Source organism: Condylostylus longicornis, unplaced genomic scaffold (assembly GCF_029603195.1).
Source record: "Condylostylus longicornis isolate FDR11 unplaced genomic scaffold, ASM2960319v2 ptg000049l, whole genome shotgun sequence".
NCBI lineage: Eukaryota > Metazoa > Arthropoda > Insecta > Diptera > Dolichopodidae > Condylostylus > Condylostylus longicornis.
The window spans coordinates 1,042,993-1,181,902 of record NW_026578018.1 but is presented as its reverse complement, the minus strand read 5'-3'; the positions used below and the strand labels follow the sequence as shown (position 1 = coordinate 1,181,902).

Below are 138,910 nucleotides of genomic sequence, written 5' to 3'. Positions count from 1 at the left end.
TAAAATCGGCCCGCAGATCAGTTTTCGAGCCCTGATATTTCCAAAAAATTTATATGTTCATTGTTTTAATACGAGGAATTCATATATTAAATTTCAATGACATCGGTTGATTATTTCTCTTTATATAGGCAAAAATGTATATTTGGCCCGTAGTAAACGTCTAGTTGCTGAAGCCTGATTTCTTCCAAAAGTTAGGAGGTTTTGGGGCCGGTCGAGCGAAGCTTATGTATGAAATTTCAAGTAAATTGGTTGAATATTTTCTTCAAAATGTTCAAAAATGTAAAACAGGCCCGCTAAAAAGTTCAGTTCCCGAGGCCTGATATGTACCAAAAGTTGATCGATCCGTGCCATGGTGGAAACAAACTTACATATAAAATTTCATCAAAATCGGTTCAGCCGAACTTGAGATACACGCGTGCACACACAGACCGACAGACGGACAGACCGACAGACCGACAGACCGACAGACCGACAGGTTGCTAAAAATAGTTTATTTACACTTCCCTACTATGGAGAAGTACGTTCCCACCGAAAACTCGATATGCAAAATTTGTTGCCATCACATAACCTACCTATTGTTTACACAATACGGTCGGTAAAAAGTGGCATGTCTCGGTATTGTTATAAATAGTAATAATTAAGGCTTATATTAGCTTAAAATAAGTTCGCCATATTATCTTACACTTGTATATGTATATATAGAAGAAAGGATAATAATAAGAATTAAATTATTAAATTATATACTGTTAATTCTATAATGATATATTGTATATTATATCTATATTTACAGTAAGATAGCATTAATTTAAAGACAAAGAAACCGAAATTATATATGGGTATATTAATCCAGAGATAATTATAATATTGAAAGAATTTAATTTTATATTTTAGATAATTTTATTGATTAATATATTTTATATATTTATGTAAATAAATAAGGTATTGAATATAACAGTTTATTTATTTTTGGACTTTAATTTCTTACAATATTTTTGATTATGATATTAAAAAAATTTAAAATAATTTCCGAAATTATTATTTTATTAAAATGTTTTGTCATAACATGTACCTTTAATTTATAATTATTGAAAAATGTTAAAGATGTTTTGTACAATATTATAATAAAAATGTAAACTATAACATTATATATGTTAGACAGTCGAAGCCTCTTTTAAGAATATAATTGCCGCTTATAAATTAGCAGTATAGGAAGCCGCTTAATAGTAATGTTGTTTACTTGCATATAAATTCAATTAAATTTTATTAAATTTTTAAATGATATTTAGCCCAATTAGTTTTTGAGTTATCGTTGGGATGGACCGACGGACAGACAAAACTGTGTGTACATCGACGGACAGACACTTGTGTCTATATCACAATTCATTATGTATTAGCATTAAAAACGGTAAGGCAAACTTAGTATACCCTTCGAATATACTTTCGTACGCGTATAAAAAAGATTAGGGAAAAAAAATTGTTATACTAAAATTTTCTTTTGTATAAAAATTAAATTAAAAAAATAGTTTTTTTGTGATAATTTTTATATTGTAAACTTTTAATAATTCTATTATAATATAGATTAGATAATTTTAATATGCAAGAGTTTTTTTTTGTCTTTAATCAATTAATATATATATATATACGGTAAAATACTTATGTAATTCTGGTAAAATCCAATTAATGCATACCATATACAAGTACACGCACTAATACATATTTCTTATATGTATATGTGTATATTTAATTCATATCTTTTAAAAATAATTTCAATTTTTAAGTACTTGTTCAATGACGTATTTTGACCATCAATTTCAATACATCTGTATTTTGTAATCCTTTGATATGAATGTATATATGCATAGATTATAATGAAGTTGTGTGATACAAGAGAAATATTATATATATTATATATTTGTTTGTACTAATCTTTAAATATTGTAAAATATTTTATATTATATGTCGATGATAATCCGTAGAGATATGTCATAATTTATAAAAAGTTAAGAAACATGAGTTTTGTATAGATACGCCAAATTTATATATTATCTTGTTCTAAATATACTCTATATAGTATTATGATATAACTAATCCTTAAATACCTACTTTTCTTGAAATTTTTTGCTTTTTGAAATTAAACTGAAATTGGTTATATTTTTTCATTGAATTTTTTGGAAATTGAATCGCTTTTCAAAATTTTTTTTTCTCCTTTACGAAATTATAAAAAAATTCATTAAAGGTCTCAGAGCCAGGTTGCGATCGAAGTGCCTCTTAAAAACTTCTTATGTGGTTTTTATATAAGATCGTTGCATATGTGAGAGCTTCATATTCCATTTCAAATTGAGTTATAGATAATATAATAGAATTGGTTCTGTACTTTATTTGGGTCTGGATATCGTAACCAAAAATAATTGCGATTAAAAGGTATACATAAAGAAATTGCTCTGTTCGCAACAGATTGTGCTGGTTTATAATGTATGATAATATGTAAAATTTGGTACTTAGAGCTCCACTCTATACCAGAAAAATAAGAGTATGTGTGTATAAAATTATAAATTAAATTGTTTGTTAAATAATACTTTCTCTTAAACGAATGAAAATCCATAAAACAATCGGGTCCCGATTTTGTTTTAGGTCTTTACATTTAATGACCCAAAATTTTGGAATGTATCTAGGACGTAAATGGAGAACCTATAGTGTATCTTTTATTTAAAGTACTTTTAACAATAAATAACAAAATATATCACAATAACTGTATATCCTCAGGATAAAGACTAACAAATGGTAAGGAACATAACATATAATTTTAAGATAACGACCATTTTTTCATTTTTTAAATTTTTCCAAGGAATAAGTCTTTCGGCGTTCCCGGAAATTACAAAAGCACACTAAATTACCGAAGAATGATATTTTTGAAATGTCTATAGCGATTATAATTTTAGGGTAAAAATTTTTTCTTATATTAATGGACTTCTCAGAAAAATTCCTTTGTATATAAAATTTTCAGTTCTCAATCTTTATATTTATAAAAATTGAGAACTGATACGGAAACTGATAAGCTACAATTTTTTTCAATTTTTGTTCGAAATGGGCAAAGAAAATTGAGAAATTGTAATGTTACTATTATGTTCAATAAAATTCCGTTATTTTACCGATTTCAACATATATAAAATTTCGAATATTGACAACAAAAAAAAAGAACGCTAGTGCCAGCAGGTGAAAAATTGTTGTATATCTAGTGTTAATAACCTGTTATATTATAAAATAATTCACCGTAATTCGAATTTATCCAATCGTATTTTTCATCATATTACAATAAAAATACCAAGTTCATATATTTGTATGCCATTATCAGATTAGGAAATTATTCATATATATTTATTTTTTTTTAAAGTATTTACGCAATTTTTCATTCACTTAAATCTATAAAAATTTATTAAAATCACGAGATATTTTATAAATACTCTAGAATATACTTGAAAAAATCGCTTTCTACGAAACAAATTTAGAAATCTCGTTTTAAATTATAAAATACAAAAAAGGTAATAAATTAAAAAATAAAAAATTTTATTGAAATTCACGTGAATACGACAATTAGTTATGTATTTACATACATACATACACATGTTAACAATAACGTAAAACTTTCAATTAAAAAACGAGAATTTTATAATCTTTACTAAAGAAATATTTTAAAAATATTTCAAACTACTTGAGTTTTATTTGTGTTAAAAAAATATTATAAAAAAATTTATTTTTTTTATTTTTTCACATTAAATAAAAATTATTTTTTTCAAATGCTTTAAGAACACCTTAATTGTTGATGAACTTTATATTTAGATTAAGATCTTGTTCTAAATTTCATTTATTGTATATATTTTTTTTTATTAAATTAAATATATGGGAAAATTATGATCTTAAAAAATAATTATCAGATGAACTTATTGTTGTCAGTTCTTTATCAGTTTTTACCTCAAAAATTAAAGTATATCTTTCATAACCATAAAGTCTACTGAATTTTAGCATACTTGTATATTTTTTTATGCTTATAAGTATGGCTCTAAAGTAAATATAATTTGGTCTAGACTAGACCAGATATTATTTGAGATTTGTTTAATTAAAAAATGAGTAAAACAATGACATATTTGTAAAATATTATTTATCTTTTAAATTGAATTTTATGACAAATTATTGAAAGAGAAAAAAATCGTCATTATTTTAAAAATTGACAATTTTTTTTTGAATTGTTTAAATTAAGAATGAAATGAATTATTTTAATTAAATAAAATAAAATTATAAATTAAAAAAAAATAGGAATTTTTGAATAAGGCTCGACAATGTTACAATTGAAATAATATTCTGCTTTTCTAGCAATAAGATTCGATCGGATTTGAATTTCCATTTTACCAATTGTGTTTTTCAATCTTTTAATTAGATTTCTCATTTCTCCCAAATGCAATATATTATAATTATGCAAAAAATTTCGAAATATCGATTGAATTTGTCAATTTCTAAATTGAAATTCTCTTATCTTTTCAGTAAGATTTCTATAAAGAAAATAAAAAATAGTTTGGAAAATATTTTTGTCATTTTAAATTAAATTAATATTCTATTGTTCCCATCCAGTGTCTTTTAGGCGAATCAAAAATATGCAAAAATTTTTTAATAACATTGATGAATCTTAACTAAATTTAAAATTTTTTGTAGACTTCCAAACTTAATTCACATATATAGTTAATCGAATCTGCATTTTAGTTTTAATCTAAACAAAATAGGTACTCTAGTAATAATTCCATAAGTATATGTATATGTAACATATTTTAGTTGAGAAATCTACATTTTTTTCATTATGCAGATTCAATATCGAATATTAATATTATAGTTGTAATTAATTGTTTTTTATTTTAATTATTATAAGGTTAGCTCTCTCACCATAAAATACACAAAATTAATTATATTGAAAATATTCTGATTAAATAAGAATTGTATTTAAAAATTTCAAGTGTTTAGAAAACAATTATCCTATAATCGTATATCATCTTATCCAAATTATCAAATTAGATTTTCATATCAAATTTGTGAAATTTATAGAAAGCTTTGAGTACTTTTCAAAGTACTTGAAAATATGATAGTGAAGAACCAATATTTCCATTTTCTTAAAGTATTTTAATATTAATATCTACCATACACATAATGTTTCCTGTTTGAAAAAAGGTTCAAAGATTGTTTAACCACTTAAAAAAAATTTGCATTATAATAGTGATCATTTTTATCACGATTTCATATAAAACAATATAGAACAATTTAACCGAATTGACAATTGATTAAAAGCTATATTTCTTTTTTTTCTAAACAAAATAATGGAAATTTCCACTAACAAATATTTTAATTTTATTATTTTCTATAATATATAGTTTAACCATTCAAAGATTTCATGATTTTATAAGATAAAATTACTTTAACACGTTGAGTTCCATTTAATTATAGCGGTGAGCAAATATAAAATGCTTCTTATACTTAAGCACAAAAAAACCTACAAGAACATTTTTGAAACTTAAATTTTTATTTCTAAATTTCCATAAAAGTAAAATAAATTTAGGGCCTGATCGTCCATCTCGCTATTTTCCTCGGAAAGTGGGAAGAAAGTGAGTAACTATCATATACATACTTGTATAATGTAATTTCCGAGTGAGAAAAATTATTTCGTATTGAGTATCTTGTTTTTTTCTAACATGTACACAAAATTTATTCAATTTGTTTTTAAAAGTGAGAGGTTTCGTTGGAAAATGAGTAATCTTATTGGAAAAGTTAAACATCCATTAGAAAATACTGAGAATTCTGATGTGTAAGTGAGTAAAAAAACGAGATACACGATCAGGCTGTTAATTTCTGCTAATGAAGAATAATAAATCTAGTTTCTTTGTTTTTTTTTTGTTCTTTAAATTATAACTGTTATACACATGGCCCTCAAAATCGTTATGTATTTGTTCAATGGTGAATGCTTTTTGCTGATACAATAGGACTTAATTTAAGTTGTATTTTATTTTCACCGGTAGGTAAGCTTGGAACTCAGCGTGTTAACTCTATAAAACATTCTTTCAAAAGACAAGAAAAAAATGGATAGACGTCATTAAGTAAAGCGCTTTTTTTTCTATAGAATGAAATATTTTATTTTCAGATTTTTTAATCATATTTTTATGATATTTAACATCATTATGTTTTTTTTTGTTTTTATTTTGTGTCGTTTGTACGTCAATAAAAGATAAATGATTGTTTACCAAGATGTTAAACAATAAATTCATTCAAAAAACTTAAACGTCAACAATAGAGTTTTTTTTTTTGCAAAAAGATGGCATGGGAGTTCAATGAAGTCTACAACTTAATTTAGTATTATACTGTTTTTTATTTTTAATTTATTTATTTTAGTATTTTTTTATACCCTGCACTTCGTGAAGGGTATAATAACTTTGGTATGGAGTTTGTAACTACTTGAAGGAGTCATCTGCGGTATGGACATATATATATATTCTTGCTCAGCGTAAAATTCTGCGTCGATTTAGACATGTCCGTCCGTCCGTCCGTCCGTCCGTCCGTCCGTCCGTCCGTCCGTCCGTCCGTCCGTCCGTCCGTCCGTCCGTCCGTCCGATCGCACGATAACTCAAAAACGAATAATGCTATCGACACCAAACTTTCATAAGTTTTTTCTTTTGTGCCAAGGACGAACCCTATTGTTATTGGACTAATTCGGACAACGGGTTCGGGTAGCTGCCATACAACTCAAAGAGTTTATTTTAAATATTTCGAAAACTAATAAAGCTATAAATATAAAATTTTGTATACATGTGTCCAATTACATTTTACACATGCTCTAAAAATTATAATGGGATAGCTGCACCGGTTCGGGTGGCTGCCATACAACTCCAACAGCAAATTTTTTATATTCGGCAAAATAATAAAGTCAGATTCATGAAACTTGGCAGTCATGTGTCCAATTATAGGTCAAATATATTTCTGAAGTTTTAGAAGAATTGCTTGACAGGTTCGGGTACCTGCCATACAACTCCAGAAGCTAATTTTAAATATTTGGAAAAATAATAAAGTCAGATTCATGAAACTTGGCAGTTGTGTGTCCGATTGTAGATCAGACATATTTGTGAAGTTTTAGTGAAATTGCTTGACAGGTTCGGGTACTTGCCATGCAAGTCTAAAAGCTTATTTTAAATATTTGGAAAAATAATAAAGTCAGATTCATGAAACTTGGCAGTTGTATGTCGAGTTATAGGTCAGATATATTTCTGAAGTTTTGGTGGGATTGCTTGGCAGGTTCGAGTAGCTCCCATACAAGTCCAAAAGCTTATTCTTAATATTTCGAAAAATAATAAAGTCAGATTCATGAGACTTGGCAGTCGTGTGTCCAATTATAGGTCAGATATATTTCTAAAGTTTTTGTGGGATTGCTTGGCAGGTTCGAGTAGCTCCCATACAAGTCTAAAAGCTTATTCTTAATATTTGGAAAAATAATAAAGTCAGATTCATGAAACTTGGCAGTTGTGTGTCCGCTTATAGATCAGATATATTTGTGAAGTTTTAGTGGAATTGCTTAACAGGTTCGGGTACTTGCCATACAACTTCAACAGCAAATTTTTTATATTCGGCAAAATAATAAAGTCAGATTCATGAAACTTGGCAGTTGTGTGTCCGCTTATAGATCAGATATATTTGTGAAGTTTTAGAAGAATTGCTTGACAGGTTCGGGTACCTGCGATATAACTCCAGAAGTTAATTTTAAATATTTGAAAAAATAATAAAGCCAGATTCATGAAACTTGGCAGTTGTGTGTCTGATTGTAGATCAGATATATGAAGTTTTGATGGAATTGCTTGACAGGTTCAGGTACCTGCCATACAACTGTAAAAGCTAATTTTAAATATTTGGAAAAATTATAAAGTCAGATTCATGAAACTTGACAGTCGGATGTCCAATAATAGGTCAGACATATCCGTGAAGTTTCTATAGAATGTCTTCACGTGTTCGAGTAATTGCTACACAATAACGAAAGGTGCAGGGTATAATTCAATCGGTTTATACCGACTGAAACGTTTTTACTTGTTTTTATAATATTTTATATGAACCGAATCTTCGGTACATAGTATTTTAATTAGCTAAATTATAATATTGAAGATATAGGTCTAATTGTAATCTTATGAGATTAAGTTAAGTAAACTCGGAACAAGATTTAACTGTAATTTCCTTACGTTGACTCGAGATTAGCTATGATTAATAAAGTATGCTAAGACTATTTTGAGGTATCCAATTTAAAGATCTTAAAACTTTGTTTAATACAAAATTTGATTTTTATTGTTTCTGATGTTAACAATTTGTTAACAAACTTTCGAACTTTTTCAAATTAACTTAAGTTTTTCTAAGAAATTGAACTTAGGACAATTATAGGCCTTGTGGTTTTAAATAATTTTTGTACAAATGAAATAAGGTTCTTTTAGAATAGTGCAGAAAGCTATATAATTTCATTAGTTTTTCACTATAGTTCAAAAACCTTAAAAAATTGGGACAGCCTTAAATACAAACAGACACATTTTCTCTTTAGACGTGTTTCCGTGGAAAAGCTTAGGGTCTGATTCCTAATTTGTCGATTGTTCATTCAGCAGTTATTACATACGCTTATGAGAATCGTGGTATCATTGGTACCGTAGGATGGGAACCACAAGGGTATTCTTGGGTCTTAGTTTCGGTGATCGGGGGCAGATCACCCAACCGTGACGGAGGCCTTAGTAGATTCGGGCTTCAAACCGATTCAAACACAAAATTATTATGTCAAGGTGTTAATTTATTAATTATTTGTTAACAGTTTTTCATGTTTATTGCACATAAATTATATATAAAGGATAAATATTAATTGTAAATAATTTTATTGCATAGAAATGTATCCATGAATGTAGAAAAATTTTCGAAACAAATTAATTTAATTAATTTATCCGCTTTTATTGCTTTATTTTATTGAGTTTAAACTTGGCTGACATTGAAATTTTTATTATTTTGCAAAATATTTAATAAACGCCATTAAGCAGCTTTTTTGTTATTTTTAATGACATTATTTAAATGCAGGGTGTTTCGTGTCAAAGTGCGCTGATATATACCGTGGTATAGCATAGACCCTCATGAGTAGACAAAAAAGTTTTGTATGGAGAAGATATTCACAGCTCAGTAGGTTCGGTGCTACAGTGGCTTAAAATCAATCTGGACTCATTTTTATACTTTTTGAAATTTTAAGTCCGTTTTTAACTCCGTGACTGTGTAAGACAGGCGCATTATTAAATATGATTTGGAATAAGGGCTTTCTCGAGGATATATACATTAGCTATATTCCCTTTAAATTTTAACTTTTTGTTGTTAATTTTTCATAAAAACGTTAATTTTCTAGGTGACGTAACATTTGAGGTTTCTTCAATTTTAACACAGCTGGCAGGCTTGCTAACTAAGACTCAATTTATTATATGAGTCATTATGCTATCTAATCTGGTTTAGGAGTTATTGAGAAAAATAGATTACTGCTATTGTTATTTTATACCAAATTTTTTTTCTTCCATGACTTTGAAAACTTTAGAACAACCGTTGAAAATGGTGTCTCTCTTCTGTTACGGAAATGTACGAACATAATTTTTTTTTGAAAATATTTGTAATTATTAATTAACATAAAAATCTTGTAATTAATTTCGTTTACAAAAATTGAATATGTCTTAACATATTAGTTACGTTTAGTATACAGGGTGTACGAGATTTGATAATACTCCTGAAACATTATTGTGATTCGTATAATTACTATATTATAATTGTATTTTATCACCTTGCCTCGGGAGTACAACAAATGAGTTTCGGACAACTTTTATAAATGTAATACTCTCAAAGGACTTCGGCGAATTTAGAAGGAACTTGTAAATGGAAAGCTTTTTCCAGGTAATGTTTTAAAATTGTCATTTATTTTGCAGGTGTAAAAAATATAAAGACATCTAATAAATATGAATTCATATTTAGAGTTATTTATTTAAATTAATTTAGCTAAGAAATGAGAATATTATGAAGTTTAACTTGTTTAAGTTGGGAATAATTTAAGAATATATGTAAATGGAGAGTAATATATTTAGAATTAAATATGTATATGTATAGATAATACATCTCAACAGTGTTATATCTAGCGGCGAAAAAATTTCCAGAATAATTCACGAAAAGTGCATTAGAGAACAAAAAGTGCATAAGGTATTGTTGAAAATTAATTCATAAAAATAATTCAGACCTATTTGACCTACTTTAAACACGACAAACTAATTTATGAATATCAGGTTTTAAAATTAATTTTACAATATCAATTTGTTTTACATTTCCTTTGTATAAAATTTCATTCAAAAATTCCTATATAATATTATGTCGTATACTGAATCCAGTTTTGAATATATTTTAAGTAAGTCATAAAACAAATACGTGATCTTTACCATTACTCTGTTATTGTCTTGTGTTATTGACAATTTATATAATAAGGTTAATATATATTTATGTTATTTGGCATTGCAAAAAAATAATAAATTTAAAAAAGGTTTTTTTTTTAAACAAATATTTAAAGAAAATACTTAAAGTTAAATGTAAATAGAGGCGATAAATAATCATAGTAAAAAAAAAATTATTTTTAAATTAATTCTACTCTTGTATAATTTTTGTAAATAATTTGATTATATAATAACTGATAACTCAATACTTTGATGGGTATGAATGTTAGCAGTTTATGGGCTAGAAAATAAATATAATTTAATTACGTTAATATTTTATTGTCTTGCAATTTGCAAATATTGTAAACCTATTAAAGAATATCATAATAAAAGTTCTTACAATTCATAAAAATATATAATTAATTTCATATTTAATTTCTTGAATTTTCACAATACTCAACCTTATTCTACTATACGAGTCGCACATAAAAATGTGTGGGATGACAGACTTGTCATTCTACTAGATGCGCGTCTCACTTTTTCTCACAGAATGTGTCCATAATGTTATTCTCCCAGACGTATTTTTGAAAATTGTCACGTTTTTGTGCAAAAACATTTGGTCGTGTATATTTGATTGATTGTTGTTAACAGAGATATACGAGTAAAAGCTGTTGAAAAATAAAATTTTAAGAAAATGAAGAAGATATAAGTATAATTAAATTTTTTAATAGAAATATTCAATAATTTTATTAATTTTAGTGTAAAAGTAGCTAATAGGTAGGAATTTCAAATTTTAATCTTTATCACTTTTACCTCTCCAATTTACCCAAAAACCAAATAAAGTTATTTATACTTTCATCTGTCGCCAATTTATTTAAAACAATTTACTAATTTTTTTAAATCAAAAAATTTCTAGTTTCGCTGCTAGACAGTCACAGAGACAGAGACAAAAAAAATGTGACAGTCACAAATTTGATGCGTCTAGGAGAATAAGGCTGATTTTTGGAGTAAAAAAATTTCCACAAAGAACAGTGATGTGATGATTTACATATTAAATACTTAAATAGAATCGGGTCAAAATAAAATAGTGGGAGCACAACAATAAGAATAAATTACTGCAAAATTTTTATTCTATAATTGTAAATTATGTTAGTTTTCATTTTTTTATAATTTGACAGACAAACAAAAGGAATTTCAAGAAAATTATTGTTCTCAAATTTTTTGTGTATTTGAAAAACTAAATATTTCAAACTTTATCGTAATTTATTGTCCATATTATTTTATACGAAAATTATCTAATGAATTCTTTATCTAGAAAAAAAGTTAGACCTTTTTCAAAAACGGTTTTTTTATTTTCAAAAATATGTATACGAGTAATAATATTTTCTATTGAAAAAGAGGACCATTAAATTTCAAATAAAGCCATTTCCATACCGCTAGCTAGTAAGTCAGAGCTCGTTTTTTTTTCTGGTGAGCTAGGTATTAAAATTATGATATAACTATAGATATTAAGGATGAATCAAGAAATATCAGGATTTTAAAATCAAGAAAAGTTCTGTATAACTATGGTGGTTGACCATAAAAAGAAATTTTCTTATACCTATCGTCTTGAAAATTTTAAAGCAAAAAGGATAACATAATAAAATCTTATTGCTTATATAAAAATTCTGTATAGAAATTACAAAATTATGAACCTTCTTGTATTAATTGTGTATCTCATATACAAAATTTAACTAAAAGTATATAATATTGCCTTTATATATAGCACAAGAATATAAATAATTTTTTTGTTGTACAATTTAATATAATCTTTAATGCGTGTATATATTTTAACCTTTTCGACTATAAATTTTCTTGTTTTATATTTTGAATTTTACGAGTCATGTTAATGGATTAAAAATAGGAAAAATAAATATACCATAGATAAAATTATTATTTAGATAAATTCATTTAACTTACACTTAATTATTGTTTATACAAATAATTTATTAATTTTGAAGTTGTTGTATTAGAAAAGTAAAAAAAAAGAAAACAAAAATATGTTGAGTTGACCGTGTTAACTCTATGATAGTTGTATATGAATTATTGACTCTATAAATTTCTAGCAACCTGCATTTGGATTTGTACAATAATTCGAATAAAATTTTCTGAAATACAGGCCTTTTTAATAAAATAGTTTATGTTAAATTCAAGCTAGAATTAAAACATGAATATTTTCTGAGATTTGATGAAAATGTAATTGAAGTAATATCATATAGCTGCACCAAAATCAAATGATTTCAAAAAAAATTTTTTCGAGAAAAGCGAACATATTATTAAACTTATTTTGTGAAATTTTAGTATCGTAAATGCGATTAGGCTTACAGGTATGATGAAATTATTTTTGAAATTGTATAAATTTTAAAAGTGCAGTTACAGTATTGCTTAATTTAAGCCATCTTCTTCTCATAATGTTGGGTCACTTTCTTGATTTGGCTATGTAAAATTTGTGTATTTCTAGTATATGACAGAATTAATTTTGAAGCCGAAAAAGTGTCCTGATCACATTCAGTGTAAATAACGATTATAGTATTTACTGTTATAAAGCTTTGCGAAAATTTGGTTAATTTAGTTCTATTTTAGAGAACTTTTCCAATTTAGAACTTGTCCAATCTACTTTAGAGAACTTGTCCAATTTGTAAATGGGTGGGAAACACACAGATAAAATGGCAGATTTTACACAATTAGCTCAGATTCCAGGGCACAGAACCACTATACGCACAGATAAAAAAGAAGAAATGGGGCTGGATAGGCCACACTCTCCGAGGGCCAGTAAATAACATTCCACAAAAAGTCCCAGAATGGAATCCGCAGGGTTCCAAGCACTTCAGTGAACTTGAATGAAAGGACAGTAGGCAGACCCAAAGAAACATGGCGCAGATAAGTAGAAAAAGAAGTAAGAGGCGCCCGAAAAAAATGATGCAAAATAAAAGAAATGGCGCAGATAGAATCAAGCGAAGTTTTGTAGAAAAAGGCAAAAAAAAACATGAATGCCAGTTTATTATTTTTTAGCATTATCAACTGAACGGCAAATTAATACAATAAATTATATAAATTTTTACATTAAGGTGCTTGAAAGTGTGATTAAATTAAAAAAAAATCTTACTTACATGCAAACAACAAAAATTTTAATTTAAAATTATGAATGATCAACTCGTGTTTCATTTATTATTTTTTTTTTTTTAAGTTTATATTTTATTGTTGTTTCGCGCAAATAAAGAATGGACAAAAAAATAAGAATAAAAAAAAATTATAAAATATGAGATGAAAAAATTGTTTAATTTCGCCGTGTTCGCTTGCTATACGCTAAACAGTTAGTTCTATTAGCATATTTGTTTTTTATTTAGGTGGTTTAATTATATTGTACATAATTATTTTCTTTCTAAACCCATTACGTCTTGCCCTCTTTAGTTCTAGGAGTTGTACGAGCTTTTCGTTTTTGTTTAACTCGTTCTAAATTATGTAAACATAATTTAATTATTAACATAAGGATTTGATGACAAATTTATATGAAGAAATAAAAATAACAAAAGTAAATTAGAAAAAGCTTTTTTAGTTTTTTTTTTTTGTAGATTTAAAATGTTTTTTATCTAATTAAGAAGTACACAAATTTTTGTTTTTAATTTTTTTTTCTTTTGCAAAATTTTTAATATTCCAGAGCTTTGGATGTTGGTTTATAGCAACATCTTTTTCATACAACAAAAAAAATAAATATTATTCTTAAATTATACCTACATATATACATACATACATATGTACGTAAATATAGAATAAAATTTATAAAAAAAAAAATAGAGAGGAATAAAAAACACATTTTTTTTTTTCAATTCCATTTAAAAATAAAAAATTATGAAATCATTACCTTAAAAGTCTTTTAAAAAGAAAGAAAAAAAATAAATTCGTAAAGCCTATTGTACACAATTTTTTGATATATTGCTGTCGAACAAAATATAAACTTGAACAGAGTCTGAACCCGTTCATAATTTTTATAACTTTTTATTATAATAAAATGTGTAGTGTTATATATGTAATTATATATGTATAAGTAGATATTTGTAATGTTTGTTAAAATAAGGAATTTGGAAAATTTTCATCAACTCTATAATACAAATTCATGTTTGTATTTAATTAAGACTAAAGTTATAAAAGAACAATTAGTGAAAAATTTCCTTATAGTGTAATAAAATATTTGATTGTTATTCAGCTTTGAAGAATAGTTAAGACCTTCGGAAAAAAAAAATTACGATGTCAAATCTCAAGTTAAAACTCATAATTTTAATAAGTAACTGAAAAAAATTCCAAAAATTTCATCTTTGACTGCGAATGATTGTTTTTAGAACCATTTCTTTTAAAAGTTAGGAATTTGTCCAATGTTAAATGTTATTAAAACAAAGTTTTTAAAATAGTACTTTTCCCGTGAACAATACGTTTTTTTATAATTAAATATAATTTTAATTTACATAATGAAAAATTGCATACTTTCAGGCAAAAGAACAAAAAATTGCTAATTTTATGAATTAAAATAAATAATTATACTTTTTGGTAGCAAAACACTTTTCGTTAACTTTTATGTTTTACAAAAATTTCGAAAAACTTAAGATTTTAAAAAAATAAGAGCCCGAAAATTGAAGTTTTTTTAATTTTTAGTGGCAATTACTTAGAATATTCATTTATATAGAATTGGAAATTTATTTGTTCCTTAGAAAATAAAGTTTCAGTTGAAATTTTAAGCGTTCCGATATGCGTTCTCTTATAGTTTACTAAATTCCGTTATAAGAATAGAAAAGAAATCTCTAGCAGTTCGTGCTATAATGTACTTGTAAAATGTATACAAATGTATATAATGTGTATAATATGTACATCAAAATATTGGCGTAATCAAGCAAATGGTAATTTGCAATGAAAATTTTAGTATATATTTACTACTTAATCAAAAATTTCAATTAATAAATTCCTTAATTGCAGTAACATCAAGTAATTTCGTTAAATCCGACTCTGATAATTTCTCTTGAACAATATTACAATATAATAAGAGAAGGAAAAGAATACTTTATATAAAATAATATTTCCACCGATTACTTAATATAAAATTCTAATTTATATACATATTATATCATTATTATATTTCATATTCGCTCATACATACATATTATATTCTTACATGTTTATTTAGAAATGAAAGAGAATCTTGCAATCATGCAATCATACGCTTATTGTTCACACGGCAATTTATACTCAAGTATTATAATTTATTGTAAGAATTTAAAAGAAATTTACATACGAGTATTATTAAATATTATTGTCATTATAAGATTGCACTTATTTTAAAGAGATTAAGTTTTTAGAAATTGTAAAATTTTTAATATAAAAATTTATAAACAATTTATAGGTGTCGTCATTTAAAGTTATAATGTCACTATAGCATATGAATTTGAGAAACTTAGAGTTTTGTAAATTATTTCGAATTAATGATGTTAATAAATTAGATATTGTAGATATGTGTAGGGTTTTTTCACCAATTTTTACAGAACTAAGGAAAATTCTATATAAATTAGTCAGTAAAGATGACTAATTTTATACATATGATATATTTACCGTACCGTTATAGTATAGTTACCGTTATAACGAATTTTTATATTTACGATATTGAGATGGGAAAATATTCAAGATAGAAAGAGGGTTGGTTTGTCGATCGTACTTTAAAAGATTTTTGGAAATTAACATTGCAGAAATTTATATAGCAAAATTGTTGTTTCCGATCAAACAATATCTATAAGTTCTTACTTTCTTACCTTAATATTGTTTCAAAACGTTCTCTTTTTTAGAGGATTAAAAATAATGCGTTATTTTTGCAATGTTATCCAAATGTACTTTTGTACAACTTAAACATAAAATTTTCTTTGTATAGAAATTACAAAAACTTATTTGATAAGCCAAATCCTAGCGAACGCATGGCTCCACTGCGAGCTATGCTTCCTAAATTAAAAAGTTTCTTTTAAATTTCATAAAAAAGACTTTGGCAGGTAAGTTCCCTTGAAATTAATAGTAAAGATGCGATATGGTAGTCTAAGAAGCGGCAAAAATATATAAAATATTGCAATATATATATATAGATATTATTTAATAATTTTTGTAAGAAAAATGTTACTGTAAGACCATACAAATTAAGAAGCAAGAAGGTCGTCAATAAAATTTTTTCAAAGCAGAATAAACAGATAAACAGATTTTAAAAATTCCTACGGTTTCTATAAATTTTACATTTTATAAATCTGTTTTAAAATAATATTTAAAAATCTAAAATGCGCTACTTGATACCTTTATAAGTTCGTTACATAACGTACATAGATATATTGCTTAGGTATGAATGAAAGTGTTTTAAAATATGCAACATTTTGTACACAAAATATTTAAAACAACCAACAAAACTCAAAAATATTTTTATATTTAAAATTTTACACACGTTTATGTTTGTGCACATTATGTTTCGCCCCTTATGGCGAATTATGTATATATCAATATATATATATAAAAATATGAACTTAACTTTAACTATTGCTTGAAAGAAGAGTAAATATAAAAATCCATTTTAAAAATACTCGTTATTATATTACTCGTTAAAAATTTTGAATAAATGAACTTGAACCCATTGCAACTTGTTAATAAATATTAATTAGTGTTACATTTCATATGTAAGTATAACTATGTTAAAAATTTTGCTAATTGAAAAAATAAATAGATAAGTAGACATACACCTATCTACATTTTCGAGTTCAGAAGCAGAATGACGCAACCGGCATTTATTGGTAAAAAATAACCATTTTAAACAGTATCGAATTTTAAAAAAAGCTTATAAACTATTAGAGTATTTTATTTAAAGTAATAGCATCAAGAAACGCACCCATGCCTTCATAAGGGGCAATTAATTTTGTTCAATAATAAAAACAATATAATAAAAAAAATTTAAGTAATAAAAAAAATTTTTGTAATTTGTGGCATAAGCCGCAAAATATATCAAGTCACTTTGCTTTCAAAAATATTGATGTCGAAAATATTAATATTTAAAAATTTTGGAAACTAAATTTTTTAATTTTATTTTTATGATAATTTATTAGAGAAAAACCAATTTTGATGTCGGAAAATCAATTTTAAAATTCGATTGCAATAATAAAAAAAATTTGTTTCTTTGAAATCTGTTTCTTGCTGCGAAAGAGGCTACTTTGAGTCTGAACCCCTCATAATATTTATACACAATATATTATTATTACCTAAGTAAATTGCTTATCCGCGTTCTTATTATACATATACAAATTAGAAGTGATTATATACTTAAATAATGCCCCTATTAAAGCCCTGATATCATAATTAAATCTATTTAAAGACATACAACAGTCCAGATGGTTATACTCACTAAATAAAAGATCATTCTAATTTAACAACTACAATCTCTATTTTTTAAACAGGAGCACAAAAAATTAAACTTACTCACTCTTCAATATTTTAAAAGACTGTTTAATGGAACCCAGCTATTTTTATATACATAGGTTGTATTATTTTTAAATAATGTGCTTTACTTTGCTTTATTTTACTATTCATGTTATGCTTGAACGATTTTAATTTTTGATAGAATTTTTTTAAAACTTAGATTAAAAAACTGTTCCATATGCTACTTACTAAATGTTCATTTATACATATACACACATTCATACATATTTAATTTAGATTTTCGATCATTTTTTTATACTTTCCTGATACAAATTTTCAAATTATTCAGTTATTCATAAGTGTTCAGTTACTCACCTATAAAATATGACATGAAATATGCCGATCTTTGCTAAAAAATATACATATATAAGTATGTAATTATGTATATGCGTAGGTATATCCTTTTTCCAATTCTTAAGAATTTAATATAACATTTAAAATTTATTATACATATAGTGTATATTACTTGTATAACCGTATATAAGTATGTATATGTGTTATATAAATTTACTTATACAATGTACTACATACATATTATATACATATATGTATATGTATGTATGTATAAAAAAAAAAATTTCAAGAATAAAAAAAAAAGTTCAGATTTATAATCATTTTCATGTCTAGAAAAAAGAAAGAACAACAACTCATGACGAGCTTTAATTTCACTTTAAAGAACCTATACACATTTTTATTGTTGTTGTCATTTTTATAGTCAAAGCACTGTTTTTTTCCGTCTGTTCTTTTCTTTTGAACTTCAATTCCCATTTAACTTAATATATTTTTTTTTTGTACTTAATTTAAAAAAAAAATATTTTTTTTTTCTTAATTTTTTTAATACAAATAAAATAAATGATTAAAAAAAAAACATTTTTCAAGATAACATTATGAATATTATGAAAAATTTAATATTTCTACTAAGGTGTTATAAAATTAGATTGAAAGGGGTTGAGTGCCACATAAATTTACTCTATAGTCTATTAATTTTCATTATTCATTAGTAATATGTATATAAAAAATATTGCATACCTCCAGGATGAAAACAAACATTAACAGAAACTTTAATACAATGGTCGAATTCGACAGCTAATTAGAAATTTGGAAACTTCAAATTTTGCATATTTGGAGACACGATGCTGTGAAAGGCGAAAAATATAGAAATAAAATTGGTTTTAAACAAATACATTACTTACTGATGTAAAGCAGCTGCTGAAAGCTCAAACACCTGCAGTCTGCTGTCTAGAAGAAATATAAAAAATTTTCGATTCGCCTTTATTTACGATTCCCATCTACATAAAGGCTGTGTTCGAATTAATTAAAATATTATTTGATATTCATTTTCTAACCTTTCACAACTTTGACACTACAATACTCATTTATAATAAATATTAGAATTTACATAATATGTACGTATTATGCATATTTTACAAACATAACTGTAAATGATATAAGTTATTTGTTTATTGCAATTTTCTTATTAAATTTATTCTAAAAATATTCTAATTATTTTCATTTGTTTTACAATTTTTATCGTAATTAATTATAATGCTTGGTAGTATCGAATGCTAATATCGAAAATCAAGTTCAAATATATTAATTTATTTATAGCGGTTAACATATAATTGATTTTGTTCTTTTATTTTTAACACGTACTCATTTTTTAATACAAATTCTGAATTTTAATTATAGAAAAATAATTTAAATTCTATGGGTACTATAGAAGTTGTAAAATTAAATCAATATTCTTTGTAATTTAATAAATTACAAAATAAGTATAAATTTTTTAAAAATTTTCCAAAATCATTTTTTTTTATTTAAGAATTTTGATCACCTTTTTATTATTTCAAGTTCAAGTATTACGAGTACGTACATATATATTCTATATATGTGTATGTTTTTGTTTTGCTTTTATATAATTGACCGTAATTTTCTTTTGTTTTTAGTAAATTTATTATATACAAAAGCTTATATTGAACGTGACTATTTTTGAACTCTACAATATTATTCTATAATTACTGGCATTTCCTCTATTTTTCATTTAAAGCGGTAATTTTATTTAATTATAAAATTTTATAACATTTATAGAATACAAAATTTACTTATACTTACACTTTACATGCATAGTATAAATTTCAAATTTTACTTGAAATTAAAATTCCATTCACATTTTCCTGTTAATAATTTTCTTATATGGAATTTATTTGAAATTCTAAAATTTTTTATTTTAAAAAACAAAAATAAATATAAAATATCTTATAATAAGTATAAACAACTATTTTTGATTATTTGTTCTTCTTCTTTTTATGGAAAAAGAAATATAAAAACGAAAAGCAAAAAATTAAGCATAAAAAAATATTCGAATAAAAAAAAAAAACAAAAAAGTAAAACGATTTTTTTTAATACTTTGCTGTACACAACCCTAAGAATCGCTATTTTTTACTTTTTTTTGTTTTTTTATTTTTTCTTTTCATATTTTATTAACTTCCCTGATAATACGAATTACTAAGTGTAATATGTGGTTGATGATATACTATTTGAGTATAACAAACATTTATAAATATTTATGTATGAATGTATATGTTCAAGTAGTAAATTATGTGACATGAAAAAACTCCATAGGTAAGTAATAAAATAATAATGTAAGTAGGTCTCTTTTAATTATATATTTTATAATTAAATGTAAACATTATATAATATACATGTACGAGCGTATGATTGTGGAAATAAAATTAATTATATTGTAATAGTATTGTTGCTATACCATTATAATAATTTCATTTCAAATTCAAGAACTAAGACAATAAGAAAGTTGTTGATAATTTTTACAATAATTGACACAGATATTGAAGTATAGTTTATGATTCATATTAAGACTTGGAGTTTCTGTAATATTAAAGCAAAAGAATATATTTGAGTTCGTTTTAAAAATATAGTACACCTCAAATCTATTACCTATACGTTGCATTTATTTGTTTAAAATAGGTTCACAGGACTCTAATAATGTACATTCAATGAAGTAAATTGTCTTAATACTATAAAAACCGAAATATTAAATAATCCCAAATATTTAAATTTAAAGGTTAACTTGTATAACAAAATTTCCATTATGATAGGAATTTCTTGTATAACAAAATTTCCATTATGATAGGAATTCTTTTTACAAATTACCCCTAATTACACTAGGAATAGTTTGGATATTGTTGTCTATAACAAATTTATAACAAATAGAATAAGTTATTTTGTCTTTCATATAAACTAAAAGAAATATTATAATACATTTCGTTTATTTAATAAGTATTTAAAGTAATATTATAAATTTGATAACGGAATGGTAAATTAGATTGATTATAGTATAAAAGAATAATTTTTCAAAAATCATTCAACTGGAATAACTTAGTTCTTTCATTTATTTTTTTTTTTCTTCAAAATGTTAGCAATTTGAATGGTTGAAATTTTTAATGCAAATTTTAGTATAATTTTTATCTGTCAATCATTTGTAACTTAAAATCTATAATTAAAAATGATATAGTTATAAGAAAATTTTAATTTTAATTAATCTTGAATCAAAATATTTTTAAGTTATTTGTTAAAATTTAATTTAATTTAAATACAAATTCATAATGAACTTTTATTAAGAACAAATTACAAATTGAGTAAATATGTTAAAAATGGATAAAAAAAATCATGTGCAAAGTAAATTATTAAAGTTAATAAAAATATATCTAATGAAATATTGAGATTATTGCATTTAAATAACCCAGACGTAAGAAACTATTACAACTTTATAATTGTGCCTAAATGTTATTCACGTATTAAAGTTATGAAAATAAAATTTCCTATAATAATAATATTATATTGAAATTTATATTATACTTAAAATAAAATTCAGATATCATTAAAAAATGAAATATTCTAATATAATAAATTATAGTATAACAAAAGATTAAATTAAATGTTGCATTCTAAAATTTAAAATCAAAATTTTCCGTTTTAATTCTAAAAATAAATTAATCTAGATAATAGAACATTAATTACAGAAGTAAAACAAACTAAAAAAAAAAAGATTGATATTTGACTTAATGCATCATGCCATCTTCTAAATACATATAACACTTTACTATACTCAAGTATTATACAATTTTTGTATTTATTTATCGGTACTGTCATGTAAGTTATCTATAGAAATTGGTATTAGTATATTGTCAGTGTCAATAAAAGTGTATAACAATATTATAATAATTTATTTTTCATATAACAAAATTTTATTAATATAAATTAAATATTATTAACAATTGCATTTATAAATATAATTATACATAATTATTTACATAATATTATTTGCCTATGTAAATATTTTTTTCTTCAACCCTAATCATATAATAATGTAATTAAGTATCATTTATTGTAAATATGATGATGGTATTATTTCATGTCACCTTATTTTACTTGGATTTATACACATATTATGTAAGTATATGTATATATGTAAATATGTTCATACAATGTATAAAATTTTGTTTCCATTTAAATATATACATCATATGTGTATACATGTATATTTACATGTATATAGAATAAGTATACAATTATATGTAAATAAATGATAATAATATATTAAATTATATATACATTCACACACACACATATTATATGTATAATGTATATCTCGTATATCATAAAATGAAAATAATAACGAAAAAATAGTTATAAAATTGTCGCAAACTGGCCATAACTTATATATGAGCTTTAATATTATTAGTTGTATTTAGAGCTTAAAACGAAATCAAACTGTGAACTCTGCGTGTGAAATTTAAAAATAAAAATAAAATTTATTTACAAATTTTTTTTTTAAAAATTAAAAAAAGGTGTTAAAACAAAAATATAAAATTAAAAAAAAAAAAAATTTTTATCAAAAACTTTTCGAACTTTCTTAAAATATAAAAAGTAAATAAAAATTTTATAATTTAAAAAAAATTTTAATTAATTTTACAAAAATTAAGCGAAAAAGGAAACTTTTATAATTTTTTGAACAAAATGACGATTGTTAAATAGCATTTATTAAAAAATTTAATTTAGAAAAAATGAAGTGTTTAAATTTAATTTATTTTTTTCTTTATAATTTATAATTTTCATTTTCTATAATTTCTTCTTCTTCATAAAAAAAATTTTTAATATTTAAAAATTAAATTAAAAAAAGAAATTAATATTAAATTCTATAAAATAAAATTTTATTTTTCGATCTCGTTCACATTTTGCAATTTATAAAAGTCGCGCGCGATCATAAAATTTATTTTTTTTTGTTTTTGTGTTTATTCGATAAAACGTGTGTTTGGAATTTTTTTTTTTCAATTTAAATTTGAATTTGAAAAAGCACATTTTTCTTCGATATTGTTTACTCCAATATTATTTTAATTTTATTTTTCTACATTTTTACTTTACCTTTTGTATTCTATACCTTCAATACAATTAATTTTTACTTTTACACACCATCCTATTTACAAACACTTTCGGTGTTTTTTTTTTTTGCGAAGAACAGCATTTATTAAATTATCATCTTTAAACTATAAATAATTTAAGGTATGTGTACAAAAATATTATTTTTTTATTTATTACATAATTTTTACAACTTAAAAAAAAAAATTAAATTTTAAATGACAAATAGATATGTAAATAAAAAAATATGTTTAGTATATTGGAGTAGCAGTGGAATGTTTTCTTAAAATTTGTAGTATTAAAAGTTGTTTATTAAACAATAATTAGATTATAAATTAATTTTTGATTATTAATTTGTAATTAAATTTAAAATAAGAAAATTATTAAAAATTGAATTGTTCTACAATTCGAATTTATAATTGTTAATTAAAATTTTTGGTTTTTGGTCTTTTGTATAATAACAACTTAAAAAAATATAAGGATTGCTTTATTGGTGTGATTAGTATTTTGTGGTTCGTATATTAGTACGACAGTAATATATGTTTATATACGACAGTAATATTTGTAAATTGATTGCTGAGTCACTAAGATAGAAAAGAATTATTTTTAAATCACATGGTACCTATATGTAACTAAAAAATTTGTAGTTTAGTTTAGAACTTAAATGGGCTAGAGCTTAGTACAGGATGATTTTAAGTTTAGTTTATTTTTAATGTAGCTACTTACATATTATGTACTTATATCTTAGATTATAGCGAAATTTTATAGTGGAATTATTTTTCGTAATTTATACAATACATATACATCTTCTGTTACTCTTATTATACTCCGATATAGTAAATATCGGAAAATTAATAAGTGATTATTAAAATTTCTATTCTACATTATTTATTTTTAAATAAAATTTTCATATTTTTTTTTTTTAATTAAAAATATGAAAATATAAAATTTCAATAATAATTTTAATTTTTTTCTCAATTATATTAATTAAATAATTAAGATTATTTTAAAATATTTTATTTAACAACATATATAATATGCATATAATTATTATGTACGTAATCATATGACTAAGTGTAAGGTATTATAATTATTATAAAATCTTATAATATTATATAAATTATAATATAACCAAATATATAATATGTAATTAGCTATACAATATAGAGAAATGTATATAAGTAATTAAATTATGATGAAATGTTTTTTACTTCGTTTAGTTATTTTGAAAAGGAAATGTTATTGTCTTTAAATTTAATTACTTTTATTATTTTACTTTAATTGCTACATTATATAGATATATTTATATACATAATGTGATGTGATGATTCATTTTAATTCTGTGTTGTTAGAAATTAATTTGTGAATAATTTTAAATATAATTCATTAAACACAAAAAAATCTTATTAAGATTTTTATTTATAAGTTTAAAAAACAATTGAATACTCCATAACATTGTTATTATTACTTTGCAACTGTATAACTACGTTAATTAATTTTTAAATATATATCGGAGATTAAAATTACAATAGAAATCTTTAAAATTCAATTAAGAGTAGGAACTCTGTTATTAAGAAGAGGAATGTTAATAATTTTGAGGAAAAATAATTTTTAATTTTTTATTTGCTTATTTTTTATTTCGGAGATTATTTGGGAGGCAGTGTTTCAAAATTTTGTTTTATTAATTTTGCAAATTTAAGTTTACAAAATTAATGGGTACTGCTTACTTTACTTGTAAGATACTTTTTATAATTAATTTTCTAAAATATAATTTTATAATTCAAAAGTTAATTAAATTAATTTATTTATTAATTTATCATATAAATAAATGCTATGGCAAATACATTATGACTCTTGATTATACTAGATCTGTGAGCCACTAATTTAAAATAATTTAACATTTACAATTAAAAAATTGCTTAACAAAAAAATTTACTAATAGATAATGGTAGAATTAAATTACAATTACATAACAAATTGAATAAAAATTATTTTTTAAAAACAAAGTGTAATACAAGTCCAAAAGTTTTGAAATAAAATCACTAATTTACAAATTACTACATTTCTATGAGAAAAAAATCAAAATAAAGTTTTATATAAATTAATTTAAAATTTAAGAATTATTTTTAAATACTCAATCAAATATATGATTTCTTTATTAGTCGAAGCTCACCTCACAATTTGTAAGGCGAAAACACAATTTTATTTTCATTCGGTCTTGGCTGACATTTTTAAGATGCAAACTTAATATTTGGATTAAAGGAAGGAAAATTTAGCGTTTTTTTTTAAATAATTGCTATTAATTCAGAATAATACTTAATATTGTCTTCTCTTCTAAATATATTATCCGAAATTGGTTTAATATGATTAACTTCACACTTCTGACGCAGCTACATTATGTGGTTAAATCGATTTAAAATATTGTATAGTAACGGGCGGTATAATTAATTTGATCATACAATATATTTCAAACATAAAGCAATATTATAAAAATTTTCGAGAAAATATAGGAAGAATACCTAAATACATATATGTACGTTTTATATACGTAACATTATTACGTTATTGCGTTAATAATAATTCAGTATTAAGTTTAGAGTTCTCGAATTTTTTTCCCATATTACATTAGATCTAAAATTTTTCTAATATTTATTAAATATAGCTAGTTTTCAAATTAATATAATAAAATCTTATATAAGAATCTAATATTTTAAACCCTTAAAAAATTTTTTAATCTTAGTTTTTATTTTTTTAGTAATCCAAAATTAGACTTGAAATTTTATTTAAGACACATGCTTCAAATGAATGTAAAATTTTTATATTTTCTTAATTTTTTTGTTCTTTAAATCTGTATTAAACTTTGAGCTTTCATTTACATACATATCTACATACATACAGTTATATTTGCTATTAAAAAAAGTGATAAGAAAAATTATTTAAATTGTTTTATAAAAAAATTGCAATATTGTTTGCGATGTACAACTCAAATGGAATATAAAAATACAAAAAAAAAAAATAAATGAGAAATGAATCAAAATAAAATAATTAAATAGAGACAGAATTAAAAAAAAAGAAAAAAACGTGATTATTATCGCAGAAAAAAAAAAATCTTTTTTTTCTACTTAAACTTTATATGTGTAGCTTTTTAATATAGCTTGTTGACATGAGGTTAATGAAATTTTGTATAAATACTTGAAAAATCATGTGTAAAGGAGTAAAAACTCAACAAGATTTAAATATTTTTTAATTTATTGATTTTTACTTTAAGAATTTTTTTTAATAATAAGGGAAAAGCACCTAAATGCAAATCTAATAAATTTCATTTTAATTTATTCAGCAATTTAAATTTATATTGCTGAATAAATCAAATTGAAATTATAGATATTTTTTATTTAGGTAGATGACCTCTTCCTATTTACTTAACATTTAAACATGAGCAAATTGCAAATAAGATTTAGAGTGTCATTCAGCCAAAATTCAACCTTTTACGTATACATTATACATAATCCACTTACAATTCCATAAAACAAGGAAAATGTTATTGAACTTATACCGCATGTTAACTATATTGCAACAATATTTTTTTAATACTTAATGTAAATAATAACATGCTTAAAATATAATATCCTTTTAAGATTCATTCATATACAAATGTATTTATATAATTGTTCATAAGTGTGCGTATTTGAAAGTTCAATTTGTTTTTGAAGTCCATATGAGTACATATAAATTAAGTATAGGTGTTTTTATATAATTATATTATATAATTATATACTATTTATAAATAATATTTATAAAATTTAGTATAACTAGAATTTTGTTTATAACTAAAACCATGATATTGTGTACATGTACATATGTAACTGTAGAAGATTATTTATAAAATTCATTGAGAGAAGATTAAAATAAAAACCGTAAATTTATTTCATTGAAGAATGATGAAAGCGCCCATGCTAAGCAACAAAAAAAAAGCAAAAATATCAAATAACATAAGAGTATTAAAAGTAAATTTTAAGATGAAATGAATTTCCAAATCGAAAAACGTTGTAAGCACAAATTTCGTTATTTTCGGTAACATTCACCAACTTTAAAATTGTAGTTATAGGTACTTACTTAACAAAACATAATTGAAGACACTAGTGAATGAAAGTTTCATTTACAATTTTTACGAAAATTGATTTATTGCATAAATAAAAGTTTTATGTGTTTATCTTTCATATGCAGAAAAACCCGTTTTTCAAAAAATTTAAGGTATAACTTAACTCAATTAAAAGACTCACTTTAGGAGATAGCTTATTGTTAAAAGTTTTTATGTCACATTTTTGAATTATTTTGCTTTGAAAAAAGGTTAATTTACTCGAAACTTGTAGAATTGCAAAAACTGTTGTTGACACCTTCATTCACTCCTGTTTTCAATTCAGCATATGTTCCTACAATTTCTGAATTGTGTATAATTAATTATACATTATTTTTCACTTATTATAAGTAATATTTTAATAAAAATAATTTAAGAAATCCAATATATGTACATCACAAAATCAACAAAAAAAAAATAATTAAGCTTACTTAAACCCAAACAATGAAAGCTTAAAGAGAATTGTTTTTTTCATTTCGTCAATTATAATATTAATTCGCATCTTATATTTAATTTTTAAAATAAAAATTTTTTTACACGAAAAATATTAATTAAATTCCGGAATTAAATTAAGAAAAAAATTTATTGTTTATTTTTTTTTTCATATTGTTCTACTCCGATAAATTGTTGACACTCGATTAATATTTTAATATTATTATTAAAAAAAAAAAATTTTTCGTGTAAAAAATTTTATTTTTTTTCCACAATTATTTCGGACTTATTGTTATTGCGCGAGGTGGTAATAAAGAGTTCAATAAAAAATAATTATTTTGTAAATATTTTATCCGTTATTTTGCGCATGTAAATACAAGTGTGTACTATAAGAAATAATTTTTTGTTTCTCCGAGAATAATTATAAATTGGTAAACAATTTTTGACTTTTTTAAAAGTGAATAAACATATTAATAAATAATAATAAAAAATTAATACATTTTAATTATAAAATCATTTATAATTACTACATAATATCTAATTTTATAACAGATATAAAAATAAAATAATACCAATTTGTACAGTAATTATCTGAAATTCGATAACTCCATTTTTAGTCAATTTTAATTATTAATGGGAATTGATTACAAATCTTTGATTTATCAAAATTCAGAAAAGCTAAGTTGAAAATTTGGTTTTGAAAAAAAAAAGATTGTATTTGTTTTTCTGTGTATTTAGTTTGCCACACCAAAAATGTTACTGTCTTGATCATGTTAAATTTTTTGCAGATTTTCGCAGAATTTTGCCCTCTATAATTATTTTGTCCTTATTAATTATGACAGATTTGAAATTGATATTAATTATTTTATAAAAATATTTTTGAATATATGTACATACATATATGTATATACGTACATAAAAATGTAAAAACCTTTCCATACATTAAGTTGATATTTTGCCGTATTAACATTTTAACAATACAATAAATTATTCTAAAAATTAGTAACATTATAAACTGAATATTAAAATAAACGAATATAAACCTATAAATACCTATAAATCCTATATATATACAAGTAGGTTTTATATATCAAACTATTTAAAATAAAATGTGAAATTAGTGTAGGTACCTATATATAATTTTAGTTTGAACAAACTAGCTATTATAGAATTTTGTAGTCCAAATATGTGTACCTGCGCGAGTGTATACATGGTCATAAAATATTATATTTCGTTTAGTTTAGTTTAAGTTATGATGACCTAATCATATACATCAAAAATTAAAAACGTGCAGAAATGGTATTTTCCATATATAATTGAACAATAAAACTAATTTGCATTTATTTATTAAATCTTATTCTTATTAGTGTTTTAAATATTAAATAATTTAAACAATAAGAAAATAATTAAAAAAGTAATGAAGAAAACTATTCATTTGAATTAGTTATAAAAATTAATAAAATTAGAATTTACATAATAATATATAAGTATGTATGAAACAAATTTTCGTTTTTGTAATAGAACTATGTGCAAAAATTATTAGTCAGAATTTTAGACTAAATCTATATCTATCTTCCGATAATAAATACGAGTATATAGTAGTAGGTACTACAAAGGGAGAAAAACCATGAGATTGTGTTTCCAAATAATTTAAGGAACAGTATAATATAAAATAACAAGAACGTAAGAGAAGAAAACCTGAAGTTCAATTTGAATAATGAAAAATGTGTAGAAATTGTTAAGGACGCAGCTAATGTAGAATTTATGTAAAAACTTATTTATATATTTCAAATAATATAGAACATTTCAAGCTATTAAAGCTTGAATTCAAACATTTTATTTTATAATCATATGAAAAAATATTATACCGTATGGCATACGTAATTGATGTCAATTAAACTATAGTGTTGTGTGATGTCAAAGTATATAGTATTGTCAAACCTGTTATATATTCCCATTCAACTGCATTTTATTTGAAATATAAAACAAAGATTTAAAATATTTAAAAAAATTTTGCCAAAAAATTAAATTCCGAATTCAAATATTTCAAAATTAACTTCAAATATTTTTGTTTGTCGTCTAAATACATACATATATGTATAGTAATATAATAAATCAATCAATTGATTTTGCAAATTAATCATATATACAATGACAATGACCTTATAAAGAGAAAAAAAAAAAACACATTCTCTCTTATAGGAAATTTTATTTTGCTGTTTTTTTTTTGTTCTGTATAAGTGTAAAATATGCATGTACCATATTTATAGCGACGATGTATAAAAATTAATCAATATATGAAAACTGTATAATAATATAAAGCCCATATACATATATATATATACATAGGTATATAATTACATTAATTTCGTAGATTGCAGATACATACATATATATTTATTTCTTCTGATAATTCAAAAAATTGCAAATCAGCAAATATTTTACATATTTTATTTTACTATTTTTTTTTACATTGTAATTAATTTAATGCACTATACAAAATGTGTTGTGATTGTCAGTTAACAACACATTAAATATTAATTTAATTTTCAGAATTTATTATAAATTATAATTAAAAAAATTTTGAAGAATTTGAATAGATCAAATTGTTTTTTCAACTTTGAATGTTAAAATTTGATGAAAATTAAAATGATGCCCAATATCTATATCAATTTATTATAATATAGCTAAACATTTCAATAAGGGGATGACACTAAATAAGTATAAAATGAAATACTCGTAATACAATCTGGCGTTTGTTCAAATCACCGATATTGCTGTGATTGGAACAGTCAAACCACATTATGTTAATCATTTCAATTGTTAGCTCATTTGCGGCCAGATCGTAATCAAAAGCATATAAATTTGCTTTAATTTTAATGTATTTTAATTTTTAACTATTATCTTAAATTTTTATTAGTATAAATCCTTCAATGACATTTAACTTTAATTTACTTTATTAAATCTATAACATTATTGCTCATAAATTTTCTCTTATTAATAATTTTTTGCTATTATTAGCCAACATAGCCAAATTACACTGTATTCGACTCAGTTTCATAATGTACATTCAATTTAACAAAATGAACGTGAATATAATAATTTGAAATATTTAATTTATTATAATTATTATATTTATTATATTTACTATTTATATTTTAATTGTATTTATAAAACTGTTATAAATTCCTCATTTAAAAAATTATTTATAAATAAAAGTGCGATAAATTTAAATAATTAAATTTGCTAAATCAATAAGCTATTAAAATTTATATAGTAATTCAATTCATTTAAAATTTATAGTAATTCAAGATTTACTTTACTAATATTAGAAACGAATTACTAAAATAACAATAATTTGAATTTAAATTTCTAATATACACTCTTAATAACTCATGTTTAATTATATTCTATATATTTTTCTACATAAATACTAGCTACATAAAAGAAAGTTCAAAGAAATTTTCTAATTTATTATCTAAATAAGATTTATTATAAAATATTTACGATATTAAAGCATTATACTATGAAAGTATATTATAATATAATAGTATAAAAGTCAGGAAAATAAGCTATTTAAATTTTAAATATTAAAATATTATTTATATAGGTATTCTATTGTGTCATACTAGTCATATATTTAGCTTTTGTATGAGTAATAAACTTATTTACATATGTATATCTTTTAGTTATGCTAATTAAAATTCTTAAAGTTGAAAATTGGCGCTTTACAAAATATTGTTTAGCATTTAATTAAATTTTAACATACTATTATATTGTTATACATAATAAAATAAATAAATATATATGTATATATTTATTTTATATTATAGAACATGTGTAATATTAAATCATTTTATAAAAATAAATAAGTTTCTGTTATACAGTGACACAGCTGTTATATATGGTTTATCTCGTATAATTTTGTAATTAATAAATTATTTTATTTAATATACTTTGTTTTACAAATTCCTAAAAACTTAATGAATAAATTAAATATTGTATTAAAATTTATACAAATATTCATACTATATTTTGTTAGATTAGCTCATCATTAAAAAGAGTCATATAATTTTTTTTTTGGCACCTATTATACTTATGTATAACAAAATTGGGAATATTTTTGATATTTTGAAAAATTAAATTTTTTTTTTTATTTCTAATTTGTTTTTCTCTGTACGATATTTAGATGCTCTGCATAGCAATGTAAAGAACTTGTAGTCTTTAATTTAATAAATTAATAAATTGTAATTTCCAAATGTACCTTGAGAGGCTCAGAAGTAAAACGAGCTTACCCACATAAAAAATTTCATGTTATGATATTTTTCGAAAAGAAATAGGTAAGAGTTTTATTTTTATGAAGATGTCATTATTTTAACATAATTTTATATAGATTTTTAACAAAAAAAGCAAAAATTTTGTAAATGAGGGTTAGGCCAATTTGCTTCTAAGCCCATTAACGTATTTTATTTTACCAATTTCTTGAATTTAAACTATATGCTCTATAATGCAATAAAACTATTAAATTAAAGAAAATTTGACTATATATACTGAAGAAATTTTATTAAATTTATATTACCTAACAGTTATAATTACATATAAAAGTTATACGCAACATAATTTGGTAATTATATTATTACAAAATAAAAAAATAAAATAATTGATTAAAAATAACAAAACGTGTCTGGCACATGACATTATTTTCTAATATAACAACAATCATTTCTATTATACACCAATTATCAAATAAACAAAAATTTTGTTTATTAAATTTTATTTACATTTCTTTTTTTTTGTTTTGTTATAAAAGGTCATTTTTATCACACTTTATTTTATTTTTTACATTAAAATTTTTGTTTTACAAATTTATTTTAATCAGACACCTTATTGATATACTTACTTAAAATATGTACATGGTATATCAATTTCATAAAAAAAAAATATCGATAAGATTTGTTATATTACACTTATTACATAATTACATAGGAATGTAAGCACTTAAGAATCGAGGTATTTATACACAGTAATGCTCGCGTACGAGTATGTCTATACATGATATATTGTTATACTGTGTGTAAATATTAAATATTTTTATACTTATAGTTCTTTGTTATTTTTAAGTGATTTTTAAGTATACAATAAATAAATATTAATATACATTTTAAGTATATATATTGTGTATAATTTATCATAATATACATAATGCGATTAAATAGTATTTTAAGTAAAAACTCGGTAAAAACTTGATAACTTTATTTTTTTTTTAAAGCATTCTTATATATGTGGTGTTTTTTTAATAACAGTAACTTGTGCTTTTTTGGTAAATTTTAAAAATTTATTATTTTACATTAAATTAATGAATATAAAAATTTTAGCAGCGAATTCAATCTGGAAAACAGAAAGAATAAAAGACAATTGGAATATTTATCCCCGCCTATATTGAACTAAGCACACTTGCATTTGCCCGCATTATATTCCCCCTTCGGTTAACTGAAAGTACTTTAGTTGTTCAATGACAAAACCATAACATATTCGTATTAATTTTTATATGCACCGATCAAACAATGTTTAACCAATATGAGTAATATCCACAATTTAGGCTCAAATTATTTCTAAAAATATACAAAAATGCTCAACAACAAGTGTTTATGCTAGCACTGCTTTATATACCTTACATATATATTTTATTAATAATTACTTAAAAAATTATTCTATATTTTTTGAAAATTTATTTCCATATTATTTTAACAGTTCTTATTCTATGAATTTATAAGTGTTAAAAGAAAAATTATTTCGTCTGACAATTTAATTTATTATTTTTATTTAATTTTCTCTTTTCTTCTTTTAAATAATTTAAAATTTAATATATATGTATAACAATGTCTCTGTATATAATAAAATAATTTGATTTGAAAATATTGATAATTTAATTTGATTTTTTTCATCAATTAAATTATATAATAATATTTTCAATTATACCATAAACTGATGATCTTCTGTTGAAATTGATTTTTGCAAGTTTTTTTCTGGAAAAAAAAGTAGCTATGACCAATTGAAATTGGAATATACTATTGTGAGCTATAAATGTGTATGCTTTATAATTGGGTACTTATACAGTATAGAAATTTACATTTAGAATTATTTTCTCTTAATATTTTCTGAATTTAAATTATTAATTGTTAAACTTTTATGTGAAGCAAAACATCTGAATTAACAATTATTTTGCTTTACTATATTTTGATGACATAAAAACAAATTAGTTTTCAGTTTAACTTCTTTCTACATAGGGAGATGAATTATTTATCTTAGTATAGATGAGGTATTCAGAAGTGATCTTTCATATTTCATTTCTTAATGGCATCGTTTAGGTAATGTAATTTATCCAAGCCTTTATATTATAAATATTAAATACTTAGCTTGCTAGCAGAAATATCATTTGCAAGGTGATTAATTTATCATGCTAATAAGTAAATTTTAATTGCCTTATTGGTTTGAAAGTTTTTGTAATTGTAATTGACTGCAAATGATATTTCTATGAATTCTGTTTGAGGACATAGTATATAGTAAGTGGTTTTCACATTCTTAACATACAGTGAGACATGCGATTAACATGAAGGTAGATTATTGAAAATGAATTTTTTTGACCAAAATAGAAAAATTTTTCCGTTAAATTCAACCAAAAATTTTACTTTGTATCAATATTTTTACTTACATGTATACAAAAGCTTAATTTTGCATACTTATAGTTGTCATGACTATTTTTTATATATTATGGGTACACAAATTGAAATAATAAAATTTTCGCAAATTTCTAATAATTTTTAAAGGTCTTTTATTATTTTTTGTTAAAAAAATGTTGAACAAAATTAGAAATTTAAATTTTATATAAAAAAATTGTTTTTTTTTTTGTTAGAGCAAACAATTAACACATTTAAAAACATTTTTTTAAAATTTTAATAGCATCGCGAAAATAAAAAAAAAAAAATCGTACATAATGGAATTTTTAGCTTTTATTAAAAATTTTTTTTTTTTTCTTGAAATAAAAATAAATAAATTGTATATGCTCTGTATGTGAAAAAATATTGTGTTTTTCAAATAAAAACAAAAAAAGGAAATTTCTTTGTTTATTAAAAATAAATACAGCACTTTTTTATGCAAACATTATTGATAAATACAAAAAAAAAGGTTGTCTATATTTGTCATAAAATTAAAAAAAAAAGTTATCAATTTTTCTATTATATTATGTGATACGAGTATTGTATAGCGTTATTGTGATAACTCAAAAATTTTGATTTCCGAATAAGGTTGTTATATGATGGCAATTCATGTTCATTTATGTATACGTGCTTTTAAAATATAATAAATTTATTATCTATATCTATAATAAATTTTGAGGCTTTAAATAAATTATTAACTATATAGTGATTATGTACTCGTATTATTTATTGCAAAAATAATGATTTCTTGAAAAAATTTTAATTTAAAATTTCTTGAAATTAATTTTACTCACAAAGATGGCAAATTTTGTAAAAAAAAATAATAATAATATTATAAATTTAAACATATTATTTATTTTATTTTATATGTTAATTTTAAGTACGTTATGATGGATAACAAGAGCTTGTTCGGTTTCTACGAAATTTCAAATTTTATTTAATCAAATTATATTTCGAAATTCAATTATAATAATAAAAATTTTTTGGATTTCTATCTTTATAAAACCATTATAACAATATTATTGTAAAAATATAAGTATATCAAAAACAAAAAAAATAGTATAATAAAGCTGAACTAGATGCAGCTGTTCTATAATCCACAGGTCAAATTGTGAACGATCAACAAAATCTAAGAAATTATTTAGAAATTTAAATTTATAATTAAATATCGAAATATTTATTTTTTATAAATAATTTAATCGTAATACAGATAATTGTACACCAGTTTCTTACGTGATTGAACCTACTGTAATTTTATATTAAATATTTAAGGTTATTGATATTTACTATTGAGACCCTTCTGTTAAAATACTAGTGCAATAACCACTGCTTCATTAGTCAGGAAATGTAAAAATATATTTGTCTATTGACTGTGTTGCAACATATTGCACATGAAAAATTACACTTTAAATACTATATGTATTAAATATTAATAAATAATACATTAATTCTAAAAACTATTACCATTTATATTCTTCTTCGGATTTCGGAACTATATACCATTATTTCGTTTTTACAATTATATAAATTAAAAAAGTATTTAATTCAAAAAGAATTTTAACATAAAATTTATTGAGTCAATGTATTCGATATTTTCTATGATTTATTAAATATACAACAATGCAAATCAGATCAATAATCAACAGCACTTTGTTCTTAAAATTAAAATTTTAAAGCCAATATAAAGAAAAATTAAAGCTCACTCAATAAAATTTCTCTACTAATGATAAATAAAATGATCGCAACCCATGCACATATTTATGATGTCTATGTAAAATTTTTACATACAGTAGTAACAGGAGTCAAACTTATTAATAATATAATAAAAAATAGATATAACCTGGAATAATTTTAATAAATAATAAAGCAATATAATATTATTATTTTATTATGATATTGTTATATCCGTTATTAAATTGTCAAATGAAAAGTAATAAACTATTATACATTCAAATACGTTATTATTATACAGTAGAATATAACAATTTAAGAGATTATAAATGAAAAATTGATTTTCCTTGAAATTGGCATTGAAATAATATCCCAATCCAATTGTTTCGATATAACACCTATAGTGTATAACATAATAATATAAAAAATGTTATAAATTATAATCAATAATTTTTTTATCAAATTTACTAATAAATTCCTTGTTAAATTTTATGATAAAAAAAATAAATTACCTTATTTATACGAGCACGATCTTTTTTTTTATAAATAATTTACACACGATGTGTATACACTGTACAGGTGCACACACATTTACGCAGCATTTTAAATTTCAATTAATTTGATAACAAAGTATAAAAAATATAATAAACAGTAGTTTGAAAATAAATATATACTAAATTGACTTTTTTTTTTTAAATTTTAATTCATTTTTAAATTTTATTGTATTTAGATAATAGGTATGTTATTAAAAAATGTCAATTAATTTAATATGGATATAATAATTTGTAAATTATTGTTATACAACAAAAAAAAAACAAAAATGTGTTCTACGTTTTAAAAAACAATTATTTTCTGGTGTAGCTTCTAGTTTACTAGATAATTTGACTTTACTTTTAATATAATAATTAAAATTGGGTGGAATGGAAAATTTAATCATAAATCAATGAGTGGAAAGAAAAATTTTTTGAATCGTAAAAATATGGGTTTCGAGTAAATAAGGCTCAGAATTCAGATTGATTTTTTTTTTTAAAAAATTTTGAATATTTACAGTACTTGCCATAATAACTTCTTAACTTTGTATCGAAGTCTTAATTAAAACTATAGTAAATTCGAATTTGGAATAATTGATATTATGCTTTAATGGACTTAGACAGTTTTCTTTGTAACCACAGAAATTATGTATGTATATGTACATTATTTATGTAAGAATATGTTAGTTTAAGAGTGAATTCTGCCGGGTCTATTAATAAAGTAAATGATCAATGAAAATTGAAGATAACATTCATGTAATTGAATTTATAAACAATTATTTTGTTGTAATGTTATACATTATATAATACACATAATTAACTTTACCCTATAGTACGTAAAAATATATTTTATATGTTAATTTTTGGGGACCTACCAAAACTACATAAATTTTTCCAAACTGTGTCAGGAAGTCTAATCTTATATTTATATATTAATGCAACAAGAAAACATTTTATTACATTTTGTAGAATTTTACGAAATATTTCCTAAAATTTTAAAGATTTGATAATAAATATATGGTATATAAGTTTCCTAAAAATGACACATTTACACACACACATCATAGCCGATGACGTATAATAGAAAAATTTTAACAAGAAGGCATAGGTTTATGAATGGCGCATGCATAGGTTTATAAATCCTTTATTATGAATTTAAATTGTTATATTTTAAAAATTAATTCGATTATTATAGATTATAATGATTATACCATAAAATTGGAAGATAATTTTTTTTGTACGTGTTTTCTCATCGTATATAATACCAATATTATTAAAGCCATTTTTTATTTTTTTGGAATTATATACAATAAATGATAAAATAAATAAACTATAATTACCTGTAGATTAGAAAAAAAAATGAAAATATTATAAAAACCTTTAATTCGGAAAAAAATTTGGCATTTTATTGTTTAAATTTGTCCTGTAAGTTTATAATTTCAATATTCTTCATTATAATATTTTTAAATTTTATTAAGTATTATTTAAGAAAAATATTTAAATAGTAGTATATTTGAACAAATAGTAACGTATTTCGGTATATCAATTATAAAATTGTAAAGTGTTAATTACAAAATAATTATTGAATAAAAAATTACAATTAAATTATTAAAATTCTAATGATTCATAATAAAAGATTGCAATTTAAATCTAATAAGTAAAACAATTGTTTGAAAAATTCATTTAATTATAATATATTTAAAATTCAAAATAAAAGTATATAATTACATATTTTTATATATATATACATAATATGTAATTATTAAGTGAATTGAACTGTAATTTCTGACACAAAAAAATGGTATTGTTTTCACAATGATTTTTAATAGCGGAAATATTTGAATTAAAGTAAAATTACCTTTAAGTGGACACTTTTCATTTTAATTAATTTTTAATTTATCTAAATTTTTTTTTTTGTGTGTGTTTATTATTAAAAAATTTACTCATACAAATATAATTAAATAAACTTTATTTAAATTTTTAAGTAATTTCCAAGCATAGTGAAAATAATTTTAATATAAATCAGTACATTTTATTAAACCATTTAAGTAACACTGTTTAATCTTTAAGGTGTTTTCGGATTAAAAAATAATTTGTGAATTCAAAAAAAATCAAGAATCGTAAATTAAAAAAATAAATTAATTTTTTTTTTTTTCCAAAAATATATTTAACATTTTATGTGATAAATATCTATTTAATAATTTTGCATTTCCATTTTTTTTTTATAAATATTTCAATTCATAAATTATTGAGTTCGTGTTTTTTTTTCGAAAAAATAAAATTTAAAAACGAAAAATAAATTGTTGGGTCAAATCAATTGTTTGTAAAGTATTACTTTTCCCTTCAAGAAGTGAAAATGTGTACAGTTTTTAAAAATAATCTTTACATTATTTAAAAATGATTGCATACATTTAGGATGAGGTAAAAAAAAATTGAAAGAGGCATTAACATAATTTTCGAATTCAAGTGTTAATTGTGTTAAGTTAAGAAAAATAATTATAATTGTTGATGGTATGGCATTTGTCGAAATTTGGGAAGTCTTGCAATTTCGGTACCAAAAAATCAAATTTTAGAAATTTCGAGTTGTAATGAGGGGCTATAATTTACAGAAGCGGGTAGATTAGAAAAACTATTCTTGTATACGGAAATAAGTTTCCAGTGAAAATCTATTTACAATGTAAAATTCCACCTTTCTATCTTAAAGAATATAGAATTTGAGAAACAAACACTCGGGCGGACGAACGGACAAAGTAAAACTAATTAACATCTCTTTTTGTCAATTTTTTTGGAAAAGTACTAAAAACAAAAATAAATTTTATTTATTATTTTCAATTTTGTTTTTCTTTAATTCTTTTTAAATATTTTATATACTAATAAAATTATTTATTAATATAAAATAAATTGAAATTAGAATAAATCATAATCATAGGTATATGGAGAAAATATTGAATTAAAATATAAAGTTAAAATAAATGACATATAATTAAATTTTTTTAAATAAAATTTTTTAATATAAACATATAATTTATTACTTTATTAATACATATACATAAATTTAAATTTAATGAAATTTTCATAATATAATTTCTAAAAATAAAAAATTCATTAGTGTGGAAAATTATAAATGTAATTATGAGTGCTAATTAAATAACATCTGTCCTCTTCGCGATTTATGATTATTAATTTAAATGTGTAATTATATTCTTTTATGTATTAATTGTACAGTTATTAATAATATTTTTAATGCTTAAAAACTTTATCGTAAATAATATTAATAAGAGTGAGCTGTATATTTTAATTCTTTATTATGTTTATGTAGCCGGTCATGGTTATAAATAAACTTGTGTATATGTCTAATTACTGACAGAAATGATATTAGAGTAATTTATTTAAATTTAATAAAATTAAAGACAATTTTTTGTATAATTAAATTTACGTTATAGAACAAATCTGTTTGATTACGGAAAAATTTTATAAATTTTTCAATAACAGAAGCTTTCGTATAAAAACTATACAAAGATAAATTAATTTAAGTTCAAATTCAGATTAAATTTAGGGGGGATTGGGAGAGAAAGCAAATACTTTTAATAGAATGAAAATTCTGAAGCCTTCTTTTGAAATTTTTTGAAAAATTTTACATGAAATGAAATCTAAAGTTTAAGAGAATAAGAGAAAAAAAACTTAATAATAAATTTATGAAATTTTTTTTTGTGAAAATTAAAAAAAAAATATTTTTTTACTATTATTTTCAATTGTTGTTGATTTTTTTCCCTTTGGAAATGGCTAAAATCAATTGAAATTTTTGGCTAATCTCACAAGTTTTTGTAAAAAAAAAAGAAGTTGCATGCTTTTTTTTGGCAACTGACAGAATTACTTTAAAATTATTATTTCAGAAACTTTAAGAAAACAACAACGGATTGAGCTATAGTCTCATATTTAAAAATGCTTCTCTTTTCCATGATATTTTCTTAGATTTGTGTTACCTTTTATTTAATAATAAAAAATGTTCATTTTTAAGTTACACTTAAAGTAATTAATATTCTTTCTTTCCATTTTAATATGAGCAAATAAATTTAGAATAAATAAAAATTTTTAACATTTACTTTTATTAAAAAAAAATAAATCGCCTTAATTGTATAAATATTTAGGCGCATAAATTTGTAATTTTAATAAATATTTACATATGCTCATATACATATGTATTTAAATAAAAACCAAAATCTACCAAACTCAATTTGAAAAATTAAATTTTTAATTATGCTTAATAAATATTCCTTTTTTGCAAAAATTAAATTTTTATTTAATAATTATTTATATATATTCATATTAATGAATGTAAGTATGTGTTTTATACTCTAACATTGACCATAAAATCTAATAGAATTTAACCACAATTATAGGAAGGCTATTTTTACTATTCATGTAATTATTATGAACCTTATAATTTTGCATTTAAATTGCGACTGAAAAATCATTCATAAAAACCAGAAAGAACCAATATACATACATACATATTTGTTTACTTGTGCATACATTATACTAGTATCCACTAGTATCTGTTAATTATATATTCTATTAAAATTTAATTAATGCATTAAAAATATTGGCTATTAAAATGATTTTCTTGCTATAATTATACTTAGAAAGTGAAAAATTAAAATTAAAGTATTTAAAATTAAAAATTTACTTATTTATTTCTCTTAATATTTATTTTTAAATTTCCCATTATAAATTTTTTTTTTGGGAGAATTTAAATGCTAGTTTTTCTTTACTTTTTGTTTTTTTTGAATGCACAATTTCTATATTTATATAAAGAGAGAATAAATTATATACCGTGTATATATTGAGTATATAATCAAAAGTAATATATGAACATGTTGCACATAGAAATATATACGAACATACGGTATTATATAATATGAGAGAGTAAAAATCATATGAGCGAGAATAAATACTTATTCTAAAATAGAAAAAAATATTATGTACTTAAGGTTTATATTGACTGTAAATAAAAGCAGTGATTTTCAAAATTTTGTAATTTAGAAGAACGTAAATATATTATGAGCATGTGAGCCCTTATAGAAATTTCTCGAAATTAAATAATTTTAATTATAATTATTAATTTTTAAAGTATAAATAAAAAAAATTCAATATTAAAAACATTTTAAATTCTTCGAATTCATATTTGATCAAAATAACATTCAATGTTAATTCAATGTTAACAATACAGCTGGTGTCAAGTTCAATAATTTAAATTCCTTAAGAGAAATAAGGTATAATTTGCACATTTTTTTACAAAGCAATTAATAGCCTACAGGTAAAAACTGAAAAAATTTACTTTCTCTTCAAGTTTATTTATTTTGCAAATTTTTTTTTGTATGTATTAGAATAACTCGGATCGATTCCCCATATAAGACGAAGAAAATTGTAGAAATTTCCTTATATTAAATGAGTTGAATAAAATTTAAATAGAACTAAATGAAATTCGTAATGATTTATTATATCATTTTCAGTTTTCATTCATTCGTCACAAGTTGGAATCCTGTGATTTAAGCCAATCGTCAAAATACACAAGTATAAATAGTATAATGAATTTTTGAATTATACTATTGTATACTCATTTACTGCCTCCTACTATTATTAAAGAGATACTAAAGGAAATGTGTGCAAGTATAGAAAACTTCTGTCACAAAATATGTCAATCCAAATTGAGTTATATTCATATATAATTATACCCCTTCTAGGTAAAAGCAACTATTTTTTGAATGAATGCTTTAGAATGTACTAGAATTCAATTACTTGAGTGCGTAGTAGAACAATACGAGGTATCGACAATTTTGTTTTAAATTATTTATGAAGTAAATATGAAATTTTTTACAATATTTTTATACTATCGTAACTTGATACATATTGAAAACTTCTATTCTTTTCATATTTTCGGAATGGCTATGTTCTAAAATTCTTCTTTATATAAAATAGTATATTTTGTATTTAAAATATGAGATCATTGTTTTTCTTATATTTTGAAATCAGATAATTTACTAATTACAGCCTTGAATAACTACGACAACCCTTAGTATGTATACTAGTATGTCATTTGTTTTATGAATCATTTTAAAATTTTTCATTTCTTCAAGTTTTTCAGGTTAAATATTTATTCAAATTATATGTATGTATTTTACTTATTTTTGTTAAAACTCAAAATACATGTATGTACCTGCCTAAATATGTACCTACATTTTATTACTCATTGATTATTTAATACAAATATTTCGAAAATTGACATTCCCCTTAAAATTATATTTTTTTTTTACCTGGAAAATTTTTGTTCTCTTATTTATTTTTTGTATGTACATAATATTGTTGTACCATTGCCTGTTTAACAATTTGTTGTAAAAAAAAAAAATTGACATAGCGGTGATGTACTCTCATTATCATTTTGATTTCCGATATTTTAAGAAGAATTTTTTTTTGTTTGTAAATAAAATTAAATGAATAAAGTATGTGCGCATATATGTACATTGTTTTAACTCAGAACCGAATATACGAAAATGTAAAAAATACAAGTGTTTTAAAATTAAATTTTAAATTTAATCGAATAACAAAAAGAACACGATAAACAAAAAATTACTCAAAACTTGTAAAACTTTAACTGCTTTAATTATTGTTAAAAAAGTAAATAAAAATAAATAATTTTTAAAATGATAATTAAAGTGTAATGAAGCGTAAAACTATAGAAAAAAACACAATTAATACACACATACCTACAGATCTATATAACAAAGTATGATTAAGTCGAAATTTGAAATCATTTTCACTACATATGTAGCCAATAAATATGAAAAATAAAAGAGAGTGTTTACGATATTTTTTAAGTGATATAGTGTCATTTCAATAAAATATTGCGAATCTGCAAATTAATCACATTTTAAATTAGTTTTGAATAATATTATTATTGTAAACAAAAAATTTATTTTACTTTTATTCTTCATAATGAAATTTTAAAGCCGAAATTTTCGTTCATAATTTGGTTAAAATAAATTTTTCAAAAATTAAATGGGATCCCATCACAAATGATGAAGTTTAATAAAATATCCGTTCTTTTAATTAATAAAAATTTTAGTAATATGGTATTTATGTATAATATTCAATATTTAAAATAGCAATTACTGCCTCCTACTATTATTAAATAGATACTATATATTATTATTAAATAGTACATATTATATTGCTATTACTGCGAAATAATTATAAAATCAAAATGGATTGAGCGTTCATACCTATATGCAAACTAATCCATTCAATATATTTTATGCAGCAATTAAACTTATATAATAGAATAACTCAAATTTAATTTAGATCTGCATTTATATATACATATACAAATGCTCATACTGGCTTTTTTTTACGCGTAATGTCACTCATTAGTCGTTTTTTTAAATTCGGATTTAAAGACGATTATAAAACTTTATTATTATTTTGCTGAATGAGTGATGTAAATTTTTTAAATTTGTAATTTAGATATTTTATAGATCGATACGGAGTTCAATGATTTTTGATTTGGAGTTCAATGATGACAAAAATTTCAATATAAAATTTGTTTAATATTAAGAATCAAACGGAAAACAATATTTAAAATTTTATTTTAATATTTAATTAATATCAATTATTATATTTTGTATATAAGTATAACAAAAAAAAAATTTTAAGATTAATTTGTGCTAAAATTTTATTTTTTGTTTTTCCATAATTTATTTTTTAATTACCAATTCTTTATAATTGAATTAATTAACAAAAATTTTATATTAAAAATATTTATTTATTTTTTTCTAATATATAATTAGTAGGTATATAAAAGCATGTTTTAGTAAATACACAAATACAGTTTTAAAATTACTGATAGCTTAAATAAAATGATTCAAATGTAAATAAGAGTGTCAAAAATATTGTTTTCATCTTGTATGTATGGAATTCTACTTAGGTACAAAACAAATTTATTTTTAAAAGTAAAAAATATAAGTGTTTATATAAGTGTTTGAATACATAATAAAAAAAAATCATACATGTGCTCTTATTTTTTAAATTCATTTCGTATTTACAAGGAAAATATTTAAAAATTTCTAATGTTTACAAACACATTGCACGGTAGAAAAAAATAATAATAATATAAAAAGTGTTTGTGATACTCGTACAAGTAAATGTGATTGATAAAAAAAATTTTTTTTTTTACAAATTAAAATTAAAATTTTTAAAATAATTTTAATATAAATTGATCAAGGTGAATAATTTTGTCAAAAGTAATTAATTATAATTAATTATTCTATTATTGAAAATTCTATTCAATTTTTTTTTATACAATGTTTACATTTTATGTTGAATGAAGTTTTAAGTAGAATGATTGTAATTTGACCATAATTAAAAATGATTATTGTGAATTTGAAAAGTCATACTTACTATTACTAAATAATTACTTTTATTTTCTTCCCGATTATTTATGAATAGTGCACATTTATATTAAATTTATAATCATAATTAAAGTGAACATTCTTATCATGACAGAATTAAAAGAAAATAACACTATGATACTGTTAAAATAAAAAAAAAATATAACATTATAATTTATTTTCTGTTATTTTAATTATTTTTGTTTTTAAGCTCAATCAAAAATGCGGTGTATACTTATATTTCACGTTCAAATTTACTAAATAATATTTAAATTGACAAATTTTAATTAATTTAATTTTATAAAATTTCAATACATTTTGCTGTAATAACAAAAGTATAATATTTTTATAAAATATTCATATGACCTGTAATTTTTGAATAATGTAATATTACTGCAATTTTGAAGAATTTTAATTAGTCAATATAGATTTTTCTAAATAAGTAAAGTAAAGCAGAGTGATTTATATAGAAAAAGTCTTATTTAGCACAAAATTATAATAACAATACAATGTTAATTTGCTATGAATAAATCAAATTGTGTTCGATTTTCATTCGGCATGTAGATGAATAATCGTATATATTATTGTAAAATAACGGGCTGGTACATGTTAAATTTTTGAAGCTATTAATATTTTTAATTAAAAATAATTAGATATTTGTAAAAAATAATCTTTTTAAAAGAAAATGTATATAAATTTTAACGTGTTTTTGCATTTTAAAAATTTATTTTTAAATATTCACAATAAAAAATTTATGAGATTTTTGTACTTTGTTAATTGCTTCAAATATTAATTATTTAGAAATTATTTTAGGTTTGTTTTACTATTGTTTGAATTAGAATAAGTAAGTTTACATAATTTTAAAATAAATTGATTTTTTCCTCTTTTTAAATTGAACATATTTTAATTGCTTATTTCACTCATTACGCAAAATTCTCAAAAATTCGATTTAACTCGTTTATAGAGAGGACAGTGTGAGGAAATAGTTTTATGAATGCGCTCCAAGCGCATATTTGTGTTAACAACTTGTATAATACTCGTGTATTATATTCCAAATATCCGGATTTTCTTTATTTGGAACTTTGGTTTTAAAATTTATTGAGTATTTCTAGTTAAAAATTGTAATTACAAAAAATGTTCCAAAGAATTTTTTGTATATTTTTTTTAAAAAAAAAACAAGTTAATTAAAAAATTTTATTGAAATATCAAAGTGACATATGATTACCATTTAAACGCATTCATGCGAATTGTAATATAAGTATATGTAGACAGACAGATTTTTTAAATCAATGTAGAGTTTATATAAAAAAATTTTCAGAATATCTACACTTAAATGTGCTGTACTGATATTATAAATAAATAAAATATAATCACACAAATATTTCGATTGCGTCACATTCTCTCTTTAAAATATATACTAAAGAGTATATTATGGTGTAATGGTTGTTCTTATTATTATTATTTTTTTCTTATTTTTTTTATTTTTAATTCTATTTATATAATTTTTATTAAAGAAATTTAAAAGAGAAAATAAAAAATTAATTTTATTTTTTTAGTTTATTTTTTTATTCGGTTGTCTACAGTTTATTCTTGTTCTCTATAGTTTCCAAAGTTCAGATTTAAAAATATATAAAAAAAAATGTTATTAAAATATAAAAAATAAGTGAATAAAGTGAAAATATGAAAATTTAATAACAATTGAATTTTCTTATATGTATATAGCTATAAATATCAGCTATATTAATTAGAATTTTTCATATTCTTAAACAAAAAAAAAATTATAATTTTTTTTTATTTTATAAAATATAATGCATATATGTATGTATGTGTATACACATTTTAATATGTTACATACAAAGTATATTTTAACGTGATGATCATGTGGTAGACATAAACGAAAACGTGAGTTTTCTTTTCTTACTTTTTATTTTTCTTATTTTTAAATAGTGCGAAAACTTTAAGTTGTATATAGAGGCTTTTAAAATATACAGTGTATTTTAAAGTTTACAGTAGAGTTGCGTTATTACAAAAGAAAAGTTCATTTATTCTGGATGAATTTTTTATTATAAAGAAATTGATTAACGCATTTTGAAGCAATTTTTTTCATCACATATTTCATTTTTCTGTCTAGTAAATTGCATTTATGCGAAATTGTAACATGCAATTAGAAATTATAAACCGAATAATTTATTAATTGAAATACTGCTATATAGAATGAATTCAGAAATTCAGAATATTAAATGTAATAAATTCTGATTTCAGAATTTATTACATTTAAATTGCAACAATAGTTCGTTTGTAACAATTATATAATTATTATAACATTTGTATATATCTGTTAACAAAGACATCTGTTTCAGTTTCATTCCATTTGATTTCAATATTACTGAATAGCGATTTTCATAAACTAACACTATTAAAAAATTCAAAACTTTACCACTTATGAAATTTGTCACAAAACTTTTTGAAATTTATGACTTTACTATGTTTTGTCAAAAATGGTAATTGCATAACATATTTTCTTTTACATGTTGAAAATCTAAAAGTCAAGAAAAATTTGAAGTGCGTTTTATGAGTGTGACTCGAAGAATTAACTTCATATACTTATCTCATAAATTCTAATTTTTCGCAACCTACAAAAAACCAAATTTTTTAGAGAGTAAAGATATTAACATACCTTAATTTATCAATATCAAAATAAATGATATTTGCTTTTGTAAACAAAAAATTTATTCTCGTCTTTGTTTACTAATTTTCATGAAAAAAATAATATCATTTCAATAATCATAATAATTTTTAAAAAGATATTTTGTTAATTAAATTGTGAGTGTTTATCTCTTATACGTAGAGTAGTTTTTCAAATAGAACCAATTTACGTCAAAATTCTAACCCAATAGAACAAATTTTACGTCACAATTTTGAACTAAATTTTTCCAATGAGTTACTTTACAATATGCTATACGAGTACAATAGTTAATTATTAATAGATCTTATTTAATTTATTGAAAACTTTAATATGTAAATATAAATTAAATTAATTAGTCCGTAAATATATTTACATTAAAAGAATAGAACACCATCTTAATGTCAAAAAAATAAAAATTCGTGAATCATGTTTAAATTTTGAAAAACCACTATTCTTTTCACTGAGAGTTCACTGTATCGCAAGTTTTAAATGTATATGTGCATATTTGGTATATTTGGGTACACGTATGTATGTTTGTATGCATATTTTAATTATAAAGTTTATATTCTAAATATTTTGTAGAAAAATTTTAATTCTTTTAAATATTATGTACAAAAAACAAACAAAAAAAATGTTTGTAGGTAGCCATAAACAAAAGAGAGGAAATAAGCTTTAAATTTTGTATTACAATAACAATGGTATTCTTTATATACATATATAATATACTAAAATAATAGTAAAATTAAAAAAAAAATATCAATGAATTTTAAATCGGAACGTTACAAAAAAAAAACAATTGGTACCTAACCCACAAAAAAATTTTTGCTTTGATAGTTAAGATTTTTTTTTCATTTATTTTTTACAGAATATTTTACGTACTTACCTTGATAAAATAACCGCGTAATTGAATCTATTTGGCTTTTTTCTTACTCTTGTCACTTTTTGGTTGTTTTTATTTTCCTTTTCTTTAATTTTGCTATTGTTATTAATTTTATTAATTCTGTCACTTTGCAAAAATTAAATGAGTTCATTTTAGTTTTTTTTTTTTGGTTCTTGCCGTGGTAATTAATCGTATTAAATTATGTGAGTTTAAATTTTTTTTTAACACCAAACTAGCTATAGTTAAAATTAAAAAAAAAATTTATTTTTTTTGTTTTCTCATTTATAATTCAATTTAATTTATTTAATTCTTGTATTTACTAGATCATTTCCTAGATATAATTTCCTAGATAATGATTACAAAAATAGAATGTTATAATCGAGGGTGGGTGAATGTTATATAATTAAAGTAAATGGTTAAATTATAATATGGTGTGAGACATGTACCAAATAATGATAAAATCCAATAAAGATAAATTAAAAATCAAAGTGAATATTTGGGTAGATTTTAAAATTTATACTTGTAGTTGGTATTTATAATATATGAGAAATAAGTATACGATCTTGAAAATTTTGTTAATATTTTTGAATTATTTGGAAAATTGAGCACATACATATATTTAAATTTTGGGGCTGTATATTTATTTATTTGCAATGAGTTTTTATTTAGAGGACCCTAGGTACATAAATTCAATTTCCTTTTATTTGGCTTAAAAATTTACATTATGGTGTTTTTAAAAATGTAAAGTTTACCTAATATTTTAATGATAATATAGAAAAGTGTCATATTTTGAAAAATATTATACATATATTAAGCTTTCATTTTTTGTATAATAAAAAGTATTTCTGACTGAATTAATTTCTGACTTAAGAGTGAATTAATCTCAAATAAGACAATATTCGTTTATGAGTTACAATTTTCGTCTTAATTGTTATATGAAAATTCGCCATGAATTAATTATAGATTGTCATAAAAGAACTAGGAAAATTATCATAAAATTACTTCAACTTAAACACCTTTAATATTAAGCAGATGGAAGCTTGAAATTTGGTGTTACCGCATCATGTAATTTTTATCATGCTTCGTTAATTTCTCTAATAAATTGTTTTAAGAATTCTAAAATTCTATTATAACACTTACGCATCGCGTCAGTAAATAAATGTTACCATGACCAGTTTTATAAATTTAATTTTTAATTGAATAATTTTCCAAAAATTAATTTAATACAATGAATCATAAATTTAGTAAAATTTTTAATATAATAATTTAAAAATTTATTATATATATAAGTATGTGCTTATTATTATATTTGATTAAGTTAAAAATGAAAATAACTGTACCAAAAATTGAAATACAATGTTATATGTATATAAGTATATAGCCACATATTTTTTTTTTATTAATCCCATAAATCTTTTTTTTTTTTCACGTCTTAAATTTAATAATAATTTAATATATGCATGTATGTATGTATATGTACATGTATATTAAAATTACTTATTATGGTATATAGATACGATGACATCATTTAACAGTTTCCGGTCTTATTTTGTATACTTATTATATTTACTTAATATCAAATTAAAATTTTCATTCACAATAGTAACAATATTTTATAACAATATTTTAAAAAAGAGTATTATTTATGATTCATTTAATAAATTCTAAATTAAGTACATTATATTTCTTCAAGTATATACTTACATATATACTATATAGTATATGACATACTTAAAAAAATTTCGCATTTAAATTTAATTAATTGATCCTTTCACATTGTTTGGTCTTTTAAATTTTTCATTATTTAATTGGGAAAAAACTGTTATAAAATATAACAAAAATTATTTTGTTTATTTAATTTATTAAAAATGGAAATAATTTCGTTTGTTCACGTTCAGTATTTTATTTTAAAGTGCCTAAATATATGCAAGTGGCAGTAATTTTATTATAGAATTTGAATATTTTTTAGTACTTAAAAATTGGAATGAATTGGAAGTATGTGTGGAATAAATTTGATTTTATATTAAATTTTATTAAAATAATTAAAATTTTATTAACTTATATAAATTTTAAAGAACTATAGAAAATAATAGGTAGGATGCATACTACATACGTATGTAATTTGAAAAATTTGAAGAGATTTATGCGGAAGTTTCCTTTAGAGTTTTCTTTTAAAATTTTAAAATAGTTGCATTGTATTGCTACATAATTCAGCGATTATGCAACTTGTAAGCTAATACAATAAGTGTTAATAACCCTATTGCTGTAAGTTTAAGGTTAAATTTTATTGTGAAAATTTTATTAATTGTTTTTACTTGAAAATCAAAACAATCCACAATTTAGAGTTTTCTTGATTTTGAGTTTAATACGTATGAAATTAATTATTTGTTTAAATAATTAAATTAAATTTATTAAAGAATATTGGCTTGTAATTAAGTATTTTATAAATTAATCATTTATAATTAATTTAAATTAAAATATTTTTGAATTAAACTAATAAATTTTATATTATTATTTTTGTTTCTTTTCCAGATTGATCTTCGTTTAACACAAAATATATTACAAGAAAAAAAAAATAGGATGAATTATTCAAAATGCATTCAAAAAGAATCAAATTAACCAAAGAATTTTGCTGATTTTTTAGCATCAACAAAATTAAAAGAGAAAATAACGAAAATAGTTTTTTTTTTCGTCAATTAAAAACGCTTTGTTTTATTAAAAAGGTTATCTTTTAAGCAGAAAATATTATAAGAAATTTAAAGGAAAATCAAAATTTTTAAAAAAGGTAATTTTGCATTTATATTTCGTATAAAATGTTTTCACAAACTCACAAATCTAAAAAATTAACAATTTAATAATAATACACAGGGTGTTTTCGCATAAGGTGGCAAAAAATTTCAGAAATGATTCTTTGACAAATTTCCAGCAAAAAATAAAAAAACGTACTAGATATTTCGTGTATATAAATAAACGGTAATATAACATGCTTTATGGCTCAGGTCAAATTGATTGTAAAACTGAAAGTAAAGAAGAATCAATTGCCTGCAAAACAAGCCCTCGACAATTACTCTATGTTGCATAGTTCCGAAGTTGTAATCATTTATTTTTATGCAGGAAAAATCTGTTATCGTTTTTCTTTTCAACAGGCTGTAGCTCGAAAACGAGTACATGCACATTATGCGAAACACAATGTTTTTTATTAAGGCAATATTTACGTATATACATTTATAAGCTCTCAGATAAAGTATATTGTCTATATATATATGTATTAGCCATAACCAAACTGAAATTATGAACTTTGAAAATCCGCAAAAGTGTGCACTTTAAATGATAGGTTCTGCAATATTTTAAACCTCGAATTGAGGTTATCTTTAAGCAGGCCGTAGATTAAAACAATTAATTCAATTAAAATAAAATGTTGTTGGTAAATTTTTAAAGTTTTGGTTTAGTATAACTCAAATTTCTTTGAAATGCATTGAGATCCAAAATTATAAATTTCATTTTATTAATTTAATTTTATTATTTTTTATAGCATATATACCTATAATATATACATAAATCCAAGAAGAAAATTTTTAAGTTAGCAACTAATATGACAATAAAATTACTGCAAATTTTAATATTAAATTTGTGTTGTATAAAATTTTGTATGTTAAAACAATGTAACGCTAAGCTAAATTAGCTGAAAATTAAATTTTGATGTTAAAAGACATGGAATTCAGATTTTATTTTAATTAAAATTCATTTTTAGCTAGATATACGTACATACATACATATGTCGAAATTTGAATAGTCGAAACCAAAATCTATCCTACTCTGAATTTCCTAATAATCATGCAAAATATTTTAATTTTTATTAAAATTAATAATTTTTCATTTTGTTCTTATAATTTCAGACGACGTTCTTTCAAACTACAATAGACTTTGGCACATAATATATACAACATTTATATATATATAAAAATAATTATATATCACAAACGTAATTGCAATAACTCAAAAGGAACTTTTAATTTAATAATTTAATTGAAAAATTTTCATTTTTTTTTTTTTTAAATATTCAAATAATTTATTAATTAAGTTAAAAATATATTAAATAATCCAAAATGACTGTTACAAAAGATCATTTCGATAGTACTAGTACAAATGATGATGAATATGGGAAACCAAAACGTAAGTGAATTTTTAAATTAAAAATAATTAAGAAATTTGGTAGCTCTATTTAATATAAGAGGAGCTTGCTCAGACTGCTCTTATTTTATTTCATTGTTTCTTAGAGTTACCAGAATTCTTAATCAATTTTAAAATAAATGTACATTAAATTACATGGATTTTTGTAAAATTAATATTTTCCTTTTTTTTAAATATAGAATGGTGGGGAACGAGACATTTTGTCACATTTATGCTCTTTTTGGGTATGGCAAATGCATATGTAATGAGAACAAATATGTCTGTTGCAATTGTAGCTATGGTAAATCATACTGCAATTGGTGGTAATACTGAAGAAGAATATGATGATGAATGTCCCAATTATGAAAATGAAACACATGATGTAAGTTTCTTTACTATTGATAGTATAAAATTTTAATTTCTTAACAAAAAATTTAAATTCAATAATATAGAGTACACAACATGATGGTGAATTTGTATGGGGGACAGCATTACAAGGTTATATTTTATCATCATTCTTCTATGGTTATGTTATAACGCAGGTAAATTAACCAAAAAATTTATCAAAATTTACAAAATAAAATAATTAAATTTTTATTCCTAGATTCCATTTGGATTCTTAGCTAAAAAATATGGTGCATTAAATTTTTTGGGTTGGGGTATGATGATAAATTCTGTATTTGCATTCCTTGTACCAGTTGCAGCTTTTGAAGGTGGTGTTGTACCATTATGTATTGTTAGATTTATACAAGGACTTGGTGAAGGTCCGATAGCACCATGTACACACGCCTTACTAGCTAAATGGATACCACCAAATGAACGTTCACGTATGGGTGCTGCTGTATATGCTGGAGCACAATTTGGAACTGTGATATCAATGCCATTATCTGGTATACTAGCTTCAGCATATGGTTGGCCATCAATATTTTATGTTTTTGGTGTACTTAGTACTGTATGGTCAATATTATTTATATGGTTGGTATATGAGGATCCATCAAAACATCCAAGTATGAATGAACAAGAAAGAAAATATATTAATCATTCATTATGGGGTAAAAAAGAAATATCGGTAAGTTAAAATTTCATATTACATATAAAACATTTGAACCAATGTACATACATATAATATATATATATACATATATTATATGCTTTTATTTATATAAAACACTAGGTACACTTTAATTATTTATATTTTTGCTTAAATTTTTAGTCACCACCAGTACCAGCTAAAGCTATTATGAGATCAATGCCATTTTTTGCTATTTTAATAGCACATATGGGTCATAATTATGGTTATGAAACATTAATGACTGAATTACCAACATATATGAAACAAGTATTAAGATATTCAATTAAAGAAAATGGTATATTATCAGCTTTACCATATGTTGCAATGTGGATATTCTCAATGTTTATATCAATTATTGCTGATTGGTTAATTTCATCTAAACGGCTTACTCATACAGCAACAAGAAAATTAATTAACAGTATTGGTATGTATTTATATATATGTAATTAATTTATACTTAATTTAATATTTAATTATACAAAACTTAATAATCATATGCACTACAAATTTTATTCGAAAATTTGGCTGGAAATTTTCATTATTTACACCTTGAGTTCTAGAATATAATACCATAAATTCAGCATGGAAATGAATCACTAAAATCACTTTAAATTTTAATTTTTAGAATTCATTTTAAAAACTGTTAATACTAAGATATAAAATTGAAATAATAAAGAATTTACCCGAATTTTGAATAATTTTGCGAACGCGACAACCATTGTCAATTATTTTGAATTTGAAATTTACAAATGACACATTAACTCATAAGTCAAACAAGTATTACAAGAATCAGAAAATGTCATTTTTTTATTCAATCTTAAATTTTGACAGCCAATTTATATTATTTCTACAAAACAATTGTTAATTAAATACATTTCAATAAAATTCATTAATAAATAAATATTAAATTTAAAAAAAAACATAATTTCTATTAATTTTAGGTCAATATGGTCCAGGAGTAGCATTAATTGCTGCATCATACACAGGATGTGATAGAGCTTTAACATTATCAATATTAACAATTGGTGTTGGTCTTAATGGTGGTATTTATTCTGGTTTTAAAATTAATCATTTAGATATAACGCCAAGATTTGCTGGTATTTTAATGTCAATAACAAATTGTTCAGCAAATTTAGCTGGTTTATTAGCACCAATTGTTGCCGGAAATTTAATTGAAGGAGATGTAAGTATCAATTATTATAATATTGTATATAATATTATTTTTATAATATGAAATTTATTTTAAAACAATTATTATTTAATTATATTTATATTTTTCATTTTAGCATTCAATGGCACAATGGCGTATTGTATTTTGTATAGCAGCTGGAATTTATTTTATAGCAGCAACATTCTTTGTTATATTTGGATCTGGTGAAAGACAATATTGGGATCCAATTGAAATTGATGAGAAAAATAATGATATAATATCAAATACAAAGGATAAGGATTCCGTTAATATTAAACTTAAGTGACCATATATAGCTATATTTAATTAAAAAAATATATATTTTATTTAATAATTCAATGTATGTGTATATAAATATTAAGAATAAAATTTTTAAGTTTCCTTTAGTAATTAAAATAATAAAATGAATAAAGAGAAAAAAAAATTTTTTTTTTCTTTAATTATGTTTATATATAGTAATTTATTTAAAATATTATAATAAAAATTTTAAAACAAAAAAAAAGAAAAAGATCATAAACAACATATCATTTTTGTAATTTTACATAGTCTGCTTATAGTACGCTAGTTATAAATTATTCCTGAACAAAGTTTGCAATGTATAATATTTTCTATATATATATAGATACGAACATTGTCTATATATATTCGAAATCATGTATATACGATATGAATAATTTAAAAAAAAATCTTTGTAAATTATGATTATTCAAATTTAAATAATTAATAAGGTGATTAAAATATACTATAATAATTTATATTTATATATATATATATATACCACAAAATTTTTAACATGTAAATATGTAATATTAACTAAAATATGATGATCATACATACATATATACGTTATATATCGGAACTGCATATACCTCGTACACTTTGTAATGAAATGATAATAATCTAGTGTTAACTAAACTTTGTTTAGTATTGATAAATTTGAAATAAAAATATATATATATATATATTATTATATAAATAATTGATTTTTTAAATTATATACAAATATATATTTTATATATATATATATAAAAAAAGCAAAAAAAAATGAAATTTTAAAATTTTCTTTATTGTAAGGAAAAAATTCAGATAATTTGTTAAAATTTTTTTTTTATTTAAAAATTAAAAATAAAACAACTTGTTTAAAAAATTTTTTTATAATAACTGTTATACACATTTTCGTTAAGTACGTTATACATACTTATAATAGGTATTGTAATTTAAAAGTGAAAATATTCATCTTGCCTGTAAATTTTTTTGGTTTTTAAGTAATTTAACAATTTACTTTTCTTTTTTAAATGGAAACCGTGAATTATGAAATATTTTATAAAAATCAATTTTTTTTTCTGTATTACATTTTGTAAAAATATTATAAACATTAAATTTTACTTTTAAATATTTGAAAATTTGAAATGTAACAAATGAAAAAAAAAGGCCAAAAAGTGATTATATAATTATTTGCATATATAAATGATAAAAAAATTAAAACTGTTATACATATTATGTATTGTGAAAATGGTATGAATGTGAAAAAGAAAATTGAATAGAGAAAAAAAGATAAAAAAAAAAGAGAGAAAGAACGTTGAAGAAAAACAGAAAATAAAACTCAAGCGAAAAAAAAGACCTAAAATTTTTTTTTGTTTTATTTTAATATCTTAATCATTCAAAACGGCAATCATTCAAAAAAGAATATTTTGACATTTAAAAATAGAAGAATTGTTAAATGCAAGTTTTCATAATAGCACAGCTTATTGGTTGATTGTTCATTTTGCGGTTAAAACAACAACTTCTTAAAATGAATTCGGTAGCTTGGATTGATATTGTGCGTATAAGTACCTGTTATAATGCATTCTGTCAAAAGTTGATTAATTTTATTACAGTAATTACCTCCAAATTTAGTTCATTTAGTTTAATTCATTAAGTTAAATTTGGTAATTTTTTAAAAAATTTCTTAAATTTAATCTTTTTTTTTTGTATTTCTAATTACATTAATTAATTTTCGATATAAATTTTTATTTATAAATCTGTTCTAAAAACGAATTAATGTTACCTTACTCATTCACAAAGTTATATATGGATTTCTATAAAATTGCTAAAATATCTACAATTAACTATGTATTTAGTTTTCATTCAAAATATTTCACTGTTTCTTATTTTAATTCAATTTTGAATTCTAATTGTGTACTATAAAACAATGTTCACAAGAAAAATTTCAAAGGAAACAACATGAATAATCCCCTCTATTATGTATATCGGTATCGGCCGATAAACGATAATTTATCGGCAAAATTTTGTGTTTGTATTACCAACATTGTTTATCGGTAAATTTTATCGGAGTCGGGAAAGCTTTTTTTCCCTATATAGGAAACGTATTAGCTGGTATTATGAAAACGATAAATTGTCGGGTTTTCACCGATTTAAAAGCGGGTACAAATTTTTAGACGACAGATTTTTTTTTTGTAAAATCTTCATTTTATCAAGGAAACTGGTGTAATTAATTGCTTTTTTAAAATGTAAGCATTTTTTCTAAATTATTTTCTTTCAAAATGTTATTCATATATTTTATTTAGGAGTAAAATCGTAAGCAACAAAAAACAAATTGCGCGGTTAGTAGAAAAAATGGAAGAGGACTTAAACCTGGCAAGGAATGATAATCTGAAATTCTGGATAAACCTAAAAAATGTGTACATATTATATAAATAATAAAATAAAATAGGTACATAAACATACATTTTGTTGTCTAAATCCAATGGATTAGTTGAATCTCTTATATGTCGTCTTTGAATAGCTTGCGTTTCTTCACTTTCAAAATATAATGCACGTGACATTTTCCCGATATATGTATACTTTTATTTTACAAATTTAACAGAAAATAATTTTCTTACAACAACTTTTTAGCACATCAAAACCAAATTCAAAATAGTTTTAAAAATTTTTTGAAAATAACTTTTGAAAGAAAACAAATGTCATTAGAAAAAAAAACATTTTCTCCAATTTACAAAAACAAAAATTTGTATGAAAAAGCTTCTTTTAATCGGTTGAAATATTTTTATCGGTATCGGTTCATAATACAGAAGAAACCCAAAACCGATGAGAACTGCCGATAATATATCGGCCGATACCGATGTTCATAATAGAGGGGAATATTGTAGGTTTATGAAAATTGGCAACAACACTTTGACATAATTAACTTTTTCTTTTGGTTTCGAATTAATTACAATGTGTAAACATACCCAATTTGAGCATATTGTTTGTGTTTACACGACGACTTTTGCATGAATGCTTGACATGCGTTTCAATCCACTTTCCAAAAACTTTGTCGACAACAAGGCCAATGAAAAGTATATCAAATAACAATGCAAAAGTCGTCTGGTATTTTCGTTTATTAACCTTTTGTTTTTTTATTAAAATTCTAATGGAAAGTAAAAGCTTAAATTAACGAGAAAAGTATAAACGATTTAGTTTAATTATTAAAAAAAATGAAAATAATATTTGTTGTGGCTATCCCAATAAAGACGAAAAATATTATTGTGACTTTCAAAGTTCAATGTATAAATATAACTAAAGCCATCTATCAATCATAATTATAAATAAAATTATTTTCTTAATTATTTATATTGTTATTGAAACTACACACCGATAGCGTTTATGATGTTTGAAAGAAAAAAATTTGGAATAGGCTATAAAGGTTAACTGTCAAGAATTCAATTTTTAAAACTGGCATAAGAATTAAATTTTTAAAACTGTCATAAAAAATTTTAAATTTCATAAAGCTTTTAACCAGAAAAAAAAATATGGCGAACATTAAATTATCTACAAATTTTTTGCTTGTCAGAATAAATTCTTTTATATAATTCAAACGATTTCTTTAAAGTTCGTAAAATTTGTATAATAATCAAAATGAATACAGCTATCAAATTGCCGTGTAAATTCGCACCATTATGCCAATAATAATAATTTTCGTCTTATTCAAATAGTATTAGAATAGTATAATTGCGTATTATTTAAATTTCTAGTTAGGTTTTTTAAACAAAATAGGTTTTTCCCATTCTAGCTCTAAAACCTCTCTATTCTAGCTTAAAAGCAGAGGGGATTGCGTTAAATGAGGTAATACTGTTTTAAAAATCAAAGTTTTTTATGACAAGTAAAATTCTTACCGTTATCTACAAGAAATTTTGACATTTGTTTGAAAACAAAAATTACCCATTTTATAAAATACTATTTATATATTTGACACTAGAGAGCGTTCATCAAAACTTTCATTAAAATTCCCAGTTTTTTTTTTTCTTTTTGCAACCGAACTTCAAAAAATTCCCATTTTATATTTTGCTTTTCATTTTCCATTTAACACAAAAACCGCTCGACGCTGTTTTAATAATTATTTGCAAAAAAAGTGTATTATTAATAATTTTTTAAAATAATAAAAATATATTGTACTAAAAACGGATCTAGAAATTGTATTAATTTTTAAATATGGAAATACCTAATGCCACCGATCAAGGTCCCGAAGAAAACAGTGAAAATGTAGAGAAAAAAAGTACAGAAGACAATTTAGAAAATGAATTAAGGATGGTAACTGAAGGAACAACATCAACAACTGAAGCAAATACAATATCAGTAGAAAAAAAACCAAATCCGGTTGTAAGTTCAACAGTTTCGAAAAAAAGAAAAATTGGCAGTGATTTTAATTCAGAATCTGATAATGGTCCAAAAAGGAAAGTTGGTGGCAATAGGTTAACTAAAAAACGGCGTCTTGAAGAAGGGGCACCGCGTCCACCTTTGACTGGTTTGTTCATTCAATTATAATTTTTAATTTCTTTAAAAAACAAATATGTACTTTTAGGTTACGTTAGGTATATGAATGAAAGACGAGAGAAATTAAAACCAGATTATCCAGATAAAAGTCATATTGAAATGACAAAAATAATTGCAGATGAATGGAGCCGTTTAAATGAACAAGAGAAGCTTCCATACTTAAAAGTTGCAGAAGCAGAAAGAGCAGTGTAATAACTTTAAAATTTGTTTTCCTTTTTGTTATAAATGTTTTAAAAGTGTTTTTTATACGTTTTTAGGTATAATAATGCCATGATAGAATTTTATAAGCAGAAACGCCTTAATGGACAGGAAAATAAAAATCCGATTGGTAGTAATGGTAATACAAAAATAATATCAAATGGTGGATCTAAATATTCCCAAATGAATGGCAATAGCAGTGATGTTAGTAATAATAATAGTAACAGCACTAAATCAAGTGTAAAACTATCATCAGTCGATAATAAAAATAATGAAAATCGTTTACAAAGCTATTATCCAGATGGATGCATTCCAATATTTACAGATGAATTTTTAGATCATAACAAAACAATTGATTTAGAATTGAGAGCATTAAGAAAATCAAATATTGACTATGAACAACAAAATTCTGTTTTAGAAAAACATATTGAGAATATGAAGACTGGTGTTGAAAAAATTGAAAATGAAAATAAAGAACTTGCTGAAAAAAATCGTTTAATGCAAAAATATTTGGATAAACTGAGAGCAAAATTAGCTCAAGCATTTTCTGGTTTGGTAAGTTTATGAAATTTAAATCTTAATTTAAAAACAAAGCTATTGGTTACTGTAATTTATAACCTTATTTTATAACTTTAAATTTGTTACTCTCCTGTTTTTGTACCTGAATTTAAATGCAGGCATATTTACAGTACATACATACATATTTATTTTTATAAAGCAAACTTGTCACATGGCCTACGTACTTAAAAACTTTACCTGAATATTTTCCTTTTTTTAGCCTTTGCCTGGCGAACCAAATGGTGCCACCTTAGATAATATTGACAAATATATGACTGATCTACAAGGCATGGTTTCATCGAATTCTCATGGTGTTAATAAGGCTAGGGATATTGTACGTAAATTAGATTTACATATTTCACTTTAAAGGTAATGGTAGTTTCTTTTTTTTTTGTATTCGCACGTAAATAAATTGCATGGTATTAAATATTGATGATAAAATTTATTGTATAATTATATTGTGAGATTATATACCTACCTACTTTTATTGATAATATGAAAAAATATACATTTTAATCATGTTCATTATTAAATTTAAAACAAATTCCAATTAAAAACAAACAATACATATAAAAATACATTTTATGTATTTGCTTCCAATTACAAATTGTTGTTTTATTTTGAAATTAAATTATGTATAACCATATAAGGATTTAGGTATAAGTAAATATATAATATCCTTAGGGAATAGAAAAGGACTTAGTGCATTGTGCTTACTAACTTCATGAAAGCTTCTTCCCGCAATATATTCTAATTCACAGGCAATATAAAAATGTAAGTTTTAAATGAAAAGCAGTACAACATTTTTATTTTACAGAAATTTTTTAATTTATTCCCATAAATTTTTATCCCATTAAACTAACAATTAAAAATTTGAATAAAATTTCTAATTTTATACATCGCACTTACTTCTTCTTCGGTTTCAACATGAAATAAGCGATGATAAGACCAACGGAAGCGTATGTTGCTTTTGCAACCTTAAATAATTAATAAAAAATGTTAACCAAATTATTACATAAAATTTTAGAATTGACCAGAAATAATACTTACATTAGCACGTCCTCTCATTGTTGTACCATTAAAATGTTTGGAAAGGCCAGTTAATTTTGATTCATCTACAGCATCTCCAGCCATTCTATATCGATATTAATATATTTAATATTTTGTAAATTATTATTTAATAAAATAAAAAAAATTTATACCTGAACAAAGTTAGTTTTCCTTGGTCTTAAGAAAATTTAATATTCTTTAGTGAAATGTCAAGAATGATATAGGTTACATAAGAAATTTGAAATGTCAAAAAGAAAACTCTACAAAATAATTTTTATTTATAAGTTTTTATAGAAGAGGCGCTTTCAATGGTAATGATATTATTAATTTTTACTTAGTAGCGCTCTTGACAATTAAAATATAAATTAAAAATTTTGAGCAATTAATTTGCAACAAGAATTCACAATATAAGAAAAAAATGACAAATAATAATATGTTAATAATTTTATAAAAATAAATACATTTATATTAAAAATAATTTTTGACAGAGGATTGCTTAAATTTTTTTTTGAGTAGAGCGTAGAATAAATATAGTTTTGGGTTATATGTGACATTTGGGCATGTGATATATTATGTTACAGATAAATTCTTTTCAACGGTATTTCAAAAATTCAAATAATTGTTTTCAAAAATAGATGGAAACACGGTTGACAAAAATATAATCGTTATGTCAAGTATGGAAACCATTTTTTTTTTTAACAAATTCATATAGCCGTTGTAAAATGATTAATTACAAGCAGTTTTTGATTCTTATGGCAAAATTTAATATCTAAGTAAAATGATATAAATACGTACAATTATTGAAATAATTTTACAAAACTAACTAGCCAAACAATGGGCAAGAATTTTAGTGACTATTAAGTATAAGTTCCTTAATATTTACTGTATTTAAAAAAAAAAAATTTGTAACTTAAAAGAGCGGGTAATATTCAGAAATATACTTTGCTTACTAACTAATTGTATTTATTTGTAGATTCGTTTAAAGGAAAACTTAACTAAAAATGGATTCGTTCATAAAGGAAAACTAAACAAGTTATACATAAATACTAACAGTTATTCCAAGTTAACATTGATGTCATGTAAGTAACATTGATTTAGTATACTACAATTTTGCTAAATAGCAGTAAACATTTGAAAACAAAGAAAAATCTTCAAATGTATAATGCTACTTACCTACATATGTATATACACTCGTATATTCATATGTACATTTGAAAATTTTAAAAATTGGCCTCTGGTTAGGACAACTTGGTTTTCTTGTTTTTTTTTTGTATTCATCAATATTTCGATGAAAATGATGTATTGGCAATTTGTTGACTAAAAAATTATATTGTCATAAGTAGGTACTTTTAATGGGGGCCAGATAAATTTTGGTGTTTTGTTCACATACTTTAACAAAAATTGTTAAAAACTACTAGCAATAATTATTATCAAAGGACTAAAATGCGTGTAAAGTTTAGGAAGTTCGTATTTCTTAATATTTTAGATTAAGTTATTTGTAATAATGTCGACCAATTTCTTTATTAGATTACGTATAGCATTAATAAAAGCGCATTTGGTTTGGTATTACCTATATATGTAAGTGTATGTAAATGTAGATCCCCAATTTGATTTTTGTAATATGTAGTTAAGTAAGGTCCACTCAACACGTATATAACGACAAAACAATTGGCATAAGTACAAATATTTTTGTTTTCATGACACAGAATGAACCCGGGTAATACTCGAGGAAGAAAATGTAATATTCTATCTATGCTCTTGTAATACGAAAATATACCTACCTAACAAACATTTTTATTTTGTATTTTATAATATAAAAGGAAAGCCACCACATGTATTAAAATATGTTTTATTCATAAAAATAAATATTGTACTAAGGTGTAATTTTTTTTTGTGTGCCACGAGTGCTTCTTGAAAAAAATTTCAAGAAAATTATAATGTCGAAGTAAATCACAAGTATTTCACAGATACTTGAAAAAGAATACACTCGACTAAATATCGCATGGTGCCTACATTATTAGTAAAATAGATTTATCACAATTATGATTTTAGTACAATATTATTTTTCCATACGATATTTCCCCAATTATTTTGCAGAGATTTTCGTAAAGTAAATATATTCAAAATATTAATTCAATTTACATTTTTAAGGTTCCACTGGGACTTCAAGAAATTGCTAAAGATATTTTAATTATCAGAAATCAAATGTTTATCAGAAATATGGTTTAAAATGGTTTATATGTTAAAAGGTTTAAAATTATACAAGGTGATCGAGATTCGACAACACTTCCGGAGCAGGTATAGATAGAATGTGTCCAGATGAACAAAAAACATCAAGTGACATTTTTCTTTTTTGATCCTTCTCGTGTTAATGGGGCCCTCAAAACTGGAATTTCTGAAAATCGTTCAATATTGATATTTTGAATGATAACTTGGGTACAACCTATTATGTGTATCATAGTATTTCTTGCTTTTCAGCCAAATTATTAATCACTTTCAAATCAGAATTATAATTTTTGGATGTAATTGAATATGTCAATTTTGTAATTACATTATTAATATTGTTTAACTGGATTTTCGCATTTTCACAAAACTTTTCGCTCAAAAATTTATACGAATATTCAATTGATGTTTACTCACTTTCTTCTTATTCAGCGATTAAAATAGCGAGATACAAGTTCCTCAAGCTAACGCAATTTAGCAAATTGTATGCAATCATAAACATTTATTCTTTTGAGGTTAAGACATAAGGAAAATTTAATGTTTATTATTGAATCAGATTAAAAAAATAAAATATTAATGGAAAAAGTGATTCAGATAATTATCTGGATCAGATATAAAATAGATTATTGTAATAAGAGAAATACTGGTTAAGTGATATATATGTTTTTTTTTTAAGTTTTTTATATTGTTAAAACAAAATATCTTCTTTTAATTTTAAATTAGTTTCATAATATATTTTCTTAACTTTTTCATTTATATAATATAAGTATTTACTAATTGAATATTTTACATATATATATATATGTATAAATACATATATATGGAAATTAAAATCATATATTTTAATTATAATATTATAATAAAAAATATTCTTATAAAAAAAAGAAAATCACAATATTCTCAGAAAATATTTACAAGTTAATGAATAATATTAAAATTGTGTGAATAAAATTAATTAAATAAAATTTATATATTAAAGTACAATATTTATTAAAATTCTTTACATATATTTATTTTTTTTTTGTAATTTATATTATGTAATTATTTTTACAGAAGTAGAAAAAAAAACAATATAGCTATATTGTTTTTTTCATTATTTTAATTATAAACAAATTGTCATCTTAAAGAAATGTACATATATGTAAGTAATATATTCATAAATTAATTTTTATTTTATGATATTTTTAGATTTTGCTTACTTTATGATAATTACAATTTATATTTTTTAAATTTTAGGTTTGATTTTGCTATCATTTTGTATACACACATTTATATTAATTAGTATTTAAATTAAGTATTCTATAAGGATTGTGGAAAAAACAGTAGCCGTTCGATATTCAATAATATTTATGTATATTTTTAGCAAAATAATAATATTACTAGATATTTGAATAACCAATGAAATATTTTAATAGAATTTTGAATATGTACATATAAATTTTTGAACAATTTTATATTGTAGATGGTCAAAATGTTTGCGAAAAATGTGGTAATTGTGAACGCATAGTTAATGAACTTTAAACTTGAGGATTATTAATTTCATGCTGAGTTTTAGCTTTCTCTATGCATTAAGTTTTTCTGCAGGGGGAGACAATTTTTATAAAATTTACATTTATCAGTAAACAAAACTTAATTTCAAATTGGCTGACAATTTTGAATAATTCTGGAGTAAAATTTCAATCGAATCTATTTATTTTTGGCTTAAGAATCGTCTGTTTACTATTAAAATCAATTTCTATGCTGAAGACATTTTTGGAGTACTTAGGAATGAGTTTACTTTAGATTTTGTGATAGTATTTGTGAAAATTAAAAAGGAAATGAAATACCGTTATTTTTAACATAATACTCTCTGAGGGCATAATTTAAGCTGTTTCATCATAAATGGTTCTTAATTTTTGTGTTTAATTTTTTTAATTTTGTCATTGTTTTTTCTGTTTTATTTTGATAAACAATAATTTGGTATATGAAAGAAATTTACTAAATCCAAATTTGTATTATAAAATATTTTTTAGAAAAAAAATTATATATAGAAAAAAAGTTTTTTTTTTTTGCTAACATGCATCAAATAAGATGACACTCACTGTATATGAAATTATTAAAAATACAAAATTAATTTTAAAATTTTTGTAATTAAAAATGAAATTTATTTAAATGTATGTAATCAATTTGTAAATATTAACAATGTTTCGTATAAAATTCTATTTAAAATTAATGTAAAACATTTAGATATTTTAATCAGGTATAATAATATTAGGCCAATTTTTGGTTTGGGGATTGCAAGTTTGTAGATTTTCAATAATTCAGATATGAAGTCAAAGATCTAAATTAAATCATAAAAGTCTTTTCATTTAACTTGTTGGCAGATTTGTAATATACTCGAGTATAATCCTTGTATATTCAATATTTTTCAGTATAGTTAAAAGAAAAACTTGAAATTTTTTTAGAATTTTAAGTGTAATTGTAATTTTCGAACATGCTATTTTTACAGATTTTGCAGTTTAAATTTATTGAAGGTATTTTGTACTAAGACTTAAGTTAGAACTGAATTATACAAAATCCCCTCTCTTGAATGCAACTGATGTAAACATTTTGTTAGAAAAGATATTTTTTAAAAAAATTGTTGAAAATATTTTTAAGGACATCGTTTTCGCCTAATTATAGTGCATTAATTTTAAATAATGTTATACAATTATGTGTATACCAAAAGATTTCTTAATTTTTCATTAATTTCATTGTTTTAATTATTTACACACTTACATATTAAATAAGCATATTAAGTATATTATGTAATACGTATTTATAAAATGGTTCTCTCTGTTTTCTTTTAAAACTTACATTTGAATTTTTTTTTTAATTATTTACAATTAAATTTCTCTTATGTTTTTATTTTTTTTTTATTTTAATTATTTTATATTTGGATTATCGTTGCTATTATCATTTAAATTATAATTTTTTAATATCAATATTATATTTTAATAAAATTTGTTTAATCTCATAATTTTTTTTTTTTAAATTTATTTTTTAGGTTTCTTCTCAATTTGTTTATATAGGTTAAACGCTTTCGATGCAATGTATTTTCTGTTAATTAGGTATATTTATAATTAATATTTATGTGCAATAAATATTTAAAAAAATTTTTTTTAAATTCTAGACTAATTTATCAATTATTAATTATAATACATTTTCAATTTAAATTTAGAATTTTTGTAATTAATAATTTTAAAGAATGAAATTTTGAAAACGAAATTAATGTTTCTTTTTATTGTAACTGGTTGTAGTTGAAATAAAATATAGTAGAAATTAAAAGTTTAAGGGTAGTTAATATTTAAAGTTAATGAATAATATAAGAGAAGGGATTGAGTAATCTTTTACATACTTGTATTTTTTTTAATTGGTGCAATATAAAGCATAATTTTTTAAAAACAAATAATTTTTATGTAACAATTATTTCTAATGAACAATTACAATTTAATTTTTGTACGAATTTTATTTAAATTTTAAATTTATAAATAGTTAAAGTGTTAATATCATGGATTTATGGGTCTTTTTTAAATATTTTATGTAAATATATGTTTTGAAATGCTAAGACTTTTCCCAATTATTGTTATAGGCCAAATAATGTTAAAAATTTCAACACAAAGAATTTACAGGAAATAATTTTTATTACTCTAGTAGTAAAATTAATTTTATTTTTAGAGAATTAAATTGAATAAATTGCAATACATATATATATATATATATATATATATATATATATATTATTCTAAAGAGAAGTATAAATGAAAAGGATACAAAAAGGAAATATTAATTTTGAAGAAAATTAGATAATTTTAACTATTGTTAATAGAAACATTTTGGAAAATTTATATTTGTAAATTAAATAATTAAATTAAATCTGTTTGTAAAAGTATCAGTCGATATTGATATTAAATTAAAGAACTTGGCAATGTAAAATTTGAATTTTAATTAGAGCCTGTTCGTCTAACTCGCTATTTTACTCGGCAAGTGAGAAGAAAGTGAGTAATTATCATATATTTGTATTATGTAATTTTCGAGTAAGAAAAATTATTCGGTGTTACGTATATCGTTTTTCTTTTCTAAAATATATACAAAATTTATTCAGTTTGTTTTTGAAAGTGAGACTTTCAGTTGATAATTTTAGAAGAAATGCAAAAATCCAATTAAAATAATTTTTTAAATTAAATATCCATTATAGAATAGTGGAAAATTCTAATTTGAAAGTGAATAAGAAGTGAGTAAAAAAGCACGATTAAGCTGTAAATATCTTGTATAAGTTATTGAAGTTGTGAAAAACGTTTATTTAAATATTAGTTCTTAAACTAGTTTTTTGATTAATCCGATTCAGAACAGCATTTATAATTTTGAAGTTCGAGTTTGTTTTCTCGAAATATTCAATAGAATACAAACATTTGTGGAATTTGTTTGTGATCCAAACTAAACATGGGTTTTGAAAATTGTAAAATTTTTCTGTAAATTAAGAGGAACTTGCGGAATTTTTCTGCCAAATCAGTTTTAGTAAAATATAGGAAATGAATATTTTGTTGTTGTCTGAATTTGGATATTGTTCTTATAAATTAAAATAATTGAGAATTGCCAAGCATTTCACTTTTAAATACATATTTCAAAAAAAAAAAATAAATTACTTATAATAATTGTATTAGCTATAATTTAATATTTACTATATACACAATTTAAAATTAATCTAATATTAAAATTTTATATAATAATTACTCTTATTTTTTTAATAATAATAATATGAATTTCACCTAGCTGAATCTTCATTTTTTGTTAATTGAAGATGATGTTGATGCAGTAAATGATGATGATTATGATGATGATGATGTAATGGATGATGTGGATGCTGAAGATGACTTGTTGTATATTGATTATTATTGTTATTATTATTATTACCATTATTATTATTATTATTATTATTATTACTATGATTTAACGGATGTTCATCAGAATTAAGTGTATGAAGATGATGATTATGATGATGATGATGATTATTATTATTATTAATATTGCTAAGATGTTTATGTTTAATTGATTGTACCATTGATGTAGCTGATGATGATGATGAAGCTACTGATGTTGGTGGATCAAATAATAATCTTGATATTGAAAATGATGATATTGGTGAATTATGTGTACTACCAGCTGAATATGATGTATTTGTATCATCTGATGTTGGTGTTTCACGATCACTATCATCACTTTTTAATATTTCAGCTGCTTCTAATGATTTTTTATGCATACCCAATAACCATGGTGCAACTGATTCATCATCTTTTGCTGAACGTAATATTGTTTCAGGTAATGGTAATGAATGACGTACCATAGCACCATATAAACCATATTCAGCCATTTTTGTACTATGACCCCAACATTTTTCTGTTTTACGCCATTTAGCACGACGATTTTGGAACCAAACCTGTAAATAAAAAAGAAAAATTAAAATAAAAAATTTTTAAGATATACGCAGAAATTCTTTTTTTTTTTTTGTTTTGTTTTCTTACATTGAAAATTTACAAAAGGATTTCAAACATAAGATAATATTTTGTCAACTTTTTATACAAAAGATATTTTGGTATTCGAATTGTCTTGTTGAACTCTTTGTATTGAAAATATTGTCGTTATTTTTTCTAATTTTTCACACCTATTTTGTTTTTTTTTTAGTTATTTTGCATATCAAAACTGGTATTGAATAAAAAGAAGTGTAGAGAATAAAAATATTTGTGGACAATCAAGGATTATTTTGTTTTTGAAGGACAAAAGAACCGCATTGAACTTCTTCAAGAGTATTGAATTTCAAAAAAAAAAACTACAAAAAAGTTTCGTTTTTGGTGTTTTTTTCTTAACGCTTTTGTGGCAAGACATTCCATTCCTAAAATGAATTTTTAGTTTTTAAATTGTTTTACTGAAATTAATGCATTCATTTATAACAAAATTGTGCTTACAGTAAGTGATGAAGCTTTCAAATCGCACGTGTTGGTAAGACATGTATTTTCATACCCGTGTATTTTATATTTTATTTTCATAGGTATAAGAGCTAGAACGAAATTGACAAAAGTTTTTCTTAAATTTTTATTTAAAATAATATTGGGTTTTTATCCATCTCTTAAAAGCGTATAGGTGTCTGTTTCTCTCCATGTGTTTAAGAATGTAATATTGAACTGAAACGGAGACAATTAATCTTAAAATATATACAACACATATAGATACTGTAATGGTAATGAATGACGTACAGACAGACAAATTCAAAAAGAGATTAATTATAATAATATTAACGTGGAATATTGGAGTAGATGCCATTTCTGACTGAATACAAATTAATTAAATGAAATTATCAGAAAGGCTAGCCATTTTTCAAGTTTATTGATGAGCTTATATTTTATTCCATACATTTTTCAGTGCTTTTGCGAGCAAAATCCGAGTTAACTTGCTCAAATGTTTCATTATTATTCTTATATTTAATTGTTTATTTAATTTAGAAAATTCTTGAAAATATTTGTTGCCACGGTTTCCTACAAACTTTCCTACAATCATATTGATTTGTTTTTTTTTCCCATTTTTATCATTTCATGTTTAAAATTGAAATTAATCATTATTATATTTAATAATCCATTAAGATATAATTAAATTAATGGAATATAATTTGGAAGAACGGAAGAACATTGTGTATAATATAAAAGGAAATTGTAATGGATTCATTTATTATGATATTTTATAAAATGAATCAAACACATAACAATTATCATATGCATAAAAGGGAGAATGATTCAGTTAGTTTTTTTTTGTATAACAGTTAGATAAAGTTTGTATAACAGTTTGTATAAAGATATATAAGAATCGTTTCAGTATACAACACTTTATTTAGAAATATGAAAATAAAATATGTGCAAAAGTAAAAATTAAAAAAAAATAATACTTCTTTTTTAAGAATTTTGATTGACTGCCACCCCTAAAATAACTCAAAGCTAGGTTTATATCTTAATCTTGAAATTTCCAAATTTCAAATCCTGGAATTAAAATTAAAATCGCATAGATTGGAAACTAAATTTTATATTTCAATAAAAATAACAACAAGTAGTAAAAAGATAATTACGTTCAGAAGTAATTTTGGAATAGAAAACTAAAAATAGCTTCAGTTCCGCCTAAATTTCAAAAATTAAATTAAAATTGTGCCATAAAAAAAAATAAATGCGTAAACTGTAGAAATAATACTAGTGGGTATTTACGTACCTATCGGCCTTCCCAGTTGTGAAGCAATATACTGTTTTGAAAAGAATTTTGACAAATACTTTTCTAAATGCAAATAAATTTCAAAAATTAGGGGCTTATATAATAAATTTGTAAGATACATCAAAAATTTTCTATTACAAGATTCAATTTGCGGCGGGAAAATTAATTTTTTTGTGGTTTATTTAATTTAAATATTAATCACCCTCCACAATTTCCTTATATGTACACATGAATAACTTTTTAATTTATCATTATTGTATAAAAATCTTTGATATATATGAATAAGTATATAAATTTAAGTTTCCACTCATTTTTTATATAATTTATAACCAATAGACCATAAATATATAATTAGAAGCATCATAAATATAATCACAGCTTGAAATAAAATGATTTATAAATAAAAACAAATCTAATATATTATAAATTTAATATACATATGTATGTATATAGCAAATTATAATGGTAAACAGCATGATGTGCGTAAAATTGTACATTAATTTTAATAATTTGTAAAAATTTTTTTTCTTGATGTTCTTTCTATTAAATAAATAATAAAATCCTTTCTTGACTCCATATTCATTTTTATTCTTTAATTTTTAATATATATATGGGTGAGCATTTTGATTTTACAAAAAAATATGAAATATCTAATTCATCCATCATCAGTATGAAAGTGGTACTTCAAAATTAATCAAAAAACCAAAAAAATACTTGGACCATAAAATAATTTTCAATTTTTACTCTTTTTTTTCTGTTTTTTTGTGTTTCCTCAGCAATAAATGATACAAAATATCCGATGAACAATATACGTCGTGTGTATTCTTGAGTATAATATTATATATGTATGTACTCGTACATTAGATCCTTCCTGCGATTCTATATACTTTTACTCATTGTTTTGTAATCTTATTACATTATCGTATATGTTTCAAAGATTATTTAGGAAAATAATTTGTACACTTAATGCTCTTGAAATTAGTGTTTATAACACGTGACTTATATAAATATAAATATATGTATATGTATGTATATAAATTTTAATGCGGTGAAAAGAGTAAAATTTATTAATAGAAAATTTATGATGAAATTCATTTTTTTTTTTAATTTAATTATAAGAACATATAGATAAAAAGGGTGGTTCGCGTATTAATAAAATTATATTAGAGTTTTTGAATTAGAATATCTAGAAATTAAGAAAATCAACAAAATTTTTTATGCTTATTATGATAGACATTTGTATGCAAGATTATATAAGATACGTGTATAATATTAAATTTATATGCACTAATTGTGTTTAAGTGCGCACACGAATTTATTTTATGAATCATTATAAAATAATTATTTAATTATTTAAATATTATATTGTAAAATTTAGGCATATATAGTATGCCATTTTAAATTTTAACAAAATGTATACATAAATATATGCTTATAGCCATTTTCTCTTAAAGTTCTGTATATACATATGTACAACTAATGAAATAAAATTAATTATGCAATTGTTATCATACAAATTAGTCAAAATTTTAAAACTTCATATTAGATTATACTTAATTATTTATAAGGTTTATATACTTATATTATTTATAATATTTTAATATACAATAAAATCTTTGACTTAATCTAAGTCTAATGAAAGTCATTGATCTATGTTTTATTAAACTTTATTCGACGGCTAATAATAGAAATTACTGTATTCTCTATGAGATAAATGAGGAGAAATGAGAATAATTTCTATTATTACCCGTAAGATTTACTGTTAGATTTTTTAACTAATAATGAAACAGAGAACAAAAGTTTTAAACAGAGATCTTAGTTAATCTAAATTTTACTTATAATTTTCATATAGCAAAATTTTTCAAATTTGACGTGAAGTTTGAGCTGCAAACAAATATACAATTTAAGTCAGATATGTGTAAACAGTTATGAATCGTTGTCGTAGATTTAATTTTAAAATTTTGCCACACATAAAAGTGAACGGCGGCGGTTTTAGTTTTATTCAGTTCTAGAATAGTACTAGCTTGTAGTACATTCGAAAATTCACGCTACATACACTGAAAATATATGCAGATCGTAAAAGGAAATTACTGGCTGCAATAAAGTGCTTTCGAAAATTCAATTTGCAATAAAGAAATGTTAGAAATGTAGCGCAGACCTCTAGCATAAATTTTCGCGCTAACTCATGAAATTTTTCTTTTTTTTTTTAAATTTAAAATTCAAAAAAAAATTTTCAATTTCAAAATAGCAGATTTAGATATTGAAGTGTGATAAAAGTAAGTTTTCTTTAAGTTTTCAAATCTTGTTAAAAATTGATTATTTTGCAATGAATTTGAAGGCAAAAATATTGGGATACAATTTCATAAACAATATAATTTCTGTTATTTTCGAACGACTGATTATTTAGAAGTTTCAGAATTTGTAGACTTCGTAAACTAAAAAAACTTAGCTAAAGTTTTTGCATACGCATATTTAACGTTACGATTTAGAAATTTTTGTTCTAATGTAAAACTTTTAATCGAGCGTGCATAAACGAAAACTCCCGGCATCTAAGACTATTGGCATATTTCAACAAGAAAATTAAAAGAAAATAATTTTATAATTTTAACTTTGATAATTTTAAAAAATAAGTTTAATATAATTGCTATATTTTTTTGAATTAAACACAATATTGGATTCAATTCAGTTCATGCAGTACGTCCTTTAATTTGAGATGGGAATTTTATACATTTCGTGCGCTACATATAAGTATTTTAGCAAAATCGTCGTTTTCTACTGATACAATGAACTCAGCTAAGATAAATTGCGTATAAATACTTATCGCATGAAGTATGTAAGAGCAAATAAGGTGCTTTTTCGTGTAATTTATTATCAGTACATATACGTGCAACATATTTTTAGAATGGGTAGTACGAAAAAATTTTTTATGTTGAAAATTTTAAAATTAGTTTGAATAAATAGATTATTTCGGTAGGTTATTTTTTCTTCTTATATTTTTCTTAGAAGATTTTGAGTCTATATAAAAAATAATATTGTAGGTAGACAAAAACTTTTGTTTAATTTTAGCAAAATCATACATGTTCAATATGAAACATTTTAAAGACAAAACGTAGAAAGAAGTTTGGAAAAATTTTCCTAAATTTTTTAAAAATGACTAATATTATACACTTGGTTCAAACTTAATACTTAATCCTAAAAATATGCAATAGTATTTGAGTAAGAAAAATGTATGTGTTTACAAATGTATATGTACATACTCGTATATATATGTATGTAATAAAATTTTTAAAAGATTTTTGTTTTGCTCGCGATTACTTAAAAAGCGCCCAATATTTGCTACAAAAAATTTTAAAAAAGTTTTTAAATACACAAAACAATTTTAAATATGCTTAAAATTTGAAATTAATAATTAATTTTAACAAATGTGTGAATCAATTATCAACTCAGTTTAATTGACTGTAGAAAAACTGTAGAAACTTTGTAGTATCAGCCCTAAATCAAACTTTCTTAGAAAATACAAAATATTTTAAATATACTTTGGTGGGTGCAATATTTATTTAAACATGCAAATCATCTACCAAATATAATACAGTGAATAAAGTATTTTTGAGTTGAAAAAAAAAATTATTTATTATTCACAAATTAAAATTATTGTTCTATAAAATAATAATTCGATCATTTTCCACCAAAACATGGCCATGTTTTTATTTAATATCAGTGCATTTATAATGAAAAAATCATAAATTATTTGAGTGAAAATGTCTTCGAAAGGGTTCGAATTTTAATCAAAATTTAATCAGATTTTTTCAATTCAAATGATTATTCAAAAAAATCTGTCTGTTAAATAATCTGGTACTATATTAGAACAAATAGTTTTTATATACAAACATGTTTGAATGAAATTTGTAGAGTCCTTTAATGGCCACGTTTAGTACCGGAGAAGAAGAATAAATAAAAAGTTGTTTATTAACAGAGAGTTAAATTCATTCCACCTTTAATGATTTGAATTTTAAGACATAAATATAATTGTATTTTTTTTTTGGGGCTGAGACAATTTTCCAATTAGTTGCCATGAACAAATTTATAATTTTGTATGAGGAATCTAAATTAAATTAATCCGAAATCATATAAATGTCAAAGTTTGCAATACTCAAATCTTTAAAAAAATCAAATTCAAATCACGTTTCCGTGCGCAGTATTGCTTTAATGCCATTAATAATTTTTTTTGATATTATTCTAAAATCTTATAAATTGTTAAGATATTTCTTTATAAGACACAGGCTTATGAAATCTTTTTTGAATAAATAGCTTTTTAAATAAATACAAATTGTAAATAAACAATTAAACTTAGGCTAACTAGTTTTAAATTTAGACTAGTGTTTAGTATATATTAAAATAATATTCATGTGCCGTTTTGTAATTCCTCATACATTAATTTTAAATTAGCCAAATTGTTCTAACAGATTAAATTTTTCTCTATCATCTTCGCTATCTTCGCTAATAATATCAAATAAAATCCGTGAACAATGTTTCATGTTTCAATACTGCCTACTCACTATATAAGAAAATTAAAAATTTTCAATTCGATCATTATTAAACAAATTCATATATAAATAGACTAAAAAAAAAATTCCTTTCCATAAAGAACTACAAAAACCCTTTTTATTATAAAAATCAAAAAAAAAAAAAATCGAACAGCTACTCAATTTAGAATAAATAAAAAAAAAAACAAAAACAATTCAATTAAATTTTTGCATTTATTTTTACAAAAAAATTTTTTTTTTCGTATTTTCCCCCTCTCCACCTATTTATTCTTTTTATTATTTTCTTCAACATAACATACAATAATGGCAAGAATAAATAAAACAAAGAAAATAAAAAAAAAGGGGTGATTTATGATTTTTAACAAAATAAAGGTGTACTAGTCTTACATTCTTACATACATATAAATTAATATTGCATGCATATTATATACGATATGTATATGTATTGTATACGGATATTTAAATATGGAATACAGAATGGTAGGTAGGCATGTAAGTATGGAATGAAGGGTAAAAAAAATATAAAACAGAAAAATAAATGAAAAGAGAAAATAAGCTGTCATTGCATCGCACATTCATAATTTTATTAAATTTTTTTTTCTCATATTTTTTTTTTTGTATTGCTCTCAGGAATATTTTCCATATCTTTTTTTTTCGTTCCTTATTGTTTTGTTCTCATTCCTCATATATGTATGTGTTTATATGTATTTTATACATTTTATTTAGTATTGTATAAGAAAAAAATAAAAATGATTTTTGATTATTTTTATTTTAATATTATTGTTTGACATTGTCACTTGGAGGTAACCGCCATGTTGTTTTTATTTTCAAGTACATTTTATTATTATAATTGTGATTATTTTTTTTTTTTTTTCATTATTTATTTTTCATTTATTGTTATGGTTAAAGGTATAGAATAAATTAATTATATTTGTATATTAAAATCGGAGTAATTAATAAATTAATAATTAAGTATGTAATAGTAATGAATTATAAGGATTTTTTCTTAATACAATCAAAAATCAAATGATTTTGCAAGGACATTTTTTTTTATTCAAAATACAATTTTTAATTGTTTTGAAATTATGAATATTTTTTTGTAACTTTGATTATATAATTTTTCTCATATTATTTTTTTTATCATTATTATAAAAAGGACATTAATACGTCATCTGTAACTACATACTTACGCATAATATCATTATATACGCATGTAAATTTAATGGCTGCTACTACAATTATTATATTCTTTATAAAATTCATATATATATATATATACATACATTAAAATTGCGTACTTGCATCAAAAATATGTACATGAACGAGTGTATGTAAACACTTAATAATACAAAAAATATTCATTCCTATATAATATGTTAATAAAATATTGTATTTATGTGTATGTATTTTGGAGAAATATGGTTGAAATATGGATTGTATGGTTGTGAATGCATACTCGTATATATACATACATAATATATTTAAAAGAATTTCTCATTTTATTAAAATATGAGTACTATAGCTTTATAATATTAAAATGTGAATATAAATGTATTTTTCTTAAGTGTTTGCACACATTTACAATTTATTAGCTTAAGGACTAATGAATAAAACAAAAATAATTTTTTCTTTTTTTTTAAATACAATAATAATATGTAGGTACGTTTTGTTATAATATATGCATTATGCATTTAAGTATACTTTAACACATGACCAAGTTTTTGTATTATTTTTGTATACATGAGCTAATAATGCCAAAATTATTATTATTATTTTTGTTGTCATAATTATTATTTGCATATATTATATCTTTGCAAATTGTGTGTGTATAGAGTGTGAGTTTATAATATTTTCGTTGCGATACTATATTAAGGGTTAAAGAAATTCAATTATTTCCTCTGAAATATTTCAGATATGATTTGCATGCTTCTATATGTATGCATCACATAAAGAATTATAAAATTTATGAAATTATTATATATGAAATTTTTAAAAAGGGTTCTTATGCAATTCTTTGTTTATAAAAATTATTATTACCTATTATTTGTGCTGCATAATTGATATACGTGCTCTAATTACCTATAAGCTAATTATATTTTAATGAAATTATATATTAAAGTTTGTATACATAGAAATTAATAATTAATTATTATACAGATTTCCTTTGTTTTCTTCTATTTTTTTTTTGTGAAAATTTTAATGTTTTTTGCGAAAAAATCTTAATGTTTATTTTGGGCGTTAAAATTATTACAAGAGCGTTATTTTGCTCTTTACATATTAAAATAACAAATTATTCATCTTAATATTTTTAAGAGCTAATATAGTTTTTTTTAAATATTTAGGAAATATTAGAAAATAGAAATTGTGTATATTAATTTTGATTAAAAGTAAAAAATACTTTAACAAATTATACAATTTTTGGGTAACTATTGTGTGATAAATTGGGGTAATTATGTCTATTTTCACTTAATGTTTAATATGGTTTTGAGTTTGAATTGAATATGATTTTTAGAAAGAGGCTACAAAAAGTTGCGAATGTTGTGGTGGTCAGGAGGTTACTCCTGCCACACTCGGTTCCCTTAGAAATCTACAATCTATACGTTCCTAATCGTATCACAGTATATCAAGTATATCACAGATTATTAATTGAAAAATTAATAAAACAATAATTAGTAGAACAATAAATTAATAGATTGAAGCATTTTAATTAATAGTTAAAATGGAATACAATATTGAGCACCACATAGAATATAATGTTTGGCACAATTTTATTCTTAAAACAATTGCCAATTTGAAGATATTTATTTAAATTGACCCACTTTTCCTTTACATGAAATATAATAATTAAGTTTTGTAAAAATTCCAGATTGCATAAATTCTGGGATTAAAAATAACAAACCAATTTTCTTTATTCTATAATAATAAAATAAATATTATAAATACAAATTTATTTTTAATTCATTTTATATTGTCTTATATAGCCTTTTATTAAAATAAGATTTTTGCACTTTGCTTATAGTTCCAAAAACCGAGAAGAGATTTGGAGCAGGAACTCCAATACCACAACACTACGTAGATACTAAATACTACATAGATACAGTCGTATGCAGAAGGAAACCATTTGAATATCGAAATAATCCGGAAGATACAGAAATTACATAAAAACACTAGAAGAATTGGAAAGAAAGCATATATAATTCTCATTATGAAATGTGACATTTAAATATGAAGTAATGCGAAAACAAGTTGTCGGGTTGGATAGTGACATCTGCATATTATATACGAAAAATATTGGAGGATGCCCCGTTTTCAGAGTATGAAGGTTAGTAATTTATTATAGAGTAGTTGTGCAATTTTATTAGAAAATTTGCTAAAAATTGTAATTAATTTAAAAAATTAAAAATCAATATAATTATTATATCTACATTGAATGTTAAATGTGCTCTCATAGTAAAGTTTATAGTCCATAATTTATAGCAATATAATTTTCAGTAAATATTATTGAATTCTTGTAGCAATATTAAAATGGAATACTAAACTTTTTGTAATTAATTTTGAATCTATTTTTTTTTGGTATAAAAACACAATATTTATTATTGTTTTACTTACTTGTATTCTATCTTCTGGTAAACCAGTTTTCATTGATAATGTTTCTCTAGCACTAACATCCGGATAATGTGCTTCTTTAAATGCTTTCTCTAATTCATCCAATTGATTGCTAGTAAATATTGTTCTACCATGACGTCTTTTATTTTTCTTTTTACTATTATTACCACCGCTACTACTACCACTTCCCATACTACCTCCACCACCTAATAAATTATCATGATGACTATTACCACTATTACCACCATGATGACCATGATGATGATGATGATGATGTGCAGCCATTGCTGCCGCAGCAGCTGCTGCATGTGCTGCTTCAGCTGCTGCTGCTGCACTCATACCTAATGCTGAACTACCATTTAATATTGGATGATCATCATTACCATTTACAACAGAACCAGTTAAACGTGAAAAATCTCCTCGAGTTTGATCTATTTTATATGAGAAAAAGAAGAAAATTATAATAAATATTAAAAAATTTTAAATTGAGATTTTTTTTTAAATTATTTGCTTCTTTATTAAATTTAATCTTATAGATAAGTCACAAATGAAATACCATTCATTTAAATTTAAAGACAAAGAATTGAAAAACGTAATATTTTCTCATTTATTTCCTTAGAGACAAAATTTAAAATTGAAAAGGTAACAAAATTGAAAATTGTATAATATAGCGTTTTTGGTTTTATTAGAATGCAATTGCATTTTTAAAGGAAAATCATTAAATTGCTATACCTAAGGTTTTCTAAGATGACAAAATTAAATTTACTCGTATAAGATACGCCTTGTACATTATGATGGTATACTTTTCCTCTCTAACGTTAATGAATATTTAATTTTAGTTTAAAAATGAAAATATTCTTTTTATATTTGTTTCTTTTCAAATCAAATATTTTATTATATTATATAAGAGGGTTTTTGCCTCAAATATTTTAAGTAGTAAATTTATTTGTTAGATTTTTTTTTTTAAATTTAGAGTATAGAATATAAATTTTATTTTGTATTTAGTTGCAATGTGACCACAAAACTATTCCCTATTGCGGATAATTTAAAAGAAAACGATATATTTTTTTTTGTGTATGGGTACTGCAAGCAAGAATTTGATAGTGTAAGTTCGTAAGATTTTTATGAGGTCGAAGATTTTTCACTGAATTTTCTATTATACTTGTATGTGTCTAATATAAAAATGTATAGTTGTACTGAATTGCATAGAAATCTAATGCATTTTTATTGCATAGGAAAAATAAATTTTAGAATTATATTTGAAATTTATACGATAGTAAAAGAAAAGTGTAAAATATTTTGTTAATAGGGGGATTAAGAGAAAAGAAAAAAGCATTATATATGTGAACTATTTTAATTTTTAAAAGGAAGTTAAATAATATAGTTTAATTTATTTTTTATGTATTTTTAAACATTTTATAGATATTCCAAAATGCTGACTAGATTTTTGATAACAAAAAATCTAATAAAATTTAATAGTTTAAGAATTATATTTTGACTTTTATTATTCAATCAAATGCTTGGTTTGCGCTTATTACATTTTATAGCATCACAAATGATATAAGGCCGAATTATAAAAATGAAGATTTTTATTCTTTAATCGTTTTCGTGCGTTACATGTAGTTTATACAAAGTAGTTCTAAGTTCAATGTGATAAATTTGATACAATTAGGTATTCAAAAAACAAAAAAAAAATGAATTTTCTTAAATTATTATAAATAAAATTTTAATTTTCATTAAATATCGGGCATAACAGGGTTTTAAAACAATCATACCAATAGGATAAAGCAGCTATATAACAAATCAGAATGTTTACTTATTTCTTAACACTTTTAAGGAGTACCTATGAAAATTGAACTCAAAAAATCAACAGTTTTCTAGATTTTGAAGTGGGCTGATAAAGACCCCGATGATACTGTTTCCTTTTTGAGATCTGTAAAATAGCACATTTTCTTTGAAAAATCAAAAACAAGCAATAATTTCTTACAGTAGATTATTCTCTTATATTAGTCATAGTATCTTATTGCATACCGTTAGGAGGAGAGCGATAAATTAATGCAGGATTAATATAATAATGGAATTATTATTGGACGGGAACAATATTGTAAAAGAAAGTTGTTCTAATAAAATAAATATTTATTAACACCTATTAAGAGTTACAATTAAAGATCTTGGCATCTGACCGGAGTTCGAATGCAATATGTATAGGTATGTAATGTTAAAATTTTGAAAAAAAAAAGAATTAATTCATGAAAACGATTGTTTTTAAAGTTCGTTTTTTCATAGGGATATTTTTCAATGTTATTTTACGTATGCCTTTCACACATTAATATTAAATGGTGAATATTAGACTAAATTTGAATTTTATGTCCAATTGAATAAAAATAAATCTGACTTAAGAAATAGAAAACTATTAAATTATCATCAGTTTTTCTTTCTGCCCGATTTTTATTAAATACAAAACAAAATTTTTTAAAAAATTTTACAACGACCATAATAGCTGATTCTGTTTTTTTGTTTTTAGTATTTTAGTTAATACTAAAGCGTAAATAATAAAGTGTGTCTGAGACGCGATAATACTCGGGCTAGCAGATTTATAGCTTGCTTTTAAACGAACAAAAAATACCGATTGATATTATGCTTTTTAGGCCTTCTTTCCCGCGTTTTTATGAGACCTCAAAGTTGGAATTTTCTGAAAACAGTCTAATTTTTTAATTTTTATTTATAACGCGGCAAATATGACATGACAGATAAGGCCAAACATGCTAAAAACAAAAATCAGAAATGCGGTATATAGAGAAAAAATAAATTATACGTAGAAATTATTATCCTTAATTTAAAAAAAAAAAATATTTCTTTTTATCATACAAAATTTTGTGTATTTTGAAGAATTTATTATTAAGAATTTTTTCAATTAAATAATAAAAATTATAAAATGCAAATATAAAAAAAAAAATTAAATTGAAAATTATTCAAACCATTACCATATTCACTTTGTTAAAATAAAAAAAAAATTATGTACTTCCTTCCGAACAGTGATAGCAAAAGCACAAAACTTCCTTTCTATAATGTAAATGTATAACTGAGAGTGTATATAGGACCAAGTTTATATATTACATTCTAGTACTAAATTAGACATACCATAATGTTATACATATACTGTCTCTGCTTTCTACGTATGACACTCATTTTATGTACGAGTAATATTGTAATTTGTACCTTGTAAAAATCAAATAACACTCTTGTATATAATTCGTGTGTGAATTATTTTAATTAAGATGGAAAAAGACAGAAAGGAGAAAAATATTTTAAATGAAAATTTAATTAAAATTAGGAAATTATTTTTAATTCACTAATATCTTATTAAGAGATAAAAATATCTTTGGAATGAGTTTGAATAATTATCATTTTTCTTTTGTTTTTTTTTTTTTTTCTCTTTTCACTTTACAGTGATTATTTTATTTCTTTCTTACATTAGGCGACTTATGATATTTTTTTCAAAAATTTTTAATTTTCTTTGTTTTTTAATGTTAATTTAATGAAAGTCGCATTTTTCTTAGCGCAATTTTTTGTAGATATATGTTAATGTATAAAATATTTAAATACATATTATATTAGGTATATATATATATATATATATAGAGTAAGTTTATGAGTATATACATACATCCATTATATATGGAAAAATGTAAATTAAAGAAAAATTGCTTTATTGACTGTAAATGAATAGAGAATTTAGGTGCTAAATATACTTGTATATGCTAAAAGAAAATTACAAAAATTTAAAGAAGAGGAAAATTAAAATATCCTGCATATATACGGAATATGTATTAACAAAAAAAAAAAATTTACATTATCATTTTTATATATGTGTACACACACATATAAAGTTTCAGTTCATAATTTATTTGTTGAAAATTTTTTTTCTTAATTCAACAAAATATTATACGCCTGTATTTATTTTAGATATTCATAAATTCTTAGTTAAAACTTTATTGTTTTTGATGGCAAATATTTTTGAATTTTCTATATATAAAATAAATTTACCTTTATGTTAAATTTAGTAAAGTAAATAATTGTGTAGATTTCTATGATATTAGACTATATAAATTAAATAAATAAAATTGATTTAACTTAGAATTTTATTAATATTTTGGATTTGAATGAATATTTTGGCTTTTGTAAGGAATTTTTAGAACACGTTATTGCTTTCAGAAATCAGAATAATGCCAAAATAATAATTTTATGTTATTTTGTCTAAAAATTATTACACAGGTTTTCGAAACGGCCTTTAAATTGTATTAAAATTCAAAAGTTACAATCACGTTCCAAAATCAAAGTTTCTTTCACATTTTACAAATTTTGATTTTTTCATGTTGATTTTTTTTTTGAATTCACCATATATATACCATAAATAATGTTATATATGTATTATTACCATCTTCCTATAAAACTTAAAAATTTCTAGCCTTAGATCAAAAATTAATCGCCATGTTAATTTTAATATTAACTAACGTATACTAAATATTGTTAAGGAGAACAAAAATGTTAAGAGGATATTTTCGTTTCTTCGCTCTCATTCTTGATATGAAAAATCTCAAAGTTAGTATTTCTTAACAGCTGAAGTCTCTTAACAATCGAGTCTGTATTGTATGGGTTTTGGAAAACATTTGGAAAGTAAAATATTTTGGAAAATATAATAAAAATTTGGCCATTGAGTTTCTTAGGTCCATTATGTGCTTTCTGGCATATTGTATTAATACGCTTTCACTATTTTGAAAGATTTTTAATTATCCAACTTTTGTAGAAATTTATAAGATGGCGGTAAATCTAGTCCTTTAGAAAATTGAATACCATTGAAGAAATCGGTACGGTAATTGGAGACTAATAGAGTGGAATAAATTTTGAATAAGTGATATAAATTTCTAGAGTGATATATGTACAAAATTCGAGTATCAATAATTTATGGAACTTAAACCTTTAAATACTAGACACATATTTTTTTAATTATACAATATAAACTTGTGGGAGCTGTCAAATAACTGTTATAAAATTGTTTTGTGTTTCATTTTAGTATAAAATTTATTCGATTATTATAGAAATTTAATTACATATTTCAATTGAAATCCTTTGTACATATAAAATTATTCAATAACAACTAATCATTTATAATATTAAATATTTATTCATATAGATAAAGTGTAGAAACTGATTAATTTTTTACAAATTAAATTAGAAATTCTTAATATTACCAATATCAGTAAACGATTTTTTTAGGAATCTTTTTACAAAATATTTATGCTTTGTTGTTCAATACAGGAAACTGAAAATTTTATTTAAAATATTATTTTAAATAAAAAATTCGAATTAGAAAATATTTAATGACACTTTTCTAACTCGAATTTGTTTAAAATACTGCACCAATTATATACTAATCAAAAATTGTTAGAAAATTTGTTTCCTTAAAATTAAGTTTCCGCATAAATTTGAATCCAATCATTTGAATACTAAAATCAATTACAATATTTTGACTATTCTCCCATTGTTATAAGTTTAAAATTTTTTATTAAAGAATGAAAACGTCGTACATACTTAGAATTTTTAAGAAATGAATGAAATATGAAAAGAAGGGTTAATTAGATACTTTAACAAATTAATAAAGATAATTATTGTACCGAAATTGTAAATAAACGCCCATAGTTTACACCTATACATTTTACACTTAAAATTCAAAATTTCTTTTTATAAATTCAAAATAGTTAATTTTTAAATTGGTTTTTTTTTTGTATTTTGAACAAATGTTCTTTCGATAAATTAAATTAAATTTTAAGAAAGAGAAAATCTGACAGATTTTGTCATAATAAAACTATTATTCTCTTTTTAACACATCCTTTTTTTTTATATTGTAAATTTTCAATTGTGTGTAAATGCGAATATGATAAGGATGAATACACTTAATCTTATTTTGTGTATCATTGTAGTTTCTTTTTTAAAATTTTGTTTAGACTTAAGTCTTGCACATGTAAAACGTTCTATTTTGATGTATAAATTTATGAAGTAAAATCTAATAGAAGGTGAATAAAATAAAGTGACCCTACTTAACTGGAAGTAAGGGTATACAGTACAGTCTTTTTAATAAAAACCACTTAAAAAATTCTTTGCAGTGAATATTTAGGTTTTAATTCAGGCGATTGGTTTGAATTTTTAAATATTTTTGTAATTTTAGTGATTTTGTACGTAAAAGTGCTAGAAGTAAAAATATTATTTGATTTTATATTCCTTGATATAATTAAAATTTTTTGCTATTACTAGAATGTGAAGAATTTAATGCTACGCTAATGGAGCTAAAATACACGTAATTGTTGGAATAAAATATTTATATTTAAGCATTTTACAAATTTTCAATCAATTATAAGAATTACAAAATCAATAATAGAAATTTAACGTTAATTGAGGGGCACCAAAGTAATGATTTGGAATATTTTTACCTTGTTAACAAAGTTAGTTTATAATGTTCTTAAAAAAAAATATGTTCAGCTACGAATTCTGAGTCAATTTCAATAATGTCTGTCCGTCTGTTCCAATAATAACTCAAAAATTTATTGATCCCACCATAATTTTTACAAATTTACAAAAATAGTAAATGCTGGAGTCTTATATATCGAGGCAATGGTTCGGATAGCTGCCTTGCAACTGCAAAAGTTATTTGGCTATATCTCAGATATTATTGTAGCTATAATATGGAAATTTCGTGCAAAAAAATATTTTATTAGGGTGTTAGCTATATTTTATAAAACTAGTTGAAATTTCTTGACTTGTAATTGTAACTGCTATACAACTTCGTATATTATGAAAACTATTATAATTACAGTGTTAAAATTTTACATAAACGAATATGGTAATGTGGTCATAATTTTTAATAAAATTTCTTTAACATAGTAAGAGTGTATGTGGTAACTGCCTCATATATGTATTCGTACAAGTATCATAAATTTGACATTGTAAACTCTACCTATTCTTATTTTAATTTAATATTCCTTTAAAGAAAAGGAACAAATTTCGAATATTGCGGTGAGAAATTTACTTAACGTACTTCCTACCCACTATATATGATTTTCTATTTAATATTTCATTTGAGAGTCGATCAAATGCCAAACTGAAATTGTTTATATGGTGTGAAAATGTTAAAAATATGCCTTTAGTTAGACAAACACTATAATATGATTAAATTTTTTGATCTTAAAAGCAGTTTTATTCCAACTGAACTAAATTTGCTGAATTTGCTTCCAAAAAATATTGAAATCAATTTTCAATACAACAAATTCCATACTATAAATATGTTCCTATTTATTACCTTTAAGTAATTTAATAAAGTCATACTTAAAATTAGAGTCGACGTATAACAGAAATCTTTAAGAATACGAAACACATATATAGTATCACCTAATAAATTTTAAAATATTTATAAGTTTCTTTTTAATCTTAATTAAAGAAACCTTACCCTCGAATTAGGTTATTTTTATAAATGTCATAACCAAAATCGAGTACGTACATTGTAAATCACCAAATAATTATAAATATTTTATTTACTTCCCGTATTTCTAATATTTCATTTACTATACTTGACATTTAATCAAACTATTTTCATCTTAAATATTCTTAAAGCGCCCAAAAATCCGCAAAAATATTTAAGTCAAAAAATAAAATAAACGATTCAATTTATCCTTTTTTTTTTACATATAAATAAAATTTATTTAATAATATTCGTTTTGTACGTAGCTGTATACCTAAAGACATGGCAGATTTCATTTTATTTACTAACAATTCAAATGTATCGTATCTAAAGATATTTAGAATGAGAATAGTAAACATGAAATGAAAAAAAAAAAATTTTCGAGAATTTTAAATAATAGAAGAAGGAGAAAAAGAACATATTGTGCCGTTTTGCAACAATTTAAGCGTGTAAGGATCATATAAGGATCTTTATACTATATACAATATTATAATAGACTCAAAAAACCCATGGAAAAGGCAAAACAAGAAAAATTGAACTAAAAAAAAAAAGGATCTAAAAATTTTTTTTTTATTTCGTTTAATTTTTTTATTTTTTTCTTTTTCCTCTTTCACTCTATTATCTTGAAAGGGTTGAACTACTAATCGAATTAGATATATATATGTATATATATATTTGGATTTAGATTTCAATCAAAGAAAATATTCTTAGAACTTATCAATTTTCTTTAAAAATTGCAAGAGATAAAAAGAAATTGGGTACAATTTTAAAGGTGCTAAAAAAAAAAACCACAAGATTTAAATGGAACTTTCAATAAAAGGAAATAAACTCACTATTTTACATACAGACACACTAAAATTTTATTTTTTGTTGTGTGGTATAAATGTTATCCTTTCAAAAAACATTGTATGTATAAAATTGTACATTGTAATAAGATGAAGGTGTGCGAAAATGCTATTATTTTTTCTTTTTCTTGTTTTTCCTTTTGTCGTGTTTATGTCTAATTTTTAAAATTGGTTTAAGAGAAAAAAAAAGGTGGTTATGTTTTGATTTCTTTTTCTATTTCTCTTTGTATATAGTTTTGCTTGCTTCCTCAATAATATTGTGATCTCTAAATTGTTAGTTTTTTTTTTTATTTAAATGAATAAAATTAGAATTTTTTTTGTAGATATTTTGTACCAGCAATTTGATATCTTTTGTAAAAATAAGGGATTTATTGAATGAATAAGTGAATGAATAAAAATGTGTAAATATGTTGGTACATAAGTGTTATTATTTATATTATTAAATAGTATTAAGTGAAGAAATTAAAGAGTAAGTGATAACATGTAAAGTTAAGAATTTTTTGAAGAGTTCTATTATAAAATATGAGAATGCATATAGGGTAATTGAAGGACAAAAATGTGTTTGAATATAATAGGAGAAAGAATTTTTGTTTTTTTCTTTCAAAAATTAAAATTGATATTTTTACAGTCGAACACTGATGGATTGAACATGTTCTTAAATATTTAAAATATTTATATTTTATAACGTATGTTCGAAGGGATAGGGAATTCTGAATCGATTTAGTTTGGATTAAGTGAAAATTTGGTGAACTGAGCTAAGTTCAACAAATTTTCGCAAATGATTTAATATAGTAAATGCCAGTACTTTATTTAAATTAGATATGATCGGGATACTGGTTCAGGTAACTGCCATACAACTTTATAATTTATTTGGTTATATCTTAGAATCTGCTTCCACTGCAGTACTGAAATTTTCCAAAAAAAAAAAAAATATAGTAAAATGGCAGTTACATTTATTAAAAGTTGTTGAGATCTCATGAAACGGTTTTTGGCATTATGTTCAAAAATTATTGGAGCTATAATATAGAAATTTCGTAAAAACAAATGTATTACCTCATAAAAGGCTGTTATATGTGATAAAAATTGTTGAAATTTCTTGAGTTCTTGTGGTAGCTACTATACAACTTCAAAAGTAGTTTGGCCATAACTTAGAAAATATTGAAATATCAGTACTGAAATTTTGCATTAATTAATATGGTAATACGGAAACTTAAAATCGTAGTCTGTCCCATAGTCAGCCATTGTATATTTACTCGCATATAGAATAACAAATTCGTACGGGTATCACAGAGTTTACATTGTTAACTCCATTTTTTCTCATTTTAAGTTAAAGTTCTATGCCTTCAGAGTCCTATAAGAGTTCATTATAGCTATAGTCAAATATTAATTGTGCTAGATTTTAAAATAGAGAAAAAGAAAAATGTTTTGATTTAGTTTGATTGAAATTGGTCGAGCCGATGGGGTCCTGTTTATAGAAATTTTGATTATGTTATTATAATTTTTATTCCATTTGAGCTCCATATTTTATTAACACTCATTCCTATCTAAAATTCTAGAACAAGCTACGGAATAGGTTTCATTTTTACATTTTCGCCTGTACTTTTAAACGAACGAACTATACTTAAAGAATATTGTAAAAAGAATATGAGTTGATCAAAATTTGTAAAAGGGTTTTTTTTCAAGACACTAGTATTTTTGTTAACAATTCTTTTTAAAACTATCAAATAATAATATAATACTATTTATATGTGTATATACTTACATACAATTAAAAATTTAGACATACTCAAATTTCAGCATTGTTTGGCAATTACTCATATTTTTTTTTTTTTATTATTTTAGATTTTCTCCCATTGTGTATTCAAATAATAAGGATTATATTGGAATTAACTTATAAAATTACAATGATATTTTATAAAAGAAAAATTAGTAAATTATTATGATTGAATGGAAGTAGGTAAGTAGGTTCAAGAACTTATTAAGAAATTAGTAATTTCAAAGGAAATAGACCTTGTAAATTAAATTAAAGTAATTTTTTCAATTTAACTTGAACTTAATATAAAAAGAATAAAATATTTTGTGTAATTACATTTAATTAAAACTGAATTTAAGGGCATATTATAATGGTGTTTGGTGGTCAATTATTGAACGGACAGGGTTCAATTTTTATGATAAAAACATCATTAAATTTTGTGAATTTTTTAAATTGCATAAAAGCTTGAAAATTAATTAAAATAACTGTGTAATTAATGGTCTTGAATGGTTTTATATATATATATATATATAAATTCGAAGAGTTTAGATTCGTAGTTCAAATCTTGTCGATTATTAATTCTCAAAAATATTATGCTCTTATATTAAAAGAATTCTTTATATACAAATAACTATGCGTATATATAAATAATTTATGCGTATTTACGAGGCCCGATTCGTTTTTTGAAATTTTTTTCCAATATGAATTTATTAAAACATGATTTAAGCATTTTAAGTTCAAATTGATTTTATAGATTTGATAGTATAGATTTTTTAATCAAAATTTTTTCGAATACCAACAATGGAGAATAAAACAAATGTCTTTGTCGTCTTAATAAATATTAGCTGAGCGTCGTTCAAGTTCGTATGGGCATGAATTGCTGTAAAACATAAATTGAAATAGCCAGCATAGCCACATTTAATTTTCACGCATTGCATTTGTGTTTTTAATTAAATTGTCAAGATCATGAAAGTACCCCTGAGTTATATTACTCCACATTAGGTCCGGCTTTAACTTTAAGGTAGTCTTTGTTCAGAGACTAAAGCATCTGATTTGTCGCTTTAATTTTTCTCATAAATTTTCAATCGTGTTGAATGAAGATCTGAATTGAAATATGGCTATTCAATTCTCCTAAATTTATTTGATTATTCGAGAAAGCAATAACTATGCTTTGTATTTTTTGCCACATGGTACCATAATAAGTTTGTTAAACAAACGAAAGTAAACATTTGCTTAAAATTCACCATTTCATATATAAAACATGCCGGGCCTACTCCATGACTGGGCCTAAAACTCTCGCCTATTACCCTAATTGCGAATATCAGGATTTGTTTCATATACAATCAGAATGATATATTTCCTCATTTTCATTCTATATTGCTCCGCCCCTCTGGCCACCCTTTACTGCTCGGCACGCTGATCACACTGAAATTTTTCAATATAAATTCCTGATATCTTTATAAAACATTCAAAATACTTACGCCGCTTTTATATTGATTTAACATTTTACCAATTTATAAAAGTTATAAATTTACTTTTATAAAATATTATATTAAATTGGCAATTTTCCATTTAATATCTATTTGCAAATTCATTTTGAAAAGTACAGTGATGACAAAAAAAAATTAAGAGAATCTTTTCTCTTAAAATTTTAACAAAGCAACATTAGGAAAAAATGACATTTTCCAAAAAAAAAAATATAGCAATTTCTATAAATTTCATAGATTTTAGCAAACAACGCCTTTGTTTCTGGTTTCATTTAAATTTGTTTACATAATTTTCGTTTCATTTAAATTTAAATCTATTAATTCGCTCGAAATCTTAGAAAATTTTACTATAGTAGATAGCAGTAGTTATTCTTATATTCTAGGTTTTCAAAATTGGTTATTAAGGGAACAAATCTGAAGGGTGTTCATTAAATAAAATTTTAAAGGATTTTTGATCTAGTCTGCAGCGATATATGCTTTGAAAACACAACACAAAATATCTTAACTTCTTTCTAAATATATTAAAAAAATTGTAAATTTTTTGTCCTTCACTGTACAAAATTTTATAATAGGAAATATTATTTAAATTAGATTTTCTCTTTATTTTTTTTTCTTTCATTTCTTCTTATTCTAATAGATATAGGTTCTATAATTGATAATTTTCAAATAGATTATATTACCAATAAAATATTTTAAATTGACAATTTCGTGTAACTATATTATAAAGTATCCGAATATATATTCGTGTACGTATTATTGGAATATTTTTAATATTATGGAGAAAGAGAAAACATGGTAGAATAGAGGGGATTGAATTGAATTTTATGGAAATTTTATTTTCCTTCTTTCTTTTAAAACTGTGTACATATAGATATATACAAGAGAAAAAAAAAACATTTCCCTTAAGTTGCCAATTTAAGATAATTCAATTTAATTCTGTACTTTACATATTTTAACATTAAATGATTCCTTTAGAGAATTTCAATGTAAAGGACAATAAATAAAAAATTGCAAGAATAAAATAAGAAAAAAATATTCACGAATTTTTTTCTTCATTTTATTTCATTGCTTTCATTTCCATTTGGAAATTATTTTTTTGGTGTTTCCTTTTATATACGTAGCAACGGTATTTTCTGGTGTAACACAAAATAAAGTCGTGTATTTTATATTAATTTATACCTTGTATCTATATATATATATATATATATATATATATATATATATATACTTACAATATATTATAGCCTACTAAAAATATATAAACATAAAGGAATATAGAATGAAAAAAAAATTCAATGTGTATCCCTTGGGGCCATTCTGTTCCATAAAAAGGATATTATCATTTTCTATATAAAAAAAAAATTATATAAAAATTGTATAGCAAAAAAAAAACGCAAAAAAAATAAACACAAATAATAACAAAAATTTATAATAACAGTAGTAAAGTTTTCATATATTAAAATATTTACATAGCTATGTATGTATACAAATTCTATGAGTGTATTTGGGTGTGTATAGTTAAAAAATATTAGAATATTCCTCTTTAATTTTTTATTTAGCGTTTGTATTGGCACTTTAGAATGAAATTGTTTTTTTTGTTTTTCTTATTTGATTTTTTGTTTTTTTTTCTATACTCCCTGTGAAGATTTACTTGAATATATTTTTAAGCATTTATTGAATATAAAAGTAATTTTTCGTAAAATTTTTTTGTATAAAAGTTTTTATAACACGTGGCACGATGGTAGTTAAATAATAATAACACGACAAAATAAAGAAAAGAAATGAAATGCTTTTTTATATTAAAAAAAAAAAAATAGTATGTATATAAAATTATAAAAATAGTTATTGCATCATATTATTTCGTATATAATAAAAATAAATGATTTTCGACATGAGATAGAGACGCATAAAAGCGTATATTACAGTGTTAAATGGGTATACTATATAGACTTTTAAAATTGTAGGGATTATTTTTTAGGTTTTTTTGAAATTTACTTAGAATATCCTGACATATATTCCTGACTGATATAGGTCTGGATGGCATACTTTTTCAAAATATCCAGCCTAGATCTATATTCCTGATAAATTAGAGGAGGTTATAAGAATTTAAATTTTTCCTATTTATCCGCAGAATATATGAACCAAAGGAGATTTTTCCGATATATTGAAATGGTATCCATTTGTCCGAACTCAAGACAGTTTCTCCATTTCTCACACTTTGCTCTATATCTTTTTCGTATTAAAACATTGTATAGACAACTCGAATTTGAATGATTTAATCGACAACTCAAATTTGACGGTGTCCGCGCATATAATATAATCACTTTATAATTGCATCCCCATTTTGATAATTTTTGAATTATAATGATATTAATTATATAAAAATATATTAAAAATTATGTATAGTTTTATATCATACCCCTAAAAGTATGCAATATTTCAATAATAGCATTTTTTATTAATAAATTTTTCATTTTACAAAAATGGCTAAATTTTATTAAATCAAATAATTAATTTAAAAAATAAAAGATTTGTTTTTTTGAAAATATGTTATAGTTCTAGCAGAATATTACGTATACCTATATATGTGTACCTATATACACATTTCTTTCTAGAGAGAATCATTTTTGTTTCTCATGTTAACTGAACATGGGAAGATTAATTCACTATTTTCTTGTTTACTGTGATATTAATTTAGTTATTTCAAATAGTTTTATAAAATATACACATAGATCATTATTTCACTGCAATAATTATTTTAAAACTTTTATGATACATAGGTGAAGAAATTTTCTAATTATCATACCTTACGTTTTCCTTGTAAAACTTTATTTGAAAATTTATTTTTAAATATAATTGCATATACACATAATATTTACAAATAAATCTGTGCATTGTCATAATGTAGATAATTAATATATTAATAATAGCGTTTTATTATGTATAGCTTATATCTTATTAAATAATTATGTATACCTTAAAACATACATAAAAGTTTGTTAACATAAATTTACAAGATTTACTGCTGTTTTTTGTATACGAATTTCTAAAATGAAATTTTTAAGAATAAATTAATAACACGTTCCTGTATTACTAATTTTAGAAATATTAAAAATTAATGTACCCACTTATTCTGGAATTTGTTAATGTAATATGCAAATTTCATGTAAACAAATGTATTTCTATTAACAGTTCTATTTTAAGTTTGATTATCGATCTCATTTTATTATATACGAGTACCATGTTTGTTTGTCTATCCTTTTATATAAATTTTGAAAAAAAAAAAAAAAAATTATTACCAATTCAATTATATCTAGGCAATTGAACGAAATTTATTATTAAATTCAATAACTTGAATTCGTTAAATTTATAAATTATATGCGTTTGCAAGTATGTATATGCGCGCTTTTTTATATACAAAGGTATTTATGTTCACAAATCACGCATACCTACAAAAAAATATAACAGTAAAAAAAAATTTAAGTCGAATATTCACCCTAAATTCAATGTAATTTTTTCTCATTTTTCCGAAAATTATTTATTTTTTTTTTCTGATTTTTCATAACATTTTCTTTTTTCTAAAATAAAATTACCACTTAAGAAGTATAAAGAGCCATAGGAAAACATCACCCACTAAAAATACCGTTGATTTTCAATTACCCAATTGAATTGAACCTTTTTATTTTTTTTTGTTTTTTTTTGTTTTTTTGGCTCTATATAATGTATACTATGTCTTAGTATGGTTATACATTCATATTTTGTGTATGTAATATTGTTTATATTAAAATAATAACATGAATGAATTTTGTATATTTTTATATACAACAAGAAGTAGCATTGAGAAGTATGGTATATTGAGAGTTTTATTGCCCCAGATATAGAAAAAAGAAAATCAAAAACAAAAAAAAGAGAAACAAAACAACATGGTTACAAAAGAAAAACAAAAAATAAACAAGAATTAGAAAAAAGGACTTAACGGTATTTTGCTTTTCTTCAAGGATTTTAGGAATTTTTTTTTTATCATTTTCTATTGGCAAATAAATACTTAAAGAAAAACAAAAAAGATTTAAAAAGAAAAGAAAATTTTCAGATTAACACAAAATTTTATAAGATTTGGGGTTATTTTTTTTTTTTGTATAATATAGCTAAAAGAAAAGGTAAAAGGGAGGGGGGCTAGCGCGAAAGAGTGGGGCTATCACGAAAGAGTAGTATAAAAATAAAAATAAAAATTGGCGCAAGATAAGGAAGGTTTAGCAGCAGCAGTAGAAGAAATTAAGTTATAAAACAAAATTAAGAGGAAAAGGAAGAAAAGGAGAAAGTCCTCCTATATTTTGAATATACAATGGTTGGATCAATATCGAAAATGAATCTCCTAATAAAATAAAATCTCTTATTATTAAGGGAAAATGTTTTAATTTTATTATTTTTTTATTCTCTCTTCTTGTTTTTTTTTTTTTTCAATTTTAGAATTTTTCTCTTGATTTCTCTTTTATTTTTTCTTTGCTTTTCGTTCTTCTCTCTCCCCTATCACTTTTAGTATAATTTGAAATTTTAATATAGAGAATTAACTAATTTATTGATTGGTAATTTTGATAGAATTTTGTTATTTTCTTTTTTTTTTTATAAAAATGTTATATGTATAGGTTATGTATATAAACTCAAGTCTTTTGCGGTGGAATTGGCATTTGTTTCAATTGTATTTTAATATATTTTTGCTCTATATTTGAGTAGTTTAAGTTTATCTCTACATCGTATATTTATTTTTGAGTAATAAAGTAAGAGGAACTGTACCAGGCACATAGTCAGCAGTTTAATAGTTTTGGAAGAACAATATTAATTTGGAAAGCTTATATGTTCTTAAAAGATATTAGATTTAACTATACTGTACGCGGCAAAATATGTTTTTAAATTGCTAAAATGTTCTATCTAACAGATTTTGACACTGATTTCGTAAATCTATCATTTCAGAGAAACTAGATTTCATATTTTGTATAATTTTTAAATTTTGTGTGTACATGTATTTTACGTTCTAAACGGACGACCTTTTATTAGTTATGATGATTTCTTATATTTAGCTTTCTAGGAAAACAAAATTTTTCGTACACACTATCGTCCCAGGCAGATAGTCAGAATTTTAATAGTTTTTGGAAAAATCGTGTATTGAGCAGTACAAGTAGGAAAAGTAGTTTCGTGTTTCGTGCATTCTTCATACACGTACGTTCTGATGTTATTGTGGAGATTTCGTACTAGAAATACGTCTTAAATTTTATTAATTTTTTTAATGAATATTGTTTTTTTTTTATTTTTTGCTGAAAATTGTTGATTATTTGAAATAGTTCAATTTTAAAATAGAATAATTATTTGACATAATAGGTGGAATAATAGCGGGGTGGTGCATCGTCAATATTCAAAAAAATTTCTACGTTTTATTTTCATTATTTATTAGATTTTTGTTTTCTATAACTTTATTATGGCTCTTCTATTGCCTTTCATTGAAAATTTTTCTGTATTTTTTTTAAGAATTTGATTTAAATTGCTACAAGGTAATTTAAATAATAAAAAAAAAAAATAAATGAATGGAATAACAGAAATTTAGAATGGAATTTAAAATAAGGGTCTGAAAAATGTAGATTTTTCATTTATTCGGTTTTTTTTTTTTTTTTTTTTTTAAAGTGTATTGGAAAACGGGGTTTTATTAGTATATTTTAAGAGTATCTAGGGGGTGTTGTTTTTTTTTTCTTTGCTACTTTTAAAAATTCAATAAGGAAATTTAATTACTTTTTTAGGATAATTGGAAAAATGCTTATTGATTGCGTTTGTTCGAATATTATAAGGAAAACAGTTTCATTTTTTAATTTATTTTATTCTTTTTTATTGAAGAACTTATTTTGGGTTTATAATTGGTTCTTGAAAAATTATTTTATACATAATACAAATATGTACATATGTATATATGCTGCAAATGTATATATACATTTTATGAGTTCTCATTAGAGAGATGAGAATGATATTAAAGGTGGAAAAGGAATACAAAAAAAAATATCAAGAGGAAATTAATTTACAATATTATTTATAGATTTAAGTAGGTATTGAAAAAGTGCGTACATAACACAAGTGATGTTGTACATTCATTTTGTATGTAACATATTTATAGTATGATTTATAGCCAATATTACAAAAATATACAAGTATACATATGAATAAATAAAATTGGTTATTTTACATAAACATAAAGGGTTGAGGCTATGTTGTTGATGGAAATAAATCACAAGTTATTAAAACAAAATTTTAGAAGAGGACTATTTGAAAAGTCTTTGCATTATTAATGGTATATGGTATAGCTTTTCTATAAAATTAAATTTCTACTTTCAGAAAATTCAGTATGTATGGAAAAGAGATTATCATTTCGAAGCTACTTTGGGAATTCGAATAAATAAATATTGAATAAATAAATATTGTTTATATAAAATATCTGACGTAAGAACTGCAAAATATCGAAAATAAATTAGTATGATTGTATAGATCATCACAACGGGCCTTGGTTGCCTAGGTGTACCCTTCGGGGGACCGTGCAACCTATATTTGTATAGATGCAAATAATTATATATATTATACACCCTTATGATTTTATACCCAATTGTGTCAAGTTCAACAATACATATAATTACTATTAACAGTTTATAAATTTCGCTTTTAATGCCGTGCGAGTTAGAAAAAATCTTTAAGTAAGTTTTTCATTTTTCAATAAGATTTGATATTAATGGCTCTTAAATGTAAAATACCTTTCGTCGTGCAGTGTTCATATAACCTAGTTCATATTAGTAACTAATTTAAATTGAATTTTTGGTAACTATTGCCATCGGACCACTATTGGATGAATATTCCTTATCACTGATTAAAATTCAATATGGAAAATTTTATTTAAATTTTTTTGGAAAGATGTATAGAGCTATATATACCAGTAAACTTATAAATAATTTATTTACAATAAATAACATTCATATGGGCACTCAAAAAATTTTTTTTGTATTTAAAACAAATTGAATCTCATATAAACATCAATTAAAAAGTTAAAAAAGAAATTTTATAGCAATCTAGTATGTAAATGGAAATCAAACGATTAAAATGTTCCAAAAAAAATTAAATTTAAAACTTGTTTTAATTCATTTTGAAGATTGCAAAGAAAAAAAAATTTTATTTTTATTTTAAATGAATTTCGTTGGCATTTCTTAATGGGCACTCAACAATAACAATTTAAGAAATGAAAGGTTTACATACTTTTTAAGATTTTTGTTCCTTTGTAAAATTATAATATTAAATTTATAGATCATGTTATGCATAAAGGTGTTTTAAATTGCTTTTTTTTTATAATATTGAAATTAAAAAGTTTTAATTCATTCATAACTTCATGGTTACTTCACAAAGTAACTTTGACATTACGTATGTGATTTTTCATTATAAATTAAAGTAATTTTTCTGATAGTGTAAAGGATTTTTGAAGATTTTTCTTTGGTTTTTTCATTTTTTATATAGCCAGTAATAAAATAATTTTATAATATTGTAATTGCACTTTTAATAAGTACAAATATACAAAGTAGTAACTTTGATCGGGATTTCAGTATGAATACGGTATTGTTGAGCGGTTATTACTAAAAAAGTGGAAATTCATGCACGGCTGCACGCAAATGTGTAAATTAATTTTTGCATGTTTTTAAATTTTTTTTTGCTATATTTAGAGCTCATTTTAAATTAGTCATGATTTTCAATCACATTCAAAGCAATTTTGCATATGAGTTTTCTCTTTCTTACGCTATATATTTTTCATTTGAAATTTCCTGTTCTAAGGTCTATTTTGATATGATATTTGGATATGATAAAGTTATAAGATTTATTTTAAGGTATTGGTACATCATTATTTTAAGGTAATTATATAAAGGTATTTATTTTAAGGTGATTGTCACTGAAGTTAATCTGAGAGTTAATTGTAAGCTGAGAATAGATAAAACTATTTGTGTAAAATTTATCGCAATCTTTCAAAAGAATGATCCTAAATGTTGCATAACTGGTACCAATTACAGTATTATTTAATCAGTGGCCTTGGTGGTATTTAGCTTACGTTTAACTTAAGCTTTGTTACTAATATTTTTTCTGATACATCATTAAATTAGTTTTAATATTGTTACGCACAAATACTCATAGAATTTGCAAAAAGTAGAAGAATAGTAGTCTTAATACTAAATTTTTTTATGTATTATTTCAGTATTGAAGTCTGAGTATTAGTTTCTGAGATGAGTTATAAATGGCTATGGGAAAGAAATTTTTTTTAATTTTTCTCCTTTGTTCTGCGCGCCAATTATATTTAAACTATATATAGATTATATGAGTTTCTTAGTTGAATAGGGTTTTAATAAGGCATTTATTATATTGTTAATCAATTCTGAAAATTTGGTGAGCATAGCAGAACTAGTTTTAAGTGAATTTAATATCGATGGGGGGAGTGGATAAATTTCTAATTTAATCTAAACTAAAAAGTTCGTATAGGGACTCAAAAACAATTTGTCGCTAATTCATAAACTTCTTATATTATTTCAAGTGTTTAACTCATAAAAATTATAAGAAACTTATATAAAATTATTGGTAAAAAATGATAATGAAATTTTATAAAAATGAGGTAAAAAAATTTTTAGATGACTAACCTTTGACTTCAATAAAATCCTATAGGATATAATTACAAAAAATGATCTTGCAAATACAATATTTTTTTATTGTTTTTATTAAAAATATTCAAGTGATATGTAAGCTATATTTAAAGCGTAAAATAACAGATCCTTTTTAACACCTACTTAACCATTTTGAATTTTTTTTTAATCTTTCAAATTAAACACCTTGCGTGTGAAATTTTTCTAGATTTTGTAAAGGAAGATTCATTTAAATGATTATTCATACTTTTTATTATTATTTCCAAAAAAAAAAAATATTTATAAAAGTCAATATTAAAGTCCGACGTGCACACACATACCATTTCATAGTTTAATTGCATAAAATGATATGAGAATTTTTAAACGAGCAAAACAAAAGGATTTCTTGGTATTTTCTTTTCACTTTCATTTAAGGATTTCTATATAATTTTTAAAATATTATTTTATTTTTTCAAGTGGGTACCACAATAGGTAAAAAGAAAATAAAGAAAGAAAATCAAATAGTTTTTTTTCCTCGTATTTGTTTTTATAGGACTCTTTTTTTTTTTTACTTCATTTTCTGTTAAGCCCAATTGATTAAAACCAGATGAGCTACTGAAGTAGTTTTCTAATGAAATTCTCAAAGAAAAGTAAAAAAATTCTATTTCTTAAGAAATATACAAAAAAAAAAAACAAAATTATGGAAGGCCAATCGGATTTTTTTAGAGAATCGAAAAGGAAAGATAAAAATTTATTGGAAAATATGTTACAATAGTTAATGATATAGAAGTATACAAATCATTAGTAAAATGAGGGCTATTGAGGTTTCGGTAGACTAAAAGAGAAATTAATCAAGCAGACACAGTTGTTGAATTAATCAAGGGTATTACAAGTTTTTTGTCATTCGGAGTTTAAAACATTGATTTGTTTAATGTCAAACTTTTTAAATCAGTTCATCTTAGATTTTTTTGTTTGGCTTTTTAAAAAAAGGTTTGGAAAAAACAAGAAAACAATAAACCAATAAAATTACAAAATACTTGACATACAAAATGAATATTAGGGTACAAAATACAAATTTGAAATTGGAGAAATTCAATTCCAAAATATTGACAAAATATTTATTCCAAATGATTTTCGGTAAATTCCTGGAAATCGTACCTTTACTCTAACAAATTTTCATTTGAAAAATGCAGTATATCCGAAAAAAATTAACATTTTAAAAAGCATCAATATCTAGTGCTTGCATTTACTTGGAAAACTCTCAATGAATTCCAATTTGAAATCAATTTTTATTCGTTAGTATAAGAAAATCTTAGCTTTTAAAACTTTATATTTCAATATAATATATTTGTAAATAGAGCCTGTATTCAGCAAACAATTCATAAATATTTTGGTATGGAGCAAAAAGAAAAGTTTATTCTTCGGCTTGTTAACGGCCTAAACTCATATAACATTTTTGGGTCAATTTAAAAATTTCCAGTACAAAACTGATTTTTTTTAACATTTAAAAAAATGTTGTAATTAAATTTTTTAGTCCCAGTTAACAATGGCTTAAGCAAACAGAAATTTTGATGTAGATTTATTATTAGTAATAACTGTACTAAATATATGACATAAAACATATTATGACATATACATACATACATGTATATGATGCATACAGGGTGAACTTGTTACGTGGCATAATCTCTCGGGTGTAACCTTTAATAATGATTTTTCCTAGAAAACGGGGCTTTGGACAAAAAAAAATTTTAAGACGTGATATGAAAAAAATAAATTGAATAGGGTAAATTTTTTAGTAATTGGTCACTGTGAAAAATTTGACATTTTTTTTCTTTTTTTCGACTTTTCTTCAATTACTTTTTAAATAATGCCTCAAATGACAAATTGTTTTCTTTTTAAAATAAAGATCTACGTTTCAGTACTCCATTGCATATTATTGTATTTTTTAAATCGATTAATAATTATGGAAGTAATGACCATTTAAGTCGATACAGTTTTTTTTGTCGAAACTAAAACGGACCCTCTCCTTCTCGCCCACGAATGATTTTTTTTCATAAAAATATTCCATTTTTTTTTGCCCCCGAGATATTATACTATGTTACAGTTTCACCCTGTATATCATTTCATTTTTCTACTTAAATTAGCACAAAAATCTTAAAGAGGCACTTCTCTAAATAAATTAGAAACAAAAAATTAAAAATAAAAATAAAAGTAGCACATAACATAAAAATTCAATATGTCACTGTTAACTTGTTGGAAAGAACATGAAAAAACAAAAAGGAATATAGGATAGGCGTAAAAATGCGTACATAAGTAATTTTCATAAATATACATACATACATTAAAAGGACTAAATTTTATGTTAAATTACAAACTCTTTTAATTCATGTATAGATGCATATAATTTTATATAAATATATAAATACTGTAAAGTAAATAAACATGTGAGTAGTTTCGAGAAGTAATTTTAAAGAAATTGTATGTGCATATACAAACATATTATGTACATATATATATATGCATAAGTAAAAGATTCAAAAATTTGAGATTATGAATACTTGCACATGCTTACATATCGTATAAATTCTGTGTATATTCCTTATGTGTTAAAAGATGACATGCACCATATGATTTTGTTTATCATAGTTGTTGTAATGAAAAACTAACTGGTATGACGTGATAAAATAAAGTGTTTTGTTTTTATTCATATTTTACATCCCGATGTATGTATATGCAAATTTATCCTTCTGTAGTAATTTTTATTTTATATTTGTGTACATACAGCGTGTTTAGTTATCCAGTACCGTTTTAGTTATTGCTTACCAGCAAATTAATCCTCGTGAGAAATAAAAAAAGCAAAATGAGTTCTCGTGTTGCGAATGTTTACTCAACACTAACGCAATATTGAGTTAAAGTTGAGAAAGTACATTTGTTACTTACCTCACCTGATTTCGTCATTATGTTTTCGGTATGTTACTAGTAACACTGTTGTAACATCTTTGGGGCGTTTACTTTTTGATTAACCTATAGTTTCTTCTTTAAAAGAAGAATACCTAAGGTTTTAATAATTCATGCAAAATTACACCGTAGAAAATTTAATGTTAAATATTACACCATAATGATTTTCCTGGGATTTAAACACTTTCGTGTATTGGTTTTCAGTTAACAAAGTTCGATGAGTAAAAAATTGTACGGTCAATAAATCAATAAGATTAATAAATTAGAATAAATGTTTTCTAAACTGTATATAGGTTAAATTCACAATAAAATTATATTTGTTTAACAAAAATTACTTTATAAAAGAGTAAAAACAATTTTCGAGAATAAATTTAATAACCATATTGCGAGTGATTCGGTACTTAGAATTTTACAAAGCCAATAACTCATTTTTTGAATAAACACAACTACAATTTCCAGCTTATTTTATAGATTTTAATTTATATTGAGTATTCAATAAAATTTCCAAATAGTCTAGATCATTCCCTTTAATATATTCGAGTATTCTACAAAACTTTTATTAAACCAAGAAAAAATTTGTTTTGTTATTACTAAGTAACTTACTGAGTAATTACCTCATTTGTATTAGTGACTTCTTTTAATAGCATTTTAAATGATTTTTTGGAATGACAATAACAATAAATTAAAGAAAATTAATTTGGAATTTTATTATTACTTTATGATAATTAATAATTTTAAATTTAGATAATTAACACATTATGAGCGGTTGGCCTAGCACAGGCAACAATGTTGCGTAGCGGGCGAATATACAATGTATACATACGGATACATAAAAACTTTGAGGGCCCTATTACTCAAAAAATAACAAGTTTTGAAAAAAATATAAGAATAAAAAAATGTCTAGAATAAGTTTCTACATCCATATTGCCTATAATAGGATTATAATTGACAATCCACATAAGCGGGTACTAGTATCCGACCCGCTCATAATGTGTTAAATAATAATCACCCTGTTTATGATTTTATAGTATGTATGTGGTTAAGCTCTCATGAAAACTCATGAAAACATACAAATGTATGGTGTACTAAAAATTAAAATGTGAGAAAATTGTATAAGTTTTACTTGTAAAATAATAGTAAAAATAGAAAAAAAAACTATAAATATTAATAAAAATAAACTAAAAGAATACTCTTTAAAAGTTTCACAATTCCCTTAATACTATACACATTGCATTTAAGTCTATTTTTTCTTTTTTGTTTTTCTAAATGTTTTTATAATATTTACAATGATATTGTGTACATCTACTGTATAGTACAATGATTTTTTTTATTGTTTTTACAAGTTCAAAGAAAAGCTTTGAAAAGATTTGAAAACGGGTCGATGCATGGGGTTGTTAGGGAATTATATCTGGTTATATACATACACACATATATGCATATGAAGAGATATCTAATATAAAGATAAGTGTACTTTACTGTTCTTCAAGGATTAATTTTTGTCACGTTGAGCTTATTAATGCATCATGTTATATTTATATTTTTATATTGTTTTTATTGTTATACTTTTATTATGTTTATATTATTTGGTTGATATTTTTTTTTTTTTTGCTTTGGAAGGGGTGAAAGGCGTACCGCGATTTGCAATTTCATTGTACATATATTATATAAATGTAAGAAGATTTTCTCTATTTGCTCTATTAAAATTGTTAAGGATTTTTTTTATTTTATTTTATTTAAAAAAAAATTTGTTTCAACACTTACGATGTTATGGTATTTTTATTGTTCCATATTTAAATAGTTTGGGGTATTCCGATTCAGTTTGTATCGTTTTAAATAATACAACAATAGATGTGTGAAAAAAGTTATGTGCAATGACGAGAATTTTATCAATTCATTAATATAGGACAATTTTATGCGCATTGTTTAACGCTTGCGAGACTTTAATAAAAGAAATTTGAGTATTTTAATATATCTCATTGTTGCTAAAACATGCCGATGACAGGGATCCTGAGAGTGAATGCATCTACTACGGCTGTTGACTGTTTCTTTGCGATAGTGGTGTAAATTTTGGGAACTTGTGTGGTTAACTGTTTAGAAAAGTTCTGTGATTCAAATGGCCAGGGCTGTCATGTAGGTTAGGTAATATTCTGGTACCCAATTTAATTGGGACATTTGTAGAAATTTGCTGACTTGCTATGTATACCAATTTTCCCGCTTTATATTAATATTATGTACGTTATATCGTGTTATAATTAAACCACAATGATTTATTTAATTTTCAATTATATACGTATTTATTTTTTTTTCAATAATATACTATTGCTCCTTGAAATTTAATAGTCATTTGTATTAATGTTGATAGCTATAATATATTGATTCAATTATATATGTGTATTTACAAATGTATTCAATATACATATATATATATATATAATTTTTGAAAATTTATTAGGTATAAAATAAGAATTGATTATTGATATAATTGGTCAATTAGACAAAGAACCAAAAAAAAGAAGGGGGATTCTTTACATTAAGTGTAAATAATAGCTTTTAAATAATAAACACAAAAATATAAATATACATATAAACAGCAAATAATACCCTATAAATACTTTAACATATTTGAATAGTATTGAGTAAATGAAATTTGGGGGCCTTTTGTATTACATTTCTCTTAAAGAACATTCACATTACACACACCTATTGTTGATAAAATGCAATAGGAAAATTGTTGTTATATGTACCTACATTAAAAAGGATATTTTATTATTTATATATATAGGTATATGTGAAATAGATCCAAGGATAATCATATCAATTACAGAAAAAAAAAAATAATAATTACAAAATCATAATAAGAAAAATGAAAATTGATTTAAGTAATTGTTAATCAAAAAGTTTCATATTACAAATACAATATTAAATTTGAACAAAAAAAAAAAATATATAAAATTTTTTATTTCATATAATAATGATGTCCTCTTGTATATGGATGCAATATATATATATATATATATATATATATATATATATATACAAAGAATGCATTTCATACAAATAAATTATGCATAAATTTTTTAACAGATTTAAGGTAGATTACCTTGTGTATTTGTGGGAATGTTTGGTAGGTGGTTTTGTTTTGATAGAAATTTGTATTAGTAATTATATAATTAAAAAAAGGATCTTATTAACTATAAAATATTAAATTACACTTGAATAAAATGTTTTTTTTTTTTCTGAAATAATTGTGATAATAATAGAATTTTTGTAAGAATTTTAATTTATTTAAAATATAATGAGGCTTTAACAAAATTTAAATATTTAGTTAAAAAAGGTAAATTTTACTTTGGGAAATTTAATCTATTGTAAATAATATAAGGTGGTGAATTTTGTGTATAGAAATAAATATATTTATTTTTTATTATATACATTGTTCTTAAAATAGTGAAAATTTTCTTAAAATATATAGGCTTATAATATAATTTGATCAACAGGATATTCTTAAACTTTACAATAAAAAAAAAAATAAAAAAAAACATTAAAAATCTTTCCTATAGTCAATTAAACTGGTCTATATGTACAAAGCCTCGAAAATTTTGAATTATAGTGAAAAATTTTGAATTAATTTTAGTGAGTTCGACTTACATTAATTTAATGGTCATATTTTAGGTATAATTCTTTTGGGTATTTATTCTTTTATTTCAAAAACCAAAAAATTCTTAATATTTTTAAAAATAAATTAACAGGAAATTTATTTTAAATTAAGAAACTATACTAGAATTCGCTTCCTTATTAACAAAATATTATCGGAAATGGAAAAAGCTAATTTTTATAGAGGGTCGCAGTGCAAATATTTGTGAGAAGTGTAAATCAAAGTGTACGGAATGGAAATTTTTGTTTTTTCTACTCCACTTGGGAGTATTAGGAAATTTTTCACTTGACAGAGTTAAGCGTCAGTTTTACAGGTTTTTACATTGAGTTAAATAGGGCAGTGACCAGCCTGCCGTAGCTTTTTTTTTAATACTAAAACTTATTGGATACATGGGCAATTGAATATTTTATTTTTTATAATATTGTATATAAAGCTGTATATAATATTAAGTATAATTATTGTAGTGATCTGAACATCCAAGGCCCTTCGGTTATAGGACCGGTGCCATAATTACTGCACCATTGGTCCAGAACTACGGGGTGGATTGGATTGCAAAAAAAAATTTTGTTCCAAAATCTTCTTATATTATCATGTCTTCTTCTTATGTCTTATATTGCAACTTTTTTTAAATTCCCTTAAATTCTAAATTTAAATATAATTTGCTAATTTATAGCTGTATTTTTTTAACTATTTTAATTTTTTATTTGTTAAAGTCAAGTGGATCAAATTAAGTTTTAATTTTTGTTTTCATTCTACCTTAAAAATTATTCACTCACTTACTCAATCACTCACTAAAATAATTTTCATATAATATGTACAATAAAAAATATAATTATTCATTCATTCTATTCAATAAATATTCTAAAAACTCAACTTTCAAAGAAAAAAAAAAGAGGAACAAAAAAAAAAATTAAAATATAAAAAATTTATAAGAATATTAACAAAAACAAATAACAAAAGGATAACGTATATAAGAAAAATGCTTCTTGTGTCCTTTCTTGTGCTCGTTTTAATAATCATTGTTTCCTTACTATATATATATATATACATATATGTATGTGTATTTGGTATATACTAAACAATACTCCTTTAATAAGCTTTAAAATGCCCCAAGAGTATTATTCTATATATTATACCCGAACTTATTCTTATTTTAACACCTTATATTTTTGTTTCTCCTTTTTTTTTCTATTATTTATATATATATATACCTATATGTATATTATTTCTTAAGACTGAATATATGATTATGAAGTACATCATCCGAATCATAGAATTAACTATTATATTATGAAGTGATGCCTATCTTAATATATGATGCACATTCTATAAGTATATACATATTATATGTATGTAGTTATTTTACATGAAAACCGAATTGTAAATATTTCGTTATAAAGTATTTAATACAGGGTCAATAAGCTTTATAATTACAACATAATTGGTGGATTATAAGAGTAGAATTTCGAAGCATTTCAATGGCTATTAACTCATGGAATTTCTAAAATTTTTGTGTATTAGCACTAGGTCAGAGCAAAAGCAATGTATCTGGAAATATTTTTGTTTTTTGAAATCTTGAATTTTTCGGCAATTTTAATTATTCTAAATTCTATGTCTATTTATGAAGAGTATTGAAAAATCCTAAACACTTTCTATTTCCGGTACATTCAGTTTTCAAATTCAGACGAATATTCTTTAATTGCAAGACCCTCCTCTTCAGATTTGTTAACTCTAAAAGTATCCTCCAAATATTTTCATTATTTTTTAATGGTTAAAACATCCTGTAAATCCTTATAAAAATATTCATTATGCTAATAAAAGCTTTATTTCATTCAACTTTGAATAAGAAAAGAAAAAATATACAAAAAAAAAAAAATTAAAAAAGAAAAACACTTTAACATATATTTTGCCTTTGATTGTATTATGAACTGAAATATAATGGTTAAATATATATATACAAAATATAAGTACATAGGTATGCAGCAGTGTCATTCTCATATGATTGCATATTTACATGCACATTTTGTTTTTTTTTTCACAAAAGATATTTTAAGCTACTAAAAGAAAACAAAAGTGCCATATATGGGTACACTAGAGTACACATAACATCATCACCATTATGCACATACAGTTTTGTATTGTAGTTAAATTACATATTAACTGTATAACATGTCATCTATCTATATAATATATAATGTAAATAATGCTTATAAAAATATTAAAAGTGTAAGAAAACAAGAAAAAAGAGAATATATAATAAAAAGATGACAAGATCGGGGATGCTAATGAATAAAATGCAAGTAAAAGTAGTCTCTAATTAGCTGCAAAGTTGAATAGTGAGTGGTGCAACGTTTAACACCCTTAGAACAAAAGAAATGCCAGCAAAATAAGAAAACAAAAAAAAAAAACAAAAAAGAAATTAGATAGACACTTGTGTATAAAGAATCTACAAATATGAACACCTATGTATGTATATACATATATATGTACAAATATATATTTAAATAAAAATAAAGAATATATATCACATATGTTATGGGTATATGATGTGATATTAGGATAAAAAATAAGTAAGGAAAAATGAATAATGAATATTTTTGTTTCTAGATAGTCTTGTACTACTTTGTTTTTCAATTGTAAATATTCTATGTATATATATAAAATATATATTACATATATATATATATATATATAATTAAGAAATTATATTTACTTGGTATATTTACATAATACAGTTGTATTCTAGGATTGTTATATCTTATCAAAGAAATTAAATTGCAGAAACAAGGTGCAGTTTGCAAAAAAATAATTTATTAAATTTAGAAATAAAATGAATATTAATATTAGGTAATTAAATTACACGGAAAAGTCAAATGTTTTTAACATGATTTCAATTGTTTCGAAAATCAAATATTAGAAAATTAATTGATTTTAAAAGTGTTATATAACAAATAAATTAAATTAATGAGCTTCAATGAAGGGGGTTTTTGAAATTGCTGCAAAAGTTAAATATAATATGTTCTTTCAATTTCAGTTCTATATAGTATAGAGCACGCATAACAAATAGAGAAAAAGTATAATGGACGGAATTTCATATTATGCATATAAATATAAAACAAAGTTTAATATTTTCAAAAATGAAATAGATTTTTACATAAGTTCAGTGTTAAAAACTCTTTTATTTAATATTCTAATTTCTGCACAATTTAACAGAACGCAGACAATGAATTTTCTATTGCTTATATATATCCTGTTAAATTATAAATTACAGTTGAAGTCAGAAAGGCGCTGAGGCCCGGTTGAGAAACGTGTATTTAAATCGTGCAAATTGTAATATATAAATATAAAATGTAAATGTACTTTAGGTTTTGAACATTATTTTGCAAATTGTTAATAATTTTAACTTCTGTGAATAATAGAATATTTTTTTTAAATAAGGAATTGAATTCATTGTAGTAAGTATTAGAAAATAATTACTCATAATAACCAAAATATTGGCTTGACTGCGTATTTAAAGTTAAAATACAAGTTGTTTATAAAGGTCTATAAGATTAAAATTTAACTAAATGTAATAAATAGGAGTGAAAATTAACTATTTTATAATTCATAAGGCTAATAGACCTTGTATTGGACCTAGTATCATCTTTGCACTGTATTGCATTAATAAAATTATTATATTTTTGGTAGAACAGAAAATTTTGTGTTTCAGTGAATTTAATTACCTTCATTACACCTTTTAAGAGGTTAATTATAGGTTCACATATATTGCTTGGTATAAATTACTATTTTAATTTTATGCTTTTCATTTATTTATTTTCATATTTGAAGAATTTTCTTCATAAATAAAACATTTATAATTTATTTAATTTATAAAATTCATTAACCTGTCTAATATATTCTTAATAAGAAGAACATATAGTATCAATGCCAATATTGTATATCTATTCACCTTATATGCTTTACCAAGATTGTATATCATAATTAACTATCTCATGTAACAAGAAATAAGGACCATTTACACTTTGTTTTTGTGAGGATTTGCCACTACAGCATTTGTAAAATTTATTTCAAGTATCAAAAGTCTAACGAATTATATTAAATATTGTACTTATTTTGAAAATTTTAGAACGTATTAACATAGTTTGTATACACTTGTTATTTTTACTTTGATATTTTATATTAACTAATTAGGCTTATATAAAATTTTTCGAATGTTTTTTAAATATATAGTTTTATTTACTGCTTCTTCACTCATAAATATCATCCTTTCTTTTATTTAATAAATTATTATTTAAGATTTTCTTTTTATATTAATATTTTTCATAACTACTCGTACATCCTTTATTTTAATATTTTGCATTCACTTAGAAAATGCAAAATATTCAAAAACAAAAAAAAGGAATCCTTTGGAGATTTACTTGTGAACAAAAAAAAAATATTATTCTATAAGCGTATGTGGGTCTTATAATATTTTTAAATAGCAATGTGTGTAATAAGCAAGGACCAATAAATAACATAAAAAATTTTTGAGAAAAAGAAAAAATAGAAAGCAAAAGCAGATGTTTATCCTTTCTTAATGTAAAGTTATAATGTTAATTAGCCCCTTTAAAGAGCAAAGTACATTTTTGTCTTAAAAAGTATGTAGGAAAAATAAATATTTGTTGTTTTGTTTTCACATATTTAAATACAAACAACGTTAATGGGCAACATATTGAAAAGTTAAAAGAAACAAAAACAGTAAAAACTTGAATAAAAATATTTGTTTTTGCTCTTAAATTACAAGAATACGTTGAATTATATTAAGAGTAAAAGAATCTTCATGAATTAAAAATAATATAATTTGAAATCGCATTAAATACATATTTTAATGGGAAAGATTTTATAAATGTTACAAATTTAAATTATCTAAATTATTCTCGACAATCTACACTCTTATAATGTAACACACACCGATCACTATTAAAAAAATTTCTTCCCCAAATTTATTTTAATTTCCTTAACATTTGAATCAACTTATTTTGAAATAAAATTTTATTTGAATATTTATTTAAACATATATGTATAACACCTTAAAAAATACTTATATTTAAATAAATAAACACAACATATTTTTTTTTAGGTAAAAATACATACCAAATTGACCACTAAAATGTTGTTGAAAATGACCACGAAATTCATGTGAATGTGGATTAAAACCGGGTGGTAAAAAACCTCTTAAATATGCTGCTGCCGCTAATGTCATATGATGATGATGTGCTGCATTTAATGGATGATTTTGATCAGTATAACCAGCAGCTGCATAAAAATTAGCTGGATTAAATACAGGTAATTGGCATGGATTTGTAATTGTTCCATTATTACTATTATTATTATTATTATTATTATTATTATGACTATTATTTGAATTATTATTGCCATTATTATTACTATTATTTAAATTTATAGGCCCATTTATATCTAAATCTCTTCCTATACTACCATTACCATCACCATCACAATCAATTTCACTACCTGTATCATTAATATTATCATTTTTATGTTCACTATGATTATTATTATTATTATTATTATTATTAATTATTGCACCGTTTTCATTTATATTATTAATATTATTATTATTATTATGGCTATCATTTGTAACGCTTGAACTTCGTTGTTGATTTTGTTTTTGTTTAATATTATCTGGTGATATTGAACCTAATGATTCTCGTGATGAATTTAAATTTGATGATATTGTTGTACCAATAATATTAACATCACTACATACTGATGTTGGTGATTGTGATGAATTAATTAATGCGGCAGCAGCAACAGCAGCAGCGGCAGCATTTGATGCAACAGCAGCAGCAGCAGCTGCTGCTGCATGACATGATACCGGCGATGGTGAATTATTTGATGATGGTCGACTAAGTATTGTATTATTATTATTGTTATTAATATTGTTATTACTAGCACCACTACCACCGCTTAAACCAAGAATTTCTTGTATTGCAAATGGTGTACGCATTTTCGTTGCTTGCATTTTGCCGACGGCAAGTTATTAAAAAAAAAAAAATTATTTTTATATAATATTTTTTTTTTATTAATTTCGTTTTTTTTTTGTAATTTGTTTAATTTTTTTTTTGTTTCGTGAGTATTAAATGTTATTTTAATATTTTGTATTAAAATTTAATAATGCGTATATAATTAATTTCCGCATTTGTTCTTTATTTTGTAAAATTGAAAAATTATTATTATTTAAAATCTTCATAATTAACGTCCGATTAGTTCGAAGATCAAAAATCAACTGTCTGATTATATCATTTGTCTATATGCAAAAAAAAAAATACAATATAACTAGGCATTTTAGCAATTTGTGTATAACATAATAAGTGTATATGCACATTACATATTATACAGAATTGTACCTATTTTGTTTTTTTTATTCAAAATTCTGTCAAAATATCACTAATTGTTCACTTTGTAGTCACTCACCAACATTTTGCTTTTTGTTGTTTTTTTTTATTTATTTTTCAACTTTCTCTTCTTTTTACTGTTGTTATAATTTTTTTTTGTTTTCCTTTTTTTTTTGAATTATTATTTTATATTTTTTCCAATTTTCTTTTAAAATGCTTATTTCACACTCTCTTTTTAATTCTACTAAATTTGCTTCGCATCATATATATATACTAATAAAATTTTGTATACATAAATTTGTAAATATACATGTATATATATAAGAAATATATTAAATATTTAAATAAAATTATGCATTTCAATTAAATCGTAAATTGCGCAAAAGGATCTTATTTATATTATTATTAGTCTGTTGTGTGTTCTATTCTGATTTATTGAGTTTTATTCATATAAGAATTAGAATCTGAGTTTTAAGAATCATTACTCACAAATACAATTGCTTTATTATTTTGCAGAGTTTACCATAAAATCTCTTATGATTTCTAGATCAATGTGTGCCTGCTTGTTTATCTAATAATAATATCAGCAAAAACTCTTTAAACTCACGTTTATTTAAGCAATATATTCAAAAATGAGTGGAGAATAAAATTTAGAACAGATTTTTAAATTTTAAAATTTCATAAAATGCATGTTCATATAGTGTGTTCACACAAAAGAACAACAAAAAATAAAATTAAAAAGCAAATAAAGTTTTTCTTATTATATTTTCCAGAAAATTGACTATTATTTTGTTTTTATTATTTTTTTTTATATGCTTTTTCTATTTTTCTTAAAATTAACTTTTGATTTGTTGCAAATAAATGTATGTATATATGTATGTGTTGCAAAACAGGACGATAAATTCCTTTCTTATAATATAAAATTGTTTTGTTTTTTTTATTTTCTCTTATTTTGTTTTTTTCATTATTTTTTTGAAATTTTTTTTCTTCTCCACTTTTCGTAAAAGAGAACAAATAAAAATTTAATAATAAAACAACAATATTCATGAAAAATTTTTTTTTTGTATTTCTTACAAATTCTCACAAATATACTCGATTTTCTTAAGTTTGTAATAGAGAAAAAGAGGAAAATTCACAACGTAAAAGATCTAGAAAAATAAAAACAACAACGAAACGCATACACAAAATAATTTTCCTCTTTTAATCCTATCTGTTTTTTTTTTATCCTTTTTTTTTTTTATTATATTTACATTTACACTCTAATACTTTGTTCTATACGTACGCAACACACAATGATATCAAAAAATATATGTGAAAATAAAAAGAAAAAACAAATTCACTAAACACCACGTCTAAAGCAATGACAGAATTCAAACTGACTGACTATGCGAAAAATCTTATTTAGCTAACTGGAGAATTTGAGATAAATAATAATAATCATAATAATAAGCAATGAAAAAATAACAACAATAAAAAAAAGAATGAACATAAAAACAAAATCATATCCTACACATTAATAACACGGGTTATGTGTGTATGTAACGTGTATACTAATATCGCCCTATAAATAAAAAATTTCTTATTAAAAATCCAGTAAGTAAAATAATATAACAACAAAATAATCATAAAATTGCCTCTTTTTAACATTACTATGAATGATGATGATAATCATTAAAAAGTAATGATAATAATGATGGTGAGAAATTATATGAGATATTGGAAAGAATTGTAGTATAAAGGAATAAAATGTACTAATGCTTTTCCTTTCTCTTCTAATTGAAAAATTTGTATGAACAATAAAATATTAATAATAAAAATATTATTAATGTATAAGAAAAAACGAAATAGATTAATTAGTAATTTATTATTTGAAAGAAAGAGATAATCATATATTTATATAGTATGAATGGTGTGTAGAAGAAGAATAATTTTTCTGTATTATTAATATTTTTCTTTACTTACGTTATATTAGCTTTACTCTTTACTCTTTTCAAAAACAAAAAACAAAAAATTACTCAAATTTAATTTTAGTTATGCCGCTCTCTCTCTCTTTTTGATGTACTTGATGCGTACAGCGGCGAGCAAAATAAAATTTGAGAGTAAAAATATTTTTGCCAAACCCACTTTTTTTTTTTTTTTTTTATGTATTATTCTTTTTAAATGCTATAAAAGTTATAAAATATAAAAATAAACAAACAAAATAATCCTTGAAAATTAACAATTTCCAAATAAATATTCCTATTACTGGAATAGTGATATGAAAATACAAACACATTTCATAAAATATTGGAATATTTCTCAATTATGATTATAAAGAAATTTACATTATATGTCTATCTCTGTTTTTGCTTTGTCGATATTATTAAAATTTGAGAGAGAATGAGGAGTGGTTTTTTCCTTCTGTTTTCTTCACATACTTATTTTCTCATGAGATTTTTTTTGCTAGACCAAAAGAGAAAAATTCCAAAAGAATTTATTCAAATCTAATATTGAAAATTATTCAAAAGAAAAGAAACTTTCCAGGATATTTTTTAAACTCTGGAATTTCGTTTATATACTAACTAACACACACGCAATTCTATATTTATTCTGTAAAGAAGACAATTTTTATTATTTTGTATACGGATATAAAATCTGGAAAATGAGTTATTATACGCAATAATGACGTACATATGTGTTAGTTTGTTTATTCATTATTATTTCTTTGCTTTATATTTACATGGTTGGAGTGTATATTTATTTGTTTTATAAAAATATAAGTTTTTATATGGTAAGGTACGTATGGATGAACATTAATTATTTTGTAATGCGTTCGTTGTACAGATTGTATAAACTTTATATTAGTAGATATTACTATGTTATATTTTATTCTGGTAAATTTTCTGCTAATAATAATTTTTTAAAAACTTAACTTTTGTAGTTTCTGTATTCATATATAAGGATATTGAAATTAAATATAAAGAAAAGGAATGTTATCTATATTGAAAGCTTAACTATATATTATTATATAGAATAATATTGTGTAGAAAAACAAGGTTAAACTTTTGGGTATAGTTAAAGTAAGAATATATTGTACGTATATAATAATTTAATTAGTACTAGTTATAATAGAATGATATGAGAAATTAAGTATACACTGTTTGTATTCATGATATACTTTTGTATATTTAAGTTTTATGTCATGTTTACATAATAACGTATAAGAAAATATAAATTTGCAAAATTAAATATGAATATTTGAGTTATAAATTTCTGTAAAAGAACCAGAAACAGAAAGCAAAGAATTTAAAATTATTTTTAAAAATTTGACAAATTTTAAATTAGAAAGCTTTTATTTCATTAAATTGTTTGTACGGTTATTGTACAGGATTATGCGTTTCCATATGACTTCTTTTGATTTATAAAATAAGAAGGTCGAGGGATATTGTATTTACTCAAGTTGAATGAATTGTTTTTAGTATTGTGAAAATTTAAATGTACGAAAGATTGGGGAATGTGTAAGAGTATAGTAATAAAACTAAAGTGCTAAGTATATGCATGTAGAGAAAGTATAAGAGAAGTAAAATAAAATTCATTCACACTTATAGGAATGATGAAAGTTTAACCTTAAATTTTTGAATAAAACATATTATAATATGATATACTTACATATAAATATTGCACATGTATATTCACATATTTATGAAAGTATTTATATATCTTATTTAACTGTAATATGTGCTTATTAATTTTAAGGATAATTAAATTAATAATTGTAGATTTAAGAAAGTTGTACATTATACAAAATTTTATATAAGTAGTTTAAAATTATTTTTTCTTTATCATGCTGAAATAATGTTTACAGTAAGCTCTCTTAACGTAGAATTTATATGTATTTATACAAATTTTGATATTGAAATACTGACTTTTTTTAAAAGGACACTTATTGCGAATAATGTGCTTGCGTTTCCAATTTTGTAAATTAATGTAAGTTATGAAAATCGAATTATATTATGAAAGGGTATAATACAATATGGATTTTTTTTTTTAAATTGTATGAGTATTAATGAATTTCGTAATGTGGTGTAGGTGTTAAATTGAAGCAAATTTAGTATAATTTTTAAAATTTTTATTTTATTAGGTTTATGCCATATGAATATCATTAAATTTTGAACTAATTTATAAATTTTCAAAAAATATATATTTTTTTTTGTGAGCTATTTTACAAAAATTTAAAATATTTTCAACAATTATTTATCAGTATTGCTGTTTTGCTATTATACAATATTAGATTTAAATTTTTTTATAAAAGGAATTAGAGCCGCATGAAATATTGAGCGTAATGATATTCACATACATTTAATGTTATTTTTCGGACTGCAGCAATACCGAACGTATTATGAAAACTATTTTCAAGTAAAATTTTAATATTGCATAATTAAAATATATATTATTTTGAACTTATTTATTTCTTGAAAATAGCTTTGTCCTTATTCCTTTTGTATAAATTTCCGTATTAAGTTATACAAAATTTGAGACATAATATGAGAAAATAAATACAATTCTAATAGTACAAGTAAATAAAGAAATTATTACATAATATTTTGTTTTAGAAAAATTATTGTTATATTCTAAATTTCAATATTATTAATAGTACTCTCATGTTTTCATATTTTCATAAGATTTTTAAAAATAATTAATATTTTCTATTGTAATATTTAATATTAAAAATGTGCCTACATATTCCTATTATTTTTTCTATCTATATATATTACACTCATATACGTATTTGTATATTTATATTTTCTTATATTAATATATATACATACCTACACAGTTATTCATATTATATTATATGAAATCATATTGTATTCTTATATTTTTTATTTTTAATTGAATATTTTACAAAAAAATAAATTTAATCTAATAATTTTATTAAAATAAATAATTAAAACTAAATATTTTTCTTAGGTTTAATTAAATTTTTTTTTAATGATATGTATATATAATATGAGTACAAAAATATGTAAAAAATATTAAGGATTTTATAAAAAAAATTTTGTAAATATTTTATTTTAAAATTTTTTGTTTTTTTTTTTTTTGGTTCCTTCCTATATACTGATTATTTACAAGAATAATTGAAAGAAAGAAATTAAATAAAAGTTTTAGATATATATTTTTTTTAAATTTAATATTACAAATATATTTATGTATGTGAATTTTATGAATACATTGCGATATACACAATTTGTGTTATATATATGCATACATAATAAATTTTTGTATTTGTAGGCTTGCACAAAATATTTTTAAAATTGTTTTTATTTTAATATTTTTATTAAAGTATTTGATTTTTGACTTTTTTTTTATAACTATCTGGGTTCTATTATTTTTAATGAGTGTATATATATATATATAAATATATTATATCAGTATTATATTATATATTCAAGTAGTACACCACAGGAACGTACATTTTGTATAACGTAAAATATTAAGTTTTGATTTCAATTAGGGATAGAAGAGTGGAGGGAGGATAGCAGGGGGGTATAGTATATTAGGTACAAAAAGGATATTATTTTATATTATATTATTTTATTATTAAATCTTACATTGTTATTAAAATAACAATTATTGTATAAAGAGATATTTTGTATAACACTAAATATTTTGTATAACACTCCATATATATTTGCCTCTCTATTCATGTATATGTAAATAAGGATATATTTAATCATATGTACACATGATTATGTATTTACTATACTTATAAAGTTAAAATTTTCATCTGTAAAATATAATTTGTGTTTCATTCTCTTCGGGTAATATAATATGATTTTTTATAATATATTTAAGTTTACTAAAGTATTTTAAAATAGCTATTCATGTAGGATAATAATGTACACGTATGTGTATACGTAAATAATATCTAAAAAATTATAAATTTATTATAATTATTTTATTAATGCAAATTATTATTTTGTTGTGGAAAAAAAAATGTATAAAAACCATAAAAAATAGAATATTTAGGATTTTGGTTTTAATTTTTCATTTAATCCTTTTTTTTTCATTTCTATAGAATTTTTTTTAATGAGAGTATGGGTGTTTAGGCTTATATTTGTTTTCTAAATTATGATATTAGTTTTAATATATGTATACAGAAGATTTGAAAATTATTAAAAAATTTATTGCAAAAATTTTATTTTAATATTTATTTATGTATAAACGTATGTGTTACCTTATTATATTAAATTAGAATTTTAGGATTAGAATGCAGAATATTAACTTTTTTTTTGCTTAATTTTATTTAATTTAAGGTTTATAATTGAATAATTTTAAATTTGGATTAATTATGGAATTTTATTTGAATATAGGGATATAGTAATTTATAGTTTTTTTCCTTTATAATATGCTATCTAATAATATTTAGTTAAATTAAAGAAATATTAAATTTGTAATGTTAAAATCTCAGCCCATTTCTTTTCAGTTTAATATTATTGGTAAAGACATTAAAAATTTCATTAAAAATCTTTTGAAATGATTTTGATCGATTTAGTCTTAAAATTTCGCGCAATATATTGATGCGTAAGGTAAAAAAGTGGTAAATGTCCTAATATGAAAGCTTTGCAATTTAAGGAAATAAATATGACATTTAATCAAATAGCGTTCTTAAACATTACGGCGCACCATTTGTAATTTTCATTTAATTTTCTCAATTTTAAACATATGTTGATTGGGGATACTTACAAGTTGTTGATTATTCATTTTGATAACATTGAAATTTATTTCATTATAAATTGAAATTTTACTGTTACGAGCAAAAAATGCACGTAATTATAGTCTGTTGAAAACCGTTTCTCAATCCTATTGTGAAAAATTGTAAAATTTAAATTAGTCTTATATTTTTTGTCGGTAATCATTTACACGAATCGAAAATAAGTACATTTTAAATTAAGAAACAAAATAATTTTTTTTTGCTAATTGCTATAGAACAATTTAATTCGAATCTCAAACTATTCTTTTAATTTTTCCTCAAACTAGTTGTAACCATTTTAAAAGTTCTATGAAAAATTAATTAAATTATTATTTAACCTACGTATAAATTTATTTAATTGAAATTTTTACTTAATTTAATGATTATATATACTTAATATTTCAAAATGACCTTTTTGACCAATTTTTAAATAGACTCTGTTAAAAAATATACGTAATTAAGAGTAAAATAAAAAAAAAATAATGAAAATAAGGGGGAAAAAAAAACAAAATTTCAATTTTTTTTTTGTCAACCACAAAAATTATTTTTCTTTTTCCTGTCATTAATTAAAAGTAATAAAAATAATTCAATTAGGATTCGTATAAAATGTTATACTCATATATGTATATACATAATTAATCAGTTAATCTAGTTGTTGTGTATACAAAAATTAATATACACGTTTTCAATACAAAAAAAAAATTAAATAAAAAAACATTCCAATTAAATTTATTTAATGATATAAAAATATAATTGCACAATATAATGGCTATTTACTTTTTGAGTACTGGTTGTCTCCAATCATAAGTTTAGTTTTAATTGTTAAAATTGGTTAACTAGTTTTATTTATAATAAACTTAGTAAATTTAATGTAATATTATTAGTTAATTGAAATTCTTGAAATATTTTGTTTCCAAAATATAGTAAAGAAAGGGGGAGAATCAAGTATAAATCAATTACTGAACAAGTATACAAAGCTTCTGAGCTAATTTTTTTTAAATTTTCAATAACACTAACGTACTCGTATGTATATTGAGCCTTCGAAGACTCTATACCAAACAATGCAGTATTTACTGAAGCAATACGCCTTTACATAATTCACTTTTACAATTGATGTAAATTAAGTTTTCGAGATTATTCTATATATAAGCGATACAATGTTGCAAAATATTGATATTTTTAATTAAAGAAATTTTAATAATATTAAATTTTTGATTACTAAAAATTTTAAGAATATTATATTGATTACAAAGTAAAATAATTTAAATCAGCGTAATTTTGTAGAAAAATAATGAAAAGCTATGAGTTTTCGATATTTTGTAAAACAAACATGCAAAATTATGTAAAAAAAAATTAAAAATTGCTATATGTCAGGTGAATTAATTGTGGTGTTGACAACCAAAAAATGTTGATGTTAAATTCAATTAAAAACTAGAAAAATATCTCACATGTGGGTAATCCATTTATGTAGAAAATCAAAAGCAAGTAATTTGCTATTCAACTACTCTTACTATGAAAAATAATAGTTTATATGTTTTCAGAATGCATTAAGAGACAAAAATAAGGATGACTTTATGTATTGTAGGCATTCTCTTCACATGTAAAGTGAAAATTTATTAAAATCTGTAAAAGCTAAAAAAGCAACATTTATATAACAAATATAATGATTAATTAAGCAGGTACTTTATTTGGTATTGTGCCTCTTATCTTCAGGAAACGCAATAATTCTTTAAGTTTTTGTTGGTTTTACTAAATGTTAAGGTCAAAATTCTTTTGTTCAAATCTGCATTTAATGAAATCACTTTAAAAACATAAGAAACACCTTATTTGCGCATAAGATTTTAATAAAAATCAATCTAGGTTAATATTTCTTAGATACCTTGTACTTGCACTTAAATATTTTAATGTGTACTTGGTAAGTACGAGTATTTACATAATAAGTATAATAACAGTATACAAATTATGAATAATAGCACTGACGTAATTTTATATATATATATATATATATATACATAATTTACATAATACATATAAATATATGAATAGCTTGTTTGATTGGTTTACCATGGTTGGCTGAATTCTCGGTTATCGTCATTATTTTAATGGTATTATTAGTTAATGGAGGTATTAAAAAAAAAAAATATTTCATTTTTTTTTTTACTTTCCTACTATATGATTATTTTATTTATTTATGTATAAGGTACATATAATTTTTTAATATTAGTAGTTTAATATTAATTATATAAAATTAATAATAATAAAAAAAATATGTTATATAAATTACAAATAATTATCCATAAAAAAATTCTAGCGTACATAGTGGTTTATAAACATATATACGAGTATAAGTATTAATTTACATTTAAATGTTTGTGTGTGTATACAAAAATTTATTTTCAAGTTATTTTTTTATTATAATTATATAGATTGTATAAGAATTATTTTGTGTAATTTTCCTGAAAAAAAAGTGGTTAATTCAATTAATTTCACTCTGGTAATTATAATGGTCTGTGAAATATTTTAATTCTCTTCCATTTTTATATGTAAATTTAGTACTGTTTCATGATATACACGCAATATGTTATGCAAAATATATATATATAGGTATATATAGGTATATGTATAATTAATAAATAAATTATGTTTAATTAAAGGTGTACATTAATATTATATTAATGGTGTTTATTTTATTATTACTATGTATGTTTTTTTTCGCCTTATACCCACTTAAATTTCCATGTAAGTGATTAAAATTTAATTGTTGATTTTTTTAATGGTAATTATAAAATAAATGGAAAAATACATACTTGTAACTTATTTTTAATTTTTTTTTTCTTTTTTGTTTGGAATTGAAGTATGTGAATGTATGAATTTATATGTATATATGTGTATGAATGCATTATATGTAATAATGAAAGAATTGTATAGCTAAATATATTTAAACACCAATCTTTCAATTATATACACGTAGTTTTATTTATACGAGTAAAGTGTCTGTACCTTTAGTATGAGGAAGAAAAGAAAAGCATTCCCTTGCAAGGTCTATATTTCATAATAGAATTTAATTTAATTAAATTTTCTAAAAATTACGTATAATATTTGAGGGAACAAGGACATATTCAGTACTCTTACCAATATTAATAAAATATTTAAAAATCCTCCATAATATTAAAAAAAATTAAATGGATAAGAGAATGAGCATGGAAATATTAAAAAAAATTTTTAAATAATTATTTTCTTTAAAGATTTAGTTTCTTTTATTCTTTTTTGGCATAATATAGATTTGCTTTCTAAATAATTCTCCTCCAAGCTTGTGAATATCTCTTTTTAAAGGTGTTTTAACAAAATGGTTCGTAACAGTGTTGATAACAATTTCCAGACTAAGATATAGCGAAATTGTTTAGATAAACTGTAACAGCGAAACTGTTAAAATAAAAGTTTATACTCTTTATTATACTCGTGATCTGACAATTTTTGATGAAAGATGAAATTTATAAATCATAATAAATATTGTCATTCAAAATATTTAAGAAAAACAAGTAATTGCTTTAATTAGGCTAGTATTTTAGCAGAAAATGTGATTTTGATTAACAAACTACGGGCATCTATCAAAACTGCAAAATTTTTAAATCATTTTGGTAAACAAATACATAATATTGGCTGACAATTTTACTTCGTTTTGTTGGGTACCTTGAATTACAAATAAAAACAAAAAATAATTTTCCACTTAAATTTTTAAGTTTCTCTCCTATTATTTTTTCAATGTATACTGAAAGTTTTTTCTGCATAAATATGTCAAGTTGGCGTCAACTTCGCTTGTTGTTAGAATATTCTTACTATCATTGAAAATTCAGATTGTAACAAAATTAGGAACGTCAAATTCAATGCAGATATTTTATTAGACAGGGTACAGATTGGTAGACAGGGTACATCTAAAACTTTAAATCTAAAATATTTACAATACTATAAGTTTTTCAGGAAATATAATTAATAACGTACGAAATGGTTATAGTTTCATCAAAATTCATATTATTTCTTCACTATTTAAGTTTAACTATAATCTTTAAATGTAATGTTTAAGACAATAACGTAAAATTCATATTTTCTTATTTGTCTAATTTTTTTCCCCATCTTTTTAGAATTCTTGGTTTTTTTCTTTAATCATCATGGTTTCCTCTTTAATTTTTTTTATTTCCATCATAATGTAAAGAAATAATTTCATTTTTTAGTTGTTATTGAAACACTTGAATATTTCCTTTTCGGAAATTTAAAAATTACAAAATGAATAAAATGTTTTATGTCATTATTTTTTGCATAAAGAAAATGGAAAAAATTAAAAATTAATAAAAGGAAAACTTACTTTTCAAAAATTCTTCTTTTTCTTTTTTTATACATAATGTATGCAGATATCGGCTTGTTACCTAATATTATAATATAAAAATCGCCTCCTCCCAATTAATTTTACGATATGCTATAGTATACATACGAAGTACATAAAATAATATGTAGGTCCTTGTGAAAAATTTTAATATAATTTTATAAACAAAGAGATTGAGTGGGGCGAAAATAAAAATTCAGTTTTAAAAACAAAATTTCGGGTGGAAATTAAAATAAAAATTTATGTGGGTATGTTATGTATGCACTTTATACTCAAAGAATTCAAAAACTCAAAGAGGAGGGAGAAAGTGATAAGAGAAAAAAAATACAAAACAAAATTTAATCCTTTGATGTTGAGCGAATATTGTTGCTTTTCTTTCTCTCTCCCTCTCTCTCTCCCTCTCTCTCTTTTTATAATATAGGACATTTTAGTTTTTGTTTTTTTTTGTCCTTTTTTGCTTTTGTCTGTACCGCTCCAATGCTAATGACTTGATTGATGCAATTTCAATTAAATAATCCCTCTTTTTTATTTTCTTTTACATACTTTTGAATTCATTATCCTTTTGTTTTAAAATTTAAAGTTGTTGCATTTCCTTATGTTTTTGTTTTATATTTTTTTCTTGTTGTTGTTTTAGTTGAATGTTTTTTTTTTATTACATTTTAGTGATTTTTATCGTATTGTATTTTGATTGCAATTACATTTATGCAAATATACACATGTGTATATACATTTAATTGTATGAATATTGTATACGGCGTACATACAAAGGAATACTGTGTTATAGGAGTAATTATAAAATATTCGGACAAATAATTATTTTATATTAATTAAAGCCACGTTTTTGGACAGTGTTGATTTTAAAGTGAAAAAAATAAAATAAATTATGAAATAAATTAATTTGTTATAGACGGTTGTTTTCTAAGAAAGAACGTACAAAATATAAGAAATAATAAGAAAATGATATGTGATTTGTTAATTGTTATCGAACCGTAAAAAAGAATAGGAAATTGTCGCCAATTTGCATATTTCATTCGAATTTTTTTTGGATGCATTTTAATTAAATATCCTTTGAAATTATAAAAATTATTTTGGATTCTATTGTTTTTATTTGGCCAAACCAATTTTTTATTTTCAATGGTAATTTACAATTTAATTGATGCTTGTGCGTTGCAATAAAAATATTTGAAAAAAAAAATTCTGTATTAAATAATTTTTTTTATGTCTTTTATGCATTTGAAAATTATTTTTATAAAATTTGGCATGTGACCATTTAAAAATATTTAATATTCAAATTTTGAAATATTAATTTGTGTTTATTAATTATATAAAATAGAGTCTAAGAGTAAAACTCAATTTTATGTTAAATTTTTAGTCTTTGTTATTTATTTATTAAAAACAAATATGTTAATTAAGATTTTTGTAAGCCTAGAACTTTTTATATACATTCTCTTAGAATTTTATTCAAATATTACAGTTCTAATTTTTTATAAAATCTTTCTACTGTTAATATTGTTTAAGTTTGATTTGTTTAAATAATAGTAAAAGAATTTTCGAAAATATTGACTTTATACTAAATTTATAGTATGCTAGATTTAGTATTTCTTATCGTAGTTTTATGAAGTCAATTTTAAATATATTGGACTGAAAATTGTGCTATATGCTTATGTATTATAATTTATGTTGGCGTGAGATATGAAATATTCTAATGGAGTTATTCTGATTATTTCAGTGTTACTTAATAAAACTGCTATTTATTATGATATTATATGGTCGTTTGATTTGATTTTATTAAATCGTATACGATAAAGAGAGAGATCTGACCATTGGTGCAGTGGTTATGGCACCGGTCCTTTAACCGAAGGGTATCGGGTTCAAACCCCGGTCAGGTCACTATAAAAATTATATTCAATATTATTATAACTTAATATACAATACTAATAAAAATATTATACAAGTAATTTTCAAATATTCCTAATATTCGATATTAAAAAAAACTAAGAAAAATAAACAGTAAATATTAATAACCTCAAATAATTAATATATAAATAAAAACTACAGCAGGCTAGTCACCTACCTAGTTAAACCCTATGACGTTATGAAACTAGTGCATGAGAAATCATGCACTAGCCCTATGCTCCTTCTAGGAGTGAACAAAGAAAAAAAAAAAAAAAAAAAATACGATAAAGAGAAGGGAATAAAAACACAAAATTTTTTTGAACAGTTATACTTAATTGAAATATTTATAAAAGTTGAGTTAAAAGTTGATATTAAGAACTGGAATGTTAGGACAGCTTTCTAATTAAAACAATATTGTATATGTACCAACAATCTGTTACCTGATGATGTTTCAGATTGCTAGCGAAATATTGGATATTAAACTACAAATTACAACATCTATACATAAGTTTTTTATTAATTCGACGAAGAAATTTGATTAACCAGATCAAATAGTTTCATATAGAATTTTTATATTTCTATAAAATAATTAAGTTTGTTTCTATGAATTGCTTACTGAAAAAATATTGCCGATTTTCATGCCAGAAAATGAAGACCTTTACAGCAGAGGCAAGTTAAATATATACTCTCAAATATTTTAACGATACTATAAGTGTAAAGAATATTTACTGCATTATTTATGAATTATAAAGCAGAAATCTTAGAGAAAAGTAAATCCAATGCAATCGAAAATATAAAAAGTGATTTTGCCACATATGTATCAATTTCTTGTCGAACTCTTTAAAGTAAAACGCTGCAGTATTCCCCAAATGTGCCTCAAGTTAAATGTTTCTTACTTGGGTTAATTAGTTGTCACACTAATCTGCTTCTATATTTTCTCTTTCATGTTTAAATCATAAAATTGGTTCACTAGACGCATATTTTAAAAAATTTTTTTAATTCGTTTAGTTTGGGAATTATATAGAGCAACGGTGAATGAAATTTGGTTCAAAAATATGCAATCAGTTTATACAAATAGAGGCGCAAAAAAGTGATAAGGAACAGCTTTCAGTTATTAAGTTACAAATGTTCTTCGTATTGTTAGATTTCATAATATCTTCGTATTATAATTTCAAAATATTTTCAAAATTCATAATATTAATTGTGAAACTTCAATATCTTAGGCTCTCAACGCAAAGAAAATATAAAAATTGAATTATTTTATAAGTCATGAAAATTTTTATTGGTAAATCAAGAAGCCGAACAATTTTAAATCACTTGAAAGTGTAGGCATTATTTGAACATTCTTAACCAAAGTTTGTTTAAAAATTACTTTTGTTTTATTATTAATAATAAAATAATGAAGTAAATTAAAAATTTTTAATAGAATATTCTTATTGTTCCTTTTGTATTGTCATACAATTTAAAATGGAATTTTTTTTTTTTGATATACATATATATTAAATTATTTAATATTGCATATTAAGTATTATGCATTCATATTTTATAATATGATTTACAAAAGATAAGTTTTAAAGCGTGCATCACTTTTAAAAAAGGATAAGAGTATTTTGCAATAGAAATAAATGTATAAAATGTATTGAAGCTCTTATTCTGTTCTATATATTGTAGATATTTGTTTGTTTGTATATGAAGGGTAAAAATTTTTAATATTATTATGAATGTGGTTTTTGAAATGAAGCCCCCTTTCAGGAGATAGAGGAATACATCCTTACTGATATCTTCTACTTTTATATTTCTGTATGTACATAAGATTTTTGATTTTTTCAATCAGGTTTAATAGCAAAAAAAAAATAAAAAAAAATAAAAATATCTTTTAAATAATGTTAACAAAAATGTAGAGTCTTAATGCAATTGTAAATGTAAGTGTATATGTAAGAGTGTATTTTAGGGATAAGCAAGCATAAGAAGTAAAGAATGAAAAGAAAAAGCAGAAACCATGAAAAATAAAAACAAAAATAAAGGATCCTTTTTCGATTTTTTTTATTTTTATTTTACTTTTATTGTTTTATTTTTTAATTTAATTTTTTTATTCCTAAATTGAATTTTTTAATTTAATGCTTGGTCGCTTTTATAATATTTACGAGAAAGAAGGGAGGCTTTTCAGTTGCTGTTTTTTTTCTTTCCATTATTTTTTTCTTTATTTTTTTTTTTTGCAATTTAATCTTATATAATAAGATATAATTTTAATAGTATAAAAGCAAATGGTTATAACTAAAATTTTACAAAAAAAACCAAAAAACCAAGGAAAAATAAAACAATTCAATGTATAGAAGGAGTAATGGTGGGATGCTGCTGCAGTAGTATAGAAAACACTAGAAAAAATCCTTGGAGAATGTCTGCAACACATATAGCATCATGTAAATTTCAAAATGAAGTTGAAATGCATTTAAATAGAATTTTTGTTTTTAAATGAAACCAAAAAAAAAAAAATCCAAGTATTTGAATGATTGTTAAAATTGAAATTCATTTTTATTATTAAAAACAATTTTTATTTTTTATTCTTATAAATAATTATAATTTAGTTTTTTCTTTAAATTTGAGAATTTGAATTGGAAAAAAATATACAAAATGGATAACAAAAACGAATTGTCTATTTGCTGGTAAATTTTGTTTTCTAAGATTCATAGAGGAGCTTAAAAATTTGTCCGCGAAATCGAAAAATAAATGATGTTACACAAAGTAAATATAAATGAGAAAGCAAAGCTTTTAAGGCCTTTTATAGTGAGGCATGATTCTACTACGGGCGCCTATTTCTACTATACCCAAATGTTTTTTTTGCTTATTTTTGCTACATCTAGATTTGTATTACAAAAGGCTCCGTTAAAGATATAGACTTTCAAAAGTTAATCTGACATGGTTGGTTAAAAGGTATACCATTGAGAGAAACTCAATGGAAATATGTATATAAAGGTTTTTTTTTTAATTTGTTTTACACAAGGTCTTCAATACCGGGTCCTGAAATAACTGAAACAAATGTGATTTTGCTATTAATTACCGAAATTTCCTCAAAAAACACTCCAATTTTGGTTTAGTTATGTGTTTTGAAATTGTTCCAATCGCCACACAGTTTTTAAAATAGCATGCTAAATTGAAAATAAGTGTATTCAATATTCAACTCGTTAAAAAGCTTTCATTTTCATAAATAGGAATTAAACATTTTTAAAGTTTAATTTTGGTTCATAGGTACTTATAAATTATACTATACTTCATTCACTAATTTGCTTGCAATTAGAAAAAAATTGTTTGGATTAGATAATAATTTGAAGTATGTATATGATTTGCAATTTGAATGACAATTATGTAAAGGCAAAATGAACAACTTTTCATTGTGGATCATTCATTTGTTAACATATAAAATATCTATGAAAATGATTTGAAAACTTTGTAGGTTTGGGAAATTTACAATGACGAGAATTAGAGAAAATTTCCCAAAAGATGTTGTATATTTTTTCATTGTAAAATAAAATATTGAAATCATTGTTAAACAAGAAGAGCTCAAAAATTTTAATATAAAATATTTTTATCTCAAAAATCATAAACAAATGCACGTCGTATTACACTGTTTTTTAATTTAAATCAATAGGGAATTTTAATAAGCTTAATAACCTAGGTAATTATAGAATCATTCACAATCAAAGTCATTGAAAATTTCTTATTAATTTAAAAACAATAGTAACTGTGTCCCGTGTGAATGAAATTTCAACAATACACTCATTAGAAATCTTCTTTTAAAATTACCAATCTATATAATGCCAGGAAATTATTAAAAATACCGCATGAGATTTTCATATTCTTCTATTATTTTTCTAAAAATAATTCAAAGAATTTAATAGCAAATAAATAATAATGGTATAAATAATATGCAAAAATTACCTTCGAGAATAAATTTTCAATATATTGGTTTTATATTGAAAATTTTCAATTAGGAAAATATTTTAAAATATTGGTTAATAAAGTCTCAAAAGTACCTGAACTTCAATTAGCTATAAAATGTATAATAATTTTATGATTATTCAAATGGAAATATATTTTAAGAGTTTTTTATGAATTTTTAAGATTTTGTGGTATTATCTATACATATATAGAATCTAGATAAAATTTATTGTTACAATTTTCTATTTTTTCAAAATTTTCTTTTATATTAGAAAAGAAAATTCGCAAGTGAATCCTATGGTATATCAATACAAAATTATACAAAAATTTCTTTTTTTATTGTGTTATATAAATATTATAAGTAATAATAAAAAAGCAACCACAACAATGATCTTAAAATTTATATTGAAAATACTTTTCCTTATTTTCCTATTTCAATAATTTCTAATTATCTAAATTGCCTTTCTGTATACCAAAAATAAAATCTTTAAAATAAAAGAGAAAATGTTCTCAAAATTTATTCTATATATGAGTTGAAAAATATATATAGAAAGTAATAATAATAAAAGGTTAATAATTCATTACAAACAATCGATCAGTTAGTCAGTCAGTCATTTATTTCAATTTTTCTTATTAAAAATTTAATATAAGAGTATAACATTGGTGTTATATATAAAAATGATATATGTGATATATTCTTAAGTATATATTTTACAAAATTGTTAAAACCTATTAAATTTATTAAAAAAACAAAAACAAAAAAAAAATAAAATCGTTGCTTAAAAGCGTTGAATAATTATTTAATCAAAACATAGACTAAACAACAGCAAACCATCATTCTTATACAATGAATTTTCTTCTTGGTTGAGCACAGACAAATGAGCCTTAAAAAAATCAATAATTGTAATCCTGTATATACAATGTATTATACAATAACAACAACAATTGAGAACAATACAACACCAAAATTTTTTTAATAAAAAGGATATGTGGGATTTATTTTTCTATATTTCTTATTATTTTTCATTAAAAAAATATGGTAATTTTAAAATAATTGTATGAGTTTATAATTTTCTTAAGAATTTATATAAAAAAGCAAAAATATTTGTAAATATTTACAATAGAATTTTCAATAAATTTCTAAACAAAAGAGGAAAAAGGAAAAAACCAAAATTTTTTGCTTATTCAAATATTTTTTTTTTTTTTTAATTTTTAAATGAATAAAATTTGTGTTTTTATTAACACTTTGTATTGTAATTGAGTGGATTTGAAAGTTCAATAATAATAAAAAGTAGTGAATTTACCATATTTGTAATTTACACGATTTAATTACCACTGTAAATAAATCAGTGGTTCTCAATCTCTTTTGGCATGTAAAATAAATTATTTTCAAAGTATAGATCAGTCGTTTCAACTAGAGCAATTAAAAAATGTAAATAGAAAGAAATAAATTTTTAAAATTCTATTGCATTTTCCATGTCTCCTAAGGATTGCCAATATTTTTCGCAATCCTTATTCGGTGTTAGATTCTAACTTTTGAAATCTTTTTTATCACCGGGTTTTGTAATACTCCAATTGTTCGGAAACATATGCAAAATTCTTTTTATTTGAAAATAAATAAATTTCTGTAATGATCAACGTTTTTTTAAATTCTCATACAGGTTTAGATACTAGATTAGTATTCAAGTCTATTCGCCTAATATATTTAATATTTCAAACATGCAAATTAATACATGGTATACAAATCAAGAACAAAATGCTAAAATGATCTTGCGATCGTATTCTTTTAACACATCATCATATTTTATGAAATTATAATGAACATAGAGTATAATATTTTGCGTCGTGAAGTCGTTTAATGATCTTAAGAGAATATTTTACATCATATTTTTAAGAAAATTATTTGAAATTAAATTAATTAATCAAGTTTTTGATTTGAAATGACAAAATTTATTAATATTAAATTTTCAAATTTATATGCGCAATCAATAATAATTTAAATTTGAAAATTATTTTCATGATATCATAAACTTATTTTGCAATTATCAGAAACCATTATGTAACTATTTAAATATAAGTACAAAACTATTATAATATATAAATGCCTTTATTTGTTAATTAAATGGGATTAATTCTTCTTGACAGGTAATTTTAAATGTAACTTTATAATATTTTAAAATATCAAAAAATAATTTGAAAACTTTCTGAAATTGTGAAGAATCTGAATTTTAAAATTTAACACAAATTTATATCTTAATTTCATCAGTATTGCAATATAGAAATTTTTTATGTGAAAAAAACAATACTCTTAATTAATTAAGTTCTAAAACCGTACCAATCGAAAAGATTTACATTATACTCATTAAATTTAGACTTTCTGTAATTTTTTAATAACTCTCTTATTTCTCAACTTATTTGTACATATTTTAAAATAATTTAAAATTAAAATAAATGAAATTAAATTATCTAGTAGAAAATATTAACAAAAATTTCAAATGTTGATTCTGACAAGTGTTATTTTATTAAGACCAATAATTTTTTTTGATGTACAAGTAGATGTACACTCATCCTTAGTATATAGCATTGCTACAAGTATTTTATATTTACCTTTTTTTTTTTTTTTTTTTTTAGTGTTTTATTTAATTCCCATTTCTTATAATAATATAATTTAAAATAAAACAAAAGAATATTTTTTATATAACTTTTAAATTAAATGTACAATGGCCATATGGGCTCTCCCATTCAAACATAATATAATATCATATGCAAAAATTATTAAATCTTATATGTAAATTTTCAGTTTAAGTATTATTTTCTAAAATTTAGAAAATTCTATATTAAGTGATTTTGTATTGACAAAAAAAATTGAAAAAAAAAAAATCAATTATTGTATTATATTTTTTATAATTTAAAAACAACTTAACCTAAACTTACACACTACAATAAAAGGACCTTAAATCTAACTTATACTACTCTTTCCAAAAATATGTTTTTTTATAATTTAAAAGTTTATATAAGCATGGTATATATTTATCATATTTAAAAAAATCGCTACTTTCTGAATTTAAGCTGTTTAAGTTTAAATCAATTTTTTTATTATTTGCATTTCTAATGAAATGGTAGAGTAGTGGTATACAATTGTTACTATTTTCAATGTAATTATTTTTATCTAGAAATATGAAACCTTCTGGTGGAATGAAACCTGAATATAAGGTTGACTTGATATATTCTTCCATAGGAAACCATGTATGATTTATTAAAGAATTTTCTGATATGTTGCAACTTCTTAAAATATGATTTCGTATTAAGCGAGTAATGAAACTATCTATTCTTATAATACCCGATTTATCATAAATTATTTTATTGGAATAATAGTGAGTATAATTGGTTTCGGGTATCCTGTTTAAGCCTGTACATGCTCTTAAACAACTACGTTCAAACAATCTAAATCTTTCCATCATCGAAGAACTTATGTTATACCAAACTGGACAACCATATATTAAAATTGGTCTAATAAAGCTCATATAGCACAGAATTTTGACTCTACTTGATAATCTTTTTGAATAAAATAATTTACTTAAGCTCATAAAAGCCCTATTTGCCTTTTCTATTTGGTCTTGACAGTGAAAATTAAATTTATACAAATAGTGATATTTAACTCCTAGATATTTGAAACTTTTACAATTCTTTATGCATGTACTATCCGGTGCCTTTAAGGAAAATTTTTTCCAATCCCGCTTAATGCTAGAGTTAACTTTATCAATAGTGTTTCTAAAAAGAACTGATATACATTTCTCATAATTAATTTTTAATTTCCATCTTTCACAGTATGTGACTACTTTATTAAATTGGTTTTGCAACATATTTTGCGCCTGTAAAGGACTGCGGCTCGCCGAATAAATTGTAAGGTCATCCGCGAAAGCAATACTGTGACTTTGCCCTAAACTGTTATTTAGGGAATCCAGTACCCCGCTCGAAAAGATGTTAAACAAAATTGGTGAATTCACGGTGCCCTGTTGGAGACCATCAGCCATCAAAAACTCTCTCGAGGACTTCCCATTACAAGAAACCACCCTAAAAGTCTTATTACGAACCATTTCGTCAATCAAAAAAATAAGATGTAAGGGAAAACCATATTTTATTATTTTGTACATTAGGCCGTCTAACCAAACCGTGTCGAATGCCTTTTCGAGATCGACAAAACACGCAGCAACGCATTTTTGGTCATTTATATGCCAGCAAATATCTGAAGATAATTTTGTCATCGCGTGTAGCGTGCTGTGATTGTGTCTGAAACCGAATTGATTCACTGGTATAATTTTTCTATCTTCAGCCTCTTGGGTTAAATATTTGTTTACTATTATCTCGAAAATTTTACTTATATTAGGTAAAAGGCTTATAGGCCTGAAACTACTAGGATTAGATGAAATTTTACCAGGTTTTTTTATAGTAATAACTTCCGCATTTTTCCAATCTTTCGGAAAATAACTAAGATTAAGACAATTGTTAAAAATAATACAATACTTTTCTATTATAGATTCCGGTAAATTCTTCAGTACTAAGTTGGGAATTTTATCTACCCCAGAAGAGATTTTGCCTTTTATCTTGGAAAAAATTGTCTTTAAATCCTGCAATGTTGTAAAGTAATTTCCCTTCGTTTGAGTATTTACTAAACTATTAGACTTTAATTGGTTGCTAAATTGAACCAAAGTTGACCCGTTGGATTCATATTCTTGTTTCAAGACATTTAAATAATCTATTTTAGACAGTATTTCGCTACTAAATAAAGAAACTCTTTGAGATGTTTCACGGTGAACTAATGACAAGTGAGCCCCCATCACGTTCAATAAATCCATTGTATTTTCGACTATATATTCGTTGTTATGTTTTTTTATAGAACCCAAATCAATATTAGCATCGTGTAGTAAATTGACATTGCTATTAGGGATTACTAATTTTTTTATATTTTCAGAATGATATTTTTTAAAGATTTTTTTTATTTCAGGAAACATGCTTTTATTGTTACTGCTCCTAATATTTTTAATTCTTTTTTCCCAATATTTGTTAATTGAAATATTCAAATTTTGTTTAATTAAAGAACTAATATTTTTCAGAAGTGCATTGACTCTTAAAATAGAAGAGTGGTTTTTATCTGCAAGATTTTTTAGTAATGAATATTTGGCAGATAGCAACTGGCTCTTGTATTTCCTTAATCTAACCAAAATTGTATTAGAATAAATATCTGCACTATTATTTTTAGGACAGAAAGTAGGTATTTCTGATTTAATGGCCTCCTGAATGATCATTTCAAGTTTCTTTAAAAACGTATTTATTTCATCTTTTGTTAAGTTTCTGTTGTTTGGTAGTGTATTTATTTCGTTATTTAATAGTATTTGTTCGTTTATATTTTTCCTGAATTTGTGCCATTTGGCTTTGTTGAACATGTAATAATTATTAATCATAGGTAATTCGAACAAAAATCCTTCTGAAGATCCATAAGATATTTCTGTGGATAAAGCTAAGTGAACGCTATCAAAAATTAAAGTTTCAAGTTTGCCTTGTGAAGATGTTTTTAAATTTAACCTAGAATCTATAAAAACTAAATCCAGAAACGAATTAGCTCTGGGAAAGGATGGTAAATCCGAGGAATATAAAGACATTCTGTATAAAACTTTTTTATCTCGAACGAATTTTTCTAAAAATTTACCGCGAGCATTATGTTGCGTATTACCCCAGTTTTCATGCTTCGCATTTATATCCCCACAAATAATGTAATAATTATTAGGTACATCAAGGCACAAAATTTCAAACATTTTAGAAAATTCATCTTGAAAAGTTTCACTGTTTCTGAGGGACGCATATATAGATACAACATATATAAAATTATTATTTTGAATGGGTATCCTTATAGCACAAACTTCTAAGCATTTAAAAGAATTGAAATAATCATTACTAATTTGCACAAAACTTAAATTTTTTTTTACTAGTACTGCTGTACCACCCCCTATATTAACGGCTGCCCTGTCGTGTCTAACTATTTTATAATCTTTTAAAGAAAAGCGTATGTTTGCGTCCAGTTTGGTTTCACATAAAGTAACAATATCAGCATTATTTCTGGTAAGAAAATCAATCAATGAAAATTGCTTAGTAAAAGATCTACATGAATTTACGTTTACAGAAATGAGTTTGATATTCTGTAGATTTTGAATATTATCAATCATGAATATTTTCCATTAGAAAATCTACTCTTTCAGAGTCTCTATTTACTTTATTTTCAAGTTGTTTAAAACACTCACAAAGAGTGGTGAAATTTTTGTTTAACTCTGATAAAATAAACATAACATTCTGCAAAGTTATATCAGAATTCATTCCAACAGAGTTTAAATTAGAATTTATATTACTGTTTATATTATTATTTATATTTGGTATATTATTAATGTTATTGTTTCTAGCAACAACATTAGCATATGATAAATTTGAATTAATAAGATTTTGTATTTCATTTACCTTATTGACATTTTTTTGAACTTGTTTTTTTTGTTTTGCTTGTATTTTTTCTTCTCTCTGAATATAATTTGGACACTGGCGATAGGATGCTGGGTGACCAGTTTTATTACACAAGATGCAGTACAATTTATCAGCTGGACTATTCTTAGATATATTGCAGCTGCTTGCCAAATGGTTTTGTCCACATTTAACACATCGGGGTTCCATATTGCAGTTGAAAGCTGAATGATTAAATCGTTGACATCGAGTACATTGGGATATGGGTTTTTTCTTTAGTTTTTCCCATTTTATTACTTGGTTTTCTAAGTGCTTTATTGCAAAAATATTTTCTATATTGCTGTCGTGTCCCGCTTGCACTATGTATATCGGCAACTTTTTATTTTCTAAAATTGCTTTTTTTGTAGTTAAACGGAGAACTTTATTAAATTTGACATTTTCAATTTTTAATTCTTGTAAACATTTCAGTATATCGTCGGGTTCATGATCGTTGTGTAGGCCTTTTAATATTAGGTTAAAGGGTTTTTCTGATTTTAATGTGTAAGAAAAACATTCTACATTTGCCTGTTTTAAAGCCTCAAAAATAGTTTTAAAATGTTCGATATTTTGAGAATAAATCGTGTGTCTTTTTTTATTAGTTGATTTAATTAAAAAATCGTTTATTTTCAAATCATATTTAATTACTTTTTTGATTGTAGATAAGTTTTCAGAGTCAATTATAATCGGTGGAATTAGTTTGTTTTTTATATTGTTTTTATTGTTGTTGCTGGTGCTTGCTTTGTTGTTATTATTGTTGCAAATGTTGCTGAGATTTGGAATATCTGCTATATTTTGTTGTGAAAGATCAGTAGGTAAAGTGTGCTCTTTATTTCCGGATGATCCACATTTCTTCTTTTTTTTATTATTTTTTTTTCGAAGAACTTCAATAAAATTGGAACCTTCATCGTCAGTAGATATGACATTTGGATTTTGATCATTACCAAATTCATCGAATTCCATAGTGCTTGTGCCAGGAATGTTAGACACGTTGGTGATTGGTGTAGAAGTTTCTTCCTCTGGAATAGTTCCATTCTTAGATAGCAGCATGTTCACTTGGGCTTTTAGCTTGGATAGCTCCTGTCTTAGAGACGCATTAACCTGCATTAGTTTATCATTAGCCATAGCTAATTTCTTTGAACTATTTTTCGACCGCATTGCAGTTTTTGATAGCAATCCTTTATTCATTTTGCAATGATTTTTTGTTTCATTGTTATTTTGTGTTGAAGAGACCATGTGGCCAATCAACACTTAATTAACAAAATATTCAATATTCTATTTTATTTTTATATTTCGAGTGAAAATTTTCAACACGATAATTAAAAATAGAATTACTTAAAATTAACAATCAGAATTATATAACAACTTATTTAAAAAAAATCAGTTTAAATTCACGAACTCGACTTACTTCGATGAGATATCGATCGAAATTCCATTTTATATTTACCTATGTCAATGTTATGCTAACAATAGGCTCGTCACCTATCTTGTGAAATTAATGACGCAAGAAACTGGTTCATGGTTCAACGATATCATACATCAGCTCTATGCTCCTCCCAGGACCGAAGGATAAAAAAAATGTATCTAACGTTAGGAAAACTTTTATAATATCTGCAATATTCTGTTCAATTCTGTGGATCTTGAATAAGCAACAAAATCAAATAAAATTCCTATTTTTCGACTGAAAATCAAATAATATTTAACAAATTTAAATTTTCTTGTAATTCATTCATAAAAAAATTTAATATTGAAATATAATTCCGCTAATTATATAAGGTTGATTAAAAAATGGTTAAAAAAAAAAATACAAATTTAAAAATTATTAATAGGAAAAGAAAATCTGCCCGGTTTATTATTATTTTTTTTCTTTTTGTTGTTTTTCAATAAAAATTGCAAATAGTCTTTTGAATCTTTTAATTATTTTTGGTTGCATAATTTTTAATTATTTTTTCTTTTCTCAATTCATTAATTTTTTTTTTTTATTTGTATGTATGTGTAGAAAGGATCCATTTCAAATTAAATGGTGAAAAAAATACGACCTATTTTTTATTTTTATTTCGAATTTTCTTTTAATATTGTTTGAGAAAAAACAAAATATTAAATGCAAGAACGACAATGTTTTTTTCCTTGTTTTTTTTTGTTTTTGGAGTTTATGAATAAATATTATGCATAAGGATTCATTTTCGAATTATTTCATTTCATATTAAAAAATTGTTTTAATTATATGTGATTTTATTTTTTTTTTAATTTTACATTTTGTATAATTTCTTTATTATTATTTTATACAAAAAAACAACGAAAAAAATGAAATATCGCGCTAGTGACTGGGGATACAAGTACATGCATAATAGAAAAGTATTCTTAAATTGAAAATAATTTCATTGTATTATGAAATTGAAAATACCGAAATTAAATTTTCAGGAATTAATTTAATTAACATCAGTTTATTTCTATAATAATTTTTAGGAAAGCATTGACATGTTTCTATAACTGAAAATAGCCACTGTAATTGCA

General features: G+C 22.7%; 4 protein-coding genes across 5 annotated transcripts; 2 read left to right on the top strand and 2 right to left on the bottom strand.

The window, feature by feature from the left end:
* The first annotated feature begins 23,319 nt into the window (after positions 1-23,319).
* LOC129611301 (putative inorganic phosphate cotransporter) lies at positions 23,320-55,938 on the top strand. 2 transcript variants are annotated; one of them, XM_055524374.1, is made up of 9 exons: positions 23,320-23,591; positions 51,474-51,726; positions 52,838-53,114; positions 53,312-53,493; positions 53,564-53,653; positions 53,716-54,180; positions 54,325-54,607; positions 55,125-55,366; positions 55,470-55,938. In XM_055524374.1, the coding sequence occupies exons 3-9, from the start codon at positions 53,048-53,050 to the stop codon at positions 55,656-55,658; spliced, it is 1,518 nt and encodes a 505-aa protein (XP_055380349.1). In that variant the 5' UTR covers positions 23,320-23,591; positions 51,474-51,726; positions 52,838-53,047; the 3' UTR covers positions 55,659-55,938. The 2 variants fall into 2 exon arrangements, with proteins under 2 accessions (XP_055380349.1, XP_055380350.1); XM_055524375.1 differs by lacking the exon at positions 23,320-23,591 and adding an exon at positions 47,258-47,277.
* A 3,785-nt stretch (positions 55,939-59,723) lies between these two features.
* Positions 59,724-61,621, top strand: LOC129611361 (high mobility group protein 20A). Its single transcript, XM_055524467.1, has 4 exons — positions 59,724-60,155; positions 60,213-60,372; positions 60,442-60,937; positions 61,161-61,621. Exons 1-4 carry the CDS (start codon positions 59,843-59,845, stop codon positions 61,305-61,307), a joined length of 1,116 nt encoding a protein of 371 aa, XP_055380442.1. The 5' UTR covers positions 59,724-59,842; the 3' UTR covers positions 61,308-61,621.
* A 122-nt stretch (positions 61,622-61,743) lies between these two features.
* Positions 61,744-62,214, bottom strand: LOC129611362 (ATP synthase membrane subunit K, mitochondrial-like). The gene is made up of 3 exons (XM_055524468.1): positions 62,143-62,214; positions 61,991-62,075; positions 61,744-61,917 (listed from the first exon to the last, which is right to left on the bottom strand). The coding sequence occupies exons 2-3, from the start codon at positions 62,072-62,074 to the stop codon at positions 61,846-61,848; spliced, it is 156 nt and encodes a 51-aa protein (XP_055380443.1). The 5' UTR covers position 62,075; positions 62,143-62,214; the 3' UTR covers positions 61,744-61,845.
* A 6,722-nt stretch (positions 62,215-68,936) lies between these two features.
* On the bottom strand, positions 68,937-112,610 carry LOC129611386 (homeobox protein 2). The gene is made up of 3 exons (XM_055524522.1): positions 111,652-112,610; positions 79,633-80,060; positions 68,937-69,668 (listed from the first exon to the last, which is right to left on the bottom strand). The coding sequence occupies exons 1-3, from the start codon at positions 112,538-112,540 to the stop codon at positions 68,997-68,999; spliced, it is 1,989 nt and encodes a 662-aa protein (XP_055380497.1). The 5' UTR covers positions 112,541-112,610; the 3' UTR covers positions 68,937-68,996.
* Between the last annotated feature and the right edge of the window lie 26,300 nt (positions 112,611-138,910).

Excerpts from the sequence above, each read along its gene's own strand:
- LOC129611362 (XM_055524468.1), bottom strand. The coding sequence starts at position 62,074 with ATGGCTGGAGATGCTGTAGATGAATCAAAATTAACTGGCCTTTCCAAA. Across the intron at positions 61,918-61,990 it reads CAATGAGAGGACGTGCTAAT|GTTGCAAAAGCAACATACGC; the intron begins GTAAGTATTATT and ends TAATTATTTAAG.
- LOC129611361 (XM_055524467.1), top strand. The coding sequence starts at position 59,843 with ATGGAAATACCTAATGCCACCGATCAAGGTCCCGAAGAAAACAGTGAA. Across the intron at positions 60,373-60,441 it reads GCAGAAGCAGAAAGAGCAGT|GTATAATAATGCCATGATAG; the intron begins GTAATAACTTTA and ends ATACGTTTTTAG. Across the intron at positions 60,938-61,160 it reads CTCAAGCATTTTCTGGTTTG|CCTTTGCCTGGCGAACCAAA; the intron begins GTAAGTTTATGA and ends TCCTTTTTTTAG.
- LOC129611301 (XM_055524374.1), top strand. The coding sequence starts at position 53,048 with ATGACTGTTACAAAAGATCATTTCGATAGTACTAGTACAAATGATGAT. Across the intron at positions 53,115-53,311 it reads TGAATATGGGAAACCAAAAC|AATGGTGGGGAACGAGACAT; the intron begins GTAAGTGAATTT and ends TTTTAAATATAG. Across the intron at positions 53,654-53,715 it reads ATGGTTATGTTATAACGCAG|ATTCCATTTGGATTCTTAGC; the intron begins GTAAATTAACCA and ends TTTTATTCCTAG.
- LOC129611386 (XM_055524522.1), bottom strand. The coding sequence starts at position 112,540 with ATGCAAGCAACGAAAATGCGTACACCATTTGCAATACAAGAAATTCTT. Across the intron at positions 80,061-111,651 it reads ACATTTTAGTGGTCAATTTG|ATCAAACTCGAGGAGATTTT; the intron begins GTATGTATTTTT and ends CATATAAAATAG. Across the intron at positions 69,669-79,632 it reads TACCAGAAGATAGAATACAA|GTTTGGTTCCAAAATCGTCG; the intron begins GTAAGTAAAACA and ends TTTTATTTACAG.